This window comes from Mustela erminea, chromosome 14 (assembly GCF_009829155.1).
Source record: "Mustela erminea isolate mMusErm1 chromosome 14, mMusErm1.Pri, whole genome shotgun sequence".
NCBI lineage: Eukaryota > Metazoa > Chordata > Mammalia > Carnivora > Mustelidae > Mustela > Mustela erminea.
The window spans coordinates 37,412,325-37,552,827 of record NC_045627.1 but is presented as its reverse complement, the minus strand read 5'-3'; the positions used below and the strand labels follow the sequence as shown (position 1 = coordinate 37,552,827).

The following is a 140,503-nucleotide window of genomic DNA, read 5'->3' as shown; positions in this document are numbered from 1 at the left end:
AGAGCCCGGCTACAACTATAAAATCTGCATCGCATCCCAGCGTGGAAGCAGAGCCACGCCTTGTCCATGACGGCTCTTCCAAGGTTAAAGTCGCCAAAGCCTTCCCTGGGTATAACAAGGCAGAAGCGTCACGCTATGGGTAGGAAACACCTTTCCAGCTGCCTCCACAAAGGTGTGCGAGGTGGGGAGGAAAGGAAAGCAGCTGTGACTTCAAGACAGAGCCAGTGGCCATGCCTGGAGCCTTTACAGCATACCTCTCACTCCTGTTCACCCAACCGGCCGCTCTCCCAGAGCTGGCAGGGGACCCGACTCCCAGCCCACCCTCATCTCCTCTCTTTTTGCTTCCTTCTTTCCTCCTTCCTCCCCTCCATCCTTCCCCTCCTGTCTTTTCTCTTCTCCCCACTTGTAAAATAATCAGTAAGTGAGCACCATCGAGCCACATTCTTGGAGAAGCTCATCCAAGCAGACTCTGTTGGCCCCAACGGTGGGCCGCACAGGGAGATGTGGCTTTGAGAGGTGGGCAGGGGAGGGGCAGGACAGCCTGGCACAGGGGACACATCCAGAATCTAGTGAGCGAAAGAGACAACGTCAACGAGTTAGTTGGAAGAGGCAAATATACAGCCTTCTGGAAGCTGGCAAGGAGCACCAGTTATACCGGCCTCAGTCCTGAAGGTTTTCTGTGAGTTACCACCATGCCACTTATCACACGCAACAGCCAGATGCGTGGCTGGAACAACCATGGCCAGTCAGGCTGAACTTGCCCCTGGTGCAAGGACAAGGAAGTGGTGAGACCCAGACCTGGGCTGGCCGGCTCCAGAGCCCAGAACCACTTTCAAACACGACTAGTGTCTACAGAGCATAACTGTGTAGCTAGCCACCTGTGGATGAGGGAGGCAGGGCGGGTGGTGACCACTTTTCTAGATGAGGCTTAGCAACAGATTGACGGGGCTAGCCCAGAGGTCAAAGTGAGGGGCAGAGTGTGGTCTAGGTCTTGGAGCCCCAGCTTTCTGCCTCAGCCATCCAGCCCCCAGGTCGGGTGTGTCTAGGCCGGAGCCAGGCAGGGCGGTAAAGAGCAGGCATCAGGACCAGAGGTGCTGGGCCCTGGGACCAGGTAAGGGATGGGTTCTGAAGCGCAGGGTGCCGCACTGTCCCGGCAGCAGCGGAAAGTCTGTTAAGGATCTCCTATTTGCTGGGTACTTCTACCTACAACCCAGGGGCTTTGTTACCTCTTACGGCAGCCCTGAGAAGCTTCTCATTTCAGATGGGAGAGGGTAACAGCAAGACTGGGCCAAAGCACCCATCTGGGAGGCAGCAGAACCAGAACTCCCACGTGGGGCGGGTGCCCGAAGCCCTGGCTGTCCGGTCCTCCCACACACTGCAGGCCTGGACTTCCCTCCCACTGGCAGGCAAGGGCAGGAACAGGGTGCTGTTCTCAGGGGGGATGCACAGGGCCACTACATCAGCTGGCCGGAGTTTTGTGAGGACAGAGAGCATGACCGGCTCCATCACTCTCCCTTGGGTCAAGCCCACGGCAGCCTGAAGTTGAGGTCATCTGTCAGGCTGAGTGTGGGTCAGCCCGCCACGTGCACTGTGAGGCCTGGTGCAGCCCGGGTGATGTGGGCTGGGTGTCAGGAAAGAGTGGGTGTGCTGGGTTGGCTCACTGGCACCCTGGACAGTCACATTCCAGAACTTATCATTCCCTTTGCAGATGAGGAAGTGAGGCCCCAAAGACAACGTGACTCAGAGCCAGTGCCTGGTGGAGGTAGGGGAAACCATTTTCTGTGCCCTATAGTCCTGTGTCCAAAGGTGGGCCCAGCACCAGCAGCCACACTGTAGTGACCTCAGCGGTAGGGGCTGGTGAGGCAGAGAAGGGGCTGTGGGGGCCAGGAGGGCAGGGGCTGGGGACTGGACGGACAGGGCAAGGGCTGGAAGCAACCCAAGGTCCTGTGCCAGGGCCCATGAGGACCCAGTCCAGAGGGGGCTGATCAGCTGCACTCGTCTGATCAGTTAGGCCAGGGCCAGTGGGCAGTCCATCTACTTGGCACAACACTCCTACCAGGCCATGGGGTGGGGAGTCAGGGAGACAGGGGTCAAGAACCAAGGAGAAAGTCAAGGTTCAAGCAGGGGAGCAAGAGGACAGGGCCTGCGAGGACCTCTCAGTTTAGGGAGAGCTGGATTTGATTCTTGTCTAGGCCACCTGGTAGCTGAGGGACCTTGGGTACGTTACTTAGTCTTTCTGAGCCTCCTTGTTTTCAGCTACGGATGGGGAGGTAATCGAGGTGAAGCACCTGGCGGAGGACAGCACCGGGCGAAGGCTCTGGGGGGCTGATGGAAAGGTTGGATGCTGGTTCTGTGGCCTGCTGACTACTCCCACCTGCTGTGGGGTCGAAATCCCTTCTGGGATCCTGCCAGGGTCCCAGCTGAACTGGGAAGTGGGCCAACCTCAGCCAGTAGGTGGAGGGCAGTAATGACTCAGGCCCAGCTGGCGCCATCACTGAGGAAGTGAGGATGGCAAACAGATACTAGCGGCTTTGCTTAGAAAGCCCACAAAGGTGAGCGTGGGCTGTCAATGCAACCACCCATGCCCATGGAATGAAACCTCTCAGCTGACTTCTGGCCCTCTCTCTTCTACTTGGAGTTCTCTATAAAAGCATTACATGGTCTCAGAAGCCGGGGTCCTGCAGTGACCTCCTCCCACATCATGTCCAAGCTGCTGCGGTGGCCCCAAATCTTCTCGAGGCAGCCCTGGGTCAAAGATGGCAGAAGGAGGAGTCTTTTGCGAATGACATCCCCTCTTGTAGGAACAAGCATTTTCTTAGAAGCGCCTGTCACTCGCTAGTCGAAGAGTCCGCTCTGGTGGCTGCCTCTGGCTTTCTTGGTTGAATTAAAGGAGGAAAATGAAAATATGTATGGTCTGGAATATAGACAAGGGCACGTACTAAAAACTGGCCCTTGGGATCGAATCAGAGACTAGGAGGCAAAGCCAGCTTCTTGGGGACTCCCCCACCCTCACACTGAAAAATATCCTTCTCTTCAGCAAGTTTGGTTCACTCCCCAAAGCGCGTGAGCTAGTTCCACACTGTGGTCACGTGAGACTAACCCCACGAGCAAGTGCAGTGCCTGGGAACGACCGTGTCTGAACACCGCTGTCTGTCCTTCTGCTGGGAGACGTGTTTTTACTTTCCTCCCTCCCTCCCTGGGAAGGAATGATCCCTTGTGAAATGCTCATGAAGGTGAGCAACTAAGTCGGCAGCACTCCCACCAGCCCCCACGCAGCCGATGCCTCCTCCTCCAGGAAGCTGGCCCTCGCCCTCCCCTCCATCCCCGGCTGGCCACTCTCTTGCCCCTTCACTTCAGCCTGAGGTTGGGATGAGTCACCAGCCAGACCACTGCCACCAAATGATCACCAGCATTAGAGGTGGGGGAAAAAAAAAACCAAGGGCGAGATTTCAGGCTCCTGCAAGGGGAGGAGAGACAGGAGAATTTATTTTTAGCTAAAACATTTTTTTTTGGTGCTCGCTTCGGCAGCACATATACTAAAAAAATTTTTTTGTATTCTAGATATCAAGTTTCAGAAGATCCGTCCAGGGTGTCTTCTCTAATTCTCTGGCCGGAGAGAGGGAGTGTGTCCGAGCCTGAGAAGGAGGGAACATAAGCTGCTCCCACTGGGTGGATTACTGGCTGCTTCCAGGGCTAATCGGCTGTCTGCAGGACACCGGGGGGGCCCGAGCTCTTCCGGGAAGGAGTGGGTAGATTGACGGCTCTTGGGGTTGCTGCTTCTTGGGGGGCAAGCTCTGTTCTTTCTGCACAACTGTCAAGAAAGAACTCCTGGGTCTGATCTAGCTCCTTTCTCTCAGATTCGCAAGCCAGCCTGCTCCCCCAAGGAACAGCGATGCAGAAGCCTTCAAGGAACTGGAGAAATGTAAATTACTACTCACATCAGACCATCCTGGGGGCCACACAAATTGAGGGTCGCCTGCTGCAAAAACAGCTGCAAAATACACAGCTGATCCAGGACAAACCAGGACAGAGCACCACTCAGGACCTGGCCGAAACTTCAGAGCTATCCTGATGTGCATATGGGTCGGGGAGGGTGGTGCCCCCTTTCGGGACACCTGCTGCCTTTCCAAGTCTAGGCCCCACCACTCTGCCTGCTCCTTGGCTGTGGCTCAGTGCACAGGGGCTCCGAGGAGATGGGGTGGAGGGAAGGATGAAGGGAGTACACCTCCTGTGGTTCACAACAGGCTGGAGATGCCCCCTGCCCCCAGCCCTGGGTAAGGGTACCAGGGCCTTACTATTTCTGGGATATAAGGCACAACTCCATAGGATTCCTATACCCTGTCTTCAAATATCCTCACATCATCCAGTTGGAGGATGCCGTTTCTGGCCATGACCCTGACTAATCCAGACACCAGTCAGGCTCTCATTAAATATCCAGGTATTCATTATGCCTTTGAACCAAGGTGCTTGACATCTTGTAAACATGGACGTGAAAAGACCCCTACCCTAGAGCAAGCCACAGACCACGTGGAGGATCCCTGTCAGAACTCCCAGGCCTGACCCCCTCAGTCTCTAGGATGGGGGAGCCTTCTAGAGCACAAGTTTAGGGAATGGAGGATTCCTAGAAGGCCTGTCTTTCTGGGGTCCCCTGTCCAGTGGGCGAGTACTCTCTTGCCCACAGAAAGCAGGGGTCTGCACAGCCTTGGGTCTTGGGCCTGAGAATTGGCTATTCCAGTGGACTTTTTTTTTTTTTTAAGTAGGCTCCACGTGCCCAGTGTGGAGCCCAGCGTGGGGCCTGAACTCACTAGAGGACCCTGAGATCAAGACCTGAGCTGAAAATCAAGAGTCCGACACTTAACCCACTGAGCCGCTAGGTGTCCCTCCATGGGATTTCCATTCTAGGGGAACCCCCTGGAGAGGGAGGGCTGGGAATTGCTACGTCCAGCTGTCCCCAGGAGGGAGCAAGACTGGGAGAGGCAAAGGGCCTGTGGTCAGGTTTTGGTACTGGCCTTGTAATAGTTTGGAGTCAACACTGGCGACGGAGTTCACAAGAGGCTGTAAAACGAGGCGGAATGTAACCAGAAAGGCGATGGGCATGTCCACTGTCCTCTGAATAACTGTGGTCACGGGGCTCCACTCACATGTCTTTTGGTCTCCTTCAGAGGTCTCAGGTGAGCTCTTGAAAGTGTCTGGAATGTGTGCCTGGCACGGCTGCCAGCTCCCCGGGGAGACAGGAGGCCCAGGCATGCTCAGTTCTGCACCGGGCCCAGCTGCCGCTCTCTTCTGCACGCTGACCCAGCCCTCCCAACACTCGCTCCCCACCCACCGGGGCTCCTAAAGTGTCTGTCGCAGGGCTCCAAGGTTCCTGCCATCACGCCTCTTCTAGATGAGGTGCACAAGCAGGGCGGAGCAGGCCGAGCCCAGGACCAAGCCCAAGCACAAATAGAAGGACATCACCACCCCTGTGGCCTCGGCCAGCTCGCGGGGCACGATCTTTGGCCCGTACATGAGTGCCAGCGTGCTGAGGTAGCCGTTGCTGAGCCCGAGCAGGGAGGTGAAGAGCACCGGGTAGAGGTCGGACCGAAAGAGCACCGTGTGCAGGTGGTTGCGGGGCTGATAGTTGCAGAACATGAAGAGGGGGAGGAGGCAGGTCCGGAGGAGCACCAGCCCGGGGAGCACCTTGCTTCTGGGCCCCGGCACCTGAATCCAGGCTGTGACCTGCCGGCCACACAGGTCGGCGAAGTTATACAGGAGGAAGGTGGTGAGGGGGACGAAAAACCTGGTGGTCCACGGCGAGCCCGAGCCCTTGTCGAGGGACTCGATGTTGGTGGAGATGGCAGGGAAGACGAGGCTGGTGATGAAGAAGAGGTAGACGACGCAGAAGCCCAGGCCGGCGGTCTTCTTCAGGATGGGGCGAAGGGGTGGTATAGAGGAGTCACGGGATCTGAGGGCTGCCAAGGGGGTGCTGGGGGAGTCCTGGGGTGGCTGCTCTTCCCCAGAAAACACATGGGCTGGCCAAACAGGTCTCAGGTAGAACCTGCAGAGGGAGAGGGCTCATGGTCAGAGGGCCCCAGAAAGCAGGGTCACTTTGGAGTTCTGGGGACATGGGCAAGGGACCCATAGGCCTGGTGCATGAAGCCTCAGGAAGCCCTCAGACATACGTGTGCCCAGGCAGCCACAGGGAGACCCGCAAAAGTCCTTGGCCTGCCCATCCTGGTGCTGCCTGAAAGGCTGGCCATGAGCAGGGACAGAGGGAAGCAGCACTAATGGCCACGTAGTGAGCCATTGTTTTCATTTTGCTTTGGGGAAGACATGGAGATAAAATAGCACTTTAAATATAATTTTTAAAATTATAAAAATAGCACAAGCTTGATGCAATGAACTCAAAATACAGAAGGAAAATGGTTGACTAGAATGAGGACGGCCACCTCTGTCTGGTCTCACTCCTTGGAGGTCCGGATGGTTAAAAATCTGGTGTGCATGGCTCCGTGGATGGGCAAACGTCCCCTCTCCCCCCACCACGTGTCCTTCCTAGTTCTGTTTCTTAAGCAAAAGGGGTCAAACTATACACATTGCAAAACTTCCCGCAACAGGGCAATTCCTAAATCTATTATATAAATAATGTATACAAATGTGTTACATAACAGCCTAAATAACATGCATAACTATGATATACACATGCATGCCCATAATTGCATCTAGAACAGTATCTCGTGGCCAACTGTTAATATGGAGACACGTGATTCAATGCCTCTCTGCTGGGTGGCATACTTCATTGTATGCATATGCAATGTAACCGCTCCCCTGCTGACGGACATTAAGGTTAGCTCCAATCTCTCTCTACTATGAATAATGGTGCAATGATGAGTCCCACACAGCCTTGCGCCTGTATGCTAGGACTTCAGTAGAGCAGATTTCTAGAGAAGGAACTTCTGGATCAAAACGTTTGTATCTTTCAATGGAATATTATGCAGATCCAGAAGTCTTGCCATTTGCGATGATGTGGATGGAACTAGAGGGTATTATGCTGAGCGAAATAAGTCAATCAGAGAAAGATAATTATCATATCATCTCACTGATATGTGGAATTTGAGAAACAAGACAGAGGATCACAGGGAAAGAGAGCAAAAAAATGAAAACAAAATGAAACCAGAGAGGGAGACAAACCATAAGAGACTCTTAATCTCGGGAAACAAACTGAGGGCTGCTGGAGGGGAGGGGGTAGGAGGGATGGGGTGGCTGGGTGATGGACAATGGGGAGGGTATGTGCTATGGGGAGTGCCGTGAATTGTGTAAAACTGATGAATCACAGACCTGTACCCCTGAAACAAATAATACATTATATGTTATTTTTTTTTTTTTTAAAAAAGCTTTTCTTTAAAATTTTGGTAGCTGTCAGTAAATTACTCTCTAAATAGGTAAGACCGATCTGTCTCTGCTCTGTACCACTCCCCTGCCCCAACTCCAGTCACCAGCCCTGTTAATCTTTATGCGATCACTGGTTTCTTCAAAAACACTGACCACAAATTATAACCATTGGGTTAGTTTATGTTTTATCATTTGGCTCCTTTGTTAAAAGACAGCTCCCTGGGGCAAGTACCATGTTTGCCTGTTTCCAGCTAGATTACCACACACAGAGTAACTCTTTAAAATAGAATAATAACTAATAAGTCTATAAAGGTATCTTCCTTCCATATCCTCAACACTGATATAATCAATATTTTCAATTTCTGCTACTTTCACCAGAGTAGAAGACACTTAGGTGGCTTGGCCTTGCCATCTTGCTGTGTGACCTTGCCTGAGTCACTCAACCTCTCTGGGCCTCAGATGCTGAAAGCCAGGAGACATATGCTGACCACAGGACCACATCCCTAACAGAAAGCTTGGTGTGGGGTTGGGATAACAGTAGCTCAGTGATGGCTGGGTTCTGGTATCAGCCCCCCCCCCCCCCCGTTTCCCCATCTGACATTAGGCCAGGCATGCCCCTCTCTGAGCTCAGTTTCCTCCTCTGTAAGATAGAGGGGTCCTACAGCCGTGAGCTTCTGAGGCCCCCACCAGGCCGCCCATCCAAAGTCCTAACAGGTAATAATCGAGTCGGTAGGAGGGCTCCTCCTCCAAACCACTTTCCCGTGTGATGCTGAGCCGGGCACTGCAGACTTGAACTCTGTCTTGTTCCACAACCGCTATTTAGGGGAAGGAGTAGTCTTACTTCCCTTTCTACTCAGCGGCAGATCCCGGCCTGAAGTCAGCTCTCAGAGGGCTCCACGCCAAGTTCCCCTGGTCAAACCTCTTCCTCATTAAGCTCTTCCACCTCTGTCTCCCGTCACTCTCCCTGATCAGCAGCCCCTGGTACTGCCTGGGGGTCCGTTCCTCCTGGGGGAAGCACCCATGGGCTCCCTTTTAACTAGGATTTAGTCTGAGCAGCCCCAGGAGCATGGCTGCCTCCAAAGCTCCTTCCTCTGATGTGTTTCTGTAAACCAGGAGTCTTGACCAAAGTTTTAATCAGCAGAGAAGAAGCTTCCATGGGACAAGCATAGCCCATGGGTATTCTCTGTCTCACAGGCTCAGCTAGAAAGGGTTTTGTGAGGATTTCAGCTGGAAAGTGAGATTAGAAACTAAGGTGAGCAACTGTCCCATTTGCTGAGACTTTCCCGGGTTTAGCACTGAAAGCCCCTCATCCTCAGAATCCCTCAGTCCCAGGCGAATAGGGAAGGTTGGCCACCCCACTGGACACACACCCGTGTGAAGCACCATAAACAGGACACAGAGACACAGCAGGAGTGCTGGGACCCTCCTGCCTTCTGCCCATTCCGTGACTCAAAAATGGTACAAAGGGCACAGCTCTGGAAACAAATCCGGTTCAAACCCGGGTCTGCGACTTACTAGGTAAGCAGCCTGGGCATGTCTATTAGCTGACAAAGCCTCGGTTTCCTCATCTGTAAAATGGGGAAGGGCGGTAACAACTGCACACAGAAAAAGTGAAGAAAAGACACACAGGCGTAAATGGCTGAGCTCAGCACCACCAGACAACATGGGTCCCCAAGGGAAAGGGCAGAGCTAGGACCTGGGCCTCCCCAGCTCTGCCAGCTTGCCCACTGTGCGGTCACAGGCTGGCCCCCTGGCCTTCTCGGGCTTTGTTTCTTCACCTGCAGAACAGGGCACATGATTCCTGCCTCTCCTACGTCAAATACGATAATGGATCAGGAAATGCCTTGACAAGAATAAAATGTGAGAAAAAGTTGAGGGCTGTTGTTAAAAGAGCAGCAAGAAACACGAAAGACGTGCGAGAAGAGGTGGGGAGAGAGGCCTGGGAAGACAGCGGGTACAAAGAAGCCGATCGGGGGGAACATCCCCGACGGTGAGGGGGGCCTCACCTGGCGTACTCCAGCCTCGGCAGCAGCAGGTAGAGCCCGACGCAGAGCCCGAGGAAGACGTCTGCTGTCAGGAAGAAGGCCAGGGTGCTGTCCGTGACGTCGCTGGATGCCGCCAGGTCCACCAGCAGGGCCACGGCACTGATGGTGCCCCCCATGGCTCCTCCTGCAGGGAGCACAGAAGGCCATGGAGATGGGGGGGGGTGGCCCCACCTCCCTGAGACTTGGGCATGCCCCTGTCCGCTCAGCCTTCATGGAACAGGAGTAGAAACTCTCCCTGCTTGACAGAGATGCTGTAGTCCTTAGGGGGCCCTGACGCCCAGCAGACACAGGGAGCTGGGCAGCCGTGAGCTCTGAGTCTAAGAGGGTATCAGAGGTCATGTCCCCACCCCAGGTTCCCATTGATGGGCTTATGGGAGCTGCAGCCTGAGGGGGCAAACACCCTCCAGAGTTTCACCTTCACCTCCATCTCTCTTTACCACCCTTCTTCTAGGGTCAGAAGTTTTCCACTGAGGGGTGGGATTTCTCAGAGAGTTCCCCTCTAGTGCCCTCAGCCCAAGCCACCACCAAGCAAACTGGGTCAGAGGTTCAGGGAGTGTTCTGGCACAGGCCCACCTGTGGCTCTGAGCAACACCGCCCCATCCCGGGCGTCCTCATCGGTTACAGAAACCCTGTGTCACCCGCCTGAGAGCTCATGGAGCTGACCTTGTATCCCGTGGGAAGTGTGGCACACATGCATGTGAATGAGGTTGCACATACAGCACACACACATGCTCACACTTTCTCATACACACTCACACACACATACACACACTGCTGTGCTATAACACTCTTACACACAAACAAACTCAGTCACATGCATGCAACCACCCTCCCACATGGAATGTTCTCTCTGGCCAAGGGCTTTGCCATGTGACCCATGTGAAAACATGTCACCACCATTGACCACTACCAACAGAGGAGGTGACACAACTTAGTGGATCCACAGCTCCGGGAGCCAAACAGGTGTACCTCTGACCCTTGACCCTGCGGCTTGTTCACTGCGACTGGGGAGGCTAACATGACAGCCTGGAGCCCCAGTTTGCTGGTCTGTAAATTGGGACTAAGAAGCCCTGCCTTGAACAGCTGCTGTGAGGCCTGAGCTCATGTCTGGAAAGGGCCCATACACAGTCAGCTTTCGACAAGTGTTGGTCCCCTTCTTTGCTGCAATCACACTGTCACTTCTGGGAGGCGGGGTGGGGAGATGGGGGGATGGACCTTACTTCCCTGTTGAACCCTCACAACCGTGGGTAGTCAACCTGTGCTAGGCAAGACTCGGAGGTTAGACACGGCTGTGCGTGCCCCCAAGTCATTTACTCCTCTCTGCCTCTGTTTCATTGGCTGGAAAATGGAGCTAATACTCGTCCTCCATCCCCTGAGGTCTGGTGAGTACATCACACTGCCTGGCTGAATGAATGAGTCTGCCTGCATTCAACAGCCAGGAGGCCAGGATACCGATTCTCAGGGAGACAAGGAGGTGGGTGACTGCAGGCAGCAAACAGCAAAGTGTTCTGTGCGGGCAGGGACAGCCCTGTCATTGTCACGCAGATGTGACCAGGTGGGGCAGGGACAGCCCTGTCACTGTCACGCAGATGTGACCAGGTGCCACTCTCTGCTGGGTGCTGCACAGAGCAGGAGCCAAGAGAGAGCAACGGTTGAGGGCCTCACCCACACTCTGCCTGACCCCTCTGTGGCTCTGCTGGGAACAGCCCACTGCCTCCCACCACAGATCCTTCCTCCCTAACCTCCCTGTGAGCTTTATTCGCCCAGGCGGGATCTCAAAGGACAGCAAAGAGATCAAAGTTAGCACAAGGAAGACAAAGAGCAGACTCTGGAACCAGAACACCTGAGTCCCATCCTGATTCTACCTCTTCTGGCTGTGTGGCCTTCAGCAAGTCACTGAACCTCTCTGTGCTTCCGTGTCCTCAGCTGTACGATGGGGATGTTACTAATGCCCACATCAAAGGCCTCTTATGAAGATAAAAAGGATCCTGAGCCCGAAAGCCTTGAGAATGGTGCCCGGCACAGAGGAGTGCCTATGAACCTCTCAGATTCCCGATTAGGTGTTTGGCTATTTCTGTCCTTCCTACATCAAAGCAGCAACAACAGGGTAAACCCCTCGCCAAGAGGGTGCCAGCTTCAGAGAAGCTGTAATCCCCACCTGGATGTTTTGTAAGAACTGGAGCTCAATTTGAGTAAGACACTTGCCGGCTGCCTGAGGAAGAGATCCTAACATCACCGCCTATTGATTTCCCTCTCTCTCCCCAACTCGTAGGGAATTTACAATATTATCATCAACAACAAACCAGGCCTCCGGGAGCTCATCTTTCATGACTCCCTACTTTTATCTCATCAGTTATGGAAATACATGCAAATGAGGGGTTTAAAAAAACACCAGTACAAAACAAATGAATTGTTCCTCGGATGCCTACACACGCAGAATTCACAGATGGGTTCCTCTGGTCCAGAAATAACGAGGGCTGGGGAGATGGCGTTGGGGCCTCTGGGAGCTGGGGCCACCTTGGATTTTCCAGGGTGAGGGGCACCTGCCTGATGGCTCCTCCCAACCCCCTGCAGAGTGATGACACTGGTTTAGGGTCTGGGGTAATCAGTACCGAAGTGTGAGGGCCGGACTTCTCCACTTTTTCAAACATGGAATTTCTGAAAAATTCACAAGAGAGTCCCCTTTTCGAGAAGATTCCCCAGGTGGCCCGATGAACCTGAAGGACCCCCTGCCAGCATAAATGGTGGGTTTGGTCACTGGTAGACAGGTAGCCAGCAAGGTGGTTGTAAGGAAAAATACATCTGTCGGCAGGATGGAAGGAGATGAGACGTTTCTCTCTGAGACTCAGGTGACAGATGAGATCACATCCAGTGCTTGGAGGCCATTTCCCTCAAGCTAGGCATGTCCTTCTCAAAGCTCTGCTACAGGCATATTGACTGTACTCAAGAAACTTAGCCATGGGCCCACTTTCATTTTACTTTAGACCCAAGGATTTCCCCGGACAGAGCCAAAAGCCTAAACTTTTGTCCAAAATGGCAAACAGGCTTGAGCTCACATCTGAATTCTGATTTGCAGGTAGGAACACCTCCAGTGCTGAGCTGAGAAGGGATGGGAGGCTCGGGGGAGAGATGGATCTACTAGTGATGTTCATGGACACAGAAGAGATTCTTTGTGAAATTCTTTTCAAGTGGGCAAATGCTTATAACCCTCCTTCACACAACAGGGACAGGCTTGGACGCTGAACACAGACGCTGAGTTCCCAGTCTCGCGTTAAGGGACGGTGGTCTTCTGTGAAAGCACAGATTCTTACTGACCCTCCTCCTTTTTTTCTTGTTGGGACATCTGAGCGAGGGAACAGAGCTGCTAAAGGCCTGGACCACGGGCTTAGGATCAGCATCAAACTTCAGCCAAAGGAGTTGACCCAAGTGGTGCATCTGTGTTTCCAGAGACGGCCAAAGTTCAGGGTCATGCAGGTGCTTATTTGCTAGGCTATCCGGCTCCCAAGAGGCTGGGTCTGTTCATCTCTGAATCCCTGGCACATAGTAGGTCTTCTATAAAATGAGAAAGGAAGAAAAGGGGGAGGAGCTAAGAGGAAGGCAAAGGAAAGAGAAGGCAGGGGACAGGAGAAGGCGAGGGAACGAGGAGGAAGGGAAGAAAGGAATGCTGTTGCAGGAGATGCACTCGGTAGACGGATGTGTTTGCCCTAAGGGACTACAACTGGCTTCCCTCCCAGCTGCTCTTCTCACAGGATGATTTTCATGCTCTCCTGCTGATGCATGTGGGTCTGTGTTCCCTCCCCTCAAAGGCCCGTGGGCTTATGGCTATGGTGGGCGTTGGCCATAAATGGCTTCCACATCTAAGCTATGAAAGGAAATAATAATGTTTCTGCCTGGGTCTCCTGGGATGCTCACTCTGGTGACCCAGGCACCACGCCCTGGGGAAGCCCAACAGGCCTCGCCGAGACCCCGGTAGAGAGGAGCCCCCCAGGCCCCAGGCCCCAGTTTCTCAGAGTGGGCCCTCCAGCCGGGCTCTGCTCTATCGGCTAATGCCATACAGGGCAGAGGAGAGCTGAGCTGTCCCTGACTACTCCTGCCCAGGTTGCAGATCTGTGAGCCAGACATGACTCCTATCATTTGAAGCCACTAAGTTTTGGGGTGCTTTGTTACCCAATAATAGTGCAAATAGAGCTAACACTTGTTGCCTTTTCTGGAAGGGTCACTGCATGTCCCTCTGCATGACCCCCCAGGTAGACTAACCTAGTCGGCTGTCTGGAGGCCGGCTCTTACCTGATATCAGCGCCTGGGAATTCCTCATGGGGAAGGAACCTGTCATGCCGAAGACGCTGCTATTGAAGATGGTGGAGGTCCCGCTGAGGATCGCCATGCAGATGATGGTGACAGCAAAGAAGCCATAGGTCCAGGAGGAGGTGTCCACCTTCACTAGTGCAGTCATCACCAAGAAGATGGCCAGCATGATAGTCAGCGAGGCCAGCACACGGACTTGAATCGGAACCCTGGGCGGGGTGGAGGGATGCCAGAAGCTGTCACAGATCCCCTTGGGCTGGTGGGGAAGGTTCTTAAGGGACACTCTGCAGCTGGGAGGCCTGGGCCTGAATCCTGCCTTCCTGGCTCACTAGCTGTGTGGCCTTGGGTCAGTGACTCAGTCTCTCTGGTTTTAGTTCCTGTGTCTGTACAACAGAGAGAAGGATGGATCCACCTGTAGGGGTGGTGGTGAGGGTCTCTGGAAGGGAGTGTGTGGAGTGCAGGGGGCAGCATCAGCTCAGGGCAAATGCTCGGTGGATATTGCTTCTTTTCATCTTGCTGTGAGGTTCAAGGACAGGACAGGAGGTCTCAAGCCCGTGCTCTCAAGCTGAGTTCCCACTGGCTTTGGCTAGTGTTTCAACAAACTCACCACCCTCTGGGCTTCCTTCTCCCCAAACTTAACAGTGGCGGGAGGAGGGAGACGAGCAGTAAACCAACACCATCGTCATCACAGAGCAATCACCCAGATAGTACTAAATTCGTGCCAAGTACCCTTCGGAATGTTTCTACATGCTGACTTGTTGCCTTCTCATGCCAGCCCTGCAAGACAGGCCCTCTGACCATCCTGCAGGTAACAAGGAAGGAAACTGAGGTCAGAGATGCTAAAGAACTTGCTCAAGGTCACTCACTGTGACCCCAAGAGGACTGGCTCCAGGTCTGTACTCTCAGAAGGACACTCTACGGCCTTCCTGGAAGGAAGGGAATCTGGGTGGTCCAGAACAGGCCAGGGCAGAAGGATTCTCCTGCGATGGTTTCAGCTGTCACGGGCAGCTGCTGACGCCAAGCCAGAGCAGCCCTGGGCCAGCCCCACACCCACAACGCAAACCACACGCTCCTCTGGGCCCCCCACCGCCCAGATGCTTCCCTGAAGGGAGGAGCGGGGAAGGTTGGCTCTCCAGGAAACTGCACATTTTTATTCCAGGGAGAGAGAATATCATGGAAAGGGGCTGTTTAAATCATCAGATTAGACTAAGCTTTAAGCCGGATTGGATATTTGGTTAATTTTCCTGTGAGCCAGTGGGTGGGGGCTGGGAGAAAAGCCAGATTAGTTATACACACATAAAATTTTTTTTTTTTTTATAAAAAAGAAAGACCTGAAAGGTTTTTTAAAAAATGTATCTACATATATATGTACATAAATAGGTGTGAAATGATGAGCATGAGAAGCAAGGAGTTTTCAAAGTGTTTCTGCGGCTCCAGGCTAACTGGAGTTTTCTCTGATCTTAGTTCTGATCCTAGCTGGAGGGAGGACAGGTGCCACCTATGCTGCGTAAAGGGTAGAGGGAAGCCTGCGGGTGTAAAGGGGCAGTTCAAGGTCTCGGTGTGATTCCACGGGGAGCAGGGGAAGAGAACCCAGGTCTGCTGAGCCTCCGCCCAGGACTATCTGCCAACATGCATTCTCTCTGGTGTCTTTTATGCAAACATTTATCAGACAGTTCCAGTGTGTCAAGCCACCTGCTGTGTGACCCCGGCCCCGCACAGGCATTTTGCTTTAGTGTGCACAGTGCTCCATTGGGAGGGCCCCAGGGCATTCTGGGTGCATCCAAGGGGGTACAAAACCCAGCCTGAGGGTCGCACAGTCTTTCTGGAGGAGGTACCCAAACTGGAGTATAAGGAGTGTTGGGATGTGAGGGCATGTGTCTGGTGAGAGGGGACACGGCACGTGCAGGGACCTGGCCTTGGACTGCAGGCGAGATAGAGAGCAGAGGCTGGAGGGAAGCAGAGCCCTATCCTGGAGGGCCAGGTCCAGCTGCTAAGTGCCAAGGCTTGACCCTCAGGGCAGGGTGTAGGATGCATGTGCAGGTTTCGTCTGCCAGTATCCTTTCCCTGAGGCACACTCTTTCTTCCACGCCAAGTTCTGGAGAGGTGGCTGGCCACCTTGTCCACCCTGACCAAGCCACAGATGATGGACACACGATGACTTGGTCTGGGGTAACTGGAGTGTCTTATGCCACAGGGGCAGGTCACTGGTTTGGGTTTGGGATTAGCATGTGAGCCAGGCAGGGCCAGTGAGAGCCCTCCAGGACTGAAAGGTGGAGAGAAGTTCCTTCCCTGCCGTGACCATGCTGGGAGCTCCTGGTTGTCACCTGGCCAGCTGCATGGAGAGAGACCACATTTGGGATGAAGCCAGGCAGACACACACGGAGCCCAGGAACAGTGCAAGAGGACAGCCCTGGGCACATACACGATCTCCTAGATCCAGCAATGTGCGACTATGTGTGGCAGCAGCCCTGATTTTAATTTTCCAGGTCAAGAATGAGAAAACCCTTTTTGTGTCTCTGTTGTTTGTTATCAAGAATGCTAACTCACACAAAGAGGCACATGAAGGCTTCTAGCTGGTGGTTGACTTGCCCATGCACCATCCCTCTACCTCGCCTTCCACACTGGGTCCGAGAGTCCCCAGGCAGGTCAAGCTCGGTCTCTTTCTGTGGGAGCTGGTTTGGTAAGACATCCTTTATTGGCTGCCTTCCCCTCTCATCCCGCCCCTCCATTCTCCTACCTTCACCTCCCAAGTAAAGGGCTCACACTTCAAATCCCTGTTGCAGGGGCTGTTTCTGGGGAACCCCGCACCATGATGCATCTTCCCAGGGTCTGCAGAGGACTCATCCTGGGCAGGAGCTGGGAGGCAGACAGGTAGAGCACCTGGACCCCTGGGGGCCCAGAGTATCTAGTGTAAGTGCACACCAGCAGTCCTGGAGGCTGGTGGTTAGGCCTACCTCTGATGCTCGGGCTGGTTCTCCACACTCAGCCGGGTTGCACCGTGCCCTCCACCCTTTCCCAGCAGCTGAAGCTGCCCCATGCCCCAAACATAAGAGCCAGCAAGAGCTCAGAGCCTGGGTTAGCATAACGTTCCCATTTACAATTGTAAATATTAAGATAGTTACGGAGAGAGAGGGTGGTGACCGAGGCCGAAAAGCTTTACCAGATACCTGGGGCAGACTAGAGACAGGAGGAGTGCCACCAGGACAGTGCTCTGTCTTGTTTTCCCCTGCCCTTCCCAGGGTGGACAGAGGGCCTGGGAGGGACCTGGTGAGTCCCCGATAGACCACACAAACTGACAGGCAAGGCTTATTAACAGTGGAGGGAGACTTTCTGCTTCTTGACCTCCCAAGCATGGCAGGCAGACCACTGGAAATACTGAGTTTGCAGCCAGCATCAGGCATCGGCTCTGCCTCTAACCACTCCTCCCAGTCCCGGTGAAGATGAAGTCCATGCCAGGAATGCTGATGGTGTCCCAGGAGCTCTCTGGCACCTGTCCCAACAAGGTAATTAGTTGCCCCTACAGGAAGGTTGCTCTGGAGGAAGCTGGGGGACTGCTCGCCCAGCACCCCCAGGGTGGTGGGAGGTGAGGAGGTAAATGCCAAAGGCAGGCCAGGAGCAGCAGAGTCCCTGCAGGTCCCTCCCCTGCACGGGCCTCCTCCTTGCCAGCAAATCACCTGCCACGTGACCCATTCTGCCCCAGGTCCTCAGGGGTCCTCCATGGGGCTCTCTTCAATGCCCACGAAGCTTTATGAGATGTGCTACACCGAACCCACCCCACGTGCAATAACGGGGGCATGCTGGCCTCTCTCTGCTTCTTCCACCTGCGCCGAGAGAGTGGCGGGGGGGACAGGGACATCGTCACGATGGTAGAGACAGTCTAGACAAGGGCTGCCCTGGTGTCAGGGGTTTTGCTCTGGAACAGGGGATGGCCGAGACGACTGCTTCGGCCCCGGGACCCTGGGCAGGCCACAGGAATGTGAGATTCTGGGCAAGGGCTAGGGCTGCCAGCTCCCCTCCCCCTTGTTCAGGACCCCAGGGGACTGATTTCTTCATAAGTCTCTCAAATGTAAATTCTACTCATAAGTATTTATGATGCTACAGATTTAACATAATAAAACACTTGGAGATTATGGATGAGCCAGTCAGAGAAAGCCAGGGTTCTCCAGGAAGGGAGAAAAGGAGACGTTTCAATCTCGCACATTAAATAAAAAACAGCTTAGCCGCAAACCATCTTCCCACAGCCCAGAAACAGACGGAGGCCCGCAAGCGCTCCCCACATTGCCTTCATCCCTCTCTTACAGGGAGGAGGGCCAGGGCAGGCCCTGAGGTGGGCTGAAACTTCTGGAAGAAGCCCTATAGTGCTGAGCCTTCGCAGCCAGCTCCCTGCCTGACTTTGGGAGGGTGGCTACCTGGGCGGTCCCCTGTCCCCACTGCAGGCAGACCTAGACCTCCTTGACCACCTCCTTCCTTCCAGCTGCCTGAAGCCAGGGCAGAAGGCTCTGAGGTGTGGCTCTGGCCACAGGGAGGAGCTGGGGGACCCAGAGGTTCCAAGTAGAAGTGTGGGGCAAGGAGGGGCCCAGTTCCCACCTGGACTCACCCTGTGAATTTGACCTCCGTGTGCCTATCTTCCCATCTGTAAAGCAAGGTACTGAGTTTCCCGCTCTCCAGCTGTTGGGAGGATTAAAGGAGACAAAGCTCTAAGGGGTAGGAGTGCTCTGAAGTGCTACCAAGTGTCCTGAGGGCCAACCTTCCCTATTGCTGACCACTGTCCCAGGTCGGCTTCTGGCCTGCTGGATCTCATGACCACAGAAGACGCACAACGCCAGCCTGGGCCACCCCGCACTGGTCCTGTGGTCTTGGGTATAGCTCCTGACTTCTCCCTGGAAAGGCGCTCATGTTAGGGCCTCCCTCTAGGGTTATTGTGTTGTCACCAGGCATCACCCCTTGTTATAGTTCAGACACTGATGCCCGATCTAGAAGGGGGTGGGGGCTCTCACTTACATGAGCCCGGGCTGTCTCCGATGGACAAACCTGCGTCCCCAGGCTAGCCAGGCAAGTGGACAGAGAGGGTCATGAGAAAGTCCTAGAAAGGAGTGGGTGGTGAGAGACCAAGGGGCCCTCCACCACCTTGGCTGTCACTCCCTCTTCCTCATCCTTCTCCTTTCTGTTCCCTTCCCTTCTTCCTGCCTTCTCTCCTGCAGCTCTTCCCGCCAGGGACCAGGAGTGTGGAGGGAACACTGGGCCCTGCTCTGAGTTCCATTCTTCCACTCATTCCTCCCGGGGTGGGGTGTGCTCTGGAGACTGTGCCCCACCTTTGAGGACATGGAGGGTAGCCCCATGTGCCAGGGGAAGGCAGGAGGAGGCAAGGTGAGGGTCAGCAGGCTTACCTCAAGGCCATCTGAGCCCCACTGTGCTCTTTGCCCTTACGGCCTGTACTTTGGTTTTAAAATGGGTGCAAATTCTTTGCCTCTCCTTCCATCGACAGGTGGGTCTACATCCCCTCGAAACCAAGTGACCTTGGGGAGTGCTTGCCCAGCCAAGTCTGGCTTAAGTGACACCGTGCGGCCACGGAGACTAGCTTACAGAAACCATGTAGCTTCTGCCTTGCTCGTTTAAGCACCTACTCTTCAGCCACGAGACGGAAAGTCCTACTACCTGAGACCACCGTGCAAGAGACCATGGGGAGGGGAGGGGAGACGAGAGGAGAAGGAGATGGGGGCCAGAGAAGGGCCAGCCGCACTGTCTGCGACCACATGGGAGGCAGGAAGACAGAGCTGCCAACTAGCCCAATGACGCCCAGATCGTGAGACAGACTCATTACTGTTAGTGTTTAAACTGCGACCATGCTTGGGGATCACTTGAATGCCACGACAGATAATTGCAATAGCCCCATTGCATAATATATTTGGAAGGACCAGTCTATCCAGGCTTAGCCCACTTGCTGCTTCTCTCCTCCTGTGCTCAGAGCAGACCCCATCCATCAGTCCTAGCACACTGCCTGAGGCCAGACCTGCCTCGGAGACCTGTTCCACCAGACATCCAGGCCAGCACTGCAAAGTTAGCAGAGCTGGGTAAACCTGATTGGCCAGCAGGGATCTAAGGTTCCAGGCGGCTGGGCCCAGAGGAGCCCAGGTTCCTATTGGTAGCTTAGGGGAAATGTGGGCCAAGAAGCTAGGGCTAGTGCTCCTACAAACCTCAGTGGAGAAGAAGAGTCCCCCGGTGGAGTCTAAGGGCCATGCTAACTTGCCTGGCTGTCTCCTGCATCATTTCTTCCGCCACAGCGCAGCCATGGGGCTCTCTCCCAACCCCTACTCTAACACAGTGTCAGGAGGTCCCCACAGGGCCTCTATGAGTGGTCAGCACATGAGCTGGCAGCCCATTCCATGGAGCGAGTGCCAGAATCATGGGGAGCCAGGCTCTCTTGACACTCTCAGACTGCTTGCAGGTGGGTCCGTCAGTTAAGTGTCTGACTGTTGATTTCAGCTCAGGTCATGATCGCAGGGTTGTGGGATCGAGTTCTGCGTTGGGCTCTATACTCAGTAGAGTCTGCTTGTCCCTCCCGCTCTGCTCCTCCCTGCCGGCTCTCCCCACCTCTATCTCTAAAATAAATACATTTTAAAAATCTTAAAAAAGATCAGCTTCCACCGGTCTTGCCCACCCCTCCCCCTGGGCCCACCCCCACCATCCACATGGTGGCCTCCGGCCACACTGTCTGCAACTCAGGCAGCTGGTAACAGACAGGCTCCCCAGATGGAAAAGGAGGAAGAGGAGGGTCCCGACATGCCTCCTGCTGGCTGCTGACACAGGGTCCTAGCATGTGGCTGGGAAGTGAAAGCCCAGCTCCCGGTCCTGGCTTCCCTCGACGGGACCCTGGCTCGCCCATCTGACCTTTCGGTCTTTCCTGCCGGACTCCTGCTTGGGGGCCTGCCCCTGCAGCGGCTGAAAACCAGCAGCCCACACCAGCAACCATGAGCGAGAGGCACTGGGAGAGGGCTGGAGGCACAGGGCAGGGCTGGGAGAGGGAGGGACGTGGCCTACCTGTTGACGAGCAGGAAGTTCGCCATGAGGCACAGCACATTGGAGACGGTGGAGGCAACGGTCAGGTAGCTCTCAAAGTAGTTCTGCAAGCACAGAAGTAAGGGAGCTGCTGATGTCACCGTGGATGGACGGGAGGGCTCCCTGGAGAGCAGAGACCGCGCCCCTCCCCTCCCCACTGTCTTCAGAAACCAGCATGTGATGGACAGGTCTGCTCCAAGATGGTGTGGCCCCGCCCCATGGTGACCTATGACCACTTACTAGGTCCCTCAACAGACACCAATATAAGCCATGCGAAGTGCTGGGGACGTAAGTCAGGATACGACATTGTCCCTGCCCTCAGAGAGGCTCCTAACAGTCTGCAGCCCATGCTCTCCCCTCCTCTACCTGTCCTACCCACGGACAGCCAGTGTGGACAGGACCCAACTGTGAGCACGTGCACACCATCAGACTGCGTCCTGCCAGCCTGCTCTGCCTCCCGCCAGATTTCAGTGATCCAAATGCGCTTTGTTATGACCCAACCACATTCCAATGTTCTTGCCACCAAGTGAGGCCTCTTAGAACTACACCAACCCTGATGTCTGCGGGGACACTTTGTTCTGACTCTGGATTTGCCCCCTCAGGAGAGATGCTCCCCAGAGGTCAACTGGGAAATGGCTCCTAGACTGGCCGAGAGAAGAGAAAAGGGCATTTTTTTCTGGAAGTGGGTGCCGAGTACTCCAGACGAAGCGTGCAGGAGACCACACGATGAAGAGCTCTTGATCAGAACATGCGGGAATTTATGGCTAAAGAAACTGTACGGCAATTGTGCCCGGTTCTCCAAACTCAGAACTGATCACTCACTAGGACAGATGTTACTGCGTATCCATTATTCCTCAATATACCTGTCTTTAAAAAAAAAAAATCAGGAAGGGCTGACTTATCTTGGCTTGGGTCATTGTCAAGTCATGAACCCCAGGCTGGTACTGATTGCAGGTTCTAAGCCATGAGTACAGATGACGCGTATTAAGCATTTCCTGTGTGCCCAATACAAAGGCTTTTTATTAAATATGTTGTTCACTCTGAAAAAGAAAAAAGCTGTGAGCGTTCTCCTCTGGAAAGCTCACAAAATTGGACTTAACTGAGGCAGTGTTTTGAGTCACAAATGTGCCAAGCGCAAGAGACAGGCGTGCAAAAGCCTCACCAACGCACAGAGCACTGTGGCAGTTGTACGGATCACAACAAAGAACGAGACACACCTCCCGGTCACTAAGAAGGAAGCATCCCACTGGGAGTGTAAGATAGAGTGTGAAGGTATTTTCATCTCAAAACACCACGGGGAGAGATGTCAGAATTTTGTGGGTTTTTTCTTTTTTTTTTTTTTTGCCAAATCAGAGGTAGGAGTGGTGAGTTTGAGAAGGGGTTCCGGGTCAGGGAGTGGGACCAGGGTCACGTGAGAGAATGGGAAGGAGTACGGGTTTGGGGAAAAGTCCCAGAGGAGGTGGGATCTGAGTCAGACCTTGATACGGACGGTCAGATCTGTCCTTTCTGGGGGAGTCTGATTGCAACATGGAGCCCACAAGAGAAAGATATCATAATGAGCTCCTTCTGGTCAGAAACTGATTGTTCCAGGGTCCCTTTTTAAAGCCTGCAGAGTGCTTTGTGGTCTTTGAAATCTGCACCCTGAATATCAGGTAGTGGTGGCCGTGCAATTAAAATGGTAATCACAGCGACTGCGGGCCATCAACCATGAGCCTTAGAAATAGCCTCCCTCCTTTGAGGTGCCACCTCATTGTTCCTGCCCTGATGGGCTCAGTAGAGCCTGGACTGGCCCGAGGCACTCAGTCAATTACGTCTTGACACAGTGGCTGAGCCTACGTGAGGCCAGGCAGGCAGAAGCCACGGAGAAAGGCCCCCAGGAAGAGACAGCCGCAGGTGGGGGCCATCCAAGACAGCCCCGAATCTGAGCCCCCTCCCCACCCCGACGGGGGTCCCTTCAATTCAGTGGCTGCTCACTCGTTCCATGCAAGTCTACGAACAACCACTGCACGGGACGCAGAATCTCTGTCTTTGTTTTTTTTGAGCAGGCTCGGGTTCCCTGAACATTTTAGGAATGGGGATTTTCTAGGTAATTGAATGTTCTGGTTTGTTGATATTTAAGCAGAGAATTGTCCTTTTAATGGTGGAAAGCTTTTTAAATATTGACAACGGAGTAAGGCTGGAGGAAGGCTCTGCCTCCCTTTCTGTTGACGGAGCCCATTTTCTTGGCTTTTCAAAGAACATGCAGGAGGGGCGGAATGGACTGGACCGTGGCCTGTTTCTCTACTGGCACAGATGGGGGCTGTAGACGGTTGTGTAGGCTGACTCAGCACACCCCATGGAGTTTTGGTTTTTTTTTTTTTTAAACTTAATTCCTGATATAAACCTGTGGCGGGGGGGTGTAACTTATTTGATGCTTTTGCCTGTAAGTAGAGTTCTAACAAAATGTGGTGGACAGACTCTCTAAGGGGCCCCCACAGTCCCAGCCTCCTGTGCTCACGCCCTTGTATGGGATGCCCTCTGCTAAGTGTGGGTGGGAACTGCGACTTGCTTCTAGTCAAGAGAATACGGCAAAGGGGCAGCCATACACAACCATGCATATGGGACAACGTTACATGAGATGTAGCACCTGTCTTGTTGAACCCCCTTTTTTTCCTCCCTTGATGGCTCTGAGGATGCAAGCGGCCATCAGGGGAACCCCAAGTGGCAAGAACTACAGGTGACCCCTGGTTGCTCAGAGAGATTTCTGGCCAACATCCAGCAAGAAACCGAAGCTCTCAGTCCTACGACTGCAAGGAACTGGATTCTGCCGACAACTCAAGGAAGCCTGCATGCGGTCCTTCTCCAACTGAGCCTCCAGGGAGACCGCAGCCCCAGCTAAGCCCTTGATTGTGGCTGTGTACAACCCAGAGATGAGAACTCCATCCAGCCGTGCCCTGACTCCTGGCCCACAGACACTGTGAGATAGTAGTAACTGTGTGTCATGTTAACCCTCTGGAGTGTGTAGCATTTTGTTACACGGCAATACATCCTTAATGAATGAGGGTTGGGGGCAGCTGAGTTCCTATCTATCCTAAAAACTATCCAGAGTTTTTTTTTGCATGTTGCTGACTTCTTGTAGTTTACATTCAGTTTCTTGATGAAGACAGGGCTAGCTCACTGTGATCTGGCCAGATGCAAAGACCAATGTATCTGCCCATGAGGGAAACAAAGTTTATACTTGCGGACATCAGTCCCCTTAGCCTTTCCTCATCAAATCCTTTGCTGAAATCAGGCTCATTTTGTGCCGATTCCAAGAAACAGGACTTAGCTTCCGTGCCACCCCAGATCTGTTCACTGCCCGCCCCTCGGGCCATGTGCCTTGCCACTCAGTCCCACGGTCATAAAGCCACTGCTGCCCCTGCCCCCAGAAAAGGAGGTGACTCCTACAGAGAGACCGCTGTGCTGCACACTGCCTAGGGTCAGGTGATACTCTCTGAAGTGGGGACAGGAAAAGCCCCAGGACATATGCTTTGACCAAAGAGAGGCAGGAAATGGGAAGGCGACAAGAGGTAAACTTCTTGACTTTCTTCTCCCTCAGTCAACTGGTCTACGGATGCGGTGGCCCCATGTGGCTTCTCCAGATGCATGCGGGGCACCCGAGCAGCCAGCTGTGTTTGTTGCAAAGCTGTGGCCAGCCTGCATCTGCTCTCTCCCACCCCTGCCTCACTTCTCTTTTCCCTCACTCTTGCTTCCCTAGGACGGTGCACGTGAGATGGTATTCATACATAATGGGTGGCCTTGGGCTCCTTTCTAAGAAACATTCAGCAGTGAAGGCCCTAGTTTCCATCCTGGACTGTGCCCTTGGCAGACCAGTAGCTGGCCTTTCCTTCCTGGGTTTGTCTCATTTGCCTGCAAGGGATGTTGGGGCTCCCTTCTCCCATTTTATTCCAGGCGATGCAAAAACATTTGAATATTGGTTCAAACACATTGGTAACCATCCTGCCCCCTCCAAAGCAATCTGTCGTCACCATCCCATAGGGCGATCTCATGTCATGCAACGTGTGGGGAGGATTCATGCCACAATTTGCCTGCACTTGGGCCTGGTTCCTAGGAGCTCCCTTAAGAGGCTCTGTTGTTATTACCACACCACGTGCCCCACGTGATTGATGAACATGGCCTCTACCTCCAGAGGTGGACCCAAAGACCCCAAAGGCCAGTGCCGGCCATGCAGGAGTGGAGGGACAAGGAGAGCCCCGGGGCAGGGGCACTGGGCCACCTCGTGTGAAGGTGGAGGCTACGCCTTGCACACCCACAGGGAACGCCAATCCTGAAGCAATGAGATGAATGAAACCCCTCATGGCCGTGCCACAAGGCAGCCCTGTTTCTACAGTCCACGGAAAACCTACGTCCTGGGGGGTCCTTCCTACAGGTAGGAGACACTGTGATGCAGCAAGCAGGCAGGGCTGGAAGATGGGTGGGAGTTGCAGGGCAGGGCATGATGGGATGACTGGGCCTCTCGGAGTGGGGTTCTCTGCCTTGGCCGTCGGGAGCCCCAGAGGCTAGTCATCCTATAGCTGTCTGACTGGCCGGCAGCCGCTGCCCACCCAATCAGCAACCTGTCCCGTGGTTCCCTGAAGATGCGGCCACCCCCGTGTGCCCCGCACCATGCTGGTGGCTTGGTGTATGCCCTCTGGGAGCTCGTAGCCTGGCACCATCCTGCAGCTAGAGCACAGGGGACACAAGGTATGGAGGAAGGAAGGAGGAGTCTGGGGGTGCTTCCCACAAGAGACCCTCTTGGACCGCAGCCTGAACAGTTGGGGGAAGTTTGCCAGATGGATATGGGGAGGCGGGGAGAGAGCCTGCACTCCAAGTGGCAGGAGCAGCACATTCAAAGGCCCGGAGGGTTGCTTCCTTGCCAATTACGACTCAGACACAAGCACCTTTGTTAGAACAGACTTCCCGAGGCCTTCCTTGGCATCGACAGGAATCAAATGTACTGTGCAGTGCATTCAACCCAGACATCCCAGGACAGGTGGCCACGGAGCCACGGCACTCACCCCTCCCTTTCAGGGTGCTGATGGGGAACAACAGTCCCACCAGTCACTGTTCTGAATTCGCCAGCCTGATGGGAGGCAAGGCCCAGCTGAGGAAGAAAGAGGAAAACTTCTGCTCCTTGTGTGTCTCCTCCAAGCTCCCTGCTCTCCACCATCTCCCAGCAGGCTGCAATTCCCTGGGCCTTGGGCAGGGCTCAGCCCCCAGGTCACCAGCCACCTGGTCACGCTGGTCACACTAAAGTCATCCTTGGCACGGGGCAGGTAAGCCAAGTGGTGGCACAGAAGCCCCACATAGTGCCAGGGAACTGCCAGGGAACAAAATGGCCCCCAGAGACCCCAGTCCCTTTGTTCTTAACACAGCCTGTAAGGGAAGGCAGAGCTGGGTTTGCTCCCATTTTATAGATAAGAAGCCTGAGGCTAACAGATGGATGAACCACACAGAAGTGCCTACCTGGCATATGCTGGTGGCAGATCTTTTGATACAGGTTAGGGCTGGGGGTACATTTAGCCACTCTAGCTGAGGGAGCCCGCCCCACAGACGCACAGGCTCAAACACTGTCCCTGGGATTGTGCCATGACACTGAGGACCTAGTGGCCAGCACTGGCAGCCTACGGGCCTTCCCAGCTGTGAGCAGCTGTCAGCTGCAGACTCCAGGGTCCCATCAGGGCGGTGTCTTCCCTCTGCCCCAACCCTCATACATGGGTGACCTGCCCAAGCCAGCGAATGACAGGGTTTGATTTCTCTTCCCTCTGCAGTTCACTCTCTGCTCCTTAAACTCCACGGTCCATTCCCCAGGCCATTTCTACAGGGCGATGGTTCTGAGTAGAGTTAAAAGGAAAAAGATTCGGAGGAGAAGAGCCCTTGCTTCTGTCAGCCACCCGAAATGGACAGACACGGTCCACTGCGGAGCACAGAGCATGGTCCAGAGGACATGAGCATCGGGAAGAGCCAGGCAGGCTTGCAGCTTACCCCTCACCCCTACCTGGGCTGACTCCCCACAGAGCCCTGCCCCACCCCCAGGCCCAGCGGAGGTGGGACTCAAAACCCAGACCCCCGGTAGGGCGGGGTGCCTGGCAGGTGTAGGGGAGCCCCACTCTGGCCTCGGTGCGGGACACCTGATCCCCTGGTGATGGAGATGGGAAAGTCATGTTCATCTGTTCCACTCTGGCCTGGCTTAAGAACACAGCAAAGGGGAGAGCTGCTCTTCAAACACAATTTAAAAACCCACCAGAGCCAGCTGGCCAGATGTGAGGCCCATTTTACGAGAGGGGGAACATTTCCCCTCCTCCGCCACGCTGAGCGGCTTCGTGCTAAGCATCTCTTCTGGAAGAATTTAATTCCGGGCTCAGCGTCCAGGTAAAGAGGTTTCTTCGGGCAGGGAGGCCCCGAAATGAGCCCGTTTATCTCTGGCAGGCCCCGGTTTAAGCTGCTTCTCCCCTGAATGCTATTTGGGCACTTTGAAATAAGTGCAGCAAATTAGTCACGAGCTGCGGCAGGCTAACCCGCAGCCCAGCGGCTCGGAGGCTGCCTCGTACAGCCCCCACCTCGAGAGCTCGGGCGGCAGAGGCAGCTGGCTCCTGCGGGGCGAGAAAAAGCGATTCAGGCCCGGGGGTGGCAGCTCGAGGCAGCAAAGCGTTACCTGGATCACAGGGGCATGAAATTAGCAGCCGCGAGCAGGCTGGAGCCAAGAATAGTTTGCTGCTGCAAACTTGCTGCCTTCCGATCGCCGAGCTCTCTGGCCTGGGCTGCGGCAGGGAGGCGCCCTTGCCCGGGCATTAGCCAGGAAGGGAGCAGAAGGCAGGTGTTCCCCAGGGGTGCAGCTGGAGTCCTGTCGTTAGGTTCCGAGGCCCTGTGTTCGGGGACAGTGGCCCAGGAAAGCTAATTGGGTTGTTGATGAGCTGGAAGGGCCAGCTGGAAGATGCCTGTTCCAGAGCCTGGACAGGTGAGGGACACGGGAGCCCCCATCTACCCAGGTGTGATAGGTGGTGAGGAGCCCAAGGGCAGAGCAAAGCTGGGTCAGAATCAGACAGGTAAGGCCCCGAAAGATGCTAGCCAGACAGACCCAGCCATCAGACCTGTGCACACGGCTCCAGGCTCTAATAGCAGCCCACTAACTCTTGGCCTCGTGGACCATCTTCGGCCCCGGCTCCCTGGGGCCTCTATAAATCTTGGTCTTTAGTTGCCCGGAGGCCCTCATTAGCCTGCAATCCTTTTTTACACCTTCCTGGAATCCCTGCCAGAAGATACGCAGAGTTGCGAGATTGACTGGAATGAGCCTCGCTTCGGGCCCTGCCTCTGCGTAGAGCCCTGTGGAGCACACCTTTTCTCCCCCAGCCTTTGCTGACTTCCACGAGCACCATGAATGCTCACCCTCCATGCTTGCATTTTCTCTCTCTCCTTCACTGCTGGGCCTTTCTTCTCGTCTAAGGAAAGAAAAACCTTTGACTTCATGGTTTCCAGCCGCAAGGCCCCTCCTTCCCTTTGCCCTAAACTCCCTGGACAGGCAGCCAATGCCCTCAGTGCTAACACCTTACCCTCTCCTGGGCTGCTCTTGGAAAGACTCCTTCAAAGGGGCCTCTCTGCAGCGCCCCGGTTACTAAGACCTGGTCATGCTCCTGACACCACGTGCCCCACCCCCCGTGGCTGTAGTGGGCTGAACAGTATTCCCCCCAGTTCATGTCTCCCCAGAACCTCCGGATGTGACCTGATTTGGAACAAGTCCTGGCAGACATCACCAGTTAAGATGAGGTCATCCTGGATCTGGGTGAGCCCCAAACCAAGGATGGGTGTCCTCAGAAGCAGGAGAGGGTGCACAGACGGAGGCCAGGAGACAGCCATGTGAAGAGAGGCAGAGATTGGAATTACACTGTCACCAGCCATGGAATGCCAAGGACTGCTGGGAGCCCCTGGACCTGGAAGACGCAAGCAAGAGTCTTCCCAGAGCCTCTGGGGCAGGCATGGTCCTGCTAGCCTCTCTGGGGCTTCTGGCCCTCAGAATCCTGTGACTATAACACTGCTCTTCTGAGCCACCCAGCTCTGGTGTCTCAGCCACTAGAGCTGGCCCCAGGAGCCCGCCATAAGAGTCGGCCACACCTGCCCTTCTGTGGCTCCGCGCCTAAACTCCCAGGTCACCTTTCCTCCTCCTTTCCCTCCTTCCCCTTCTTCCCCTCCCCCTCATCCTCGGCAGCTTGGCCCACCAGAGGCACCTCCTGAGCCCCACCCTGACTCTCCGTCCCTGTGCAACACTCCTGCCTTGGGAAGCTCATCACCCCTGGCTTCCATGAGCCCCGTACCTGCATGCGTCCCTGCCTCCAGAACATTTTCACCACCTGCCACCCATCCTGCCTGCCGAGCCCCAGCTCCAAGCTCCCCAACAAAGGCCTTCGAGAGCACCCCCAGCCACCTGCCCCCAGGCTCCATGGTCTGCCCCCGCTTTTCTCAATGCTCCTGCTCCAAGTTTCTCTGCTTTCCTTCACCCACACCCCAGGTCGCTCACCTGCCAGTTCCCAGATCCCTAGCAAAGACATTGGCTCAGGCTCTCACCCTCACCCCCGGGACTCCCCTCTGCCCACCCCAGGTTCCCACGGCTCAAGCTCCTCCTCGGGCCTGGCCCTCTGCCTCCCTGACTCCAAGCCACCCTCATGTGTCTGGTCCTTGCCTGCCTCGCAGGGGCCCCGCTGCCTCCCCTGCTTCTCTCTGTAGCCTCGCCCCTTGGTCCTCTTTGGGCTCCTCAGTGCACTGTCCCCCTTCCTTCTTTGGCTCCCTTTCAGGACAACCCAGGGGCTCCATTTTGGTTAAATGAGGGGGCCTGGGAGGTGAGGGAGTCCCAGAGGGGAGGCTATGGATGATGTCCAGTACCAGGCTCGTCTCAGAAGGAACTGGGGAGCCATGGAAGAAGGCTTCTGAGCAGCACACAGAAGCTCAGTGCTGGGCACAGAGGGGCCACCTGCCCAGAGAGGGTGGAAGGAATCGAGGGGGAGCAGCAGGTGGCAGTGGCTACTCATGGATCCCTTCATTTCTTCACTCAAGACACAGTAAAGAGAGCTGAATCTGCGAGAGGCCACTCACTTATTCGACAGACCCAGCTCAGCACCTTGTAAGTGCCACCATGTGCTGGGGGCTGGGAGGCTATTTGGCTCGAGGGAGGGAGGCAGGAAAAGGAGTAAACAGCAAGTTCAGAAAAGAAAAGATGCATGTTACATTAAATGCGATGAACAGAAAAACCAAGTAAGGAGCTATAATAGAGCCTGGTTGGGCAGGGGCGGGGGGGTGCTGATGTTGGTGATGGTGAAGGAGCTGGTGTTTGGACCTGAGGATAGGCCAGGCGAGGGGCGAGGGGGAAAAGCATTCTGGACAGAGGGAACAGCATGTGGTTGGCCCCAAGGCAGGAGTGAGTTTGGTGTGTTGAAGCACGGGGCAAACCAGGCTGATCCTGGAGTAAGGGGGAGAGTGGGGGGACTGGGCTGGAGGCAGGGGCAGGCTGGGGCGAACAGGCTGGGGTCGGAATTCAGATCTTATTCTAAGTGCGACAGGAAGCTACTGCTGGACTCTAAGCGGCTGGGAAACTTGGTACTGGTGCACAGTCACCGAGCCCTCCCCACGCTCTGCTGTTCTGAGGGCTGGTCATGTATTCACTCCCCTGATCCTTACAGCACCCTCCCAGGGACCAGTCCTGTTACAGATGAGGAAACTGAGGCTCAGAGAGGTCAGACACTTGCCCGAAGTTACACAGCTTAAACCCAGCCCTCTGTCCGCAGAGCTCTGCCCCCTTACCTGGCACAGTAGACAGCCTTTCCATTTTACATCTTAGAGAGACCACCTCTGCAGCCTCCGCGGACCCTGGTTTGCAGGGGTGCCCTGGGAGCCAGTGGCCAGGAAGGCTAGGGCTGGGGAGCTGGCCATGGAGAAGGCAACCAGAGGTATCTGAGATGTTTGGGAAGGTGGAATCAACAAAACTTGCTGACAGACCGAGTGTGGGGGTGGAGGACTGAGGAACACAAAGAGGACCCCTGAAGTTTCGAGCACGGCCAACCTGTTATCAGCAGCATGCACAACTAACTAGGCAGCAGAGGGCGTCTGCTCCAGTGTCACCTAGGTCTGCCCTAAAATAGTTCCATCGCAATCCCGAACCCCTGAGCGTGATGCCCCGATGCCCAATCCCGGGAGCAGGGTCCTGCTCCCGTTCCCCTCTCCTCACCAGTCCAGTGCCAGACAGGCCCTCCACAAACACAGATTAACTCACCAGTCTGCATGTATTTGCTGAACTCAATAGATATTCTAGGCACATGGGATCCAGCCCAAGCTCCTGCTTTCAAGGAACGGATGGTCTGGTCAAGAGACGGTCGGTGAATGCATACACAAACACACTATGTCAGGCAGTGATCCATGTTCCAAATAGAAATTCAGCACAGTAAGTCCCTCTCTAACAGATCTTGGAACACTAGTTGGGGAAGACCTGCAAGGGAGCGTCTGGTCCAGGGGTGAGCGGTCAACTGCCCCCAGGGCCAAATCAGCCCCCTCCATTTTTATAAATACTAGAAACTGGTCAGGTCCATTTGCTTATGGATTATCCATGGTGCAGAGCAGAGTAGCTGCAACAGAGATCACATGCCATCTGGCCGTTTGCAGAGAAAGTTTGCCAACCTCCACCAAGTTTCTTAGTTAAGGAAACAGAGTCCTAAGTCACCCAGCAAATTTGAAACACGGTAAGAAACAGAACCAGCTCTCCCGAATCTCAGGTCTTTCCACTACTGGAGATGAGCGTGGAAAATGGAAACAGGACTTCTCCCGACCCTCTGCCCCACCCCTCCACCAAACAAGGCAAGCTGGCCTTTGATTTTCATCCTTTCTATTCCCCTACCCAAACTTCAGACTGAAACCTCAGCAGGCAGAGAAATGGCTCAGAACCAGTTCAAGGGAGGGGTCAGAGTCACAGAGAGCCTTGTCAGTCCACACGCAAGGGACACCAACCCCTGGGGGGTGGCCGCTGATGCGGGACTCGGTCACTGCTGATGCTCGGGCCGGCTGTCCTTCCTCTTCTGCAGCCTGACCACATGGCCAGGGCAAGGAGGAAGAGGAGGCCTTCCAAGAAGACTCCCCACTTACTCACACAGCCCTTGCCAGAAGGGGTGGCTTTTGCACCCCCCAGAGGGCCGACATGCTTTGGTGTCCCAGGGTGGAGAGCGGGGGACAGGGCCCAGGCAAACGGCATGTGGGTAGAGAGGAGGTGGTCTGGGGGTGCTCCAGCTGTTCTCTATAGGAGGAAACCCAGGAAAACCACCAGGAAGAGGGAGAAGAAGGAGTCCTGAGAAGACGCAGCCAGCACTTGCTTACCCAACATACTTGCAGAGAGAGGCTGAAGCCCCAGGCTCCCAGGCTGCCACAGGCCTCAGGTGAGTGCGGGTGTGCACACACAGAGGACCCCCGAGAGGCCAGCTCGGACCCCTCCCCAGCCCTTGCCACCACCACATGATGACACCTGCAATGAAGGCACCTGGCGAAGACTGATCTGGCTCTGTTCTCCGGATACACTTGATGATCAATCACGTTAAGGAGACACTCGAGCACTTAAGGCCCAGACCATGTTCTAATTTGTCGAGGAAATCGCCTCTGGATTCCAAGGACGAGTGTGGAAGGAAGCAAAATCGAAGAGAGAGTGGGGAGGGGTGGGAGCGATCGATAGTCCAGGGCGCCAGCGAGCAAGGCATGGAGGGGCAGCGGAAGCCGTGAGCACACACAGAGAAAATAAAAAGAGAATTTGAGAAGTTGAGGCCACTGAAGGCATGACTGCAGCATTTCTAGTCGGGCTTTTTCTCTCCCTTTGCAAGACACAACAAGAGCTAAACACAGAAGAAAAAGCCATCACAGGTATATTTATTGGGAATGGCATGCTGGCTGGGTCTGCAGTTAGAATCAGAGGGTGGACAAGGGAATAAAACAATGACTCACTTTTGGTTTTAATTTTTTAAAATGGTTTGAGAGCAGCCATCCCGCTAGCCCAAACCACTGGGCAGCTGCAGGGTGGGACCCACCCTCTCTGCCCCTCGGCCACTCACCCATGCCCTGGGCAGGAAACCTGGAGACCCCTGGACTGCCTCTGCCATCTCCCCTTCCAGGAGGACAGGGCTCAGATCAAATCCTGCCTTGATTTGGGGTTAGCCCCAGGCTTTGGAATTCTGCTCTTAAAAAGTGGATTGCCAGATGGAGTGCACCGTGCATGTTTTCCATTTGGAGGGATCGGAGTGGCTCAAGGATTGGCCTGCAGGAGCACCATGATCCAGCCACAGCCAGAATGGTGCAAGCTTTTCAAGGAACAGCAGGTGGCACGGGGGAGCGGTTCCCCGATTTATCAGGAGCACCTGGCAACAGTAGCAGAGGCCCATGGTGGAGAGATGGAGCCAGCGAGGCTGGATCTGGGAATCTGGGCATTTGCCAAGTGTGCCCAGAAACATGATGCAGACTCAGATACCCCTGGGTCAGAGGCCCCCCTCTTGTCTTCACAGCCCTGTGCTTTCAGCAAGTTCCTTATTTTTTCCACTTTCCTCCGCTGTCAAATGAGGGCAGAAACATGTCCTTATGGCCAGCTGCCGGCAAACAGAGCGGGGGTTTTCAAATTACAGGTTGCAGCCTACTAAAGGATGTGAAATCTCCTGATGGGTCATGGCTACAATTTGTTTCCTTTCATCTCTGGCTGCCTTCTCTCCTGTTCCTAAGGATGAATCACCTGCATTCTTTTTTTCTTTAAAGATTCTATTTATTTATTTGAAACAGAGAGACAGAGAGAGAGGGAGAGAGTGCACACAAGCAGGGGGAAGGGGCAGCAGGTTTCCTGCTGAGCAAGGAGCCGATCGGGGCTGGATCCCAAGGACCTGAGATTGCGACCTGAGCCGAAGCAGACGCCTAACCAACTGAGCCACCCACGCGCCTCTCACCCGCATTCTTTTCTGGGCCCCCTCCACTGTGCCCCAGAGCCCATGCCCTGTGCTCATGGACCCCAGCACCAGCCTTCCCCTCTCTACTGGGCCACTCGCAGGAGCACACAAGCTGCCTCCTATTTCTCCTGAAGAACAAAGAAAATCCATCCCCTTCTCAATTCCACTTCCCGGAACTCCTGCCTCACTCCTCTAGAATGAGTCTGAAAGCTGCCTCCAGTGCCCCTCCCCCGCACCCCCATCCTCCAGCTGGGCTAGTAGCCTGTAGTCCAGCGTCTGTCCCTCCCCTTTGGCAGTGCTCCCCAGGGCCACCAAGGACCTACAGGAGGTGAAATCCAAAGGTAGCTCTCCATCCTCAGCCTCCCTAGCTTTTGCCACTTAAAAGGTCATCACGCATGATCACTGGTTCCTCCTTGAAAACTCTAACCAGAGACTGTTCCAGAGTGTGGACGCTGCTGTTTCTGTTACAGACATGGAAATCTTGCCAGGGAGACAGGCATGGGTCAGAAACAGTCTGGAAACACTCGGAAGCGCCGGCATGGGGGCACAGGGTCTTGAGCACAGATGGCCTGGGTTCAGACACCCCGGTTTGTGTCCCAGCTGTCACTGCCCTTCTGCTTGGGAACAAACTACATTTTTTGAGCCTTGGTTTCCTTCTCTGTAAAATGGGTCTAATACCTATCCCTTGAGACTCTAGTAAGGAAATGGATAATGAAAAGAAAGCCTCTGGCACACAGCGGCTTGTGAATAAATCCTGCCAGATTAAGGAATGAACCAGCACCCTTGGCACATGGTGAGAGAGCTGCCCTCTCAGTGATACCTGGGTCTGGAGTGGAGCTTTGACAACCTGTCTGGGGGAAGTTCTTCCAGAGAACTCTCATAATGTAGCCCAAGTCCATAGCGTGGATGCTCTGGTGGGGGGCAGAAAACAACTCTGCATTACCCCCATGTGGTAACGTTTCACTTGGATCACGGGCTGCATGTTGACTTCTCCTAGAGAACTTAACAATGCTTGTGCCCAGGCCCCTCCTTCCACTGCGCCAGAACCAGCCAGGTGGTTGGGGGTGGGGGAGTGCACTTTAAAATCTCCCCAGAGGATTCTAGTCTATTCTACAGGGTATCTGGAGAAGCCAGAGTGCATGCTGGCTGGCAGCACAGGCTCTGCTCACCTCCAGACTGCTCCCAGGCCTAGCTCTATCGCCTGCTAGCAAATGGCCATGGGTCAGTGAGCCTCAGTTTTTACATCAGGAAACTGAGGAGGACAATCCCTAATTCACCAGGCTATCCTGCTGATAAAGACGGTAGGTCTGAAGGTGTGTAGGCCTAGGCTTCATGGCAGGGGCTTTGTAAAGTCAGCAAGTCATTGCCAAGGCTTCTGAGAATCTGTCTTCCGGTTTTTTCTTCTCCAAAATAGTTCATCCTGGTTCCTTTTAACCCTACCTCTCTGAACTGGGATGTCTGCCCTTGTTCATAAGGATAGCTTCCAAGCCATGCTCTCCTGCTTTTTTGGGGGGTGCTGAGGAGTTGGGCCAGGACTAAGGTGCTATAATGAGGGGATGTCCTAGGACCCCCCCTCCCTCATTCCACTGAACCAGGCCAGTCTGGGTCTGCTTCCTAGAGAAGAAATATTACTTCGGGTGTGTGTGTGTGTGTGTGTGTGTGTGTGTGTGTGTAGGAATGGGGCAACTGGGCGATGGACATTAAGGAGGGCATGTGATATAATGAGCACTGGGTGTTATATAAGACTGATGAATCACAGACCTGTACCTCTGAAACCAGTAATACTTTATATGTTAATTAACTGAATTAAAATTTTAAAAGATTTTTAAAAAGAAATATCACTTCATGTCTGTGCCAATCCAAATGAAAGAAATGCTTTGGTGGTGGCCACTATGACCCCAAGATCTTCTTCTGCTTCTTTGCAGACCCATGCCATCCCTATCTTGGAGTGGGGTGATGGGGCTTTCCTCGCCAGCCATTCAGTAACTAATGAGACAGATTTCTCTTATTACTTTTATGTGCTGGGCACTGTGCAGGTTGTGCTAAGGGCACCGGGACATATAGTAGGAGAGCTCACAGTTTAGTGGGGGAAGCAGGCCCATCTGTGGACTGGGTCCTCTCATCACAGATAATAACACTCCTGCCTCACAGAGGTTCTGTGCAGTGAAACAAGCTAGTGTCGGCAGAGTGTGGCTCAGCAGCCCGCCCTCTCCCCCCAATAGACACCCAATACCATGAATTGTGTGGCAAGCACCAGAGGAGGAAGTGGGTTCTGGGGACCCAGGATCCCCTACCCCAGATTGGTGGCAGCAGGAGAGGTTCCACTTCCTCAGACAGGCCAGTGGGGCTCCCTCTGGTTGGGGGGATGGACAGGGCAGCAGTGGACTGCCAGGCCTGGGTCCAGGTTTTGCTGACACCAAGTCAGACTGTAGGTCCCACCCATGACCTGGTCATGTCCTGCAGTCCCCTCAGAGACAAGCCCTGGACAGGACAAGGCACATCAGAAGAATGTGTGAGGAGGAGGCCGTGGGGGGCTCATTGGCAGGGAATGACTAGGAGAAGGAGTGGTCCCCCTCCTCTCAGGGGGTAGAAAGAGGAGCAGGTCTGGCTTATACTCCCTGGCCCAGGGGGAGCCCAGACAGGTTTGCAGGAGAGGCCAAGTGGAGGGTGAGGAGAGCCCCACAGGTTCAGGGACAGCATAGAGACCCCAGAGCCAAGGGGGCACCTGGGGGCAGGGGTAGGAAAGGGATCAGGGACGATGACAGTTGGAAGCTGGGTCCAGATCCAGGGGTAGAGCTGAGGCACCTTTTCTCCCAGGGTGGAAAAGGAAGCCAGACCAAGGGCAGGCTCTGCATTTGGCAGAGTCAGGGGGCTAGGGTGGGGTGGGGGCCCTCCCGTCTCCAGAACGGTCCCCTCTACACCACTCTCTGAGCTTGACCAATGTTGCAATCAGCTGTCCATCTGAATTCTCTGTGATATTCTCTACCACCCTTGCCCACTATGTGACTTGAGGCAGATTACTGAACATTTCTGAGCGTTTTTTTTTCTGAACAGTTGATAAGCGGCGAGTTTAACACCCCTGCCGGCACTGCGGGCCCAGCGCCGGGCTCAGAAGATGGCGGCCACCGTGGCACCCCGTGGCACCACCTCTTCAGAGAAATTCTTCCTTTTTTATGCTCTAATTTTCTGGGCTCTGGGCCTGAAGGCCTGTGGTGGGCTTATTCAAAGTTCTTATTCCTGGGACTATAGTCGAGGGGGCAGGTGAGCAGGACACTTTCTAAACCATCCCCCAAACTGTCCACGGCAGAAGGAAATGGGCCTGGGATGGGAGGTGACCTTGAAAGTCACCTAAACTGGAGGGGTCTGTACCAACACACTCACTCAGCCAACTCCCTAGCCCATGGTATCTGTCCCTAGGAAATATTAAAAGGAAAGTACAGAAAAAAACCAACACCCGGAGCTAACTGAGTTGCAGGTGGCCGGCTGGAGACAGACCCATCTGACTCCTCCCCTCCTTTCCCCAAAGTGGCCCTCAGGTGACAGGGCAGGCCCACCACCTCTTTCAGGGGAATCAGGAAGAGAGTGGGCACGAACTGGGGAGGTGGGTGGCAGGAATGAGGAATTAGGCAAAGAAAAATGGCCTGCAAAATGCAGAAACGCCCCAGCATGCTTGCTTCCCAGACCCGGCCCATGAATCGAGGGGTGACAGGTCTCTCATCTCTGATGCCAAGAGCCAGGAGCTCCGCACAGCCCCAGGTACTACATCTGCACCTGCCAGCACTTGGAAAGAGGCAATAAAGCATCCTAGCAGGGCCTGGAATGCTAAGTGCCTGCAGCTGGGAAGGGACCGCCTTGCAGCTCGAGCAGCTCGAGGCAGACGTCCACTGCGCACGGCCGCGCTCCCAGGCACCGGCCTCGGCTTCCTCTCCTGCCCCGGGGGGCCGAGGAGATGGACGGAGAGGACAGGACAGGTGCATACTCAGTCCAGCCCCGAGGGCTGCCACGGCCGGGTGCTGGCCCAGACAGACAGGGATCTTCTGGAAGAAGCCCAAGTGGGCTGGGTAATTTACTGAGGCTGGCAGGAACTGGGATGCTTGAGTCACTGGTATAGAAAAGTGGATCATAAAGCACCTCGGTGAAGCCAGACGTCTGGAAATACACAGGGCCACATGCTGCTCGGCAGTGCCCCATCCCCCAAGTGGTCATAATGATAATAATGTTTGTACAGCATTTAGAGCTCAGTGCTGGTGCGCAGAATTCTTTACCGAATCCTCGAAACAGACCTAAGAAGCTGGTGGTAGTAGCAGCCTCCTGTTCCATGCCAGGAAGACGAGACTGCCTGGAGGCCAGAGAGCGAGGCGCTGGTAAAGGCAGGTTGGAGCCCAAGCCGTAGGCTGGAAGCCACGCCCTGGCGAGTGTTTCTCAAACTCTAAAGGGCCTGGCAATCACCCGGGGGGCTTGGTATCAGGCAGCTGCTGACTCAGCTGGTCTGCGGTGGGGCCCGTGTCATTAACAAGCTCCCAGGTGACGCTGGTCCAGGGAGCACACCTTGGGTAGGAGGCTCTGAAGTCCTGACCCCCTTCCCAGGACCCTTCTTTGGCCATGCACTGCTCTGGCCCTGGGAGGCGTCTGCGAATCCCTGAGTTGGCGGAAACAGGTCTTGGCAGGGTGTCAGAACCAAGGGCCTGAGGCCAAAGGAGGGAGTGCGAAGTCTTGGAATATCTCTGTCCCTCCCATACCTCAGCCTAGTTCAATCACAAGCCCTGTGGTGGGGCTAAGACGGGGATTTTTTAAAACTCCCTGTGTGAGTGCGATGTGTGGCCATGTATGGTCCCTGAGACAGAAAGTAGGGCCGCTCCAGTCAGTGTGTTGGATTTATCCCTACAGGACTGGGAAGAGTTCTTCGTGGTTAGGACAGGGATTTCAAAGGTGCTTTCAGAAAAGGGGTGGTGGGCCACTGCCTGGGCCAGTCGAGGGGTATGGCTACGGTTGCTAGGGTTCCCTCTTCTTGTCCGGAGGAGAGGGCAGTTGGCAACACTCTAGCCTGGAGTGCTTTCAGAGATGCCCACGCTCTTCCCATCCATGAGCTTCCAAGAGAAAGGAGACACAGCCTGGATCAGCTGTGGACACTGAAGCTCTGGATAGAGATTACCCGAACCTCTGAGCCCTCTCCTGCACTAGGCCTTGACCGTGGCCTCCATCCTGTCTTCTACCTGCCCAGCCCAGGCCTAGCAAGAATCCTGCTGAGTCCATTTATGGAGAAGCCCCCCGACCCTAGATATCCGACCACCCTCGGAATCGGGGCAAGCTCCTCATCCCCTGCTCCTGGTGTGCATGCCCTTGACCTGCCTTTAGCAAGAAGCCCCCTGCTCTTGATGGCTCCTCTTTTTTCCATCCACTAATTCCTCTAATTTTCCATCCATGGAGCTCTCACTCTGCTCCACGGCTATAAACCCCCCATGTCCTTGTGGTATCTGGAGTTGAGCCGATCTCTCTTCCTTATTGCAACAGCCTCGAGTACAGCCTTCCTTATGTTTTAGCGAGCAGTAGAGTAATTTCTGTCTTTAACACTGCCCCCTCCCAAGGGAAAAGTCATGCCACAGAGGGAGCAGCTCTGGCGGCGGGAGCGGGGAGTGGTGCCACTGCCCACTAAACACAGTTTCCATGCCTCACCTTGGCATTCAAGGCCCAAGCAATGACTTCAGCATCCAGGCAATGATCTCAAGCCTTATTTACATGCACCCCTCATATAGGAAACCCAGTGCCTTACTGCCCCTCACACACCTGAGCGTCCCCCCATCCTGCCTCTGCTCAGGCTTTCCCTCCCACCTGGAAGATCCCCTCCCTTGTAGGCCACCTGCTCTGAGTCACAGTAATCTCTCCCCTGGTGACAAGACTACTTCTTGTTCCCCCAGTCTCCCACAGCTTGTACAACCTCCCATTTTAGCTGGGCACACAGTTCTCTGGGATAATGACTACATCTAAAGGCTACATTCTGCCCCCTCTGCAGATCATGTGGTCACATGACCGAGTTCCGCCCAATGCCACGGAAGCAGAAGCAATCTGTGTTACTTCTCGGAATGTTCTCATGCCTCTCCTTCTCTTGCTGTGATGACTGGAGCGCCAACAGCCATCTTGGACTGTGAAGTAACCTTGACCATGGAAGCCCTACATGGTGGAGCAATGAGGTTCCTGACCACATGGAACATTATACCAGAGTTGGGCTGGCCCCTCCAGACTTGAACAGGAGAGAAAAATTAGCTTCCATCTTGTTTTACCACTGCTTTTGGGGGAGTTTTCCGGAAGAGCTGAACTTACTGCTATCAGAGCCACCTTTTCAAATCCCTGGAGTCATGAACTCTGGGTTCTTAGGTTCCCCACTTGCATCTGCTGCCCAAGTTAAACAGTAAGCAGGCCGCAGGCTGCACCACATAAAACATGTGTCAGGACTGAGGTCTGTCTACTGCGCTCCACACAACGCACTGGTTTGCATCCACGTTCGCAGCAGGCTGCAAACCATCCCGGAACGGTACACCGAAGTACAGTCGCCCCATCCAGCTGTTCCCCACTCTCAGGACACACGCGCCCTTACCAGGATGTCCGAACCCGCAGGTTCCTCCCCCGAGGCTGGGCTGGAGCAGTTGCGGAGCTTGAATACCCAGTACTCCTTGGCAGTGATGAAGAAGTTCCACGGCAAGAGGCCGCCGATGCCCAAGCTGAAGAAGATGATGTAGGCCCCATGGAAGCGGTCCTTGGGCCTCTGCAGGCCGGGCGGGGGGCGGTCGAGCAGTTTCTCAAGCAGTGCTTCCTGGTCCGTGCGGAGGGAGCTGCTTGCCGTTCTGTAGGTGGAGTTCGAACTGTGATGGAAGTCATCCTCGGAGGCCATGGCCACGACTGGAGCAGAGAGACACAGAGACAGGGCAGGTGATCAGAAGCTTAGGCTGGGCCTAGCTAGGGACTCAGTTGGCCCCACAGAGCTGACTCTGCCCCCACCATGGGTCACCAAAGCAAGGTTAGAGGGCTTCAAGTTTAAGGATCGAGAACTAGGACAGGATACCAGAACTGTAAGTGGCCAGAGCAGCCCCCCCGTCCCCAGGCAGGGTGCCATAGGTAGCAAACATGCTGTGGGGTGGCCGGCAGTTAGGCCACATGGCACAGTGGGACCTCTAGCTATCGATCCAGAGGGGTCAACCCGAGCTCAAGGCCTTCAAATGTCTATGGAGCCATAAAAAAAGGAATTAGGACCCTTGACAGGCAAAGCATGTTCTCCAAACTTTTCAAATTTATGTGAAAAAATTAAGAAGCAGGAAGGTGCGCAGAATATGTAATTATTTGTGCAAAAAGTCAGGCAGGGTTGGGGTGGGTGGGGAGAAGAATATCCTCTGGAAGGACACACGGGGAAATTTCAGAGTTGTCGCCCCAGGGAGGGAGGCTGGGGACAAGGAGGAAGGAGGCTGGGGATAACGGGGAGGCAGGAGTCTTCGCTGCCTCCTCTTCTGTGCCTTTTGAATTCTGAACTATATGAAGGTATTACGTGTTGAGAAATAAAATTATAAATAAAAATAAAGGCATTCAAATGAAATAACATTTTAAAAAAAACACTAAACCCATGGTGTCTAGAGCTGCCTTCAGAAGCTGGTTTGAGAGATCCAAGAGTCCACTCCCCCATTTAATTTGTGGGAAGCAGAGGTCTGAAGAGCAGAAGGTCACAGACCAGGTCCATGGCCAAGCCTGGGTGTGTAGTTCCTGCCCGGGTCCCCACCTCTGTCCCTCACATCCCACCAGGAGACAGCCACTCCCAATCTGTGACAGCACCTAAAACTAACTGAAATTTTAGGTTGCCAGGAACTATTGCCTACCTGACCTTGGGCAAGTCACCATGCTTCTGAGCCTCAATTTCCCCATCTGTAAACCTAGGGAGGCCTTTTTACGATGATTATGTAACTGAAACTGGCTGGCAGTGCTTGGCCCATGGTAGCACCTGCTGCATGAACGTCAGCATCTTCCCTGCCATCCTGGGCTTGTCACCTGGCTGGCTGGCTGGCTGCTGAATCTGATTGCAAGTAGCATGCCTGTTGCCATGCTCTCTATGGCACCTAGGACATGGCGGCAGTGTGATAAATGGGCAGTACTTCCATAGAGCTGAGGAGGGGACATTGTAGTCTTTCCTGCAATAGATTTTCCCCAGTTCATCCAGAAACCAACATGGCTCCCATCGGAGGCTGACCCTTAACTCACAGTATCCAGCCAGGCAGAGCCGGGCCCTCCTTCCCTGCCTGGGGAGACGGGAACACCCCGTCACACAGGCACAGAGCCTTCTCTGTTACCTCGGGAGAGCCTCGCAACATTCCCTGGAATTAAGCAGGACAGGAATTAGTGCCTCCTTTTTCAGAGGCAAAGAATGAAGCTTTGAAGGCAGTTGATTCACCCACATTCAAACAGTTAATAATTCCCAATAGCTAAAATGAAATCCGGTGTTCATGCAATGCCAAGGTCCGTGCCTCGCACTTGAGCCTGACAATAGCACAACATGATAGGTACTACTCTAAGACTCATTTCCTAGATGAAGAGTGGGGCTCAGAAAGGTTCAGTCATTGGGTCAAGCTCACACAGCAGCCAAATGGCAAGGACGAGGTTATACAGCCAAGCAGTCCAGGCCCACCCAGCAGAGGAGGCTGGCTGGCAACGGGAACCCATGTCTGCTGGCTCCAAATATAGACCTCCTTCTAGAAGACCTCATGGACAGTGAGCTGTGAGCAGAGGCGAAGAGGATGCAGGGCACCCTCACCAGTATTTGCTGAATGAATGGACTCTGTCTGGGCAGTCAGCATATTCTCTCCCTCGGAGCATGTACCCCCGAGGGGGCAGGGAAGAGGCTGCTGGACGCCCAAACATCCTGCCAGCAAGTCTATCTTCCAACTCCCCTGGCTGAGCAGCAGGCGGTCTTTCCTAGCCCTGCTGCACAGGAAGTCCAGCTCTAACAAACTAACCAGTGTGGGCACACACACAGTGTGCCTGCCCAGGTGCAAACACACACACATTTCTCAATTAGTGTTTAGAAATGTAAAAACTACGACCCAGGTAAGACAACAGACAGAGAACAAGTGGTTCTTTCCAGATGCTCCAGCCACAGGGGTGGGGGCAGGGGCCCGCAGCGGGGTCACTCCAGTCCACTCTCATCTCCAGGCATCTATTTGTCCAGGACCATTCAGCCTTGACTGAGCTTCTGAAGAAGGAGCAAGAAATTTTCTCTAACGTGGGTCACAGGCCAGGGCATTGAAGTGAGCAAAGTCTTATTACTCTTTATAAAAGCTAGCTGCTGGCTTTTGGATTAAAAAGAAAGAAAGGAAAAAGAAAGCTAAGGAAGAGCCCTGGTGTCGCCAGCGTGGGCTGGCCACTGCCTGCTGTGTACCCCTCAGTCATCTGCAGGAGTTGGCCAGGCTTGGCGGAGCTCCCTTCCTGGGTGACTTGTGGGAAGGGGCAGCACCCCCACAAAGAAGCAGAAGTGTGTGGGGTCTCTGCTTCAAACCACCATCTGGAACTGGGGGCTGGTTCCCCAGAGGCTTCTGACTCTGGCTAAGTCGATCTCCCCCACTGTGCCTCGATTTCCTCATCTGTGAAATGGGGACAGGGGAGCTGGTGATGCTAACCCACGGGAAAGCACTGCTGGGGAACACAGGGTGCCATCCAGACAGCATGGCAGTATGGCCTTTGGGGTTGGAGGTATACCCAGCCTCACACTCCCCCAATCTGAACTAGAAGTCAGCCACCTTCTGGACACTTTGGGCTAACTGGTCCATATCCAGGCCCCCCACAACCAGGCAGTGAGGTCCCGTGTCAGGAAATCCATAAGGAGGAAGAGGATGGGAGAGAATCTGGAGGAGAAAGAGCATAGCGACCCAGAAAGGGAAAAATTAGCCGGGGGTGGTGGGGGGAGCCAGGAGTTAGAGGGGCGGCGATGAGAGGGGCCGCAGTGGAGGGGCTGAACTGCCCCCCCCCCCCACGCCCGGTTCCCGTGGAGCAGCCCCCAGAAGGGCTCTTAGGGGGAAGCCGCCAAAGTGTGAGACTAGGAGGCGGCCGGAAGCCTGAAGAGCCGGCCAGGGGTCGGGTCCGCGCCCGACCTCCGGCCCGCACTTACTGTCGCCGCCGCGCCGCCGCCGCCGCTGACTCCCTGGCTGCCGCGGCCACTGCGAGTCCGGGCTCGGAGGGGCCGCAGGCCGAGCTCCGCCTCCCGGCCCGGCCCCTCCCTGGCCCCGCCCCGCCCCGCAGACGCTTCCGGGTTTACAAACCCATCCAGGCCGGCGTGCCCTCACTTACGCGGAGCACCTGCGGGCCCGCGTCCATTGCACAGGTAGATCGGGCGAGGCGTCCGCTGCCTCGTGCAACGTCCGCGATGGCCTCCCGGCTGCTGCGCGCGCTCCTTCTTCCCCGGGGGGCCGGCCCCTGTGGTCTCCAGTGCCTGCGCCCCGGGACCCAGAAGAGCTCCCCTCGCCCCCAGACCCCTGCAGAGAGTCCCCGCTAACTGCAGCCCACCACTCCTCCCCATCCTCCGGCCCAGCCACCAAGCTTTGGCGCTTGACCATGTGCCAGGCCAGCGCCATGACGCTTTTCCTTGCCAGTGCCTTCTGGAGGCACGTTGTCTGGCTGAGGCAGAGGGCAAGCCTGGCGGGCGGTGGTCTGGAGGGGAACAGGTCCTCAGGACCGTCCTGCCAGGTCCTCCCCCAGCCCCCAGACCTTCATGTCCCAGTGGTAGGCCAAGGCGGCCGCCTTTACCCGACCCTCTTCCTTTCTCTGCCATGCCCTTTACCTCCCTCTGCCATGCTCTTTACCCTTCGCATGCCTGAGGCTCAGGGGTGCAAGTACGCCCCTTTCACAGAAGGGGGAAGACTGGGCTTACCCGAAACGACGATGGAGCTGGGGGTCTAAAACCCCTGCTCACGTGCGATGCCCACCTCCAAAGGGTGCTTCAGTGCTAGGTGCCCTTGGGACAAGGTGAGGCAGGCTCAGAACACTGTGCTTTCTTCATTAAACAGACTTACTGCAATGAGGACCCGTGATATCGTGATATAAATATATATTTGGGGGGGTGCCTGGGTGGCTCAGTTGGTTAACCTGGGACTCTTGGTTTCACCTCAGGTGTGATCTCAAGGTCCTGGGTTCCAGCCAGGCATCCACCTCTGCACTCAGTGGGAAGTCTGCTTGAGAGTCTTAACCCCTTCCTTCCCTCTGCTTCTCCCCCCTTCCCACATGCTCTCTCTTTAAAATAAATAAAAATCTTGAATACACACACACACACACACACACACATACACGCATGCATATATATACATTTGGTGTTAAAGAAAACTGCAGGCCCCAAATGAGTGAGTTCCCAAACGGGATTAATTCCCAAACTAAATGCAGTTTCAACCTCCCCCAGAAATGTGGCTTTAACTGATCAGTCAGGAAATATTTCTTTCCAGCAGCACCAATAAATCTGTCACCCGGGGTCCTCTCCCTCCCACCCTATGCCCAACGAAAAATAAGGCACTCCACATGATAAGATACCTTGTTTTTCCCCTAGCAAACAACCTCCATGGGAGAGATCCCTTTTTTTCCCTAAAAATTTTCTTGCCCCCACCCTCCATCTATAAAAATCTCCCATTCTGTACAGTGCCTCGGAGTGCCGCTCTGCTGCTGTCCAGTCCAAAAATCATTTAATAAAGCCAATTAGATCCTCAAATTCACTTGGTTGAATTTTGTTATTAACATCGACCTGTGGCCAGTTCTGGACATGAGAGCTTCTGAAACTCTTGGAATTTTCTGGGTAATAGGGGTGATAGTGATGTGGTTTTGGAATATAGATAAGGTTGGGTGGGGTGAAGTTCAGAGCCGATGACCAAGAAAGAATTCTTGAGACATCTTTGGTGCAAAATGGTTTATTAAAGCACCAGGACAGGACCCGTGGGCAGAAAGAGCTGCAGTGGGGTCATGAGGAGTGGCTGATTATAGACTCTGGGGTTGGGGGAAGTAAAGAAAATGTTTCAAAAGAACTTTCACATGCTAAAGAGGACCGACTTACAGGACACCAGACACCAGAAGTCATGCCTTTGTCAAGTTAATGTTGCCCCCCCAACCCCAGCAAGGTATTAACATTAAGATAGTTGGGAAATCCCTGTACAAATGTCACACATGTCCCACCCAGGAGTGGAGGAAGGGGGGAGGTTAACAGAGTGTTGGTGTACACTTTGTCTTCAACTAGCCTTCTGCTCCCTCATCACTAGGACCAGTTTGTTTGTTTGTTTGTTTGTTCATAACAAGCCCCTTTGGACCATGCCAGGGTTTATGCTAATCAGGTGACTCTTGCCGGGCCCCAAGATAGCTTCTGGGTTGGGTCAGATTGTTCCAGAGGAAGCAACCACGGATCTAGAGGTTGGGATTTTCAGCACCATGCCCCCCTCTAGGGAGAAGAGGACCTGAAGATTAATTTAATCACAATGACTACTGAGTTCATGAATCATGCCTCTGTGCCTCCATAGAAACCCCTAAATGATGGGGTTCGGAGAGCTTCTGAGTTGGGGAACACGTCCACTTGTTTAGGGGATGGTGCACCCCAACTCCATGGGGACAGAAGCTCCTTTGCTGGGGACCTTGGACCCTGTTCATCTGTATCCTTTATAATAAACCAACTGTAGTACATTAGGTGTTTTTCTGAATTCTGTATGCGCTTCTAGAAAATTATTGAAACTGAAGGTGGGGTGTCATAGTAGGAACCCTTGACTTTGTAGCCAAGTTGGACAGCAGTTTGGATACCCTGGGCAGCCCATGTGTGCGACTGGCGTCTGAAGTGGGGACAGTGTTATAGGACTAATGTCAGCTCCCTGTAGTTGTGTCAGAATTGAACTGAACTGCAGGACACCAGAGAGAGGGAGGATTGGTTGTTGGTGGGGAAAGACCCCACACGTTTGGTGTCAGAAGTGTTGAGAGTGAAGATTGTGCAGAGGTGCAAAGGTATGGAGGGCTGGGGTCTTGTTTTGGAGGAGTTTGGACCCTTCCTTGGGGAGGCAGGCCAGCGTGAGAACCCCTGCAGGGGTGTGCACGGTGCTGGGGCATCGGCGGGCAGGTGCTGGGAGTCAGCAGTGACTGGCCACCTGGCCACCCTCCCTGGGGCCTCACATCCTGGTTAGCCCTATTCCACAGGGTAGAAGTCCCAGGCTCATAAAGTGAAGTAGCTGGCCCAAGGTCATAGGATGGTGGGGACTGTATTTGCCACCCCTCAAACCCAGTCTGTCTGACTCTGAAGGTAGTACCTGTTTCTTCCTCCTCCTCCTCCTCCCCCCACTCCTCCTTCTTCTTTTTTTTAAAGATTTTATTCATTTATCTGACAGACAGAGATCACAAGTAGGCAGAGAGAAAGGCAGAGAGAGAGGTGGAGGCAGGCTCCCCGCTGAGCAGAGAGCCCGATGGATGTGGGGCTTGATCCCAGGACCCCGAGACCATGACTTGAGCTGAAGGCAGAAGCTTTAACCCATTGAGCCACCCAGGGGCTCAGGCCCATTGAGCCACCCAGGCGCCCCGGCGCCTATTTTCTGCTCCACCATCTGTGCCTCCTAAGGGTCTAGGACAGGGTAAGAAGTGGGACGAAGGGAAAAAATTCTGATCTGGTGGGGGCCGGTGGCATGGGTATTAAAGAACTCACCAAGGCAGAATGAAGGAGATAGAAGGTGACTGACTACCCTGCAAGGAAGCAGCAGGCAGGGCAATAGAGGAGAGACTGTCTGCTAGGGGGCAGTGGCGGTGGGAAGTGAGGAGGTGTGGGAACAATAGACTTTCCCCCTTTATGGTACCTGTGCCCAGTTGTAAGTAGCCCGTCAGTCAGCTAGGGCCTCTGGCTTTTTCTAGGTGGGTCACGTTTGCAGTCAGCTGGGAGGTCACTGTAGGCCCTTCTACCCTATTCAGGTTTCCATTGCTCAAGTCTGTGGCCTAGGAGTGGCCTCTATAAAGGGTTTCTTGGGAGGGGTGACCTTGGACCTGAATCTTCAGTATGCTTGTGGCCCCTGGAGGACAGCAGGGAGGACCTTCCAGAAGGAGCAGAAGGCTAAAGCGAAGGCAGAGGGGGAGAGCTGGTGCCGTGTTGGTGGAGGGAGGGATGCGAGGCTGTGAGAAAGGGCCGGGACTGGGATGGCCCTGAGAGCCCGGCTGGGGGCGTGGTCTTACTACCCTGCAGGCCAGGGCATTGCGTTCCATGGAACAGCATTCCACAAGGGTTTGCAGGAGAGGAGAACAGGCCCCACCGGGGGTAGAGAGGTGACTGCGGTGATCTCTGATCACAGGCAGGGCAATGGACTAGAGGCGGGGCCACCTGGCTTCAGTATCTGACTGGTTTGTCCAGCCTAAGAAAGCAAACAGATCCACATTTGCAAGGTTTGCATTTAGCCTCTTAACCTTATAGGTTTTGAACCATCCTGGCTCCCAGCCCTGCCTCCCTAACCCAGGTTCAGGCAGTTTGAAACACCCAGCCCAGGACACCTGGACTGTACCTGAAAGGTGGGGAAGGGGTGGGTGGAAGGAGGGAGTTGTTGGGGGACGGTGGCTCGAACACTATTTTGGAGGATTTGGAGCCCCTGTGTGGTTGCTGCGGGAAAGGCAGAAGACTTGTCTTGAATCTCCCTTTGCTGAGCAAGCTGGTGTGTGCGATGAGCAGATCGGGACGGGCAGCCGGATTTCCCTAGGACACTCCGATCCTGTAGACTTTAAGTACAGCTGACAAAATAGGCACTGTCCATGGTGAAATGACAAAAAACAATGACAAAAAAGGCTGAAGACCTTCCCAGATGCTGTCCCTGATGGGGAGGGGAGTGGTTCAGTGTCCCTCTTGCTGCATTTGGCCTCCCAGGGCAGGGCGAATGTTTTTGAGGGACCCAGACATGGAGTAATTCCAGCAGAAAGTGGGGGGTCCAATAAGCAGGACTGATGCCTGGCAAGAAAGGAGGGGCTCTTCACAGAGCTCTGCGCTGGCTGCCCCACCCCCGCCTCTCTCCTGCAGGGACCACTTACTCTTACTCAAGTGTAATGTACAACTCCGGGGGTAGGTACGCTAGTTAGCTTCATTTCGCCTAGGGGCTCAGAGAGGTTAGTATCTTGCTCAGAGTCACACAGCTACTAAGTGGCCAAGACTCAAATCGACACCTTATGGCCTCCAGAGCCCTGTCAGGGGACATCATCCAAGGAGGTGGTCACAGAAGCTGGTCGGCTTACCCAATGCCTGCTGACCTGTAGGCGGTCCAGCAGCAGAAAAACCTACGCATTCACATAGCTAGCTAGCTGCCAAGGACATCAGCCAGGCGGCTGCCAAGGCCTCCAGGCACAGGGTTGGCAGGCCACCTTGCGACCACACTCTGTCACTGCAGTGCACACGGGCTGGCTGGCTCCGTGAGGCTGCGCTTCCTGCCATCTGGGGCTTCCTGCGCCCCCAGCGCCCTCCATCCAGCAGGGCACGTGGGTAGGGGAGGCAAGGACTCATCCGTAACAGCTGAGCTGAACCGTCTGCTCTCACCTCATCAGTTCAAATCCACCCTCCGACTCTAACCACCTCTCCTTCTGTGTCCCACAGCTGCCTTTGGGAAAGTTCCACACCTCCTGGAGATTCCTGCCCTTGACCCCTCCGTTTCCCCTCCATGCCTCGGGCATCTTGTCCTCCACCCTGACTCCGCTTAGCTCTCATGGCCCATTACTGCAGTAATGGGGTCTTAGCAATGCCCCAAACTCCCATGTCCCCCTCTCCTAGGGGCCCTGCTGGCTGACCCTGGAAGCACCCACCTACATCTGAGCAGATGAGCCTCACCCGAGAAAGTCCCCAACTGGCAAGCGAATTCATGGTTACCAGCCTGAGCTGGGCCTCCAGACTCCAGCAGGCCCACAGCACATCTTAGCTCTGCTCTCCCTAAGAACTACAGCTGACAAAATAGGCCAGCTTCCTCCTCCGATTGCTTCAAACCCCTGGGCACACCCCAACCCTAGACGGTCTTGCCTCCTGCCTCCTGGGAGGGACATCCTCATTTCTCAACACCAAATCTGCCCCCATGATTTTTTGGGGTTTACAGCAGAGCAGGAGAGCAGTGTGACCCCCTCCATCCTAGGGAGAGGATGGGATCTGGAGCCAGAAGGATATCAGGTCTCCCAATTATTCGCAGCTCTCTGCCTCCCCCAACCTGTGGGGTCAGCCCCCCATAATTCCCCCTTGGGAGTCAAAGGGACAGAGGCAGGCCACCAGGACCTGGAAGGAGCACACAAGGGCTTGTGGGGGAAGCATGAGATCGGTTTCCCCAGTGATTGTGAGGGTAAAAATAGCCCCTACTGTAAAATAAGTAAGCAGTTAATAAATTCCATTTATTATTATTCTCTTAGTAAGTAGTGTGTTCACCATCTATGGAGGTAGTCAAGGGCACCCAGAGGAGCCCGAGTCTGGGCTATTGTGGAGGGAATTCTGGCATCAGGTGAAACACAGGAGATGGTGGCCGAGGACCCCCACCCTCTGATCCTAAGAGTCAGTGAAATGGATCCCAGTGAAGCCCTGCAGTTCTTGGGGACAGCCTCTGCCCACTGCAACCTCCTTGGTAATCCTGATATTTACTGGTCTGAACCCTGGGCATCTGTCCCCGGTGACCTGGGGGTAGGGGAATCGGGGGGGGGGGAACCCCAGGGGCTCAGCTAAGCCCTGCCCTGGGATTCATCGGGCAGAGGGGAAGCTCCTGGGAAGAGGAGGGGCTGAGGCCACCACCCCGCGGAGGGACGCAGGAGGGGTGCTGAGGCAGGCACCAGTGTCCTTCAGATGCTACCTGGCAAAGGGGCATACAGGCAGGGGTTTCTTGGTGGTTTTAGAGAGGGCCACAGACTCAGGACAATCCCACTGAGCAAACCCTGCACTGCCTGTGCTGTGCCCATCTGTGCATAGATCAATAAATACTGATCGAACGTCCAGGTATCCCAGACCCTGTCCCTGGGGAAGCTTTCTAGACTGAGGAGCTGGGGTGGGCAAGTTCAAGCCACTTCAAGGAGGCCTGGGCGTGGTCAGGCCCTGACGGCTGCTGGAATAGGACAGACGCACCGGTGCCCCCTCCCCAGGATTACCCCCATCTCCTGGGTCAGGGTTGCTGGGACGTCACGAGCTCCCACTCCCACACGCACACACACACCCAGAGAGGGCCCAGAGACCATTTAGGCACCTGCAGCAGACAGCGGCCTTGACATGTGGCCCATTTCCTGCTAGCGGGACATCCCGTAAAAGAAAGTTGCTGCAAACTTTGGCCCAAAGCATCTCTCCCCCAAAATGCACAGCTGAGAAACTATGGCTCAGGGAAACCGACCCCCGTGTCTTAAAGTATCACTGTTCCAGGGGCGCTACTGTGAAGCCTCTGCCTTGGCTCGGGTCATGATCCCGGTGTCCTGGGATCTAGTCCTGCATTGGGCTCCTTGCTCAGTGGGGAGTCTGCTTCTCCCTCTTCCTCTGCCCTCCACCCTGCTTGTGTTCTCTCTCTCTCTAATAAATAAAATCTTTAAAATACCATTGTTCCAGAAAGTGTTTCTCAATGTCCAGTTCAGTCAGTGGCCTCTGTGAGCATCCACTGGTGGGCCAAGCCCCCTTGTCTACTGGTGTCTCTGTCTCCCAGTTAGGCCCCCGGCTCTGAGGGTAGTATGTGCTACGTCATCCCTGTGCCCAGGCAGTACTGACTGACAGACACAGCGTTTTGGATGAGCCGTGGAACACCACCCCCTGCCCTGCCAGCTTGTGTCTAGAAAGATCAAGACTGGGGAACTCATCTCGAGCTCCTCCTGTCCCTGGAACCCTGAATCCAGGGCAGGGATTGGGGTAGAAATGGCTTCCTGTTGAGGACAGTCACCCCGATTCTCCAGGACTCAGGGCTAGGAAGGCAGGGCTCTTGGTGTGGGATGCCTGTGCCCAGTGCTGAGTGACAGGTTGGATGGCAGCTTTTCCCATGTAGGGCTGAGGCAGGGGGCAGGGAGGGAAGAAGGTGCCTGGCTGCTGGCAGCAGAGAGAGGCTGGTGGAGGCTGTGAAGGGAAGGGGCAGGGAGAGCAGACAGCCGCAGCCCCCAGTGGCCTATACCAGTCACACCAAAGGCTTTAGTTAAATGGAACGCTGGCATTCCAAGAAGAATGGGTTGAGCCTTAGCAACCTTAGAGAGAGACCATCTTAATGACAGCCAGGGAGGGAAAAGTTAGGGACCTCCACAGGGACATCATTAAGGGAGCCTGTTATCCTGTGGGAAACACAGTGTTGGCAAAATGAATTTCCAAACAGTTATTGGAAAAATAAAACTATTTCATGTTTATACCTTGAGGGGTTGAGACTCTTGGATCAGATCCATTATATTTAAATATTTACATGTACAAATATATGTTTGTATTTGCATAGATCTATCCTGAGAGGATATATGAAAAAAAATGAACTAATTGCGTCTGGGTTGGGGGGGACTGGGGATAGGGAGGGAGCAGGGGAAGGGCGTGAGACAGGAGAAGGAGGAGCTTTGACTTCTCAAGCTATTCCATTGTTCCTTAAACGTTTTTATTTTTTTTATTTTTTTATTTTTTTAGCCATGGGCATGTATCCTATTTTGAATTAACAGGGGCAAGAGTTTTGACAAATTTGCTAAGTGGAACTGAATGAAGTCTTCCTGCATGTGATCTCCAGCTGAGGCTGGGGTTGGAAAGGGCATTTTTATGGGCCCCCCAGTGGCGGAGGGGGGCAGTTGGTGGCCTGAAGCCCGTGGGCTGTGCCAGCTTTGTCACATCACTGCCCTGCTCTAGGGCACCTCCTTGGGCCACCGCTTGGTTATAGGATGGGAACGAGCCCATCTTCAGCCAGCTTCTGGTTTTTCCTCAACCACCCCAGGGACTGTGACAGAGGAGGGCGTACCAGGTAGAGCTCTCAGGCCCCTGCCTAGAAACAGGACCCCAAATTACAGAACTACAGCAGCCAGAGGGAACTCATAGACCAGCGGGTCTAAGGCCCATATTTCATGGGTAGGGAAACTAAGGCCCAGAGAGGGACAGTGACCCGCATAGCTTCAGAACTAGAACCCAGGTCCCAGCTCCTTGGACCAGAACCCTTTACACCCAGCAAGGGGCAGGTGGCAAGAAGAGGCTCTTCTGCTCAGGCAGAGGGTGAGGGATTTAAATAGGTACCCTTGTTTCCTGGGGGGGGGGGAACCTAGAAGATCTGCCTGCTTGTGGGGGCTCCTTGTAGAAAATAACCATCCCCCACCTGACTCTGTCCACCCCTTCCCTGCACGGCTGCACCACCACAGGCTATACCTCCCTTCCCTTTCTACCCACATGCACCCCTGCAGACGTATGCAAATGCTCCAGGTATACGGGGTTTCCGGGGAATGACAACGGTCTGAGCAGTAGGTCTGTGCGCATGCGTGTGCGAGTGCACGCCAACGATCCTGCCTGACCCGCTGGGCGGTATCTCCCAGAGGACCTAGCCTACATGAGCTCCCTACCCTTTGTGGGACAGCCAGACGACACCTGGCATACACCCCAGAGCCTCAGCTTCCCTGAAAGAGCTTGCCGGCAAGCTCTGATTTTCAGGGCAAGGGAAGGTTAAAAAGGGGGCCCATGGCCAAATACACTGGGGGCACACTGTATTCATATGAAGAGACCCGCTTCTTCTTGTGGGACTTCTCAGGGCCTTTCGTTTGCTGACCGACACTGTGAGCCTCCACTCATGAGACCAGAGGGTACTTCCATCCCAAACTTCAGAGATCACCACGAAGCAAGCTTCTGCAAAGCTGGAAAATATTGGGACTAGACTCAGCTCATAGGGAGGCCTGAAAACCAGTCATATGGTCCCTTTGTGCAAAGCAGAAAAAAAAAACCAAACCCTTCAAGATGCTTCCATCTGTGGGAAAATTAACAATATGTTGATTTTATTAGAACAGGACCTTTACTGCCATCTGCTGGAAACATAGTAAATACACAGATCTACAGTCTGGGGATGGCATCATTCTCCCCTTTAGATATTTAGAAACTTATATTCTTGTCCAGTGTGTCCCCTGCCCAACCATGCATAGCGGCCCTGGGTCCAAAGTCATGCGATCCCAGCAGACCTGTCAATCCCTTTCTGCATGCCCCCTCATGTTCCAGGTGAATGTTCTAAACTGACTCTCAGCCTCCGCCCTTCTGCATTTCTTGTAGACAAAAAGAGATGCTGGGGGCTTCATGGCCGTCTATCACCACCTATCACCTAGCCCACAGCAGGCTCAAATGACTGACCCCTGAACATATTCTGTAAGTGCTTATGCACTGAGGGTGCCAACCGGGGAGCAGGGATTGGGATCCAGATCCGGCACAGGCTCTACCTTGCTATGTGACCACAGAGAAGTCCTCATCTCTCTCTAGGCCTGTGTTACCTTCTGTAAAATGAAGTCATTGAGCTTGATTGCTTCTAGGAGCTCAGAGAGCTCTGCAGTGATTCCCTGATCACAAATCCACGGAAATTTGAGAAAAGCAGGAAGGTCATCCCAACTGCTAATAGAAAGACAGTCAAGAAGACAATAGAATACAACCGGATTTTTTTTTTTTATTAGACTAGGAAATATAATTTATTTTGTAAAAATTAATTTTGTTACAATAGGAATGCTAAACGTTATGTACAGGTTGAAGTTTACAGAATAAACAGTGGTGGGATCGGGCCATCCCCTCGGCCCTACCTCCCCGGGACACAGAAACATGGCCGTGGCCCAGGCAGGGGGTCCAGCCCTTTTGCTCCCCCACAGGGCTGCTCCCTACACCCAAACCCTTGATCACCCTCCCTCAGAGGGCATACTAAGGGACCCGGCTCAGCTGCCTGGTTGCTGGGGAAAGGGGCCCAGAGGGTCCTGGGTTGTCCAGGAGACAGAGAGGTCCCCACACCCTCAGGAGGATCCCGGTCTCTGCGAGAGAAGGCAGAGGAGAGGCACGTAGAAGATACACCAACTGACCCTGTGGACTCAGAGAGGTCACACACGCGCACCCAGGCGGGGACACGTTCCGGGGGGGGGGCACACACACACACACACACACACGCATGCATGTGCAAGCACACCCCAGCAATGAGAGAGACACAAACACCCACTCGAGGCCCCTGCGAGCCCCTCGGGGGCTCCTGATCGGACACCTGTGATGCATCGGGGTCATGTGGGGCAACCGCTTAGGCCTGAATAAGAGGAGAAAGCCTGATCCTTCCCTAAGGCTGGTCGTGTGGGGATGTGGCCACAGCAGCCTCAGCAGAGGACTGATGGATAGAACCCGCAAACCCTTTCCAGGCGTTTCTTATAAAGCTGGACAGTTTGAGCCCTCCCAGGAGGCTCCAGCTGATTGGTTCTGCGCTCCAGGCCCTGTTACACAGTTTCTGGAAATCAGTGGAGAAATGGCATGTGGGGGGCTGGCCTTGGCCTCCTCCACCGAGAGCTCCCACCCTGGGTGCTGAGCAGGCAGGGCGGGAAGGAGGGGCATTGCAGACCTCGGCCAACCTCCACCCACTAGGGTTCCCACTAGAACCCTAGAGCGACCATGTGTCAGAATCCAAAGGGAGTCAGACGGCAGCTGCAGGTATGAAAAGAGATGAGGCCCAGAGAGGGCAGTCCTATACTGAGGTCACACAGCAGTTTAATGGCACAGCTGGAGCTTCAGTGCTGGTCTTTGGACTCCAGTCTGCCCAGGGGGGCATTTTAGAGCCGGACAGGGCACTGCGAAATCTCCTTGTGGCACTGGTCAGCCTGCTGTCAAGACCTCATGTCACACAGGCCTGAACAGCTAAGGCTAGGAGGCATCGGGGACACGGAGCCCACAAGGGATGGTCACCCTTGGCAGGGGAGGCTCGCTGCCTTCAGGGCAACACCACACAGACACTGGGGTCACGAGCTGTCGATGTCCCACCCCGAATGCAGGCCTGGCCCCTTCAGCATCCCTGACAGATGAAATTCTCTCTCAAACCAAGCAGGCCTCTGTCTGCCCGTGGCTCAGCTACCTTCCAAGGCGGTCCGTAGGTGCTGAAAGCCCCCATAAAGCCCAGAGCCCACGGCAGGGAAGAGTAGACTGGGGACACCCACTGGGGCTGGAACTCTCAAACCTGCTTTCCTCCCGGGAGACCAGGACTTCAAAGGCAGGGATATGCCCGGGCTGGTCCCAGCAGCTGCTCATGGACCTGCTCGGGCAAGCCCTGGGGTCGGCGCCCGCCCAGAGCGGTCGGGGCGGGGAGCTGGCAATGGCTTTGCCCTGGGGGCCGAGGAGGAGAGAGGGGCCCCTGATGAGGCCTCTGTGCCAGTTGTAAGAACCTGGTCCTAGCCCTTGTCAGCCAGTCACAAAGGGACCTAGATTGGATGGCCCCTTGGAGCACCCCGGGGCAGGCTGGCGAGGGACTGACAGCCTCCCCCCCCAATCTGGCAACTCTGCCCGTTCAAAGCTCGTTTCAAGACGCCCCAGACTGCAGAGGGAGGCTGAGAATCGGGCTGAGTGAAGCGCCAGCAGAGGTCAGAGCTGGGAAAACAGCCCTCCCCAGGGCCTCCTCCACTGGGGTGGGGGTGGTGCGTACAGCACCGCTGGGCGCCCACCTCTCTGCCTCCCGGCCTACAGGGCTGACAGCTGACAGGTTCTTCAAAGCCCCACTGTGGCCCAGAAGCTTAGGCTTCTGTGGCTACAAGCCCTCTGACCCATCCCTTCTGTTTTATAGATGAACTTCCTCAGCCAGCTGAGGCTGGGGAAGGACAATTTTTGGATTCCTGGGCATCAGAGGCATGCCAGTGTGCTCCCGCCCCCCCGAGTCTAAAGCCTGTTGGGTGGAGGGGTGACCTGGCTGGTCCCACCCCAGGGTGAAGGACAGAAGTGTCCCTAGGAGACTCTACCTTCCGCTGCCCCATTTCTGGGCCCCACCCCTTCTCCACGAGCCAAGAGACGGGGACACTGGAAACACTGTTCCTGGCTCACAGCTGGCCCGGCCTGCCCACACTTTCCACCCCAGACCCTCTTAATCCAGACTCCCCCAGAGCCCAGGGAGCCTGTGGGGCATCTCCCTGGGGAGGTGGGTGGGCAGGAGGACCCCCCCCCCCAGCATCTAAATGCTATAGATTTAGCATCTGCTTAAGATTTTAGAGGGAAATACGGTACCATGGCTAAAACCCCATTTGACCCTGTACAACTGGGGGAAACGGAGGCCTTGTAGGAGTTAGTCTAAGACGGAATCTTTAGCAGCAAGTTGTGCCCTGTTCTGTCTCTCCCTGAAAATCTCTCTCACACACGCACACACACGCACACACGCTCACTCCTGGGCAGAACCACGAGCAAGCCCACACGCATCCACACTCAAGAAAAGAATTTTCTATTTTTTTGTGTGTGTTGTTTTTCATTTTCTTTTCTTTTTTTTTTTTTTTCTTAAAAAGGACTTATCCAAATATCTGGATAATAAATCATATGCGTTTCCTAAGAAACTGGGTTTTTCTTTTCCCTTGTGGTTTTGGTGTTGCTCTTTTCTTCTTGGAGCCTGACTAGCGGTCTGAAGTTTCTTTCTTCCTTTCCTTTTCCTTTTTTCTTTGGACAGGAGAAAGCAGTTCGTGTGAATTGTACTTGACTCTTCAAAGAGGAAAATGGTGTGAGAGGAGAAGAGGGCTCAGGGGGGAGGGAGAAACCAGGAACCGAGGGAGAAACTGAAGGACGAAACGAAGACAAACGCGACCCAGAGCTCCCGGGGCGGCGGTGGCAGGTGGGGTGGGAGGAGTGGGGAAGGCCACCTCCTGGCCACCCCCCAGCTGCCTCCAGAGGCCTCACGGTGGTTCCTGCACAGAGGGTAGGAGGGACAGCAGAGGGTGGAGAAGGAGCACTGGGGTCCTCAGGACAACGGAATACATGGATTTGCTAAGGCTGGTCGTGGTCTGGAGTCGGGCGAGGGGAGGAGGAGGGGACGACTCCGGCTGTGAGCCAGGGGGCAGCAGAGGCCTCACGGCCTCTCGAGGCTGCCCCAGGTCTCCCTGTGCCGGCCTCCTGCCTGCCCTCCCAGCCCACAGTTCCGGAGCCGCTCAGCAGTCCCCATCGGTGGCCATGGCCACCAGCATCTCACTCTTGCCCATCTCCTCCAAGGCACTCGCCAGGCTGTTGAGGTCCCCGTCGTCCTGCTGCAGAGCTTCCCAGAGGTCCAGGATCACACCCGTGGGGCTCGCTTTGGTGGCAAAGTAGTTCAGGTACCTGGCGGAGGGAAGCAGAAGGCCATTGTAAGCAGTATGTCTCTGCTTACACTATACTAAGATCAGTACATAATTTTTGAGCTTGTTATGATAATTTTGCATCTTCAAAATACCCCTGTGTTGGGGCGCCTGGGTGGCTCAGTGGGTTAGGCCGCTGCCTTCGGCTCGGGTCATGATCTCGGGGTCCTGGGATCGAGTCCCGCATCAGGCTCTCTGCTCAGCGGGGAGCCTGCTTCCTCCTCTCTCTCTCTCTCTGCCTGCCTCTCTGCCTACTTGTGATCTCTCTCTGTCAAATAAATAAATAAGTAAATCTAAAAAAAAAAAAAATCCCTGTGAGGAAAAAAGCTATCCTTACATTTGTATTCTTTTTTTTTTTTTTTGGTCATGAATTTTTATTTATTGAAGTCAAATATGGGTACATGGCACATGGTTACATTTCTCTCTCTCTTTGTATGTGTATATAAAATTATATGTATGTACATATATGTATATTCATATATATAGTATGCTTTCCATGGATATTCTTTTTATATATATATATATTTTTTTTTTTTAAATTAAAAAAAAAAAAAAGCCCGAAGGCCATTGGGCTCCCCGGCACCTCCCCAAAGCTTGGAAATGGAGAGAGCACTGGGAGGTGGGAAGACTCTGCCGTCCCACAGTCCTGGGTCTGACCCCTAACCCCTCTGCTGGGGGTCTGTGTGGCCCTGGGCAAGCCACTGTTCCTCTCTGAGCCTCAGTATCCTCCTCTCTAAAATGGAAACTGTCCTGCTCATCATGTCTCACATCTGTGAGTACTACCACTGAAAGACACTGGCCCCAGGAGAGTCTGTCCAGACCTAGCCTTCCATTCTTTGCTCGTCCCACACCTGTTCCTTGCTTGTCTTGTCCCCCACACTCTCCCGAGAACAGGAACAAAGCCTGAGATGCTCTGCAAAGCCCGTTTCCTGTAAGGTGTCTCGTATGCGGCATCTGCTCAGTGCAGGTGTATTAAAGGGTCTCTCAGTAAGTGTAATGCAATAATTAGGAGGATTGTTGCCATTGTATTTATCCAGAAGAGCTCTTTAAGTTCTCCAGAAGGGCTTTGACACTAAAATATACCCAGAGCAGGCGCTCTTCAAGGCTTTAGCACACCCGAGCTGAGCTCCTGATCTACCATGGATGCAAGGCTCTGGAGTCTGGCCCACCTACGCCTTGGGGACAAAGGGAGGCTGCGCTGGGGAGACCTGGCCCAACACCCACCGGTCCATGGAGAGCTTCTGCGCCAAGAGACGCCAGTCATTGCCCCGTGAGTTGGGGGCATCCAGGCTGTTGCAGATCTTTTGGCGGATGGACAGTGGAATCTTGAAGGCGTATGGCCCCAGCTGGGTGGTGACAGTGCTGCCAGGGGCAGAGCAGAAGGTGTCCAGGGAGCCGGCAGGTGTCTGGAAGGGTGAGGGGGGCAAGGTGAAAAGGGCAGAGTCCCCCCACCCCCATGCACACCACTGTCATCTGTCCCTCCAACCTTCCCTGCCTGGAGACTGGGAGCTCACAGAGCTTCCGGTCACTCCCAACGCTCTGGGCAGGCTCCAGCTGCTCGGTCGAAGTACCCCTCCCCTGGGAGTTTCCAAGGGACACAGCTGCATGGCCAGCACCCAGCCCTCGGGGCACACCATGCTCATGCACTGGGCCCCAGCTAATGCAGTGCATCATGATTACAAAGCCACAAGGAGCCTCAGCCACGGTCTAATCCATCCAGAGCCACTTTTATACGTGTGGAAATGAAGTCTAGAAAGGGGAAGGGACTTGCCCAGGGTCAAATACCAAGTCAGGGGCAGAGCGGGGTCTCAGCCCGTAGCCAGTCTTGACAGTGAGCTGCAAGGAGGTTCTAGCACTATTGTCCCGGGTGGCCTGGGTTTTGTTAACCCCAGTCTGGATTCACAGTGGGGGAGGACCACAGGCCGGGGCCAAGTGGTGACTGGCTCCGAGGTGGATGGTCTCTGTCCTCCCTGAGACCCCCTTTCTAATTTAGTGAGGTGTTTAGTGATTACCTCTAGTGAGGTAATCTGTGTTGCCAAGCATAGCACTGGCCGCTCAGTAAGTGGCAACTCTGAGCAAAAGACTCCCAGGTCCCCGCTCAGTTTTGGGAGGTGAAAGGGACCCGTCTTTACAGGAGACAGCACTCCTGCCCCAGCTGAGTGGGGGGAGCACGGGGATCTGAACGCTGCACCCCCGGCCCCACAGGGTGTCTGGCCTCTGGCCTCACCTCGGCCAGCGTGGTGTGCAGCTGGAAGATCTGGCCTTCCCCTTCCACCTGCCGCACACAGATCTTGCAGCTGAGCTCGGTGGAGGCCAGGCTGTGCCTCTCCAGGGTGAAGGTGCAGTGCAGGGCCTTCTGGCTGCCGCTCCAGATGTGATAGAAGGGGATCTCCTGAGGAAGGGGCGGCGGGGTCAAGGATGGGAGACTAGCCTGCCCTGCCTGCAGGGAACGGGAGGCAGAGGCCGGTAACGAGGCCGGGGTCGGGGAGCACGGGGACTTTTCAGGGGCCGTGCAGGGCTCTCCCTCCAGATGGGCAGAGGAAGAAGAGCTGGCCAAGGGTCCCTCAGCTGAGAAAGGGAGCATATGGGGGAGAAGGCCCTGGTGTGGATGCGTGAGTGTGTGTGTGGGTACGTGTGAACCTGCGCACGTATGTCTGGGCTGGAAGCCTTGCCCACTCGATGGTGTTGCACAGATGGGTACAGGCATGGGGAGGGGACTATTTGAGATCCCTCTGCACGGTCTGCCAGACAGGAGCACTCTTAGAGATGGTAGTGCGCGATGGGATGGGCACCGAGCATGGGGCTGTGCCTCAGGATGACCGGGAGCGTGGAGTGGGGTGGGCGGGAGACAGAGATGGGGTGGGGAGAGGCATGGGGGGCACTGGTCTTCCCTGGGCAGCCCCTCACATGCCCCCCCTCCCCAGCTTCATCCCCCGCAGCCCTCTGGCCCAGCCCTCACCTGGTACTTGGCCAGCAGCTTGCTTCTCCAGTGGGCGTGGGGGATGTCATGCAGAGACAGGCGCAGGTTGTGGTAACTGTCTTTAAACAGCAGGGGTTTGGGCTCCTCCACCAGATAGCCACCCAGCGTCCGCTCCAGCTCCAGCACCTCCTGTGGGCCGGCAGGCAAGGGGAAGGGGGAGCCCATCACCCTTGGCCGATGGGTTCTTCCTGCTGCAAGCTGGAAGGCGGGCTGTGGGAGCTAGGCTATAGGGCCAAGGGTAGGGACCCATCGGAGCACGGGCCTGGGCATTTGGTAAGCGCTCAGAGAAGACACACTGTGTGAACAGATGGATAAGTGACTGGACTTAGAGATGACTGGACAGATATATGGATGAATAGATAAATAAATGGACGCATAAGTACAGACAGACACACGGACGTGCAGACGGATATACAAACGGATGGGTATACAAACAGAAGGACAAATGGAAGGAAAGATGAATAGATGCTTGGTGATGGCTGGACAGACACACGGACTGCTGAGTGAATGAGTATACAGATAGACGGGAAGCAAGCAGGATGGATGATGGACGGATGGACGAATGGATGGACGGACAGATAGGGACCGAAGAGATAAGGAATGCCATCAAACAAAAATGTGGCAGCTTCCCTCCTGACCTTCCCTCCATTCTCCAACCAAAGCTGGACCCTGGCCAGTGCCCCCGTGCTGAGGGATGCAGGCCACAAGAGCATCTGCCAGAGCCTCCAACCCATTCTGGGCCTTCTGGGATTTCAGACCCGCCTGTTGTGGCAGAAGACACTCACTCTCCCATGAGGCCTTTCCACCTATGCTGCCTTAGTCCCTGACTGGAGTTTGGGACAAGTCGCAAGCGACTGGGAGACAGGAGCTGGAGGAGACCACACACCATGGGTAGGGGGAGGCCTGGAGCTATAGGAAAGGGACTAGAGGCTTTGCAGAGGGATGGAAGGAAGGCAGAGGTTTACATGGGGCCCAGGGGCTGTATTCTTAGAGTGTTAGGATGAGCCTGAGGTCCTAGGAACTCGGGGGAGGACTGGGGAGGCAATGGGCAGGGACTTGGAGGCTGGGATGGGGGAAGGGTGCTCAAACACACCTGCCACCATCAGGCTCTATGTGCCCAAATCTGACCCTTTCACCTTTCTGCTCTCTCCCCCCAAACCACTCGCACCTGCCACAACCCCTTCCTCATTCAGGGGCACTGTCTGTCCTTTTGCATATACTTAGAACCTGGCTGTCAGCACTGACCCCTCCCCTCTGCCCCTCATCCATCAATCACTGGGTTCTATATATTCTACTAACACAGTAGCCAAACCTCTGTCCTGGCTACTGTCCTTGCCTGGTGTCCAGGGCCCAGGTGAAGCTTTCAACTGGCCTCCCTGCCTCTTGGCCACCCATTCCTGCAGCATAGCTCAGGGGCTTTCAAAGGAGTGCCTGCGCACAGGTGTCCACGGCCTCTATGCCTCTGCCCACTGGATAGATCCCAAATTCCTGAACATAGATCCCAAGGCTTTTGGGGAGCTGAGCCCCGCCCTCCTCTCCAGCCCCATCTCTCTCCCTCCGTCACATACGCACAGCCCCTGCAGGCTTCGGTCACACGGAACGGCACACTTGCCTTTGTGTTTGCGACTTTGCCTACTGGAAGGCACTTCAGCCTTCTCTGCCTGGCACCCCTACTTGGCTTTCAGAGCATAGGTCTAAGGCTAACTGTGCCGGGAAGCCCTCTCGGACGCTCCCCCTCCCAGGCAGATGCTCTCTTCGCCCTCCTTCAGGGAGCCTCGTCTCCCCCTCCTCTAGCCTGGAGCCTGGTGAGGGCAGAACTGTGCCTGACTCCTCTCTGTATCTCGGGGTGTGATGCCATTTCAATGTCTGAGTAATGAATGATGGGTTTATCAGGTTGATGGTGGAAGAGGGGTACCGCGATTCTGGGGCAGGGGATACAGGAAGGCACGAGGCAGCTGGCCCGACAGGGCTGATGCATGCCCAGTGTGCCAGTGCTGGGCCTTACCTTCAGGGCTACGGGTGTGTCCTCCAGGCAGTAGACCCTGAGGCTGTACTCCAGTGAGGTGCAGAGGGCAGGGGCAAAGATGGCCAGCTGGAGCCGCTTGACTGCCGAGCGGGAGTACGACTCGCCCGTGAAGACGTAGGTGCCCAGCTGGTCCAGCAGGATGTGGCAGGACCTGGCCTCCAGCTGGCAGTAGCACGGGGTGTTCAGTGTCTCCTCGTCCAGAGTCACCACCTCCTGCAGGTTGAGGCACACAGGTCACAGTCAAGGCCATAGAGAGGTCCACCAAGGCGGGGCCGGCAGCAAAGGGTCCTTCTTTCAGCTTTGGAGGCCTCCCACAGCAGGTTCAGAAGGCGGACCCGGCCTCCTAGCCTCGGCTCCTCACCTCCCAGTGGCCTTGGTGGGCCTGGGTCTTGAGCTGGAAGATCCAGTCACCGGCGCTGACTTCTGCACAGTGGGGTACGGTGAGGATGACAGGGCGGCACAGCAGGAGGCCCGTGGGCCCACAGGTCACCGAGGGGCTCAGTACTGTCTGGGTCCCTTCTGAAAGCGGGCTGGGGAGATGGCAGAGGGCAGGGCGGAGGCAGTGAGGGGAGGCCAGAAGGTCAGCAAGGGCTGGGACTGGTGTGGGGCTCCTGCCTCTGCCCTGGCTCCTGGGAAGCTGAAGGCACATCTCCACCCATCGGAGCTCCCGGAGGTCATGGGTCAAGGAGAGACAAAAGGATGGCATATGCCTTAAGATTGTTCTCAGATTTCTGTTGTTCAGGCAAAATTCTCACACTCATATCTCTGTTCTCGTTTTCAAAGGCTCTGCACTCTTAGGATGTTTTGAACAAGTGTTGCTCAACTGCCCTCTGGAAAGGGGCTAGCAGTCTAGGCTGCCGCCAGCATGTCACGGGGTTGGGGGGAGTCCCCACACTTTTGTCAATATGAAGCTTTTATTGTATGAAAAAAAATCTGTAAATTCAAAAAGCAAAAATCTCCTAATATCTCATGGCTGAATCACAATTTCTCGGACTACAAATTATGCTGAATGTTTTTTCATAATCTACTGGACTGTGTCTGTCTGTCTGTGTGTGTGTGTATGTGAGGGTGTGTGCATCAAAGAGACTATCTGTCAATCACTTTATATCCTCTGGCCCTTCTTGCAGTGAATTGTTCAAAGCCTCTTTACATAGTAAGGATATTAACCTTTTGTCACAATGTAGCTACTCTGTCAATTGCCTTTCAGTTTCGTGATTTGTGGTGCTGATTTTTATGATATAAATGTAGAGATAATAAGGTCTGTCAATGTCTTCCTTGGAGGACTACCTCTGGCTTTAGGATCAGGTGCAGAGTGGGGGGTGGTGGTATCTGAACCCAGGGTGGACAGGTGGGAGGGAGAGGAAGAGGAAGAGGAGGAGGGCAGCCCGGGCCAGAACTGAGGTCTCTCTACTCACAGGGTGTTCTCTGCCTTGTTGATAAGGAGGTACATCTCATAGAACTTGCCCTGGGGGATGGCTCCATTGGGCACCAGCAGGCTGACTCCTAGGGGGAGAGGGGGGTCAGCAGGGAGGAGCTAGATGGAGTCTAAGAGCTTAGAACAGGGGTGGGAGAACAGGGGGAGTAGCTCCTTGCTGAGGTCAGGGGGGAAAAGCCATCTCCTGAAATCCAAGTGGTCAACAAGGAGGTGGAGAGAACAGCTCTGGGGATTAGGTACAAGGACAGCCCAGGCCACTGACAGCAGCGGGTTTGTCTGATAACGCGGGGGCCCCTGGCATAATGACAGGGTACAAAGATGGCAAAGACTCAAAGTCAGAAGGCCCCAGTGACAGCTCCAGCCCCAGACCCAAGTGACACTGGGAAACTATCAGCTGATGGCTTTGTAGCCTGAGATGGGCAGCCCTGCCCTCCCAGTATTGCTCTGTAGGTCTGGGGAACTACGAAGAGCTATTCTCTCCCACTTAAAAGATGAGGTTTACAGAGTGGCTACTCCAAGGTTCCCTTGCGTTAGTGGGTCAGAGAAAGGTCTGGATCCCACGTCTTTTCTTTCATAGTCCCTTCTTCCCCCTGGGCCTCATGTTTCCAATCTGAGAAATGGGATCAGGGAAGTCCTATTTTCTATCGGTGGAAGGGGCTGCTGGAGGGATGCCTAGAGGGGGCATGCTGAGCCTGGGCTGAAAGGCAAGCAGAGCAGGAGCCCACCTGTGCCGGGGATGCTGAGCCTCCCACCCAGGCAGCCAAAAGTGCCACTGACGCTGCTCCCTGGGTCACGGGGCAGGCCCAGGAGCTGCTGGGAGCCGAGGCTGGCAGTGCGCAGGTGCAGCAAGTGAGCATCCCGGGTGAAATCGCCAGGGTATGTGCCGGGCGGCAGGACACCCAGCAAGTCGGCCCCATCCGGCAGGCCTGGCCCAGAGCTGGTGGTGCCAGAGTTGTAGACCTTGATCTTGAGATTGGGCAGGGGGTCCAGCAGGGGTGAGTTGGTCATGGGGATCTTGTCGGCTGAGTCCTGCAGCGCATACATGGGCCCGCGGTAGATGCCGGCACTAGCAGTGAGGTCCGGAGGTGCCGACGGGTGCAGGAGCTGTGGATTGTCTGCAAGGGTTGGGGCTATGATCAGACCCAGCTGTGCCTTATTGGCTTGCCCCCATCCTCTACCGCTGCTGGGGACCCTCCTGTTGCCAAATCCCACCCAAATGTCCAGCTGCCAAAGGCTCAATTGCCATCCGCTGCAGGAAGCTTTGGGGACCCACCACCCAGGCTACTCCCTCCCTTCTCTGGGTCACTCTGATCTACGCACATCCAGTTATCTGTAGAGCAAAGTCTGTAAAAACTCCGGGAGGGAGAAGGAGCCCCTACTGCGGTCTGGCTAGTCTGGCCGGTCTGGCTGGCTGTCATGCCTCTCTGGGTGTCCCGGCAGGCATCTGCCACCACCCCCCACCCCCGATCCCAGATATCCCCAGGTGCTCACTGGGCCTCGCGGTCTTGAAGTTGACGGGATGGAAGCCGCCAGTGAGGGCGGCGGACGAGTCAGTGATGTCAGTGTCGAAGTCCCGGCGGTTTCGGCGGTATACCACCCCCCCCACCACGATGAGGACACCCACAACAACGAAGGCGGACACCACAAGGCCCGCGTACAGCGCTACATCCCCCGAGGCTTCCAGCACTGTGGGCACAGGAGGATGGTGTGAGACCCAGGTCCCGGGGCAGAGACCAAGGTCCCAGGACAGATCTCTGCTGTATATGCTAGCTCCTACTCTCAGCCCTGCCACAACTGGCCGGGACCTCAGGCAAGCCTGAACTGCTCTGTGCATCGGTGTCTGCAAGTAAAATGGTCTCAAGGCCCCTACCCTGCTTCCCTCCCCATGCAGAAACAGGCAAAATGACCCGTGGTCCGTCCCAACAGTGAACTTGTGGCTCATTGCTGAGAAGAGAATAGGGTTGTGGCTCAGTTTGTCCTGTCCCAGCCAGGAGGTTAACTGAGAGCCCTGCTGCAGCCTGCAGCCCACCCTCGGGCGGGAGGTCCCAGCGCCCAGAACTCTCTGCAAGCAGCCCTCCCTGAGCTCAACTTGCATCCTAAGCCGGGTGGGGCCTGGAGGCCGAGGGGAAGCAGGAGGAAGGAATGAGATGCAAGGCGATGGGGTGGAGAGGAGGTGAGCAGGTGGAGGGGAAGGAATGGGCTCAGGGAGGCCACCCACAGCCACACTTCCCTCCCCCAGGCAGGCTGCTACACAGCTGCAAATAATTCTCTGTAGGCCAAGCAGGAAGGTGTCAGGGTCAAGAGGTAGGGTCTGCACAGCAGTGCCATCCGACCACGCTTTCCACAACCGTGCGCGTTCTCTGTGTTGTCCCAGACGACAGCCACTCGCCACATGTGGCTAATGAATGACTAAAATGTGGCCGGTGTCTCTGAGGAACAAAATCTTAAGCAATGTATTTAATTTTAACTAAGTTCACAGGAAGTTGAAAGAGCCACATGTGGCCAGTGGCTACCATGCAGGACAGCACACAGGCAGAGCCAAAATGCTTGCTCTTCCCTTCCAAGAAGTACACGTCCCATCTCCCCTCCTGTGGGCGGGGGGGGCTCAGAAAAGTAGGCCCGCTTTCCCTGCCAGCTTTCCCTTCCAAGCCCCACTTCCCCAGTGCAGACAGAGCTTTCTGGGGGTAGGGGTGGTTCAGTCCCAGTGTCCTCCCACTTCTGCCACCTTCTGGCCCCACCTCTCCTCAGTGGCCCTCATTCTTGGGCTCCCCAGAGGATCCTGGCCCCCTGGGAGAGCAGCTGGACGAGGCCCTCAGAGCTTGTTTCTTTCTCCTGATGTTCTCCCTGACCACTGTGAGCCGGGCCCAGGGCCTCACTGTTGATTTTACGATTCTGGAATTATTTGGGAATGATGGTTTAATTGTCACAGGCCAATCCACCTGAGCTGCTTTACTGCTCTGGGGCTGCCACAGCACAGCCTGGGGAAGAAGCCGACGAGCCCCTCGGTGTTGACGGCAGGCAGCAGGTTTCCCGGAGAATCTAGTCCTGCTGCTGGGGGTACAGTATGGGGATCCGGGTGGACAGTGTGGGCCTGGGTGCTGGCTCTGTCACAGAGAGGAAGCTGAGGGCACAAAGCTAAAAGCACCAGCACTGGCCACATAACTAGTTAGGTTCAAATCCCACCTGGATCCCCAGGTAAGCCCCTTCCTCACTGAGACCCAACTCCCATCACAGGAGGGTTGGGGCAGTGTCCTTTCTGTCAGCTGGAGGTCTCCCTGTGTCTGCATGTGACAGAGGCCGTGACATGCGCAGAACCAGGGGTGGGGGACCCCATGGAGGGTGGCTGAGGGGGCACCTTCCAGTCTCCCTGTCTCCCACACTGCCCTGCACCCCACACCCTGGAAAAGCCAGCTGAGGAGAGCCAGGGATCCCCCAGAGCAAAGAGGACAGCCATGAAATGGGACTTACGGTGGCTTTTGGGGTCACTTAGAGTTTTCTTATCTGTCGAGGGAAATAAAGGGAAAGACAATGACGTAGGTGGTGGAGAAAGGATGGCAGAGGTGACAGAAAACGCGCAGATGAGATGATGCACGTGGGCGGGTGGGCAGAGGCCCCACGGGCTGCTCCACTGCAGCGGCACCTGAGACCTGGGGCGGCCTGGGGGGACCCCCTCCCATCCGGCTCAAGCCCACACCCCGGGGCCCTGGCGTCCTGAGGACTCACTCTGCACGCAGAGCCCATCTGTGCAGTTCTTGGAGTCGAGCAGGGTCCCGCTGCAGTCTCGGCCTCCATTCTGGGGCGGGGGTGCCATGCACTCGCGACTGCGCCAGTGGGCACACTCGGTGCTGCAGGCTGACCACTTGCTCCATTCCGTCCATGCTCCATCCACTGTGGGAGCGTGGGGCACGGCATGCGCTGTTACACACGCAGAAGGCAGCAACGCACCCACACCCACGCATGCGCACTACGGCAAGACAAGGTCCCCGGACATGCAAGCCATACGGCAACACCCACCCCCCAGACACCGGGCTGGAGCACTGATGGGGGGGGCGTGGCAGACAGAACGAACACAAACACACACACGAACACACACACTCTCTCTCTCCTCTGTCTCTCTCAGACACAGCCCAGGGCCCTCACGGGGACTCAAGCCCAAGGCAAACACAGAAACCCAAGAGCCCAGACAAAACCAGGCATGCAGGGGACCCACAGACGGGACGCACAGGGTGACATGAAGAGCAGAGGAGAAGAGAGGGCCTTTGCAGGATTAGGGGTGGCGGTCAAGATATGTCTAGGTCAAGGGCAGGGGCACAGGCTCCTCCCACCCCAGGCAGCCTGGGATCCCAGCCCTGGGGCTGACACCGGAGAACCGTCAGCCTGGAGGGCAGGAGAGCCCACCCCTCAGATGGCCACTCAGAGCCTCTGTGTCTGTCTCTTTAGCAGCCTGCACAGAATGAGAGGGCAGACGCCCTAGGACAAGCATCTTCAACTCCCCACAATGAAAGAGAGTGGCCAGCCCCAGTGCGGCAGCCCCGTGGGCACAGAAAGGAGGGCTGGGAACTAGGGTGGGGCCGTGGAAGGGAAGGTGGGATGCCGGCCAGCCCCTGGCCTTACCTGGGCACACGGTGGTGCAGGCGGTCTTTTGGAAGGCCTGACCCTCACAGAAGGCACCTCCATTGAGTGGTGCCGGGTTGGTGCAGGTCCGAGTGCGCTTCTGCCAGCCACGGCCACAGCGGTTGGAGCAGGGTGACCACTCTGCCCAGCTGGACCAGCCGCCGTTTACTGCAAGGGCAGCGGTGTCACCTGCTTGGTCCTGCTCTGCCACCTGTGGGCCCCCTAACCCCATCTCCAGCCCCGATGAGGCCCTTCTGCTGAGGCCTGGCCTTTCCTAAGTGGACCCCTCCTGCTATAGCACTGGGGACAGATCTGGGCTGCAGCCGTCAACCCCAGAGGGGACCAGGGAGGTCAAGCTCTATCCCCAACCTCATTGTACAATGGCAAATGAAGGTCCAGAGAGGGCTGATGCTTACTCAAGGTCACCTGGTAATAAAACCAGATGTAGGGTTCTTTCTAACACACTCAAAGCATCTCAGCTATGGCTCTGCCCCGCTATGTCCAAGGGAACAGCAAGGAATAGCCTATAGGCCAAGGTGGTGGTTTCTCACTCTGCTGGGACACCAGGCTCGGGAATGAGGATACTGACTGGGCCCTGTTCCAAGCCCAAGCCCAGAGTGCCTGACCTGACTGCTAGCTTTGCTGTGTGATCCTGGTAAAGGCACCTCCCCTTGCTGGGCCTCAGCCTCCCAGCTGTCCATTGGCACCCTGCTGGCCTCTTTGATAGGACTCGGTGAGACGGGCAGATGGCCCAGGCTCTCCTGAGCCCCTGGCTAGGCTGCCCCAGCGTGGGCCCATACCATAGACAGTGATGGCGGCGGTGGTGCTTCGGCGTTTGGCTACGATGTTCTTGGCCACACAGGTGTAGTTGGCTGTGTCTGACAGGCGGGCCTGGCGGATGATGAGGTTGTGGTCGATGGTGAGCAGGAAGTTGGTGTCCTGGGTGGGGTCAATGATGTCCTCATTCTTCAGCCACTCCACCTGGAGGAGGGTAGTTGGAGGGGGGGCGTGAGGGCCAGTGCCTACTCACCTGCATCCCGGGGAGTGGGCCCTCTGTGAAGGGGATAGGACACCCGGCCATAATCAGGACAGAAGTTCTATCCATGTTCCGCCCATGGCGGTGACGTGGTGAGGCAGGCCTTCCATAGGACAGGCACTGTGCTGATAGTACAGAACCCAGGGATTGTGACAACCACCCACTAGCTGGACAGCCTCAATTTCATCAGTCAGAGGGCAGCATTTATTAGCATCTACCCGACAGAGCTGTCACAAGGATTAAATACATTAGTGTGGAGAGCAGGAGAACTTAGCTCACCGTAGGTACAAAATAAGCATTAGCTAGCAGCGCGTACCTTCTGCCATTAAGGCAAAAGCCGCATGGAGTGTATCCATGCTCAGACCCAGGCATTATGAGACCCTTTGGTGTCCATAAAGCGGGGCTTTGGCTTTTGGGTGGGGAAGGAGGATTCAGCCACAGGCACTTCCCTTGCAAGAGAGTGAGCCTGGGATCAACACAAGTAGCCCTTGGGGATCTGGCCCCAGCTCTGCCCCAGCTTCGAGGTTATGCCTATCCAGAATCTAGTGCATGCTGAATTGTTCAGAGGTGGTAGTTCCCTTCTGTCTCAAGCCTTGACATTCCCATCTATGAAATGGGGAGAGCTCTGGGAACCTGAGGCACCATGGCTGGTAGTGAATACCACGTCTGGCTGGACCCTGCCATGCCTGGTATTCCTCTTGTCCCCACTCACCTCAGCCACAGGCACCCCCTCTGGTGGGCGGCACTGCAGGAGAACCTCCTGGTCCAGGGGCACTTCCTTGCCCAGAGGCTCCTGATCGAAATTCTTGCGCAGATCTGGGAGAAGCAAGAGGAGTAGGTCACCAGGCACAGTGAGGGGGAACTGAAGCCTGAGGTGCCCAACTCTAGCCACTAGGTGGCAGTGCACACCAAGGGAAGGGGCTTGACCTGGGGCACATCCTCTCCTCCAAATTGGGGGCCCTCCCAGGTGGAGTTGGTAGAATAGGTTTCCCTCCCTGACTCTGGGATCATAAGCACGGAACAACGTGGAGGTAGGTCCTTTATAGAAAAGTAGGCGATAGGGGCCATTAGAAATTCCAAGGCCAGAGGTGGCCCCGTTTCTGGGTCTAAGAGGCTTCTGCTTAGCGGGCACCCACGGGCCCTGAGGTCTCTGCAGTGGGCATCTTCAGCCAGAGATGCCCCCACAGAGGAGGAACTTCCTCTCCAGGAGGCACAGGGGAGGGGCCCCGGAGGAGTGGGGTGGGGGTGTCAGACGGCGTACATGCGATGCGGACATAGGCCCGGCGACTCTTGGTGGTGCCGGCGGAGCTCCAGGCCACACACTGGCACCAGTAATCTTCCAACCCGAACAGCTCCTCCACCTGCTGCCGTGACACCTCGATCTGGACCTCCCGCACCCGCAGGCCTGAGAGGGGGAGACAGATGTCAGCAGGGGGCGGGTCTAAGCATGGGAAGCAGGGACATGGCAGTGGGACATCTGTTTCTCTTCTGCCAAGTGCCTCCCGTTTCCATCTATTTCCCTGGCCAGAGCCACCAATGCCACTCCCCTGGAGACTGCCCCGGATAATGCAAACCCTCGGCCCGTGCCAGCCATGTCCTGCCCTAAAGCCAGGGTGTGCTCTGCAAAATGGACAAAGCCAGGTCATTCCCCTGGTTGTGCCTCCACTCCTCACAACACAAAGACCTTGATCCCCCACATGGCTGTGAGGCCCTACACTGTCTGTCTGCCCACAGCCTCACTGAGCATCTTCCCTCCACCAGCCACAGGGCCTTTGCACACCCATCCCTGGCTGGAACTCTCTTCTGGCCCCCATGTGCCTACTGGACCCCCAATCACTATCACCTGGGCCTCACTTCTGGAGGGAAAGCCCCTCTGAACCTGGCCTACCTCCCACCCACTGTCAAAGTGCCACACGGAGCATGACTGGGCTGTGCAGGTCTCTTTCCCTTCCCAGCCTGGTTTTCCAACAGCACTGACCACTCTCTGGAACTGTATCATCTACTGATGTGGGCTGTGTTAATTATTATTTCCTGCAGGGGAATAAAGCAGGGCTTTGCTCTGTTTACTGCTGGGGCCCACGACCTGGCACAGAAAAGGTTTTCCACAAATATGTGAAGACAACATGTGGCCTCTCTCTGCTTAGGAGCTGGAGATGGTGGGAGGCCCCTCTTCCTGGGAGCTCTCCGATCTCTCAACAGCTCCTTACTAGGGCCTGGAGGCCTCTCTGGATACTGGATCCAGCAGCCTACCCAGAGAGGATCCATCACTCTCCTACAAACCATTGACAAAGCTTCTTATGCTCAGAAAAGGAGTGAACCCTTCTGGATTCGGATGCCCATCCAAAGCTCTTCCCCCAAAGCCTGTGGGAGGACTGCAAGGCCTCCTCCTCCAGGAAGCCCTTCCTGACTACCCCTGTTTCAGAATTCCCTGCTCTTCCCTGCCACATGTCCCAGTTCTTCCTCTCATGCTTACACATGGGCTCTGATGAGCCCCTCGAGGGTAGGACTGTCTACTGTACTCTCCGTGGTACTGTGGCATGGTGGTCAAGTGTGGGTTTGGGTGGCTGGGCAGGTCTGAATCCTGGCCCCAACCTCAATCTTCTGTCTCCCCCTGTACATAATGCACCCCCAGTCACCATTAGCTTTGGGCCAGGCCTCACTTCTGGAGGGAAGGCCCCTCTGACCCTGGCCCACCCACCACCTGCTGTGAAAGTACCCTACGGAGCATGACTGGGCTGTTCAATTCTCTTTCCCTGCCCAGCCTGGTTTTCCCACAGCACTGGAAGGGGGCGTTCATGGGCCTGGTAGCAGGGGGAGTAGGGGCTGTGCTGTTACAATCACTCCCAATTGCAAGGTTGGTGAGAGGTACACCACCCTTCTGCTCGGTTTGGACCCACTCCGCTGACCTCTGATCTGGGCCAGAGGGCCTCAGGGGGACACAGAAATAAGGGCAAGTTTCAAGAAGAAAGAGCCCAAGAAAAAGCCAGAAAGAAGATGGAAGAAATGGGGTCTACTGAGTGCCTGCTGGGTCCTGGCACTACGCTCAACACTGAGCAGGCCCCACCGTGTTCCACCGCCATGGGGACCTTCATTAATGTCCAGTTTACAAGGATAGGAAGTGGGGTTCATAGAGTGTGAGGAACTTCCCAGAGTCACGCAGCCACGGGGGTGGCTGGGGTACATTTCTTTTTTCTCTCTTTTAAAAATTCCTTTTTTGGGAATCCTGGGTGGCTCAGTCAGTTAAGCCGCTGCCTTCAGCTCAGGTCATGATCCCAGGGTCCTGGGATCGAGTCCCACACCAGGCTCTCCGCTTAGCAGGAAGCCTGCTTCCCTCTCCACCTCTGCCTGCCACTCTGCCTGCTTGTGCTCTCTTTCTCTGACAAATAAATAAATAAAATCTTTAAAAAAAAATTCTTTATTTTATTTTTTAGATTTGGGAGGAGCATGGGACTCCAGATCTGTTTTCTAAAATTCTCTCAAAATGTTGCTAAAATATAGATCACCTAAAACTTACCATTTTAATGTACACAGTTGAGTGGCATTAAAGTACATTCTGGGGTGTATTTTTAAGCCTGGATGGTTCTGAAATCGGTGAGATTTTCCCAGAAAAATAGAAGTTGGAAGGAGGGAGAAAGGAGAGAGAGTGAGAGAGAGCATGTTGTGTGGGGAGACAGACCGAGAAACATGGGGAAGAAACCAAAGCAGAGGCAGGCTGTGGGGCGAGAGGCCCCCCAGAACCTGCGCCTGGCTGGGGCTGTCTGGCACTGGCCACCTGTAGGTCACCAGCAGCAGCGGTCCCCTGGAGCCCTGGAAAGGACCCCCTCTGAAGGGCCTGGGGACACGGAAGCCCCCATCTGGCTTCGGGGACACCTCTGGGGGTGCCCGGGACCCCACGTACATCTTCCTGTTGGGATCTGGGCTCTGTCCCAGCACCACCTCCATGGTGTTCTACTTAGTAAAACCAACCTCGTCTTCAAAGCGAACACAGCTGGAGGAGGAGACACAGCATCTTATGAACGGGAACAGAATCACTTCCCACAAACCCAGAGGCCCTCTGACAATAAGGACGGTCCCAGAATCTGGGTACATGCTGGGGGGCCGGGGCTGCGGACGGGGCAGCTCCTCCTCGTTATGCAGGGTGCACAGCAGGTGCTGGAGTGTACAAGCGTGAGAGTGTATGCATGAAGAACGTTCACCCCGTTGCTCCCAACTGCTCCCTGATGTAAGATGGAGACAGAGAGAAAAGGACTCCGTGCTCTTTCATTTGGTAGTGCAAAGTCAGACAGGGACATGTGGCCAACGCTTGGGGAGATACAGATCCAGGATAAATCCCAGAGGGGAAACTGAGGCCCCGGGGGGGCGCCATGGCCATGTGAAGTCTCACAGAGAGCCCAGGGTAGAGCCAGGCCCAGGACCCAGTGTCCTGGCACCCCTGGGCCCTGGTGGTGACCGGACAAGTGGAGCAGACTCACCCGTGGCCTCATCCAGGCCCTCCTGTGTGACGTGGTCATTCTGGCTGACCCACTCGCCATTGCACTTGAAGTAGATCTGCGTGGCGGGGAAGGCGCGGCAGCGCAGCTCCACAGGCTTATTCTTCACGATGTAGGCATCCTGGGGTTCCTGGAGGAAGTGGGGCAGGGGCTCAGCCGGCGCTGACGGGAAGGAGTCGGGGAGCACCTCGCTGCCGGAATCCGTGCCTGTGGAGGGAGGGCGGGCTTCATGAGGCTGAGGCTGGTAGGGGGGGTGCAGTGAGTAGCTGGAGACCAGCCGAGATGCCCTCTGTGACCCAGGCAAGGTCTGGCCCTCCTGGAGCCTCAGTTTCCCCATCCCCCAGCTCTTACCAGGTTGTGCTTTGGAGCCAGTCCTAGCTCTCTGACCCTGGGTGATTCTCCTTCTTTCCAGACAGAGATGTCAGGGTGGCCCGGAGAGCTGAATGGATGGTCCGGGCCAGGACACCCCATGAGCCCTCCCCAGTATCCCCTGAACTGGACCTACTAAGCCTCCCTCCGGTTTCCCATAATGATGCCACAGGACATGAAGGGCTGGCATGGATCACAAGCAGCCAGTTTTGCCCTAAAGCCACAGCTGCCCTTGGCAGCCCCAGCCTGCCAGGCTGGTGGAGGTGGGGAGAAAACCCAGGACCCTCAGAGGCATGAGGTGGGGTCAGGTGGGGGGGCTGCACCAGGTCTGGTTCCTTGGTGCTTGGCCCCCCCATGGGGCCTCCTCCTCTGAATGCCTAAGGCAGGCAGCAGCATGGAGTGGGAGACCACCTCCCCAGCAGCGTTTACACAGAGCCTCCCCTCCTCGGGGTGGTCTCTGCCCCACTCCTCAGCCCTTCCCACCTCAGCCAAATGCACACACTCCACCCTAAGAGCCGACAAGAAAACTGCGCAGCCTGGGAACACAGATGGGCTGTGTCCACTACAACTCCTCCCCAACAAGGGGCCAAATGCGAACCCTGGCCCGCCGGCCTCTGTGGAAAGAACAGTGCCTCACGAGGTGAGACAAACAGGAAGGGAGAGGGTCCCACCACGACCAGCTCTGGGAGGGAGGGAAACCAGGCCAGGCCAGGCCATTGGTTCACTATCCACTTTAGGAAAACTGACTTTACGACACCAAGCGCCAAACAATCAGATGGCTGGGGCGAGCGATGGGGGGGCTAAGCTCCAGAGGGAACAATGAATTAAACTGCAGGGGTGTGCATCCGCCCAGCCCCTCACTACCAGCCACGGCCTGTCACTGTCCCAGCACCCCAGTCCCTCCAGTGGGGTGGGGTCTCAGGAAGCACTTGCCCCCAGCCCAGGAGGTCACGATGGGACATGCATGGCCCTAGGGAGCCCCCTATGTCCAAAGGGGCCAAGGGGACACTCTATTCTCCAGAATGAACAAAACAAGCCATCTCTTTGTGGCCCAGGAGCTCCTGTTAAGACTTGGGGTGAGGGTGGGGGGTTCAGGCGCTCTGAGAACATGCACAGGTTGTCACTGGCTCCAGACAGTCAGTCACAGGGGGGAGTGAGTGTGTGCGGCCCGCGGGAGCAAAGGGGAAGTCAGCAGGAAAGTGTGAAACCTGCTCCATCTAGCATGTTCCGTGGGACCCCAGGACAGCCCTTTAACTCCCAGCACGGTATTTCGTCTCTGAAGATGGCAGGGAGATCAACACCCTTTCCTGGGCTGTTCTGAGGACCAGAGGAGCGAGACAAGCGTGAGCACCCAGGAGGGGGCAAGCGCATAGTAGGTGCACATCGTCACATGAAAATGGCGACTAGGGCTCGCCTGGCATTAAGTAGGGGCTATGTTTTTAGTACTTTACACAGTCAGCTTACCTCACTCTTGCAACAACTCTGTAAGGTATTTATGGGAGTCTTTGGTTTCTATGTGGGGAAACTGAGGCTGGGAGAGGTGAAGCAGCTTGCTCTAGGGCACAGAGCTAGCAAGAGGCAGAGCCAGAACCCAATAAACAGACCCCCGGCATCTGGGATACTGCTCAGGACTCCACACGGCCTGCTGCTGGAGTAGCTCGGGGACAGGGTGAGCATCCCCGCATCTGAGAATCCGAATGGATCCTGTCCTGACACCAGCCAGGACCCCACAACTCTAAGAGCTCTCTCATTAAAGGCTCATCGAGGCCACAACCGTCCTTGTTTCGGAACTGAAGACCGTCCGCGTGGGGGAACGACGGACCGAAGCTCCCTGGCTGGTGCGCAGCTAAACTGGGAAGGGCACGGAGGATCCCAGGGCTTGTCCATGCCCACCTCCCTCTGCTGGGCAGATAGACCCCTTCCGTGTAGGTAGAAGACTGGCAGCCCCTGGGGTCTGGGAGCTGGGGCAGTTGACAGCAAGGTGAAACCCCGCCCAGGGAGCGGGACGGCGTCTCCCAGGAGCCGGGAGAGCAAGTAGAGCCAGAAGGGCGTGCAGGCAGCAGAGCACCGGCAAGGCTCCATGACCCGCTCCCCCACCCCTGCCACAAGCGCCTTGCTTCAGTCTCAGACCTGAGGGGGGTGAGGCAGGGCACAGACTTCAGATGGAGCCACCTCTGGGTCTGAAGTCACCCTTCCTGACCTCGGGCACTGCCATCTGTGAAATGGGGGGGACCAGGCCTCCCTCTGGGGGGGTGGAGGTCACCAGAGAAGGTACAGGGGAGCCCATGGGTCCAGTCACTTGCTAGCTCCCTCTTCTAAACATACGGCCCCCAGTCCCCCAGCCCCCCAGGTGATGGCTGCTCTGACTCTCTGCGGCACTACAGCCGGTATTTACGACTTGGTTTTATAACCCTAATGCGGCTCATTTATAAAGCAGGCGCAAACACCGCGGAGGAAACTGAACAGGAGACACGTCCATTAGTACAGCAGGGCCCTAGTCTGGCAGCCTCCGCCCCCCACCCCCATCCCCACCCCAGCCCTCATCTCTACCCTGGCACAAAGCTTCCTCTCTGGCCTTGGTGGGATGCAGCCAGGGATCCTCACTGATGCCTCCCCAAGCCCGGCAGGGCAGCGGGGGGGACCTTGATGTAGCTGGTGCCCCCTTACAACGTCTCCATCCCCCTGGGGTCCTGAATTCAGATGCAGCCAGGAGACAAGAAGGGCCAGTTCTGACCAGAGAAATCCTCCCCAGACAGACCACCGGCAGACTCTGTTTACCTGGCATGTAGTAGGTGGTCAGAGAATCCAAGTTCAATAAAAGTGGGGCTGGGGGATGGGGAGTGCTGCCAGGGTCTGGGGAACAGCTAAGCTAGGTCCCCAGCCACATCAGTGGGCATTCCCCTCCTTGGCTTGTCCCCTGGCTTGGGCCGTCACAGTTGAGGGAGGCTCCACAGGCATCCCAGCTGAGGGCCATCCCAGAGGGAGAAGACTGATGGAGTTTCAGGGTCCCCAGGGGACGACTATGCCCGCAGCTTTCCTCTGAACTCACAGTCCCGCAACAACCCCCACAGAGCCTCCTACACTTCCTTGGTCTTTAGTATCTTGGTAACTTTTACCCCAAGGCCAAAAGAAATTCCTAGAGGTTAAATAGTTAGATCTAAACAGCTTGTGTGTGTGTGTGTGTGTGTGTGTGTGTGTGTGTGTGTGTCCCAACAACTTGGCAGCCTTTTGAAAAAACAAGACCCGTAAATTGAAAGAAAAAGTAAGATCTGTAGTCCATTCTTAAAGAGCCACAGTGACGAGGCGTGTGGGGTGTGCACGCCGTTTGGGTACTACTGCTTCTCAGTCTTGGAATCAGACTGGCCCCACCACCCTCACTGTCTGTCTCAGAGTACTTCCGAATGCCCAAACCCCACCTCTGCAAAGACAGGATGCTGAGAAAAGGACAGAAGTAGGATACGCGATGTTGACATCGACAGCTGTCTTGAGCCAACAGTTGTGGCAATGTCTGGCAGCTGTTCAGCACGGCTGTCTTTCCTTCAAGATGAACAGTTTCCCACAGCACCCTTGGGAATGCGTGCAGCACCCTGGGGTGCTTTGGCATAGCTTTTGGGAACCACAGCCCTATGCATTAGGTACTATTATTATGCCTTTACTACAGACAAGGAAACAGGGGCCGAGGGAGATGAAGTCACTGGCACAGGGCTATGCAGTCAGTGGGCCGTAGACCAAGGGAGATAACCCGGGCATTCAGGTACCTGAATCTGGCTTCTGGATTAGAACTGGGATTTGCTTCTACTACGTGGCAGGAACTTTAAATATTTTGCCCAATTTACTTCCCACAGCCCCCAAGCAGAGGCTTATCTTCCCATTTTCCAGATGAAGACACAGGGCACCCAGGGACTTGCCTCATGGCAAGGTCACCTGGTCAGTGGGAGAAAGGGCCATCTCTTCCCATCACCTTTGCCCTGGCTTTGCTACGGCTCTTTCCAGAGGAGACTCAGACCTGAGAAGAGCCCCCAGCGGAGGGCAGCCTGCTTGTGCCAGGCCAGATCCAGATCTGGAGTTCCTGCTGGCAGAAAGATGTCCCACCAAGTGTGTCTGTCTTTCTGTCTTTCTCTCTGAGAGAGAGAGACAGTGAGAGAGGGAACACAAGCAGGGGAGTGGGAGAGGGAAAAGCAGGCTTCCCACTGACCAGGAAGCCCGATTCGGGGCTTGATCCCAGGACTCTGGGATCCTGACCTGAGCCAAAGGCAGACACTTAATGATAGAGCCACCCAGGCGCCCCCTACTGGGTCCATTTTTAATTGCTGAAGAGAATTTCCTGTGGGAGTGGTCACCTTTTTTGCCACTGTTACTGCTCGCTTAAAGGCCCCCTGCACAGACTGTGGTCCTATGGCACAGTGTGGGGGAGCCCAGGGAGGAAGGGGGAGGCACTATTTGCTGCTGGGCTCTCCCAGTTAGGCCCAGGCCCTCCCACCCCAGGCCTCAGCTCACGAGGACCACCCGCGCCTCCAGGTGGGGCCACTTGTGGGGGCCATTCAAACCCCCACTTCCAATTTACCTACAGCTGCCTGAGGGTTCTTGTCATGTGTGTCATGTGTGTCACATAGATGTAGAGTCACAGGGAGAGAGGTTACTGTGAGGGCCGTCTTGTACAACATCCCTCATCCATTCCATCCAACCTTGACTCGCATCCCTCCAGGGACAGGGAACTCACTACCGCTGTTCGTCTCAGCCAGGTTCTCCTTTGAACCGACCTAACGGAAAAGTCCTTCTTACTTTCAACTGGAATTTTCAACTGAAATTTGCTGTCTGAGGTTCCAGCCATTGCTACAATTTTAACCTCTGAGTTTCCAGAGAAGAGTATTTCCTCCGAAGTGTGGGGCTGCCTACCCTGGCCTTCTCGCCTTGCTTTCACATAGTCATGAGACACAGTTTTGCACACCCTCACCAACAACCTGGCTTCCTTGTGGTTCCATTTTGCTCCCAACGCACTTAAAGCATGGAGGGCAGGGGGTGGTCATGTTGGGGGTCCGGCAGGCACGTCCTGCTTCTGGCAGCTCCAAGTTTCCTTTAATAGCTTTGGTGGCCACTCTGGAGAGCAGGGAGCCCTCCACACCTTCCTTGGTGTCCTCCCACGGTGTTAGGACCGAGTAACCGGCCTCTAGGGCCTCTACTAGGTGAGTGGAGCCTGTGGGACGGAGAAACAGAGCCAGGAGCCCGAGCCCCAGCCCCACCTGCCAGGAGTTGCTGTGCTAGGTTCAACACTCCCTCCCAGGGGCTAGGCCTGGGCAGGGCCCAGTGTGGGGACACAGGGTCCCACTTGGCAGGGAGGAAGCCAAGGCCCTGGGCTTGCTTAAGAGGTGTCAGAATCTGAGCCACTAGAATAAGCAGGAACCAGGCCTTGGAGGTGAAGGAAGTGGCTTCAGGACCAAAGGGAAGAAGCTGCATTTTCTAGAGCTACCCCTGAGGAGAGGGAGAAGCTAAAACTACAGTGTTCAGACATTCCTACAAGGGAGACTATCACCAGACACTCCTGCTTCCCTGACGGTGACCCTGCGAGGAACGGGTTCGAATCCCCACTCTGCTACCAAAACCTTGGGGAGGTTGTTTTACCTCTTGGGGCCATCTATAAGAAAGGGGAGAAAAGGCAAAAGCATAGAAAGTTATAGTCAGAGGGGCCTGGAGCCCTACGTTCCACCAGCTCAGAGACGGAATGTAACTATTTCAACATCACACAGCAAATCAATAGCCAAGCTGGACCAGAGTGCAGTTTCTGCTTCGGGGCTGAGAAGGGTAGACCGCACGGGCAGAGCAAGGCTGGAGGCAAACGTTTGGTCTCTGGATTCCCCCTGCCTGGGATGGAAAGTCATCACTACCCACATCAGCCAGGGCCGCCTCTGGTCTTGCCCAGGGCAGAGACCTGAGCATGAGGCCGCCGTGGTGGGTACGGAGGGCCTTGCCGTCCCCACCCACCGGTCTGGGGTCCCCAGGTGGGGGACAGGGCCAGTCCCGAGACCCTAGGCTCAGCAGCAGGAGGTGGGCATCTGTAGCTGAGCTGGGCCGTGGGTCTCCAGGGCTGGCTGGCGTTGAGGCGGCGCCCACGCCGACGGGGCAGGGCTGGAAGGGGAAAGGGGAGCAGGCGGGAGGTGAGGGACAGAGAGACACCCCACGCTGGGCACATTCATCATCAGCAATCACAGTCTCTCTAGCCCCTGGACGCGGGCTGATTCTCGCCAGACTTGACCTCCCACTGCATGGAAAATCTCTTCCATTCACTGCGAGGCTGATGTGCTCAGTGGGGAATGCAGAGAGTGGGGGGGAAGGAGCCCACTTATTATTATATTTTAAAAACACATAAGCCCCCCATGGAAGGACCCCTCCCTGGACACAAAGCCCTTCTTCCATCTGGCCCTGGCTTCTGGCTGCTGTGGGGTTCAGGCTGGGGCCCCCCTCAGAGGCAGTTACAATGGCCGTTACTGATGACAAATGGGGGCTGGCGGGCTTGGGGGACGCTGAGTTACTCCTAACAAAAGAGGCCCCTTGCACAGCCCTTTTCCCACACCCTCTGTAGACACGCCTGGGCCCATGACATCACTTCCTGTGCTGGCCACAGGAAGCGGCCTCACCGTGATGGCCAGCTAGGGCAGTGGCTTACATCCCGAAGGGGGGTATCTGGCTGACCCTGAGAAATGGAAGGGCTCAAGGACAAGTGAGGGCAAGTGAAGAGCTGATGGGAGGCACTGAGTCCCAGAATGGAGCCCAGGCCCCACGTTACTGGGGGCTACACGACTTACAAAGTCAGGAGGGACACTATGGTTATGGGTCTACCCTCAGACTCTCAGTAGGGGCTGGGGAGGCTGCATTCCACACCGGAGTCCCTCCTCCCACACCTTTCCTTCAGCCATTGGACTCCCTCAGCCTGAGCCTTTCTAGGGCTAATTTCTGGCTCCCCTTCCAAGCCCTAGGTCCCAGGGTGTTACTATGCCTGGAGGCTTGGGCCCTAAGGAGGCTTGGGGTGCATTCTGCTTCCACCTCTTCTCCCAGACAAGGGGCTCGGAGCCCTCTTATGCATCACGTTCCAGAAAATAACCTTTTACCAACAGCAGTGTGAAAACAAACACCACCAGTACAGTAATCCTGTGAGCTAGGTGTTCCATTTCACAGAGGAAGAGACTGAGGCTCAAGGAAATTAAAGAACATGCTCAGGCTCCCAGCTAATGAGAAACCCAAAGCTCTTCTTGTTAAACCACAGGCCTCCTTTGGTTCACAAGGCCCTAAGGGATGAGCAGGGGGCAGCTAGTTTCCTGCCCATTTTGCAGATGAGCAAATAGAGTCTCTCCAGAGTTCACTAGCCTGCCGGAAGGGAAGAGGGTCTTGGCGTCCTCACCCTAGCACCTGGCCTCCCTACCTCTGGGGCCTGACAAGTCCCAGACTTGTTCTGGATAGCCCAGCCAAACAGAGATCCATCCTAGCCTGGAGGGACCTGTTGCGAGCCTGGTGTCACACGGAGACACACACACACTCCCAGAGCAGACACCCGCAGACCACACCATGGTCACAGGCCACCCTCTCCCTGGGATCCCCACCACTGGGCTGGGACAGTGACTTCGTTCTTAGGGCTGTTTATGTCAGTGCTCTACGGCAATGGCCATGGCTCAGGCCTCCTGGGGGACCCTCTATTTTATTTGGTCATCTCTCCTCCATTCAGAGTTGGGATGTGGTACACCTGAGTGGCTCCAGTCCTGGCTAGGGAGGGCTCCCTTTCCCTCCCTAAGCCCAGGTCCTCCTGCTGGGACCTCCTCACTGTGCTCCCTACCTTCCCCCTTCCCCTCCAATCCAAGATGCTCACAGCAGCCGAGCCATCTCATGAAACAGAGGTCAATCCCCCTCTCCTGCTTGCAGCCTCTGACGGCTGCCATTTGCACCCGGAATGAAGTCCCACCCGGCACCGAACCCTCTGACTTCAGAGGCTCACTCATCATCACGGTGCCCCAAGCCATTCGCCCCCGCCCGCAGGCCTGTTTCCTGCCCCTTGAATGTGCCTCCTTTATTGCCACCACAGGGCCTTTGCTCTTCTCTCCTGGAGTGCACGCGCACCACGGGCCAATCTCTCTGTACTCTTGCAGCAACTCTCTGTCCCCGAGATCTCAGTGCCACCTGCCGCTCCCATGTGAGGCCCTCCCTGACTGGGCTGTGTACACCGATCCTCCTCTGCTCTCCCCTGTGCCATCCCCAGATTGTCCTGGGTTTTGTTGTTGTTGTTGATTTGCTTGTTTGTCTGTTTTTCTTGACAGTGTTCACCTCTGGAATCCCTTCTTCCTGTATTTGATTGTTCCCTGTCTGTGTCTGAACAAGTCTGCTCTCTGGAAGGCAAGCTCCTGGAGAACCTGGAAATCCTGTTTGCTTGTTTAGCTGGACCTACTAGAGTTGCAGGACTTCTCCCAACACCTGGGGTGGCAGGTGGAGGCGGGAGGAAGCAGCCAGAGAGGACGCACACACCTTGGGCTCACCTGAGCCCTGGGACACTCTCAGTCCCTTTAGAAACCCGATCCTATAGGACACCACTAACCCAGGGAACCTCAGAGACCATCTAATCCTTGTCTTTCAAGACGGAGCTAAGAGAGGATGTGGCATGATCTAAAAATCACACAGCACCTGGGCCGCAAAGTCAGTAGAGAAACTGAGTTCTAGAAACTCCCAGGGCAGGAGGAGGGACTTTATTTTAAAAATCCTCCTTGTCTTTCTAATGAAAACACTTTCTTTTCCCCTCTTGGCCTTTTCTGATGACAACTGAGGAAGAAATAAGAATGAAAATAAAAACCACCCATTCCCACCTCCTGTTTACCAGAATTAACACAGGACATCGGTCCTCTCAGACTACAGACAGGACGCTTATTTGTTACCGAGGTCCCACGATATACAGTTCCATATTCTGTCTCCCTTGCAAGACCCTTAACTGAAGACTTTGAACCCACAGGCCAAATGCACAAAGCATCTTTGGTGCTCAGCATGGTCCCACATGGCACAGGCGCGGGCCAGTGTGGCTGACTGCCCCCCGCACCGCATCCCGGGTCGCTGGAGAAGCAGCAGGATACAGAGCTGGTGCGGGAGGCCACAGGGCAATGACATCAGTGGCTTGGCACATTTGGGTGCTGAGCAGAAAGATGCCCAGGGTCCCATCCCTGTCCTGCGGAAGAGTGAAAAAGCCCATAGATACAGCCTTTGGCTCAGGGACTGCCTGGTGGGGCAGCGATGAGGTCCCTGTTGCCCTTTGTTCCAGGTGAGCTGTCTGCATGCCCTCCTGGGAAGTCCAGGGTCAGGCCTGTTCTTGGAGAGCCCCAGGGCACAAATTTCCTCTCCTTCTCTGCCTCACACTCCCAGGCTGAACAACCCCTCCTCGCAAAGGGGAGACAACCGCCCACACACTGCAAAGCAGAAACTGGCTATGATCCTTGCCGGCCGCCCTCAGCACCATCACCACGCCTGGCCAGACCCTGCACCAGTGCGGGTTGTGGGCCACCCGGCAGGCACCCAGAGGCAGCTCAGACTCTGCGCTATGGGGCCCTCAGGCCTGAGTCCAAACTCTTCCTTCCGGAGAGGAGCAATGACTTGTCCAAGGGCAAACCGCCAGTGGGTGGCTACAGCAAGCCTAGTATCTGGGCATCACATTTGCACAAAGAGAACCACAGCAGGGCCAGAGAAAACGGGTAGCAGGCTCTGGCCTTTGCCAATCTCTGAAACGGGCCCTGCGACAAAGGAGGAGAGATGATGAGAGGTGGAGGTGGAGTCACCGGGAGAGGGACAGAGAAAAAGCTGAGAGGGCCAGCAGGGGAGGGCGAGGTGAGCAGCATGGGGCTCCTCCTTGTCCTTTTTCTGAGCCTGGAATCCACCTGAGTTTGCGCTCAGGCCAGGAAAGCGAGGGAAGGTGGCTTCCAGCCCTGGTCTGGATCCACACCGCTGCTCTGCTTCTTCCACAAGGCCAAGACTGGGCTAGGGTTCCATGGGTCCCGAGGGAGGCAGACCTTGGAGACTCGAGCTCCAAGGGGTTGGATTAACTGGTCTCAGGTCACAGAGCAAGTGGGAAGCAAAGGGGCTGGAACGTGGGCATCCTGGCACTCAGCCCAGTGCTCTTGCCCTTGCCTCTCTGGACCTGGTCTTGGGTGAACAGCTGAGTTCTCAGCGGTGGAGACGTGGGGAGACAGGTGCCCCAGGCCAAGGGGGAAGACCCACATGGCCACTCAGGCACATCTCAAGGGAGATAGGGTGGTGGGCAGGGACTCACCCCCACTCTTCCATTCATTCATCAGATGTCCTCATCTCCCCTTGATCACACCTGTGGTAGGGCCTTGGAGAGCTCTGGTCAAGCTTCAGTCACACTCATGGGAAGCTCCCAGCAAAAGTTCAAGGTTAGGGATCCCACATCTTGACTCTCAGATTCCTGCTCCGTCCGCTTCCAGCCTAGCCCCACAGTGATGTCTCTCTGCCTGCAGACCCACAATCCATGCAGAAATAAATCAATAGCTATGTCTGTAGCTCCTTCCTTCTCCGTTGGGGAGCCAGCCAGTCCGCCTCCTCCCGGAAGCATGCTTTGACTACTTCCACCTGGGCGACCCCAGGGAGTGCTCATTCTCCAGGCCCCTCTAATCCCTTATATTTTTCTTGGGCTGAAATCCATGGTGCTGTCCTTGGCTCATGAAGCAACCTTGGGTAAGCCACTTCCCTCTGAGCCTCAATCTTGCCTTCTGGAAAATGGGGCCACTTTTACTTGCTTCAACCCCCTGGGGTTGTCAGGAACACCAAGCCAGAAGTGTGAAAGTGTTTTGCCAGGTGGGCAGCCCGGTGCTCTAAGTTTTATAATTGTTTGTTTGTTTGTTTATTCATTTTGCAGTAAGAAATGGTGGCTATGCCTTCCTGGGGCTGCCAGAGTCCTGGCTGACTTCTTGATCAATAGCCCTAAGGCTTTCCTCTGGGTTCCAGGTGCGGGCCAGGTGCCCCGCTCCCCACCCTGCCCCACATCCCTGCCCCGGCCCACTCGGTGATGACCCACTCAGTGATGACATGGAGCTTCAAAAGGCTGATGCAAGCTGGAAGGAGGGAAGGAAACAGACTCGCGTGGGGCAGGGGGAGCTCCACCTCCAGCCCCGTGGGACTCCCAGCCCGGCTGCTGCCACCTTGTTTGTACCTGCTGATGTAATCACTAGGTCTCCTTGGCTCAGGGATCGGCCTGCTCACCTTGACCTCTGAGCTGGAGCCAGAGGAAGTATGAGAGGGCAGGTGCCCAGCCCCTGTGCACCATGACAAGGCCTTTCTCCAGGGAGGGGTGTGGGGCGCCACTGGGCTCCAGGGAGAGCAGAGGGGAGGAAAGAGCCTGAAACATGGCATGGAGAAGGGCACGGGCCCTGGAGGAAGTGGGAGCGGGGTCAACCCCACTCTGCTAGGGGGATAAAGAAGTCAGGAGGAAAAGACGTGGCGGGGGGAGTGTGGCTCTGTGGAAGGAAAACATGGAAAAGGTTCGTGTGTCAGGAGGCCAGCTGCCTCATGTCTTGGGCCCTGGGCTTATCTGTAAAATGGACGCGATATCATTAGCCCAACTGTGCTCATTTCTCAGTGACGGCTGGGGCCAGAGGTGTGAAAGTGCGATGTGACACTAAGGCATGTGGGTGGCTCAGAGGACCTGGGGACAGCGGTGGGAGAGTTCTCTCCAGGAGCCTGGGAGTGTGGCTGTGTTCTCTGCCTGGCCTGGTCCCAGGAGCCTCCTCTTGGGGAGGAGGGCACGGATGAGGAGCACAGGGTTCCCTGGAGGCCTCTAAGGAGCCTTCAAAAACATGCAGGTAGTGAGGGCAAGAGCCAAGACACACTCCTGGAAACTGCGTACAGCAGAGGGCCCCGAGCCCAAGAGCTCAGGGTCTGGAGATAGCCCTGTCTCCAGACTCATTCTCAAACCTGGTTTCCCTGGAGATGCCTTTGCTCTTTCCCTGAGAAAGGGGTGGAGCAAAGAGCCTCATGTGGTTCATGAGTCTCTTTGGTTAACACTGAAGGCTCCTGAAAGATGGGGAGCCAGCCCGGTAGCGGGGAGATCTTCATCTCAGCTGCCCTCGACCCTGCAGCCCCAGGAGTGGGGTCACCTTCGGTTCTGCTACGTTGCTCTGGAGGGAGGGCTGGGTGCGATTCATGGGCTTCCCTGGCCACACAGACCCACGTTCCCTTTCCCATGGCCTTGAGTCACAGCGGGTCACATGGGGAACCAGAAACAAGGACAGTTACAGGCCAGCCAGCTCTCAGACACTGCACAGAGCACTTGGCGTCCAACTGAATATTCCCAACAACCTTTGAGCCCGGTACTCTTAGGAGGACCCCCAGCTTGTGGGCAAGGAGACTAAGAGGTACAGAGAGCCTAGGTAACTTGCTCAAAGTCAGAAGGCAGGGCCGTTGGCCCTTACATCTGGATCTCCCTGTCTCTAAGCCCCTACCTGTCAACCTCCACCATGGTAGTTTTCAAACAGCAGCATGAGCCAGGACCCCCGGAAGGCGTGGAGAAACCCGGGGCGCCATGGCCTTCCTCCTCCATCCCTGGACCCCCACTCAGCAGGTCCGCGGTGGGGCTTGAGAGCCTGCATTTCTAGCACGTTCCCAGGTGCTGCCGCTGGCCCACAGCTCTACGCTCTCTTGTCTAACAGAAATGTAAACCACCTAGCCCACAGGCGGTGCTTGAGTGGTCAGCAACCCTTCTCTGAGCTTCTGTGATTCAGCCGCAGACCTTTCAAAAAGAACAAAAGGAATCACATAGGAGCATGGGGCTGGCCACCTTAGTTTAAATTGGCTCTGGTGTGGGGCGCTAAGGATAATGACAGTTTCCCCTGCACCTGCGTTCTGGCACATTCCTTAGCTTCTCGGGGCCTCAGTTTCCTTATCTGCAAAATGGGAGGGTTGAACACATTACACGCCCAAATCGCTCAGAGCAGTATGTGCCACATCAAAAGGGCTTACTGGGCATAAGCTGTGCTATTGTTTTTATTATCCTTGTCACTATCTACATCATCTCTATTGTCTTCCCAACAACCCCATGAGGTTGCGGTGATAGTTACCTCCATTGTTTGAAGTTGCTCAGCGGGGTAAGTAACTTGCCCAAGTCACCAAGTGGTGGCGGAGGAAAGATCTGAAGCCAGGCTTGGCAGTCCAGTGGCAGGACCTGTCCCCCATGAGCCAAGAGAGATGCCTACTTCCTCCAGGAAAGATGAGAGTTATTTTCCAATTTATTTTTATTTCTTGTTTATCTTCTTGTTTATGTTTCCTGCACTTCCTTCTAGACGCCCTCACTCCGCCCGGGGAATAACAGTGTCACTGTTGAAGGGAGAATGTCTCCAGTAGGAAACCAGAGCTGTGTCAACCTCCGGTGCTTGGTGACCCTGGCCACTCAGACCCTTGCGCCCCCTCCTCCCCTCCATCTGTCCATCTGTCCCCTGGTCTGCTCCACCTTACTGGGCACCCTCAAGGAGCAGGGGATGGCTCAGCACCGGCCACTGGTCCAGCCCCTGAGAGGGGGACGGTCACACGCTTCTCCTGAGACCCTCCTGCCCCCATGTCCTCTGGGATGGCAAGTTCAAAACAATAGACACTTCAGGTTGCCTTGATGTAAAGGTTTAGTAGGTGTCTAATTTTAGCTAGGGAATACTCGACATTTTCCCAGCCGCCGCCGCCGCTGCACTCTGTGCTGGACAAATGGCCTTGGTTTTCCTCCCCAATTGTTCTCAGCTGGGGGGCTAGGGGCTGACTCCAGCTCAGGACAATTGCCTTTGTGTCTACTTCCGGGTAGCTCTTAATAACTCAGCAGAGAGAATAGGACAGCCCGGAGTTCTCAGCCCCCAGCTCTCGGTCCGAGCTCTCTGGCCCCTACCCCCATCCTGTCAGTGGGGTCCTTGCTTTACAGTTCAGGACACCTCCAAAATGTAGTGTTTAAACAGGACTTGCTGGTCACAGGCTCCTCAAATACCCAGGGGTGGTGGCAGGGAAGGAGGGCTGTGGCCCATGGGGCCTCCCAGTGGACAGATGTGGATGCCAAGGCCCAGAGAGGGTGTGACTGGCCTAAGGTCACACAGCACTCTGGCAGAGCTAGGTCTGGACTGGAGGTCCACAGTCAAGGGTCCTGCACTCTTTGCACCATGTGCAGGAGAAATCCCACTGCTGTCCATGCTTCCGGCCAGCATGGGGACACCTCAGAGCATCAGACCCCAAGCTGCAAGCCCCCAGTGGAGACACCTGGAATGCTTAGTCATTGCCCCAATTCCCCTCACCTGGTTGAACCCTTCTGCCTCCAATTTCCCCTTGAAAGGTCATCTCCTCAGAGATCTCCTGCCTGCTCCTCCCAATGACCCTGGGGCCCTGGCTCTTCCTCGGGTATTTCTTTTTCCTTATTGCCCTTGCCACCATTTTTAGTTACGTACTCTGTGTATTACCTTGTTGAATGCCTGGGTGTCCACCAGATCTTTGTCTCACCCCAGGAGGCAGGTGGATGGTCGCAGTCACAACACTGAACCCCCTCTGTGGGCCCTAGGCCAGGGTCCCAGAGCCCCTGCCGTGCCAAGCGAGGCTGGGGAGGGGTCCCAGGGGAATGAATGGGGCCCCTGGGGCCACTCAAGCCTTGGGATGGTGGCTCTTTGCCACCCAGCGTGGACATACTCAGATGTTCTCAGCATTTGCTGCCTGAACACTGTCCCTGGCAGGATGGCACGTGTGTGCCCACTGCCGACCCCCAGTGCCAGCACGGCACACAGTAGGTGCTTCATAAGTGCTCTTCACGTGAATGGATGGACTACCTGGGCCCCTGTGGATCCTCTTCTCCCTGAGGACAGGCCTCGATTCGACCTATGTCCCACCCTTTCCGTGAACAGCTCTGGAAGCAAGAGAAATGAGGAGCCTTGGGGAAGGCACCCAGGACCCCAACCTGGAGGGCTGTCTGCTGGCCTTGCAGCCCCCCACTCTGCCTGGCCCCCCACCACTCCAGCCGGGACCCAGCATGCTATAATTACAGTCCTCCTTCTAGGCTCCGGTAATGAGGGGTGTCGGGTGCCAGCTGTAATTACAGCCTGGTTAAAACGAACAGGAGCTGCCTCCAAGCCAAATTACAAAGTCTGCAGCCGGACTCCCTCCTGCCCTGCTCCCTTTTTATGGGGCTGGTTAGAGGGAGGGACGGAGAGTTTAGGGAGAAGCCAGCCTGGGCTGGGGCTGCGGTTTCAGCACAGCAGAGAGCGGCGGAGAGCAGAAAGTCTGGGCCTGTGATGCTTTGAAAGTCTCCTTGAGTTCCCCCAACTCACCCCCCCATCAAAATTTCCAGGCAAAGCTGAGGTCAGGGGCAGACAAAGAAACCAGCTCTTCTGACACTTTGATCAGCATGGCACCTTGGGGCTGAGCACTCAGAGCACACAGGTGGCTTCCAAGGGCCCAAGCACTGTCGCCCCAACTTTGCAAACCACGGTTCAGGGCTTAACACACTTGCCCTAAATCACACAGCCAGTGAAAGGGAAAATCCAGGGCTCAGGTCCACACTGGGAGAAGGTTCTGGAGCACGGGCACAGTCCACCTTGCACAGGGTAGCATAGGAAAGGGCTCGGGAACCCTGAGAATGATGAGTTTTGGGAGTCAAGGCCTGGGAGGTTCAACGAAGTCCTTCTCCCCCTTTTGAAGATGGAGAAATTGAGACTAATTTCCAGTGGCATCTCAGGACCCACAAGCAGAGCTAGGATGAGGGAGTCCTTGTCTGCCTCAGAGTCTTGGGATGGTAGAGAGTATCAAGGCTATAGAGAAAATCCAGTTCAGGTTCAAACACACAGCGGCAGGGCCCCTCCAGAGGCTGTGGCAGACATCACTAATCAATGCCTGAACAGGGCCTTAGACTCCTCAACACAGGGCACACCCAGACACACCAATCAAGTGATGAAAAAAAAGATTCCATCATTCCTGACTTGAACTGTCTCCACTCACCCCCAACCTAACCCCAGGGGAAAACGGAGACCAGAGAGCTGGGGTGACTTAGCCCAGTAACGGAGTGGCTCCTTCCTGACCAGCCTCCATGGGTGTGGATCGGCCACTTCCCCTGCACCCTCAGCACAGCCCCACGGACTCTGGGCCTCCAGTGTGGGAAAGACTCCGGGAGACGCAAGAGCCCTCCCCAGCCCTGCCCCCACAGCACCGACCAGGCTGGAAGGCCACCTTCGTAAGGGACTGCGGAGGAACAGGATTGCTCACCGGCGGAGGGGACCCCAGGCAGGAGTGACAACCTCTGCACAGAGCCCTGAGCTGCCAGCACAACCCTTTCGTGGGCCTCTTGGATGGGCTCTCCTCCCAGCCCGAAAAGCTGGCTCCAGCCACCCACTGCCCACTCACCACAGTTGGCCCGCGGTGACTCAGTCTTCTGGGTTACCTCCCCCCCAGCCGTTCCTCTGCCCCTGGCATCCCCCGCTCTAACAAGCCTCTTCAATAGAGCCTTTGATCCACGCTCTCCAGGCTCCTGGACCAGGACAGCCGGCTGCCTTCAGCGAGGGGGTGTTGGACAGAGGTGGCTTGGGGAGGACAAGGACCAAGATGGGACAGGCACAGCCGCCTGGGGTCCTCGCTTTAGTGTGTGTGTGACTCCCCCAGCCTCACCAGGATGACCAAAGGCCCTGAGCCTCAAGGCCCTCCAGGGGAGGTGAGAAAGCTGCCGAGATTTCTGGGAGGTGCCTGCCTCTTCCAACACTGCCGGGCCTGAACCGGAGGGCATTTTCAAAAGGACACTTTAATTAGGGAACAGGGCGGCCAGCCAGCGGGATTATAGGGCCACACCCGGTACCATCAGAGGCCTCTCGATGCCCGGGCCCAGCCTGCCTGTCTTGCCTCCACCTCCTCCCTGGAGTTGTGAGGAAAGTGAGGTGGGGTGGAGGGGTGGGGGTCGTCCCTGAGCACCTCTGCCTGTCATCCCTGCAGCGGGGCCCCTGGAAAGAAACACTGGAAATCTCAGGTATGCTTTCTCGAGCTGAGTTTGGATCTCAGGCACAGAAACACAAGTGCTGGAGACAGCTGACCAAAGCAGAGAAGCCATCCTCTGAGCAGGAGGCAGGAGGAGTTCTGAGCCACTTCCCCTGGGCCACCGAAGGAAGTGGGCCCTAGAGCCTCCACCCCGACCCTGGGTACCCCTCACCTCTCTCCACTGAAAGGGATGATGACAAAGGTTGGTTTGTCCCCTGGAGGCTCTGGCTCAAGCCCAAACCGTGCTGTTGCCGGCGTCTTTCCCGGCACTGCGTTCCCACGTCCAAGATGGGCAGATGTGCGGCTGCCTGGGGCTGTCCACCCCTGAGCATCAGGAGTGGGGACACAGGGTCCAGGCCCACTGACCTGGCTGGACTGGGGCCAGGGCACCCCACTGCAGGTCATCTCCATGCTCCAAGTTCTTCCCTTATAAAATGGGGAGATCTGCAGGAATCTCCCAGGCCTGCTGTTCAGGTAAACTATCACCTACATGAAAGTAACCAGCACAGGGTCTGGCCGGTGTGCCCAGAAAACCTCGTTTAGGTTCAAGTCCTGCTCATACGTTAATGGGCTATGTGACCCTGGGCCAACCACTTCCCCTCTTGGAGCCTCAGTTTCTTAATCTCCGGACGGGGTGAACAGTAGGTTCTGCTTATAGAAGGGAAAGTGCTTTATAACCTGTAAAGGGCTGTCCAAGGCTAAGATCACACACAACTCTTTTCCTTATGAATAGCTACATGGACCCTCCCTCTACCCTGCCCAAGAGGTAAGGCTGGGACATTTCTATCCCAGCTTCCCACCCCGAGGCTCAGCCTATCCCTTGTCATCTGCCAGCTGGCTCTTGGACAGGTTGGTGACTGGCGGGTTCTTGGACAGGCAGGGGGAAGAGAGGCTTTGGATGTTTAGGTTTCTGGGGAAGAAGTCTTCACCCACTGGTGAATCCTCTCCTCGACTGGCCACCAACCTCAAGAGAAAAGACAATGCTGGGGTGGGTAGAGTAGGACAAGGGTGGGGACCTGGGCCCTGGGCGACCCTGGGAGCAGACGGCATGAGCCAGGTGGGCAAAACCCACCTTTAGCTCTTCCTCCTGCTTCTCTTGAGGGAACTCCAAAGGTTCCTTGGGATGCCCCAAGTTGTGTGATCTTGGTTAAGTTCCTTTCTCTCTCTGGGGACATTTCTTCTTCCTCTAAAAGGACACCTTTTTCCTCTAAAAGGACACTCTCCAAGAACATGGCTTGTCCTGTTGCTCTCTGATGCTTGGAGTAGAGGGCTCTGGGAAAGGCACAAGCGAAGCCAGCCCCTCCACACTTCACTCACTGGCTTCAGTGGGAAACCAGGTGTCCTCGGGGCCACAGGGCTGGGTTTGGAGGAACACGGGTTGGCTTTTGGACACTCACGAAGCAAGAGGATTTGAAAGCACCAGGGCTTCTCTCCAGGCTCTCCTGATCTGCAAACCCTCCTCTCCCATCCTGTGCTTGGCCAGCAGGCGTCAAGGACAAGCATGAGGGAATGCATGGAGCAGCCTAGACCTAGACATGGGAACCCCACCTGGAGCTGAGGTCACCCACATCTCACCAGGGGGGTGAGGGCCTTTGCTTTCAGTGGAAAGAGCTCCTGCACGCACCCGGGGGAGAATAGTGGCGTTGATAGCTATGGGATCTTAGGCTTTTCCTTCTTTTCTATACCTGGAAAATGGAGCTGTGAGGAGTCCCTCACCTAGCGGATAACCAGGAGGAACGAGCGTGACTGTGTGCGGAGCACTTAGGCCAGCACCTGGCTCAGGTGAGTGCTCACCAACAGCGCCCAGTTATGCAGCGCCAACCTTGGAAACATCGCTTCGGGTCCCCAGGCCTTTGTGCTGCATCTGGAAAGTGGATATCAGGACGTGCCTGGTGCGGATCACACATACTATGGGGTTCAGCACAGGCCCGAAGCACAGCAGGCACACGGGCTGTCTGCGGGAGCCGCTGAGGCCGGGCGAGCTGGCAGAGCTCCCCACACACCTGGCCACAGCCTGCCCCGGTTCCAGGGAGGGAACAGAGCCTCATCTCTGCCCTACAACAGACACAGGTTTCCTCACTCCTTCTGGCTGTCAAGCCCCAGATTGCTGCTGGATCCCCAGCCAGGGCCAACACCTTCCACACCCATGTGGCCCCTCTGCACAGCACCTGGTGTGCGGAGGCGGGAGCTCACCACCCAGTCCGGGATGCCTTCCAGCCTGGGGCTGGAGGGGAGCCGGGAGCCCGGGGTGGCGGCCTTGATTCTGCCCATTTCACAGACTGAACACGTTACCGAGGCACTAGCCACCTCATGTGAATGGTCTGGGTGGCCTGACGGGGAAGGGAGTCCCAGAGAGAAACAGGGGTCCTTAGACACCTGACTGGAGGCCAGCGGCAACTCTCAGCCCAAACTTCCCAGTTCACCATCTGTCTGGTAGTGAAAAGAATGGTCCCACTTAACAGGTAAGGAAATAGGCTCAGAGGTGAATGGCATGCCTGGCTCAGAAGCAGGGTTGGCGGTGAAGCTGGGGTTTGAGCCCAGGGCCCTTCTCTTCCTACTATAAGGCCAGACATGCTGGTTGGGAGATGCAGGTGGAGAGGAGCAAGGCAAGATCTAGGGGTACAGCTGACTCTCCTCCTGCTCGTCCCTTGTGCCTAGCAAAGAACCTCAGGGAGCACTTGCTAATTGACAGAGGAGATCCAATGAGACATAGCTTTCCAGGGTTCCCCCTTAACCTGCCCCTGCCAGGATGGTCTATGTTGGCCGCTGGACCCCTTCCCCTCTTGCTACTGGGGCTGTCCCAATTCTCCTTAATGTACTTCCTTAATCCTGTGCCCTACCCTCTCCCTGGACCGGACTGGCCCCCCAGCTCCACACTCTCTGCTTTGCCTCACAATCTATGCCTTTTTTATGGCCTTCCTTTCCATTCCCCTGGGCTCAACTCTGGCTGGAATGTTCCTTTGACATCCCAGGGAGGCAGGGAACCTGGGCTCTTGTCTCAGCTCAGTAATCAACTGCTGTGTGACCTTGAACAAGTCCCTGACCCCCTCTGGGCCCCTGCTTGCTCATCTGTCATTGAGGAGTTAGGTGAGAAGTTCTGATGTTCTATGAATACCAAAACCCACACCAAATGTTCAGGCTGGTATACTGGTGGACATCTGGGACCTTGGACTCCTGGCTCACCTCTTGGCTCCCCACTGCGGCCCTGGAGAAGCTGGTCCAGGGACTGGGCTGCCAGACGGGGCCATCCTCTGCACCTCTGAGTCCCTGTCTGGGCTCCATCTGCTTTCTCAGAGCTTCCTGTATGCCACTGTCTCGGGCTTCTGCTCGACTTCCCTCTGTTCCCCATCCTGTGCTCACCCCCAGGCAATGGAGGTTGCCCCTGTCACTGAAGCCAACTCCTGGCAGAATTATTTCCCTCTGTGCTGGGCTTCCATTAGTCAGTAAGTACAGCAGACCCAGGCAGGGCGCTAGGGAACGAGGCAGCCATAAATCACCGTGGTGCTCTCTCCGAGCCTGGCTGCTGACAGCCTAGGAGCTCTGCTGGCTCAGCGGAGTCTCCGTTCCTGGAGACGCCGGGCCAGGGCTGAAGAGGCTATGTGAGTGGCAGTAGTACAGGGTACGGTAGGCACAAGACCACTTACCTAATCACCTTGACATTGTCACCGTAGCACCCCGCCCCAGGACATGGTAGGGAACTTGACAAGTCATTGAGACTCAAAGCCTCAGTTTCCTAGTCTGTAAAATGGGTTGATCATACACCATCCCCACAGAGTTCATGGGAGGACTACCTGAGGACCCTGCCCTGCCACGCCAGTCCAAACACACACACACACACACACACACACACAATGCCAAGGAGCAGTAACTGTAAACTATCCCATCTTCCCCTGTGGTAGGGGAAGATGCCCTGCTTGCCTCTGTCTTTTACACGATCCACTTTTGCTTGGTCTGAGGCAGGCCTTTTGCTTGGGATCCAGACTGCCACAGGTGAAATCAACCGATGCCAGCAGAGCTCACCATCGACCCCGTCTGGGGAGGGTGAGAACTCAGCCCGGCCGGGAGCCTCTGGCACCCTCAGTGAACAAAGTTTGGCTGAGAAAATTAAATGAGATCACAGGGGTGAGATTAAAAGAGCAAATTGCTTGAAAGGGCTTCCACTCATTCCAGATCTCACTGCAGATGGATGGCGCTAATTACCGCTTAGTAAAGCAGGTCCCTAAGGGCCCCTGGTGTTTCTAAGTTAGGGACTCTGGAAGCCAAAGCCAGAGCTCCTTTTGTCTCCAATTCACATTCCCTTCCCCCACAGCGAGGGGGAGCTGGTGAAATGTGTGATATCTGGAAAACACCTTTTGCCATCTTCGGAGAATGATGACTTGGGGATAACTCTTGCTCCCAATCCACAAAGCTTTGTGGCCACAAGGGTCAAGGACGGCATGTCTTCTCCTGAATTCCATTCTGGGAAGCTCTCCTGAAGTGCTCAGCCAAGCTGGGTTCATGGAGATGTTCACAGCAGTGCTATTTACGAGGGAGAAATACCCCCACAGCGGGAACTGGTGGAGTAAATTTAAGTATATCCATTGCCCATATGTGGGTGATTCTGAGGTGGGAAGAGGGCTACGATGACATCTATGTAACCGCATGGGAAAGGCTTGCACAATCAGGTTAAGCGGGGAGACCTGAGTGTGACATGAAGCACTGACTTTGATTAGGCCATAAAACAAACCCAAGCCTGAGCCTGGAAGGAAATACAGAGAGAAAGACACTGATATAATAGGAAAGCAGTGGCTGGGTCTGGGCAGGGGGAGATTATGGGGAGATTATGGGGGGCAATATGGCAACATTATCTGGATGATATGAGCAAGCAAGCAAACAAATGCATCTTGGATTCAGATGTACTGGGTCCAGATTGGGGAGAGGACCGGAGCCTGATCTCTCAAAGAGCCTCAGGGATTCTAACAAGTGTCCCTCAGGCTGCTGTTCTGCAAGCCTGGCCAACATTCTAGGCTCCTGTAGTGTGTGACAGCCTGGGGGCGGGGAGCCTGTGGTGGCCAGAGGCCATCCACCCTGCTCTGTGCACCTGTTGCTCCAGGAAGGCCTCTCTGGGGATGTCCCATTGTTCTCTGGCCAGGAGGAAGGTGGGGGCAGGGAGAATGGCTGGTTCCAAAGCCAGGAAATAAATCTCCCCAACCCAGCCTCTCCATTCAGGCCCGCCTATTGATGGGGACCCAGGGGGCCTGGGGAGAGCTAGTCACCTTCCCAGGATGCGTGAGAAAACTTCTCTGTGCTGGGCCCATGGCGTCTTATAGACTCTGGGGGCCCATCCTGGAGGCTTCCTCTGGCTATTTCCTGGCGTTGTCGGCCCCACGCCGCCACCGCAGCAGGACGCCAGGCGCCCCCAGTCCCAGAGCCAACTTGCACCCCTCCCCTTTAGCCACAACCTACTGGGACCCAAGCCTTCAGGCGGGCAGGATGATCTCCATGGGCCTTATCGGATCTGATAGTCTGTGAAGGGAAGAGATCCCCACCAGCTCCCCTAGGACACACCCTGCCATGCTAGGTGCAGAGAACCATGGACATTTGCATGTAATTTACATCAATTTGATAACCACCTGCTATCACAGAAAGAGCATTGAACCAAGAGTCAGAAACCCTGGAGTTCAGTCCTAACAATATCACTAACTGGATGTGACCTTGAGCAGATTTCTGTCCTCTCTAGACATCAGTCTCCCACCTGCTGAATGGGGGTCGTGCTGCTGGTCTGTAAGCTGACATGATATGGTAAATAGGGACACACATGGAGCAAGGAGGGGGGTCCTTGAGATGCCCCTCTCAAGCTGTGACCCTCCCCCACCACCAGCCACAGGACCTGCCTGGATCTCTCCTGGCAGACATTCCTGAGGCAGCTGCTCTAGCCTCTGGGCGCCCCCCACGCCACTGGTGCTCACCTCTCACCCCCAGGCTATCGGGGTCCCTGGGGAGGTAGAGTGCTCACTGCCTCACCCAGCATTCCTGCCCCTCCTCCCCTTGGCTGCCCTTGGGGAAGCCCCGTTTCTGACAGCCTGAAAATGCTGTGAACTGGGTGCTAGGGAGCTTGGCAGGGCCCCAGGGAAAGGGAGGCAAAGCCCAAGCTGTCCAGGGACTGAGTAAACTCAGCATACGTGCGCCCATGAGCGGGCGGGCGTGCACACACACACACCACTCCATCCTGTAGCCTGAACCAAAACAGCAAAACAGTGCCATTCCTGGCATGTGCCACTCGGGCTGGGCCGGCAAGCCTGCCTACCTGCTGCGGGCAAGGGCCTGGGTGACGGATAAGGGGCTGGTGGAGAGCAAGCCTCGTCTCTGGGAAGTGCCGTTGCAGCTCCTTGCATCAGGATCTCTGGGGCACGGTGCCAGGGGAAGGGCCGAAGCTCAGGCAACTGTCTACTTCGGCTTCCGGCCTTGGCCCCACAGAGCGGGGTGGCTAAGATGGCCTCACTATGGGGTGTGGCATGTCTGATAGTGCTTTGTGGATCCCCCAAGCCCACAGCTGATGAGAGATAGGGTATGGGCAGAGGAGTCAGGGTGTGAGCTGCAGAGGCAAAGAGCTAAGAGGGACAGGGTGGAAAAGCCCTTAGACCCTGGGACCCCACAGCCTGGGCTCTGCCCTAGCTCATCCCAGCCTGGAGCTCTCTAGGAAAAACCCACTCTGTCCCCCAACCTCCGTCCCTCTTCCCTGCCTGCCCTCTGCTCCTGTGGGAAGAACAGACTGCCAGGGTCTGACTGGTTGTCTCTGGAATGTACTATCATGCTTTCAATGCCTTCACTCTCCCCAGAGTTCACAGGTGCTGCCGTCTAGTGACACCAGTCCCCAGGAAGGGCTCTGGCCTGGGGCTAGACACTCCGTCTCTCGGAACCTGCTTCCTCCACTCGGAATGGGAGAGAGGATGCCTATCTCTTGTGTTGCTCTGAGCGCTAAAGGGGGAGATTTAATACAAGTTCTGCACAGTGCCTGGCACACAACAAAAATCTTAATATCTGCCAGCAGCTGTTATCATCAGCAACCTCTTGGAGCCTTGATTTCCTCTTTTGTACAATGCAATGCAAGTCCTGCCTTCATGGGGTGAGTGAGATTAGAAGGAGGTGAGACATACAGATGCACACTGCCAATAGGAGTGGGCAGGGCGGAGGGCCAGAGGCTGTGGGCTCAGGACTGAAGCCAGGCCCCCGTGAGGTACAGATCAGAGGTGTCTACACTAGAACGGAGCCACAGACAGGAGCCACGTACTGTGGCCAGGGGCTCTGTGACAGTTTCTGCTGTCCCAGGCCCAACATCGTCCCATTTGACGGATGGAAACACAGAGGCCCAGAGAGCCTCTGGCAACAGACCAGCTCACTACGCAGCGAGGGAACAACTGAAGGAACTAGAGCCAGAAAGCTCAAACTCAAGATTCAGGGGGGCCTCTGAGAGAGCAGAAACTGCTTCCCCTTTCCTTTTTTTTTTTTTTTAAAGTACGGACATTTAGAAACACATTGTAATCTACAGGATACTTATTTTAAGCCAGATCACAGCTCACTCTTCTGAGGAGGGGGAGAAAAGCACTCACTTCTTGTTGTTCTAAACTCACTACATGTCACTTTCCATACTTACAAACCCCGCATACCTAGTATACCTCAAGCAGCAGCCTTCTAGAAAAGTCTAGTCAATCTGACAACGAATGAAATGACAGATTGGAAATATACACCCCCAGCCTGTGGACTTTTTTTTCCCCCAGAGGAAAAAAAAGGCTTACAGAAAAATAAATAGCATCCTCACTTCTTCCCCACCTGAGCTCCCGTATAAGACTCGCATATGAGACTCCAACAGGATAGGAGTTCTCTCTTGGTTCATTCATCCCTTTGTCTGCCCAGGACCGCGTGGTGGGAGGCCGGAGGGAGACAGAGCTCAGGGTCTTCGCAGGGACCCTCTGCAACTTACATCACCTTGTCTGTAGGTGCGTGCAACACAAGTGAGAGACAGCATTTAAAAGCAAACTTATTATGGTACAGGCTACCTTTGTGACACACCGGCCCACAATGGCTTCCATCGCCCATCATGGGGCAAATGGAAAATTGCTCTCACAGATGGAGAGGTGGGTCCTGTGGCCTGTGAGTCTCAAGGCCAGGGCAGCTGCCAGAAGAAAATCCGATTTGCCTTTAAATACCATCTATAGAGTGTTTCTATCACACCAACTGCCTATGACATTAAAGGGTAAGAGGTAAGAGTTTAAAAGTTTAAAAACTGCATGAAAACGTATGAAGACTGTGGCTACAGGGAGCAGACAGACAGACACATGGTCAGTGTGTCTGCCAAGGCTCCCTTCAGCTGCCCCTAGGTCCCACTGATCGGTCAAGCAAGGATGAGGCTTGCCTGGGGAGAAAGCAAAGGAGTATATGTGTGTGTGTGTGTGTGTGTGTGTGTGCGCGTGTGTGTTTGTATATATTTGGGAACATGTGCATATGTGGTATATGTGTTTCAGTGTGTTTGTATCATAAACACAAGTGAAAACTCATGAGAATGTGCTGGAAAAACTCCTGCCGTTTTACTTTGAATCTCTTAGCAGGAGCTAGCATTCTCTAATCATTCAACCAAGCAATGGGATGACATCTGGTTCCCTGACTCCATATCAGTCTGCTCAGAAGACTGACTAAAACCCAGACAGCCATACCTGGTAGGACGGCTGCCATGGCTGAGCCTGTGACAGACATCACTAGCTGCTCCCAGCACCCTCTCCAGCTGAGCCTGATCTCCACCTCGGGATCGGCACAGCTCCTGTAAGTCATTGCTGTCTGTTCAGGGTTGGCAGGCAAGAGGACCTCTATCTGCCATCCCTGAAATGGATGGTCTCTGGAGTTCCTTCCACCTTGAGCATATGCTAAGCATCCCCCTCCTCAGGTCTACTAGATCCAGACCTATGTTAAAATCCAGGGACGGGCGAGGGGGGCGGTGCAGAGAAGTAGGCTCTGCTCAAGGGAGAAGTACAGCTTTTGCTGTTGTGCTGGGAGTCAGGAGGGGGAGAAGCCTTTGTGCAGCCATGAGAGCGTGGTAACGAGGCTGCGACCAAAGCCCTGGAGCCAGGATGGCAAATACGGGTCTCAGTACCACTAGCTCCAATCCCGTGCCCAGAGTAGACATTCCTAACTGACACCAGGTGTCAGTTTACAAAGTAGGCCAGCTGTGGTCCTACAATTCTTCTAAATGTAACCCATCAGGTAGTCATCCTCCGCTTGCAAACAGCCACCAGAGATGAACTGTCTTTGCCAATGCTGCCCTAGACTTAAGGTACGGGCCATAGGACTAGGGAGGTTGGGGTTATAAGGACAGGCTTCCTGGGAAAGGCAGGAATTAGGCTGGGACTTGGGAAGCACCAAGACCCCCAAGCCAGACCAGACAGATGAGGAAGAGAAAGAGGCCAAGCCCGGGAGAAAGGCGATGGTGGGCGTTCCTAGGAGAGCCTGGGGGGAGCATGCCGGCCAAGGCAGGGAGCATTGTGTTTGGATAGAGCAGAATGGCTAGAAGGTCAGGAGCATCCTGGGAGCCAGGTCAAAGGGAGTCTGGTGTCTGAGCCACTGGCATTAAAGGTCCTCTCATTAAAGGCATCCTGGGAGCGGGGCCTGGGCCCGCACAGGGTCCTTTGGCAACTGGGAGGTCCAGGCCCAATGTACCACGGGCTCCCAGTGCCCCCGCCCGCTCAGGAATGGGAGGTGCTTGTGCCATGGTAGTCTCTGAGGGGAGCAGGAGACGGGCACCCGTGGCCCATACATTTTCCACCTGGTTCCTTTGGACTGTTCTCCTGAGCCCAGATCTGTGCTCAGGCAAGAAAACCACATCTCCAAGACCCCGTCCCAGGCCTCAGGGGAACAGTCTGAGTTCCAGAGTGGAAAGAGAGAAATCTGTGCCCTAAAAGGCCCCATGAGCACTGGGACATGTGGCCAGTACCCTATGAGGGACTTTAGTAGGGGACTCTCTAAGTATTCGCCCCTGACCCAAGATGTAGTCTTGGTTTTCCGTCTGTATAATGGGTTGTTCCCACCAACTGGAAGTCTGCACTGCTCACTGGGCCACTGCCTCCTGGCCACCTTGGGCTTTAGGGGTTATGGAGGACAAATGGGGAGTGATGGGAGGGAGGAACCATGCTGGGGGCTCCCCTAGAGTTAGGGATGACAGCTGGGAAGCCACATCCTCCTGAACAGCTCTGGCTTCAAAGAGCCTTGCCTGGAAAGCATGGTCTCAGCACAGAACTACAAGCTACATTCCTGCAGGGCTAGGGGCCTATCTCAGTGGACAAGCTCAGAAACCACACATAAGAACACTGTTCTCTCAGCCCTCAGCCCTTGACTAGAAGGGCAGCGGGAGCTGGCAATCCTGAATGGGCTCCCCTTGGCAGCCCGTGTCGGGCCAAGGGCTCAGGCTGCTTGCTATGCCCAGACTGGAAGGTTCTGGCGCCAAGACTGGGTGGACGGCCCATCAGGGACGCCTAAAAGGTGTCTGGAACTTGTGGCAACCCACGGTCTGTGAGCTGGGTGAAGAGGAGGCCACGATCTTGCTCTGATGTGTGTGTTCAACCCTGGGCTCAGTCAGGCGCCTATGTGGGGCTGCACAGGAGGGATGGAAAACTAGGGCACAGAAGGGTCCCCCGGAATGCCATCTGGATCCCTTCCACCTCTTTACTAGAAGGAGCTATGGTTTTTGTTTGTTTTTTAAAGATTTTATTTATTTATTTGACAGAGAGAGATAGTGACATGGGGAACGCAAGCAGGGAGACTGGGAGAGGGAGAAGCAGGCTTCTCACGGAGCAGGGAGTGGGACTCAATCCCAGGCCCTGGAATCATGACCTCAGCTGAAGGCAGATGCTTAACAACTGAGCCAGCCAGGCGCCCCTGGATGGAGCTGTTTGGGACCACCTGACCAACTGAGCAAATATTAGTGTATATATAGAAATAAGGAAGGATGGACGGGGGGAGTGGTGACTACAGGCCAGTGGCGTGTGTGCTTTACGCCCTGCTCTGTGTGTGTGTGTGTATGTGTCCATGCCTTCTGCCTTGGTGTACACACCTGTAAGCGGACGCCTGTCAGCAATCCCTTGAGTTCAGGGAGCCTCCCATTGCCCACAGGAACGTGGACACGGGGCTGTGTAAATGCGCATTAGAGCAGCTGCTTTTAAAACAAAGAGCTTGGGCTGCAAAGGAAAATGATGAGATTCTTGAGAACGTCAAGAGCAGCAGATACTCGCCGGTCTACTGGGGGTTGTTACACTAACCGCGTGTCCATTCTGCCTAATACATAAATTACTAATGTAAATTAAAGGATAATTGAAGCCCTTTAGGCCCAAATATTTAAATTATTTAACAGGCAGTAGGGAATGGGAGAAAAAAGGAAGAGCTGAGTTTAACACCCGGAGAAAAAAAGTGCCAACTCAGGGGAAGAAGGGGAGGGTGGGCCCTCCCACTGGTTCAGCCCTTCTGGGTGGGGGGTGAGGATGTGCAGGTCCCAAGAGGAACCCGGACAGGGGGAGGGCCTCTTCCCGCTCCAGGATGGCTCTCTGCACTGTCTGTATGGCCGCCCTCCTTCCCTTCCTTGCTCATCTCCAGCGGCAGCCTCCCTGGGCATTCCTGCTTGGGTAAGCACTGCCGAGACCAGAGGCAAGGCTGGGTGCCCAGCAGGGTGGGGAAGCCTGACTGCCTCCTGCTCAGAGGCTCTGCCACTAGGAGAGGAGAGCAGGTCCAGGGGCTCGGGGCCCTCAGACGGGTCCCCAGGGTGAACCTGGCATCTCCTCCCCTAAGATCTCACCCACCTGACAGGGCCACACTCACGGAGGGCCCGCAGGGGGTCACTGAGTCTACCCCTTGTTAGAGAACCAGGAGGACAGACACACAGGAGGGAATCAGCAGCTAGCTAAAGGCAGAGGGGGTGGTCCCCATCTTCTCTCTTATTCCCTGAGGCCTTGAAAGGATCTCCCAGACACAAGACCCCAAATCACTAGGGAGCCTTACTACCCTGGCACCAGACCCCAGGGCAAACCAAAGGAAGCATGTCTTTCCTAAGGTCCTCTGTCTGATGTCTAGAACTTGCTGCCTTGTTTCTCACCGACCTGAATGGCAAGAACTCCCAACCACGTGCAGGTTCTAATTTGGGGGGTATGGTCATGGTTCACAGCCTTGCCAGGACCTGGGGGGCTGGGGAGCAGAGATGGGGAAGACCCAGTCTTCTCAGGTCCCTGAAACATCTCAGCTGGGCTGGGGATGGGTATCAGATTAGAAGTACAGAGGGTCAGGTCTGGGGAGCTCAGAGGGAGAGGGCCTCGGCAGACAGTGCCCTGAGTGGGAGCTCATCCAAGAGCAGAGCCCTCCGTGGGCGGGACAGAAACAAGGCAGACCTGTTCATTCATCTCTCTTCTCCAGCATGTTCCTGGGGCAGGGTGGTGGGGACCTGCTAAGTGGCTGGCCAGAAGGAACAGTGCCTTCTCCACAGGCCCCAGCCCTCCCTTCAGGCTTAGCTCCAACAGCACTTCCTCCAGGAAGCCTGCCTGGTGTGCTGTGGATATCTGTGCAACCATTTTTGTTCTCAGACACTACGAGCACCTTTGCAGCAAAAATGGACTTTTACCATCCTTTTTTGTCCTGAAGAACTGTGGCCAAACAATTGGGGGCTCAGTAAATATTCAGAGACGAGCTTCCTGGACAACCCTGCTGGGGCCTGGACTGCCTCTGGTGGACAATCAGGGCCATGGACTGTCTTATTTGGCTTGAGCTAGAATCTGGGGAAGGCTGGAGCTGGGCCGCCCCTGGCACGGGGATCCTCCGAGCAGTGGAGGCATGAGCAGATGGGTGTGGAGGGCCTTAGGCCGGGTGTCCGGTCATGGAGAGAATGGGCCAGGGACGATGGATGACACAGGGTTCAGCCCTGCCGCTGCGGAGCACCAGGAAGCTGTGGTGCTCAAGAAACACTCCTCATGGGAGACTGCTGGCCCGCAGGCTGTACCTCTCTGGGTCTAGGTCTTAGTCTCACTGATCCAACAGAGAAATAGCCACAGCTTTTCTCCCTCTGAGGGCAAGCATGGGAGTGGAAGCATGATGGATGGGAAAGGGCTTTGACAAGTACAGAATTTGGGACAATCCCTCCCTTCTTCCTTCCCTTTCCTCTCCAGTCACTCAGTCACCCGGCCACTCACCCACTGATTACGATTACTAAGACCTAAAGGGCACATACTGTGACACACGATGGGGTCACCTTCTGTGGAAGGAGCCCAAGGTGCCCACAACGTGGTCCTTGTCTGGGCCCCAACTCCTCAGGGAGGTCTCCCCTACTGTCCTGAGGACCATCCCACTAGGGACTCAACGAGGCCTGGGAGCCATCCCTCTACAAGGAACCTGCACGGGACTCTTACCCTGGAGTCCTTGCTAGAACCTCCCCATGTCCCCTCAACCCCCTCAGAATCTCACACCTCCCAGCCTGCCTGCAACCCCTTCCCTGTAACCCCCTCTTGGCCAGGAAGGGACTCCTGTCAGCTCTATTCTTGCCTGAGGAGCAGCCTTTGCCAGCTGCTGGTCTCCTGCCCTGGGGTCAGATTTTTTTTTAACCTTCCAAAGGCGGAAGTCTCATCTCTCCAGTTAAGCCGCAGGCTGCCTGAAGTTAGCCCAAGCCTGGGTCTCAGGCCTCTCAGGGCACCCACTGCCCCTGCCCCAAGCCAGGCATGCCATGCCTTCCGTAAGCCCTCGCTGAGAGGTGTTAACACTGGACCCAGGTAGGGCTGGAGAGTTTATGGAGCGATCACATGTCCCCTGTGAGACAAGCAGGGCTGACATTATTTGCTCTATTTTCATAGGAGGCAGGACCACAAGCTGGGCCACGTAGACACAGGAGAACACAAACTCTGGCCACCACCACACCCACCCCCCCAAGGGCCCTGATCACCTAGGAATGCAGACGCCCATGCCCGTCTCTAGAGGGCACAGGGTAGGAACTAACAGGAGCCAAGAAGCAGATGGCAGGGCTGGCCCAAGATCTCTCTACCATGCTGTGTGGCCAGGCTGGGAAGTCTGGCCCTACTGGCTGCCAGGGATGGGATGACATTCTCAAGACCCATTTGCCTCCTCTGTTCCCCCACCAGGGGCTAGCTGGGCTGTCTCTTCCCCAAGCCCATGAAGACGAGCAATTCAGGCTCCAGCACTGGGGGCTCTGGGTCTGTACCACTAGACCCTACCTGGGTTCTCCTGATGGCAGGATCTCCAACCCCCTCCTACTCAGTTCCTATACCCTCCCAATAAGAAGCCCAGCCTAGTGCTTCTCAGACTTGAAGCAGGTATGAATCACCTGGGATCTTGCTGGAAGGCAGACTCGGATTCAGGAGGTCTGGGGCAGGCCGGGGACTTTACATCCTTAACAAGCCCTCAGGTGAGGCTGGTCTGGGGACCACACTAGGAGTGGTGAAGCTCTATGGGGCTCCCTGTGCTGAGCTCCCAGCTTCACGACACTCAACAGAAATACCCAGCCTCAGCTTCCTGGAGGGCCAGCGTCACGGAGAGAGGACACGTCATGTAGAATAAAAAGAAATCTTTTCAAAAGTGGTCCCCGAGGGTGGGGAGAGCAGAGGTCAGAGAGAAGAGCGCCTGGGGACAATAGTGAATAGAGTTGGGATTATTTCCTGAACTCTGACTCCTCGTGGGAACAGGGTTATGAAAAGCTTTTCTTAAAATGGTTATTATTTAGTGGGCTGTCCAAAATAAACACACACACGCACTGCACGGAGCCAGGCAGGAAGTGAGAAACATCTGGGAGACATCTGGCTGCCGGAGAACTGGGAAGCGGGTTGGCGGGGGGCGGCGGGGCAGAGAGGACTGGAGACGATCTTGTGTGCCACGACTGCCCACAGATGAACACGGCCATGCCGGCGGGACTTGGGGCACGCGTGCGCGCACACGCATACTCTCTGTCTCTTACTCTCTCTCTCTCTCTCTCTCTCTCTCTCAGCTGTCCCAGTGACCCGCAGGATCCTTGCTCACAGCGGGGCCGAGAACATAGTTTCTCGGAAGCGGACATCCTTGCTCTCAGCATCCGCCCTCCCTCCTCCTTCTCCTCCTCCTCTTGGATGTTATTATATTTATGACTACCTCTGTACGCAAGCTGAGTGTTTTCCTTCCACCTGCTCCCTGGTTCTCCTAGAAAGGCAGCCGCAGGAGGTAGACAGAGCCCTGGAGGAGACATGAGGATTGCTGGGCGCCCTCCTGCCTTGCCCTGAGCAAGGGCATGACCTAGGGCGAGCCTGGAGGCTCCTCTGAGTCTCACTTTCCTCCCCTGAAAAATGAGATGTGCTTCTCCTGCCTGGAGAATATTGCTGCAAGCCTTCTGTAGTGCCAGGAAACTGCTGGGTGCTGGGTGTCCTTTTCAGAGATGAGGATTCAAACCTCAGCATCCAGGTTTCGGGCGCAGCCATAATGCCTGAGCAGTCCCAGTATAGGGAGCCACCGGCTCCCTGCAAGCTTTGGGCCAGGTGACAAGAAGACTTGCTGCAGCCCGTGAGGGTTGGGCTCAGAGACTCCTGACTAGGCACCGGGGCACCCCTACCCTTTTTGTACCGTGAGTGATGTGCGGAGGAAACCTGAAGGGCAGGCACCCTGCATTGTTCAATTCTACGTCCCCAAAGCTGCCTGGCCCAGGACTGGCCATTTACCATAGATAGATGGTAAATAGAGCAACGGGAGGGCTGGGAGAAGGGCACGGCCTCTGGAGACAGACAAAATCCTGGGCACAGATCCTGGTGCTGGTGTGAACCATGGCCACTGACTTCACCTCTCTGGGCCGCGCTGTCCTCAACTACACAATGGGGAGAACAATGCTCAGCTGACACAGCTGACAGGTCGGGCCCTTCACATGGTGCCTGCTGCTCAGTTAGCCCTCAGCCAGTGTCACAGCTACCAGGTGCCGATGAGATCTGGAAGATCTGAAGAGCAGTGGCCACCGTATGCCGTCCCCAGTGCCCCAGCGGGGACTCCTCTCTCTGCTGCAGAGGGCCTTCCTGAGACAAGCCAACAGACTTCCAGCTCGTCCTTGCCTCTCTGGTCCTCCTGCCCTGGCCATTTAGGCCCCCGGGGTGGGGAGGGGACCCCTCTGGTTAGCAGAGAGAGGACGGACTCCCCTGGAGGAACACTCATGACTCATGCTTTAATAAACACACGATGGATAGCGTCTTCCCAGAACTTCCAGAGCTGGGCCATCCAAAACGGCTACCGCCAGCTATTTAATCTTTAATTAATTAAAATGAAAAATTCAGTTCCTTAGTTGCGCAGCCATATTTCCAGAGCTCAACAGCCTCGTGTGGCTAAGGCTACCATGCAGGACAGTGCAGGTGGAGGACACGCCCGTCACTGCGGGCAGTTGCTGCAGCGCCAGACCGCGTGTGAGTGCCTGCGGAGTAGCCAGAGACTCCGGGGAAAGTCTCGTCTCCCAATCCCGAGACTCCGGGCCAGCCCCACATCCGATCTCCTTTATAATCTCATCAGAGGTGATGTGTGAGATAACAGCTGAGGCCAGGGCTGTTATTATCCCCATTGTTAGAGGTTTGTTATTAAGATTAACCTGGCCTTAACCCCCTCCAATGGCCCAGGAGCACCGTTAAGATCCCGTGTCTTTGGGCGGCACTTAGAGGCTCAGGGCCTCAACTCGGGCCATGGCAATGGGTGGCTCCTTCCAGTTCTGACAGCCTGTGATTTAAAGATAGAGATCTCCTGGGGGCAGTGCCAGGTGCAGAAGAAGGCGAGCCTCGAATCTGGGTGCCTGTTACTACGCGGCTGTTGGAGTCCAGCCCCTGCTCCCAGGGACGGAGTGAGGTAGGCCTGCTACTGCGTTTCCCCAGCCTGCCTTCCCCCAACTCAGATAATATAGGGCTACCTGGGAAGCACTCAATAGGGGGTGTGGGGGGAGGACAGCAAGGCCATTCCCAAGGGCAATTCTCGCCCCTAGGGCCTCTGGCCCATTCCCTGAGCAGACCAGGGCCACCAGAGCCAGCACTAACCTTGAACGTGGTCAGCCATGGTCATGGAATGTGGTCAGATTCCATGACGCAAGGCTCTGACTCCAGAGGGCTGAGCTCTGGTACAAATGCAGTGTGTTTGAGGAGGCCTTGGCAATAAGCCGAGGCAATGTCTAAGACATTTGTGGGGGACTCCTGCTGCAGTGATGGTCTCTCTAGGCGGCCCTTGGGCACTTGTGGCCCATCAGGCTTCTCAAGGAGGCTTGGGCAACCTCTCCTCTAGTCAAAGCCGACCACAGCTAATTGAATCTCAAGAAAGAAGCTCAGAGGGCAGTAGAAGGCAGCCAGGCATCACAGAAGACCCAGCAGCAGAGCGATAATTATGGGGTAGGGTCCAGAGGCACAATGCCAGAGTGGGACACGGTGGCTGGTCACTCAGCTTCTCTGGAAGATGGGGCCAGAATTCCTGCCTGAAGAGGCTTCCAGGATGAATGGGAATCGATGCACGTAGAGTGCGCGGAACAGTCCCTTGCCTACATGGGGGCCCCGGTGGATGGTGGACTCAGAAATGTCCAGTCCCAAAGCCAGAAAATCAGAGACTTGTGGACTCCAGGCTGCAAAAGAGAAAGCAGTCTAGCCGGTCATCCGGAATCCCCCTCTCCAGGCAGGAATCCTCACCAAAGTTGTCTCTGGCTCTTGGGAACTGGTGCTCAGGAGCCTGCCTCCTCTTACTTCTAAGAGCCATCAAAGGAACTTCCTTCTGATTTCTCAGGCACAGGCATTCTCAGGCTAGACAGGCTGGCCAGAAATATCAAATATGCCTTCAGCTTGCCCCAGCTCCCAGATTCCCCCTGGTCTCTTAAGAAAGGAGACCATGTAGTGGGAGGGGAGTGGGGGGAATACGGGAGGCAGGAGGAGGGTGGGTATCTGCTTGGCTCGGAGAGAAGGCAGGCCTCTGCTGCGCAGGGAGGAAGTCGTTATTGCTGTCCTCTGCTTGCCGTGACCCTCACCAGGGAGCAATGCATGGGCCCTGTGGGAGGCTGGAGTCAGAGGGAGAAGGGAGGACGAGGGGTAAAGCTGGCCCTTCCAGGCCTCACCACCCACACCCACCCTGCTGGCCCTGTGCCCATGCTGGAGCCTTCCAGAGGCAGGCCGCACACAGCACCTCTGTGGCCGGGACCCCTGGTTTCTGGGGGCACTGGCCATGCTCCAAGGGCCTTCCTTTCTTACTGGGGATATTCGGGTCCTGGGCAAAGGAAAATTTAAAGCTCAGCAGGTTATGTCAGCAGAGGAACTGTAGTGGCAAGTGGCTGGCCCAGGGCCAGGGGCTGGAAGCCAGAGGAGGCAGATTTAGGCCTGACCGAGAGCTGTCCAAGTTGTCCCCAAAAGGAGCAAGCCCCATGGCAGGAGAGTGACAGTGCCACTCAGGGGTGTGGAGCAGAGGCTGGTACATGAGAAGTATGGCTCACAGTCTCTGGCACCCTACTGGAAGCAGAGCTTCTTGGCAGGGACTGAGAGAGCACAGTGCAGGAGTGGGGAGCGGAGGGGAGGCTGGCCTGGCTCGGCATCCAACGCGCCCCACTTGGGCCCCTGTCTGAAAGCTCCCAGAGACCAGCTGGCCCCTCTTCTAAGGATCCACATAGGACATCTGCTTCTTTTTCCTCAAGCCCACGGCCCGTCTAGCCTGCGGAGCAGGTGGCTCCCTGCGGGCAGGCCTGGAGGTTTACATGCACAAGGCACACACAGAGAAGCAGGATAGGAGCCTAGAACGTGGAACTGCTAAATCTAGCCTTCGGCCTCACCCGGGAACCCTCTGGTACTGGTGATCAGTCACGACCTAGGAGCCTGCTGCCCACTGCCCACCTGGGGAACCCTCTGCTGAACAGAGAATGGGGCGGGGGAGCGGGGGGTAGGGTGGGTAAGGGGGGCAGAGTTGGCGATCTTGGCTGGGCCCTGTCTAGCTTAGCACCAAATACTATTAGCATCGGAAGGGGCATGGCGTGTACTTCCGAGCACTTCTGATGTAATAGCCCTGGGCTGAAATTTTCAGGGATCCTCCAGCTCACCCCTCAGAGTCTCCCATCAGGTAGGTGCTGCTGATAAGAGGGAAACAAGGCACAAGACGATGTGATCTACCCAGGGACACCTGTGGGGGGCTCCCAACTGCTTAGCACTATGGGGAACCATAGCCTGCCACCCAGCTGATCCTTCTTCTGCCCACCCTGCATAGGAGATGGCTACTGCTGCTCAGGTCCCCCTTCCCCATTAGCAGGTTCTCCTGGGGGGGGGTCTCTGTTCATCTCACACTCATGGAAGGTGTTGCCCAGGGCTGCTAAAACCCACCCCACGAACTATCAAGTTACCTGCTTCCTTACTGAGAAGTGATAAGCCAGCCTCTCCTGGGTCAGAGGCCCCGTGGGGACATGGCGTAGGTTGACAGTGGCCTGTGGACAGGCCACTCAAACCTGAACCTGCCCTCTCCGCTACCAGCCAGCATCTGCCACCATCCCCCAGCCACCAGCCTCCGGCCAGGACAGCTCAGCAGCAGGGAAGTTAGCAAGGCCTCGGTTTCTAAGTCTGAGCCCCACAGAGACTGGAGATGCTATGGATGGGGAAGAAGCACAGGGAGCAAGGAAGTGGGGAGGATGGAGGGCCAGAGTGAGCGTGAGCAGCACAGCCTGCAGTCGGGCGGAAGCTTCTGGAAGACGAGAGCATTTGGGGCGGGGGTGGGGGCGGAGTGGTCCAGGAACAGGGTCTCCCTGGCCATAACCAAGAGTACAGGGCCACTGTCCTGGCTTTTGTGTCCCCTTTGGGAGCAGCAGGCGATCTGCAGAATAGCTGATCCCTGAGAGCTGTGTGAACAAGCCCTTCCTGGGGCTCCATTGCTGGGAGACTGGCCTTTCCACCCGGGGCAAGGCTTATTTTTAATGATTACACTCCTATTTATTTATTTTGTGTTGAATCTCCCCCTCCCCGTCGCCAATTTCTGCCTCGGGGCGTTACAGGCAGCTGGGCTATTTGTGGTGGAGTTTAATGAGGTGACACAGAAGCCGCCTTCTCTCCCACCAGAAGACAGAATCCCCTCCAGCCCCAATTACCTGCCTGGTGGGGCCCTTCCCACCTTACTCACCCTCCCCAGCTCAGGTTACTAACCCCCCTCCCCCGACCCACCCAGCTCACCACAAATGAGGAAAACGCCCCACATTTATTGTTTTTACGTGCCTTAAGGTAAGCATTAAACGTTTCTCAAGACTGAAAAAAAGAACTTAAGGAGCCCTAATAAAGACCATTCCTGTTCCCAATAAAGCCTCCCTTCCCGACCCCGGAGAGGCCACAGACTGAGGATGGAGGGCCCTACCCTGTGACAGACACCACACAGGCACACAGCTGGTGTGGAATCCCCATTTTACAGATGGGAGAACTGGGGCCACCAGAAGTCAAGTCACCCCCCAAGGCCATATGGTCTGCAAGAGGTATAACTGAGTTTTGAAGGCAGGCTACCAGACTCCAGAGACCCCCTAACCACTGAGTGATATACCCTCACACAAAGTGTCATTTAAACTTTATGACAATGGACATCATGGGGGGTAGACTGCTATTAATTGCCTGTTGAGGTTGACGTGGAGACGCAGCTTAGGTTAACTTGTCCAAGGACACAGGGCTAAGCAGTGGGAAAGGTGGCAACTGACCCCTTCTGTTGCCAGAGCTTGTCCCCATAAGCACGTGTCTTGGTGACCAAGAGAGAGGGGTCCTTGGGCAATGTGTTCACAAAGCCTTATGGCTCTTACAGACTGCTCCTTCCCCCGCCAACCCCAAGTTCGGGTCCTGGCTCTTTGCTCTCCACCACTGCACTGCACACCCACCCCAGGCTCCTAGGTGCCCACCCATCTCCATTTCCCACTCCTGCAGCCCCAGCATTCCATGCCTACTTCCTCCAGGAAGCCTTCCCCCATCCCAGCCATGGAGACCCTCCACCTCTGAGCTAGAGAAAATGTGAGCTCTTTCTCCGTAAGTATCCATCTTCTCTCCCTAACTGCAATTTTATGCACTCCTTGGAGCAGGTTCTAGGTCTCCTTAGGCTAGGCACAGAGAAGGGAATTAGAAATAACGGGGGCTTCCCTGTTCTCAGGACACATCCAGGAACAGAGTCCCTCTGTGCCTTCTGAGGCCTCCACTGGCCTGCCAAGAGCTCCAGGGAGCCCCGAGCCTGGACTCCCTATCCATCCCCCTGAGAGGAGAAGCACAGCAGGCTTCCCTTGCACAGAGGAGAAACTGAGGCATGGCTAATGGTAGCACCAGGGAAGAAGTACAGGAGACTAGTGACTCAGATAGTGGCTCAGGCAGAGGGAGCCCCACACCCACAAGTGAGGAGCCCACTGCCCATCAGGGTGGGGTGGGAGAGCCCTGGGCCCAGCTCCGAGGAGCTCTGAGAACCACTTTACGACTTTCTAAGTGGGCGCTCTGCTGACAGCTTAACGGCCAGATCCTCCCAGCCCCGGGCTTCATATTTACGAGCTGGAGGCTCCGGACGGGGAGGCTCAGGAATTCAGCCCACACCACTCAGTCCCCAGCCCTCTGGCTCTGGGGCCAGGAAGCCATAAAAAATGATCTTGCCCTGCTTCCCTTCCCCCAAATGGTTTTAGGGGCTGGGGGAAGGGACCTTGAGTGGAGGTTGGGAGCAGGGAAGATGCAGGGCCTTTTCCAGAGTCTGCCCAAGTTAATACTCATAAAGAGAGATGGTTGACCCCTCAGCCTCCTGACACCCCCCAGCCCAGGCTCCTGAGGCAGGCCTTCACTGGTCCTGAGGTCCCTAGCCAGAGCTGCCGATAACTGGACATGATCGAATTTATGGGGCACCCACTCCAAGCCAGAGTATTACCTCCAACCTGAGGCTGTATGTCCTCATCCCACCCAGGCTTCCCAGTTTACAGCTGAAGAACGTGAGGCCCAGAAAGGTAAAGGAGCTTACCCAAGGTCATGCAGCGTGTTAGCAATAACATACTGACCTGACACTAGGGCTCCCGACTCCCAGGGCCCATGATGCAGACTCATGACCCCTGGGAGGCATCCGACCTGCCAGTGGGTAAGAGGAGCGTGATCCCTTCTTGTTCTGAACAGGTCTCTCTATCTGGACATTGCCTGAACATGACCAGATGCTCTCTAGGGGTGGGCCTGGCTCTCTAAGGCGGGGGTACCCCTGGAGCTAGGTCCTGGGCCCTGGTGATGGGGAGTCCCTCGTTTCCAGGCTGAGGCCAGAAGGCCATGCTAGCTCTGGCCATCTGAGTCCTGTCCCCAGAGCTGGGGGAGAAGCTCTAGGAACCCTCAAGCATTCTCCCTCCTCTGTCCCTAAGTGTCCTCAGCCCCTGTCTGGCCTGGGAAGGGCCAGCGTCTCCCACAGGATGTGGCCGTCTGGCTGGCTGTAGCCGCTACCACATCCCCTCTGGGCACCGTCCAGGCCCAGTGCTGAGGAACGCTGACCACGGAAGCGACCCCACCCTCTGGCCTGCTCTGGCCCGGCCCCCCCGGACACATACCCTTTCTTCCTACTAAAGTGGGTCAGTCTACTCGGGGAAGACAGGCCTCAGCTCTCTGCTAAGCTGGGGGGCTCAGTCAATGGCTGCCAAGCCCCCAGCTGGGTGCAGGAGGGGCGGTGAGCAGAGGCTGGCCGGTGGGGCCTGTTGGTGGCCACCCGCCTCCTGGTCGCCACCCCCTCCTGTCTTTCTCTGTGGGCTGGGCCCTCTCCCTGGTGGCCCCCCAGTGAGGGCTGTCTGCAGATAATCAGCGAACAGATTCGGAAAGAAGGAGGAAAAAAGCACTCAGGCGCCAGACAGGATCCTTATCTTCTGGGGCGGAATGTCAGAGGCAGCAGCAGCAGCAGCAGGCCGGGAGGAGCCCTGTGATGGAGCCCTGCATTCACAGCCACAGGAGAGGAGGGAACCTGCCCTGGGCACCAGGAGGAAGGAGGACAGGACAGTCTGTTCTGGGCCTGCAGAACTTTAGGACCAATGGGAATCTGGCCCTGCCCAGGAGGGGCTTTAGATACCAAGTCTCCAGGCCAGCTCTCAGGCCCTGCAAGCTTCGACTCGCCCTGGGACCTCCATAGAAGGATAGGGGAGGAGGGGCTAAGTGAGTCCACCAAATTCCCAGCCAGGCAGCACAGGATCCAGACCCAGACCTGCACTGGCTGGGCCATGGCCTTAGCCACCAGACTCTTGGCTATATTCCCTGATGAGCTGTGCCTTGGTGCTCTCACCTAGAATGGGGATTAAAATCCCCATTGCCTCTTGCATGGAACTACTGGAACCCTCCATGGAGACACTGTCTGTGAAGACTAAGAAGGGCCAGGAAAGGGGTGTGTGTGTTCTGCCTGATGCTTAGAGCCTTCCACTCAAGAGGCTGCTGGTTGCTTCTCACACAGCTTGGGGGCCCACAGAAAAGCTCTACGTCTTGGGACTGACTGGCCCCCACACTTTCAGTAAAACCCTGTGGCATGACAGTGGTTCCTTTCACAAAGCAGAAAGCAGGCTTTCTGATGGGGCACTGTCTTCCCGGGGTGGTCCATAAACCTAGAACAGGACTGAGGAGCCTGGATCCCCCTGGCTTGGACTTCTCCTCTGGGGCTAGACTGGACTCCAAGCATGAGGAGTCATCTGTGGGGCTCCAACAAAGGCCTTGAGGGGAGGGCACCATCAGTGGGGTTTAAGGGCACAGGCCCTAGATTTTTGTTCAAATCCAGGCTCTGCCACTTCCTAGCTGTGTGTCCCTGGCAAGTATCCTCACCGCCCCCCCTCACATGACCACCTGGGGCCTCAGTTTCCTTGTCTGTGAAGAGAGAGATGCTTTTCAGCTCTAACATTCTGTGACTTTATGCTTGATCTGACACTTGGATGTCTGCACTATAAACCTTGAACTGGAACACCAAGGAAACACACACTCCTATCAAAACAGTATCAGACTAAGAGTGACCGGGTATCCTAGAGCATCCAGAGGCCACCTATGCATCCCCTAGTCCTAATTTCCTGCTGGCCTCAGCCAGGGGCAGTTAGAGTAGAAGCCCTCTGCTGGAGTTGGCGAGCTGACCTCTCAGGGAGGGGGCCGGAAATGCTAGTGGGGGTCCCACAAAGAAGGAAAGACTTCTGGTTGGCGGTGGGGATGAAAAGTACAGCCCCCTCTCCAGCCCCATGAGCGTCTGGCTGGCCTGTCCTCCAGCTGTCATCTGCAGAGCCCTGAACTAAGGCCAGTCTGGGACAGCGCCTGCCTTTGGGGCCTTCGTGAGTGAGGAGTGACAGACAGGAGGGGGATGGGACGCAGTGGGAGGAGGCGGCACGAAGGCCTGGCCAGCAGGAGGGGTGAAGGTGAGTGCTGGCTGGAGCCCGAGCATTTTCCGGGCTGTTATTCTGGGCAACTTTTTATTTATTCAAAGGCTGGGGATGCGGCTTAGCATTTGTCGGCTCAATATTTATTACATGCACATTGGCCTTGTACCACAGATCCCGGGACAGGGCCACCGCAAGAGCCTCTTCCCCCATGTCCTCAGCGAGAGAGCACACCTGATGACCTGCAAGGAGGAGCTGAAGGGTAGTACCTTCCCCAAAACCACCTAATCCAACCCTTTTGATTTACCTTCGGGGAAACTGAGGCCCAGAGAAAGAAGCAGCCTGACTCAAGGTCACAGGCACTCTGATACCTGAGCCTTGATCTCTTAGCTTTCAGGCCAGCGGAAGAGACAAACAGCACTGGAGTAATAACACTGCAGACCACACTGCGATGTGACGGCAACCTGCCCTCCCATCCCCTACTGGACCCAGGCAGCACCCACAGAGATCTTGGTACGAGCCCGTAGCTCTGCCACTAGAGTCTTTACCCCTCAAGCCTCAGTTCCTCCCTCTGCTCAAACACGGTAATCATACCCACGTCAGGAGCGGTTGGGAGGGGCGCGTGATGACACCGTGGAAATTGTCAAGTCCTGTACAACTGGAATTTATTTATTGATCTTGATGCTGCATAGGCTGGGGCGAGGGTGGGGGAAGAAGTGAGGCAGGACACTGTGGGTGGGGGGAGGGGCATCTGTCCACGGCCACAGAATCCCTTCCCTATCCCAGCCTCCAAGGCAAGGCCGGAAGCACCTAGCAGGTCAATAGCAAGAGCCTGGGCTCCAGCCACTGAGGACAGGTAAATGATGGAAGAGCAGCACAGTGGGAATGGGGGCAGGGGAGGGCAGTTGGCAGAGCAGGTAGTGACATCACACTGGCTCCCAGCTCCAAGCCTTCCAGCAGCCGTGAGGTCAGCTGGCAGAGCGGGACACCTCCCCCACCCGCCACATGCTGAGCCAAGAGGAGCATGGCACTGCCAGGGCCAGGGCCGGGTGCCAGCTCGGATTCCCCGGGTTCCTTCTTCCTCCCACCCCCCTGCCCCCTGCGGCCGCTTCGCCTCCAGCCCCCCTGACTGCATCTCCATGCACTTTCTTTCCCGTGAGCACAAGATTGCCGCTTCTCATATAACACATAAGCTGTGGTGTGAACTTCTGGTAAATGAAGATCTTATTTAAAACTGTGTGCTATCAAGGGAGGGGAAGAGACAGGTTCCAACACAGCTCATCTCTCTTGCCAGGAAAGGGAGGCACTGGGCTGTGCACAGAGCCACCAGCAATCCTGAGAAGTCGCTTGGAGAAGGGCCACAGGATCCCAGGCACACCCCTGATGGATTGCCCACAAGGGTCAAACAGAATTACTCTTCCTTTATCTGCACAGGAAGGGAGGGCAAGGAGGTTCCCCCTGCTTGGGGTTGCCATGGGGGGGGCAATTGGAGCCTTGGGGTTGCCATGTGGAACATAGGGCTTTCCAAGAATCGCAGAACTTGGGACCAGAAAGGCCTTAGAGAGGGTTGAATCCTGGGGCCCTCTACCTTAGTGGCACAGCAGATGACCTGGTGTGCTTTCAAGGCTCCAAATGCCCAGGTCAGACCCCAAGACCAAGTAAGTCTGGGGGGGATCCCAGGCAGAGGTGATCCCATCATTCAGCCAAGGCTGACAACCACTGAGCTGATCTCTTTTTAACAAGCGCTGTGCATCTGAGAGGTCGAAATTCACAAGCACAGACTTCCTAAGCCGGAACTGCTAGGGATAAAGGCCAGGCATGTGAGTCTTGGAAAAACTCTAGGAGAGCCACATGTATAGCCCTGATTCTTTACTCGTTGAGCATCTGTTCATCAAGGGCCCACTCTGTGTCAGGCACTGTTCCACGCCTTGTGGGTTAGGGTTACTGGGTGAGTGAAATGGCCTGCCTGCATGGAGGTTATAGGCTAGAGTGTAACAGATGAGAAAACAGCCAGCAAGGAATTAATTGGTTGCACAAATAATCATCCCAGCTCATAGAAAGTGCTAGAAGAGAAATAAAAGGGGCAGAGGATCAGGGAAGGGCTCTCTGAGGAAGAGACATCTACGCCAAGACCTGGATGGCAGACAGGAGCATAGGGTGGGGTCTCGACATGGAGGCATTGTCTACCAACACAGGGATGGCGTGCTCCTGCTGCTGTAGGGCCCACTCTCATCAGCCCCTCTGTTGACAGGGTCCTGGCTAAACAGGAAGTGCTGGGAAAGAGTTAGTGTTGCAACGGCCCTTTTGGGACATCAGGAAATTCTACAGGCTGATGGGCTAAGGGGGATTTTGGAAAACGTGCAGCTGAAAGCTGTAAGGGGGCTCAGAGGTCACTGGTTCAACCCCCATCAGTTAACAGATGAGGCAACTAAGGCTTAGCATGAGGCTGTGATTTGCTTGGGGGTGGCATCTCCACTCTGAAAGGGTGACGTGAGACCCCACTATGGAGCTGGTGTGCTGCTGTCAAACCCACTGGCCGCCCCTCCCATCTTCCCTCCTCCCCAAATGCTATTCGTTGCTCCCCATATAAGCGATCTGTGTGTTCCAGCCACGTTCTAAACCTGTGACACACACAGGGAGCTTGGGTGGTGGGAAAGTGTGGGCACCCCCCAGTAATTGCTCTGAGGTTAGGGAGGTCCTTCCACCCACACCAGGAAGCCCATCGAAGGCCAGACAGAATGGTGCCAGATAAGGCTGTGGAATTTGGAATTTAGTGGGATCTGGAATTTCCCTTATAGGAAAGCTGGCCCCAGCTGTCCACCCGTGGTGAGCGTCTAAGGGAAGGGCATGACATATTCCAGGGAGGGGATGGGTGGCCCAGGTACCCAGAGTCAGAGGCCTGATGTGGAAGGGAGAGCAGAGGGAAGGCAGAGGGAAAGCAGCTGGTTCTCTCTGGAGCATTCCTGCCCAGAAGCAAGCTGGGTCCACCAGGTCACTCTATGTGTGAACAGATCACTGAAAGCGGCTGCTGGCCTTGCTCTTGCTCAAGACTGATTTCTGCCTTTGAATGTGGCATCACTAGGAGGGCTAGAGGCCAGGCTGTGGGGCCACCAGCATCCCCAGCCCCAGAACAGGCACACACCCCTACCATTGAGAGAACTCAGAGCTAAAGGCCTGATAGCTCCTCTCCATCTCCAGTGGAGTTTCCTAGAGGTAAATCCTGGAGGAAAGACTGGGTGCCCTGGAAAGACAATCTAGAACAGTCTAAAATGCTTTTCTTAATCTTTCTCAACCATGCCAGGATGGAGAGGGCCCGGCAACGGTGAAAACTCAGCTGGCCACAAGCAAATCCCGAGATAACTTGGATAAGTAAGTCATCCCTCTCTCTCCCTGGCTCAGTTCCCCCACTTGTAAGAGGGAAGTCCAGATACTTGCCCTGACGACCTCCAGGGCTGTTCCAAAGCTGAGATTCAGCTCTGCCAGGCCACAGTTTCTGTGAGGCTCTGAAGACCGACCGTCCCCCATAAGCACTGGGATTCCCTACCAGGAGCCTTGGAAAAGAACTCCAGGGCAGTGAGGTGGAGATGTTCAAGCACCTGGGAACTTGTTCAGCCGGCTCTTTACAGCGGTGGTCAGGCCCCACCGGGGGCTTCTGGGAGCACTTTGGTCCAGCGGCTGCGGTGGGAAGGTGGGGAAGATAGCTGACTTCAGGCTTCCAGCAGCCCCTCTCCCTGGAGAGGCCAGACCCTCAGCTGGCCCGGCCCTTCCCTCTGCAAACTGCACAAGACCCAGAGCGGAGGCAAAGAAGGATGCTGTCAAGGGTGTAATAAACGACTTATTGACTGGTAAGCAGAGTTCTCAGGGCTGGGAGACCGACCTTCCGGCAATTATGCCCTCCACCGCCTGCCCAAGGACCCCTCCCTCTCTGTGGAGGCTCAGGTCTGGTTGAGCCCCTTCCCCCCCAGGCCCCGTCCTGACCTATAGGGACCTGAGGCCTGCAGACAAGGTGTCCCCAGGGCTACCAATGATCCTCCCCATGCACCCATGTGAACGTGCACCCTCTCAGACCTACCCTTAAAATGGTACAGGCTGGTGAGAGAAGACTGACGAGCTGGCAGAAATTGGTCTATTGGGGGAAAGCCCAGTTCTACCCGTTGGCTCTTTACGGAGACCAGGCTGGGGTGGCTGCATTTGACAAGGGTGGTCCAGGGCTCACACATGCTCACATGCAATCATTCCACAAGTCACCGCGGCGTGGCCGGCTCTCATGGGGATGTCCGGGGGAGGTGTATTGGGGGTGGGGGAGGAGACCTGGTCCCAGCCTAGGGCGCAGATGCAGAATGGGTTTCTGGAAGGAGCACTGAATTTAGAGTCCAGAGACCAGGTAACACCCTGACCAGGCTCTGACCTGAAATTGAATTACTTCACTTACCTAAGCCCCATAAGACGTTCTTCCCAGAGTCATTACAAGGGCTCTGTGAGACTCAATGCGGGCAAGAGAAGAGGCCAGAGTAGAAGGGCGGCCGGGGCCTCAGAGGGCCTACAACACACCTGGCACACAGATGGAGTGCACACGGATGGGACCCTCGCTAATCAAGGAGAAAGCAAACAGAGCAGCCACCTCAGGGTGTTCGAAAGCTCTAGAAAGAATGGAGGGAGGTGTGTGTGTGTGTGTGTGTGTGTGTGTGTGTATGCGCGCCTGTGTGGCAAGGGACTGGAAAAGGAGAATCCAAGGCTTACTGAGGCCCAAAGAGCAACCAGCAGACCCTGCAGGTAAATAATAAACAAAGCCCTTTGCACACACATGAACTGTGACACTACCTCCTCTCTATGAGGCAAGGTGTATGGAATTCATTATTCCTCACCTTCCAGAAGAAATCAAGTCCCAGGGCGCTGAAGGCAGTGCTCAGGACCACAGAGAGCCAGGAGTCACAACTGAAGCCTGAGCAGGGCCAGCACTTGTGCATCCTGCCCTCTCCATCTTCCCTGGGGGCAGCATGGGGAACCCGTCGCCCTGTGAACAGCCCACTGCTTGGACCGGTGAGCAGAGCAGGAGGTGCACACATGAGGAAGCAGAGAGCATTCCAGCAGCCATGGAAACAGAAAGAGAGGTCTGGATCTAGCCTGGTCTCCCACCCACTCCTCTCTTACGTGAGAGGTAGTATCCTCTGGATACTATGTTTTGCTTCCTTCGTGTGCTGGAACATTCTGGGAGTCCCAGCCCTCGGGTCCCCAGCAATGCCATCATTTCTGATGTGTGCTTGTAGCTGATTAAACTCCTCCTGCAAGGCACAGGGGTGATTTCCAATATTTTGCAACTACAAACAACGTGCATATGTATTTTTGTATTGATAAAGCTGTACCTGAAGGGAAGGTCTCTAGAAGTACTGGTTTTGGACCAAAAAATAGAGTACATGACGCGCTGCTATGAAATACTGGCCAACCATCTAGCTGAAGGATTGCACCAAGGAGTGGATCCACTGGCGACATCTGCAAGTGTGCCTTGCAAGGCTTCCCAGCAGGTGTAGTCCTAACTTTTCATTTTGCCCAGTCTCCTAAATTGAAAAGTGGTATCTCAGGGTTTGTTTTCGTTTGCATTTTTCTAACTCTGAGTTGTAATATTTTTTTCATGTGTTTGAGGGTGACCTACATCTTGTTTTATGAATTGTCTGTCCATGTCTCCTTTCTTCCTTTTTCTTTTTACCAGGTTTTTGGTCCTTATTCCCCAATATTTTAGAGTGCTTTCTGTTTTGGGTTATTAGTTCTTTGTCTGGGGCATGTGTAACAAGTATCCCCTCCTGGCTTGTCAAATATTTTGTCTTTTGACTAGTCTGGGGTGCTTTATTGTCCAAAAATTTTTAATATTTATGTAATAAATATCAATTTTTTATATTTTATTGCCTTTGGATTCTGAATCTTGTTGGAAAGCCTTTCCCACCCCAACATTAAGGAGGAATTCACCCACAGTTTCATCTACTACCTATGTCTGGATCTCTAATCCATTTGGAGGTGTTTTCTTTTTTTTTTTTTTTTTCCTCTCTCTATGGTGTGAAACGTGAATCAAAGCTTACTTCTTTCCAAATGGCTACCCAGGTGTCCCAGCATTATTCACTTCAAAGTCTGTTTTTGTCCCTGTGGGCCAAGATAGCATCTTTGTCATATACTACATTTCTTTATGCACTTGGGTCTCGTTCTAGAATTTCTATTAGGTTTGACTGGTCTGTCTGACAATTCACGCACCCATGCTGCAGCCTTAATTATGGGAGTGCTACAGTATGTTTTAACATCTGGTAGGGATAGTTTTATCTCATCATTACCCATTTTTGTGCCTCTAAGTGATTTCTCATTTAATCACACTGGCGAATGGTTCTAGCACCATGTTGAAGAGAAGGGATGTTGGGTATCCATGCTTCATTAGTGATCTTAATGGAAAGGCCATTAGTGTTCGTTTCCCCATTAGACAAAATACTGGCTATAGGACTAGAGTATGTATGTATTTTATCAGGCTTAAAAAAAGAAAAAAAACCTTAATTGCTATTTTTTTTTTTTTGCACGTTGATACAACAAATGGGTGTTGAATTTTGACCAAGGCTTTTTCAGCATTTATAGAGATTATCACACGATTTTTTTTCCTTAGATTCATTAATCTGGTGCATGATATTATTTTGGCATGTTATTAATGTGAATGGATTTTGAGCCAACCTTGCATTCCTAGAATGACCCAGAGTTAGTCATTCTGTGTCATTTTCTTAGGGGAGAAAAAAGAAAGAGAATGGAACTGGGTACCAAGGATGACAGCCAGCATTTATGGAACCCTTTCTCTGTCCTCTACATGCATTATTAACTGATTCAATCCTCAGGATTGAAGCTATGGAAGTGGGCTTTATTATTCTAATTTTCCAGAGGAGGAAACGGAGAGCAACAATGCGGAAGTGGCCCCACCCACATCTCGCAGCTAGCAAAGAAAAAAGACAGGACTGGATCTCGGGTCTTGGCTGTAAGTGGGCAGTGTTATTTGGCTGTACTTAGATATACAAAAAATGCTCACAACCTGATAAAATGTGGGAAGGGGCACATCTCTGTAGGAAGTAGGGGGAGGTCTATCCTTACTTCCTGGAAGCTTGAGCTGCCCCCCCCGCTTGCTCCACTCCATTGGAGCCCCGCAGAGAAATGGTGTGAGGCGGGGCTGGCGATCTTGCCATGGGCCAGGTGCTGTCAGCAAGCGGCCTGCAGATGCCCCTGAAGTCTGCGAGGCCAGGCAGCAAGCAGCCCTGCAGGCCTGCCATGTCCCCATCCAACCTCAGCCTTGCTCTGACTTCGCGTTCGTGGCTCATGCTCTGGATGGTGTAGGAGCAGCTCAGAGAAGGAACACTAATCCGGGGAGGTGTGGGCTGCCAGAGAAGAAAGGGCAGAGAAGGAAACCCTACCCCTCCACTCCCTGCTGGTCCTGCCTGCCCCGTTTTCTAAGAACGGGCAGCCGGCCGAGGGATTATGTAAGTTCTGGTGGGCATGGCAGATGGTGTGCTAGCTGAGACACACCAAAGCCAGCACTGATACTAACCTTCCCTGACGTGGTACCCCGGCCTCCTCTGCTCTGGGGTGTGCAGCATGGAGAAGGGTGGGGAGAGACCCCAGACTCTGTCATCTAGCTCAACAGCCATGACCAGCCAGACTAGGGGAGAAGCCAGGGCCCACCACACAGCAGGAGGTTGCAGCCAGGGAAACAAATGGTGGGTCCTTCCTGGATCCTTCCCATGCACCCCCACTCCCCAAAACAGCTCTCAGATGAACCACATGGTCCACAGGACAAGAGTCCCTGCTCTGCCCGCCTCCTTCCACCTCAGATCAGCTTCTCAGATTTGACAACAGTTTCCAAAGCATCTCTATGGGTGTTCTCTGCTTTGACCCTACCTGCCATGCAGCTTCTTTTTTTCCTTTTACTGATGGGTAAACCAAGGCTCAAAGAGGGCGAGTGAGCTCTTGGTCATACAGAGTTGGCCTTGGAACTGAAGCTTCCAGATGTCTAGTCCAGTGCTCTTTCCAAATGCATAAGGCCATGCAGGCTCCTCCCCTTGCTGTAAGCCCAGGTGGGTCACTAAGTCCCCAGCGGGCCACCCTGAATCTTATGTCTGATATTCCCCACATCAAAAGGGGACTACTAGAAAGAAGCGACGACTTGCAGGCTAGAAAGAAGCGACTTTGCAGGTGGATTTCTTCCTGGGTAGAAAGAAAAGGAAACCAGCTTTTACTGACCATGCCCCATCTCGTTCAATCTCCCTGACAACCAATTGGGGCTCATTTTTTTTATAGTGAGGAGGTACAGTTACTGACCGAGACAGGACTTGAGCCCAGTTATTTCTAGGGCAGACCCTCTTCATTTGAACATACGAGGGTACCAAAGCCCAGAGAGGGAAAGGGAGTACCTTAAGGCCATACAGCAGATTAGCTGTGTAGACAGGATTAGAATCCAGGCTTCCCAATCCTTAGCTCAGGGTTCTTTCTGCTGTTGTCTCTTCTGAGTCCACCCGCGTGTGTACAGAAGTTGGGTGCGCCAGCACAAAAATATGGGGCCAGATCAGATTTGCAGCAGGGGTCACTGCGACCAGCGGCCCTGGCTGTCTGGCTGCCAGGCAGGAATTCCAGCTCAGCCTGTGACAGGGGCTCCTGGCAAGAACCAGTGGATGCCCAGCTGGGAGGGTGATACTGGCCAGGCCTACCGCTGCCTCTGCCAAGGGCCCGAGGGGGTTGAATCTCCCAGGGAGGCTCCCTGAATGTTAGCATCAAACACAGTGCCAAGGAGAACCTGGCTTGGTTAGACCCTGCAGCCAAAACTGCTCCCCTGCACCAAACCCGGCTCCTTCCAAGGAGCTGTTAGCATTTACTCTGGAGGGCTGAGGGCTGCAGTCAGACCCTGCCCGTGGGCCTTCGAGAAACACCCCCTCAGCCTACATGCAGTCCCAGAACCCAGAGCCCACGTGCATGCAATAGGCATTCTCTTGAATCACCACGAGAATCCAGGCTGGAACAGAATGATCAATGGGCTTGGGAAGGCAAGTAGAAAACAAACATTTTACAAGGGCCTGGGTAGACTTATGATACTTGGTTAATTCTTTGTGGCTCCCTTGGAGTTAGCAAATAAACTCTTTCACACCTAGGGGCTCTGACCACTGAAGACTGGGCTCTTTCACCACGTCTGGTACATAGGAAGTGCTCAAAGACATAAGCAGAAGAGAATGCAGAGAGATAGGCAAAGACAGGGAGGAGGCAAGCAAAGCGACCAGAATCTCCTAATTCTTCGGTTACATCCACAGCCACAAGCCCAAGGCACAGTAGGGGCTGAATCGCAGCGAAGAGTGGGGTGAATAAAGCCTGAATGTGAGTTCTCATTCATCCATTCTACAAGTGTTTATCAAGCACCTTCTATGCACCGGGGACTGTGCTGGGAGCCAGGGACATGGGAGGGAGCAAAATCAGACCCAGTCCCCTAGCCATCTGGTGTCATAGTTGCTCTTTCATGACCTACTTGTTCAAGCCCATCCTGCCTCCACCCAGGTCCCCAGGGCCCTGGCTCAGTGACAAGGAAAGGGAAGGGTGGGAGGCTACCCCATGCAGTATTTGTCACCTGGTCCTGGGCCACTGCTTACTCTGTGAGTCTCGCTCTGCCTTGCTGCGTCACAGAATGCCTGAAGGTGGGATGGGGGAAGGAGCTAGGAACAACTTTCCTGGAATTTCTGACTCAATTTCTTGTAAGCTCGGCATCCTCCTTGGGTGCTCAGGCCCCAGGCTGGGCAGGCGGGCGCCTCTGATCGCATTACAGAGCTGCTTGCCTTCAGCTCTGTCTCCTGACTCCGGTAATGCCTCTAGACGCCACTCGAAGCCTCTGGGGGTTGCAGGCTCCTGGGTGATCTCAGTAGCTGTTCTTCCCAGACCTTGGTGATGCCTCCTGGTACCCACTAGCCCTAGGTGAGCCCCAGGGACCAGAGCAGGCAGGCAGCCTCCCTCTTCCTGTCCATCTCCCTGGCTCTCCAGTCAACCCGGAACGGCCCCTCTCTGTCTCCTTGTTCTCCTGCCCAGAGATGGCCACAGAGAAAAAGCAAGGCACAGCCCCAGCCAGGGGTCAGCCAGATCAGGGTGGGGGAGGGGCAGGAAGGAGGGAAGGCAATAGAAGTCAAGAGAACCTTCTCTGTGCCAGGATCACATATGGCACCTCACGGCAAAGCACTGCCCAGTGAAGGGGGCAGGTCACCTCCCAGGTTGGGATGTGTGAGGCACTCAATGAGTGAGTGCTTTTAATCCCAAATGGCTCTTTCCAATGTACCAAGGGACCCCCGGCACCAGCATTCATCCTCTACCAGATGATCAGGTACAAGTCAGTGCTGAATTAGCAATTTGTCTCCTGGGTGGGTGAGCCAGATGCTCCCAGCCCCAGCCCCTCACAAACATAACCCCCATTAGGATGCCCTCTCTGCCTCCCCAAACTCTGCTCATCCTTTGAAGGCCAAGCAACATGCTGCCTTCTACAGGAAGCCCTCCCTGACCTGCCCCACAGGCCCACAGGAGGCTTCTCTCAACAGCCTCAGTGCTTCCTGCTATACCATGTAACACGTGGCATCAGTAGAAATGATGCTGAGGATGGTGAATGCTACGAGCACCTGAGGACGTGCCACACTCTTGTGTATATTACCTCATTCTTCCCTATAGCAATCGGATGCAAGCGGCATTATCAGCAGTCCCATGTTACAAATGAGAAAACAGAAGCTCAGAGAGGGTAGGCAACTAGGCCACGTAGCCAGATGGGGCCCCAGCCAGGATTTGGCCCACGTGGTCCGACAGCACTGCCTGCCCTCTGAGCACCGTACTGGATCCCTCCCGGGCCACCTGGAGAAAGCTCCTCCCCGCCACACAGTCTTCCTCACTCTCACATCCCAGCAGCATGCACCAGGCACAGGGCTTGCCTGGGCCCCAAGAAGCAACCCGAGTCAGTTCAAGGGTTAGGCCTCTGCACTGTCCCCCTTCGACTACAGAGACCAGGGCTAGCTCAGATTGAAAGAACATATGCACGTGCACTGAGTTCCAGGGCTTGGGCTGGTGTCCCACCAGGATGTGGGGACAGGATCCTTCCTTCCCCACCCATGAGATTAGCCACCCTCCACCCATACAAAATGAAATGGTGAAGGTCTTGCTAGCTCTGAAAGTGTATTTCCCCATCCCCTCCACAGCGCCCTCCCCCAGTCTTGGTGGGGGAGGGGAGTAAGTGCCTTGTCTCGAGAAGACCGGGCTGCCTATGCCAGTGGGGTCCTTCTCTGCCCCTGGGCCCTGCTTGGCATCTGGGGCTCTTGGCCTCTGAGGCAGAAGACGCTTATAGAGCAGGAAAATGGGACTGAAGTCCCAAGGGGTGATTTATGGCTTCAGAGAGAAAGACCCCGGGCCACATAATGTTCACAAGGGCATTCCAGTCGATATATTGACTTTCTAGAGGGGCCTCTGTAAACACAAGTGGTTCTGGGCCTCAGCTACTACCTTTCTCTCGCTGGCTGCGGGGGACTCTGGAGAGGGAACTAAACAAAAACAAACAAGCAAACAAAAAATAACCCAAAACACCCAGAAATAAACCCCAAGGCCCCCAAAGGTCATCCTTATACCTTTCCCCACCCCAAACTTCCAGAAGGGGAGACTAACCAGGACCCAGAGAGGAAAAGGCAGTTGTCAGCAAATACTAGAGTCTCCTAACTCCTGGGCCAGGAGCCGCTGGGCCTTCAGGCCTGGAGCCTCCCTCCTCTCTCCTCCCCTCCTGCCCCTCGAGGAAGCCAACTCTGGCATCACAGGGCCATCTCCGTGCCAGGGCTTTATCATAATCAGGTCATGTGCTCCTCAGAACAACCCCACGAGGATGGCGTTACTACGCCCACTTTACAGATGAGGCAAGTGAGGCATGGCACAGTTAGGTGAGCGGTCAAGGCCAGAGTTAGGAGGTGGTGATGCTGGAAGGCTATGTTAACCTGCTCGAAATCCCAGTCGGCCCTGCTGCACACCCTCCATGCCTGCAGCTGAGGCCTTGGAGAGGGGCCTCTGTGAGGAGGGGTGGTGGAGGAGGGCTGCGGGCTCCTATAGGGGGTAATGACAAACAAACTGTCCCCCTCGGATTGGCTCGCAGAAGCTGCTGGGCATTCTGTCCTTCCCTCTGTGTCCACTCTGGTGGAGGCATGGCAGAAGACACAACAGGACACCACTCCATGCTTCCGCCCACAGCGTAATGCCTACTAGTGTGTGAAAAGTATTTTCTGGGCTCACTCCATCTTCAAGAGCCACAAGGAAAGAATCAGAGAATAAGATAGCTTTGCCTCTCCAGCTTCCACCCAGGTCCCAGCCTGTAGTCAGAGGTAGTGGGGGGCCAGTTCCCCAAGATGCACCCCTTCAGATGAGTCTGAGAGCCCCAGGAGTGGAAACGTGACCAAGGGCTGCCTCACCAAGGACTGGGCTTGCCCAGGTTGGTGGCTGAGCAGAGGCCAACAGGGCCCATTTTCTGAGAGTGGAGGAGGCCTGGGGCCGGGCATCCCTGCCCAGATACCCTCAGCTAGCTAACCCAGCCCTGTCTTTTCAGGGCAGGCTCTTAGAAACACCTGAAAAAGAGAGAGTCAAAGTCTGGCTCCCATCACCCCTTCCAGGAAGCCCCAAGGCTAAGAAAGCTCACTCTTGGCTGTGTTCCCCCACACATACAGACACTTCCTTCACTTGGCATCTGAGACTCTCCAAAGGTCATCCCGGTTTTAGAGTGGATATCAGCATCCAGCCTAGTGACCACCTTGAGGGTTAGGGCCAAGTCTGCTCTGGCGCTGACTGGGTCCCAGGTCAGCTTCCTAAACCTCCTCTCTGGTGGGGTTCTTTTTTTTTTTTTTTAATTTTATTTATTTATTTGTCATAGAGAGAGAAGTGAGAGCAAGCACAGGCAGACAGAGTGGCAGGCAGAGTCAGAGGGAGAAGCAGGCTCCCCACCAAGCAAGGAGCCCGATGTGGGACTCGATTCCAGGACGCTGGGATCATGACCTGAGCCGAAGGCAGCCGCTTAACCAACTGAGCCACCCAGGCGTCCCTCTGGTGGGGTTCTTATAAGGACCAAGTGAGGTCCCATCTATCAGAGGGTTTTACAAACCAAGGCAGTATGCACCAGCAGTGGGGCTGGCACTTTCCTGTATCTCCCTGGTCCACACTGGTACATCTTTTATCCTAGTGCTAAGGATGGGAGACAGTGTAGGCAGAGGTGGGAAAGCAGAGGGATTCTTGGTGAGCAAGGAAGTGGTTATAAGCATAGTGGAGTAGGGCTCTTGTGTGTGTCCATGTGCACACGTGTCCACTTTCAATCGCTTCCACTGAGAGTCCCAGCCCCACCCATGCCTGCTTACTTTGCTTTCCATGAGAGATGCCACTTGCTCAAGCTCCACCTGCATCTTCTCTAGCAAATTCCAGAGGAGACCCCATTGCCTCTAGAGGGCTGCATCAAGAACCTGACCCAGGTCGGAGAGCTGATTTCCAAACCCTCAGTGCCGCTGCTGTTCTTGGTAAGCTGGAGGACAGCTGCAGGTGACCCAAGGACCCAGACCCTTGTCCTGGGGAGCCATCAGTCGAGCTCCTGGATTGGCTTTAGGACCTATCTCTGGCTGACCTTACTCCTTCTGGGGCAGCAGGACCTACCTGTCCTATCTGCCCTAGGGGGAGGTGGGGGCATGACCACAAGGACACCTGGCCTCTGCCCTCCCAACTCCAGAACACAGCACCTGGACCAAATCCTGCCCACAACTCCCAGTGCGGAGCAAAGTAAGGTCTCCTTAGTGCTGAGGGGCAGATGGCCTGGGTCCCATCCGGAAGAGACAGCCCCAACAGAATACAATGGATGAAGCGTCTCATGCCTGGTGGTGACTCACTGTCCCCATGCCACACATACCTATTTATACACAAACACACCACAGCTGTGCCCATATGCACATGCACACACCCCCGCACACCCAAACACACGTAGCCATCTACCTCACACATAGCCATTATACAAAAGGCACAACCCTTGCGACATACCTATTCACTGTCCTGCACCTTCACCCCGTAGCCTAACACGCCAGTGCAACACCACACCTACCATCACTGCCCACCCCCTTAATACACATTCTCACCACCCACCCCTCCTGCCCAGCAACAGGCAGACTCCTTAATACACACTTTCACACCCATAGCCTGCCTTCCCCAAGAACCCGGCCACGCGGCGCGGGGAAAGTTGTGAGGTGCGGGGGCGGGGGGGGGGCAGCCTGTTCTGGGAGGTGAGGACCGAGGTGAGGAGGCTGGGAGCCACGGGGTTGGTGCTCCCAGGGAACTCTGCAGAGGAGGGGAGGGGATGCAGGGAGAGAGGGAGGAGAAGAGCTGGGCGCCGAGCAGGGCAGTGGCGAGGAGAGAGGGGATGCTGGGGGACGTAGGGAGGAGAGAGGGGTGCAGGGGGCCGCAGGGAGGAGGAGCGGGGGCACGCACACAGCCGCCCCAGGTAAGCGCTCATCACTGTGGGGCCGTGAGGCTGGCGAGGGTCAGTTCGGGTGCTCCCCGAACCCGACAGCTTTCGGAGAGAAGGGACGGGGAACAAAAGGGGTGAGGGAGCGGGGACGCGGCCGATTTGTGCGCGCACTTCAGCCAGTGTTTTTGCGGCCATTAGCGAGGAAAAAAAGCCACCGCTGGGAGAGGAAGGGGCGCTGCGAGACCCGCCCGGTGGGGGCGCAGCGGCAGCGAAGGCGGGGGGGCCAAGTGCCAATGCCGCGCGCCTGCCCGCCCAGCCAACAGCCGGGACCCCAGGCCAGCTGCGGGACGCCCAGCTCCCCAAAGTGAATGTCTGGGTCCGGACACATCCCCCCCAGGTGGCCGGGCCCATGGTGGGGCGGGAGGGGCGCACCAGCCCCAACTCGGGAAGCAAATCAAAGGGGGCCTTGCACCGATTCCCTCCACCTTCTCCTCGTATTATTCTATTTACAGTATTTTAAATTTCCCTTTAAAAAGATAAAGACAAGAAACAGAAAAGCCCAGAAGGCACTTGTTTGGTTTCATTTTGCCTTCACAGCTTTAATGACTCCATTTGTGGAAGCTGTTGAGGAAACTGGTGAGGAGGAGAAGAAGAGGAGGCCAGGAGAGGCACAGGCTGTGGCCTAGGATGCCCTGCTCCCCTCCCTTCTCCCCAGGGGAGCCACCCAACCAAGGGGACAGGGTCTCTCTGCTCTGCAGTCCCAGTCCCAACTGGTGACCCCGTCTCTCTCCCTTCCCTGCAGGCATCAGGTGGGCTCCAAGGTGTCTCCTTGGCACTCTAACCCCAGGGTTCAGGATCAAAAGAACATGCTTTGGGGGGGGGGGGGTGCTCCAGGAATCACCAATCTTACTCTCTTGGAAGGAGGGGGTCCTTCTCTACCCTCATCCTCAAAATCCTAGGCAGTCCACACCCTCCTTAGAAGACAGTGGTGAGGAGGGGAAGGGGAGAGAGGAAGATCTCTTCTTAGGCCTGACAGCCAGAAACTCAACAACAACACGGGTGAGGAGATGGGCTACCCAAAGCTTCAAAATAAAAAGTAAAAATACATTCTGCTCCATCTACACATATGAAGGCAGACCTTTAAAGTGTAGAACCAGGTAGTTCTGCAGCCCAAGGGAGCTTGGCTTGTGGTTTATCTCACCTGGGGCAGATCAGGACCAGGTGTGGAGCCAACCTTTGGGCAGTTGGCCAGTCCCGGCCCTGACCTCTGACCTCTGTGGCTGGGCCCTGTTCCACCTGTCTGGGGTCCTGGTTCCTGACTCCACCTTTTCCCCCCATCCTGCTACAAGTCCCAGTCTGACCTAACTACCAAACAAACCTTATCTTTAGCTGCCTGCTTTCCCTCAGGGCCTCTGTTCGGCAGCTCAGTACCAGACCCCCGCTGGCCAGTCAGCAGCCCAGCAGTATTGAAAGGAGTCAGAAGCAGCCTGAGGTTTGCAAGGCCTGAGTTCAGATCCCAGATCTATCCCTGAGTACCCGTGTAACCCCCATGCATGTCAGGGCCTGTCCCAAAGCTTCAGCAGTTAAATAAAGGGGTTGGAAAAGGGGAATTGTTTTGTCCTCTGGAATTCCCAGTTGGGGGTGGGGTGGGAGTGGAGGAAGGAGAGAAATTACCTCTGAAATTTCTCCCCTGTAGTGATACTTTGACTTTAATGAGAAAGCACATTAAGACACTCTTGATTTTCCATTTGTTTGAGATGGGTGTTTGCTCTAGTCTCCCTCTGGAGACTCTGATGGGCCACCATCTGACACCTACACCCACACACATGCATACCCACACACCTGCACACACCTGCACACATAGCAGAGACACCGGGAAAACTCTGGTTTTAATTACATCTTAAAAAGAAGTGTTATCACAATACCGCGATCCCTTCTCAACCATCCCAGTCAGAGGCCAAGGCAAGACTCTTTAAAAACTCCAGGAAAGGCTAAGGGGTGGGGTGAGAGGAGATCCTCAGGGCTGACCCAGGCTGTTGAAGTGGCCTCTGATGGCCAGTCACTTGCTGACACCTCCTTCTAAGGGTCTGGGGTTTTATGGTTCTAGATTTGATTTTTCCACCATCAAACTTCAGGGGGCTTAAAAATCCTCAAGGCTGTAAAGGGGGCTCACCCCCATATCTACCAGGGAGGAGGCTGAGATAAAAGAGACAGAAGTGCCTGCCACCTGATCCGAGGAGAGCCTGCACACCCCCCAGAAGGGGTCCCCCTCTGTGGAGGAGATAGCCTTGTCTCCCTCAGCTTTACAGAAGCCTCAAGGCGGAGGTGGATGGGGTCACGGGCAGGAGTCCAGGGTGACCTGAACCAGCCTGGCTGTTAGAGAGGAGCAGCCCCGCGTGCAAGTCCGCATCTGTAGTCAAGTGAAGGTGAGATTTGAGGAAAGTCAACACCCTGGCCTTGGTTTTCCCCATCCGTGAAATGGGGAAAAGACCAAGAACCAAATTACCAGACCCAAAGAACGTTCTGAAAGATGTTCTGTGCCTGTGGCATTCGAGAGACAGGCTGCGTTGGAGGAAAGGGCATGCTCTCCCTCCTGAAGGCACATTTCTAAGGGCTTCACATTCTGGGCAGAGGGAAGACTGCACAGCGACCCCACCACTTGGTCCCTCTCTAGGCTGGTGGGCAGGCAGCCCCTGCCGTGCTAAGTAATGAGCACAGTTCCAACACTGGTTCTGCTCACTAGTGAGAAATCAAAGCCCGGTATTAGAGGCCATTTCTGGCTGGGCTCTGTTTGTGCCCAAATCCATCAAAGCCCTGGGCCTGGGGTTTCCTCTGGGGAAGGTGGGGGCTGGAAGCTTTGTTAAGCAGGAAAGGCAGGCCACTCCCCAGCTGAACCCGGCTCTGGGAGAACTCTAGGCCAACCAGTCTTGTCTTTTTCCTGCCCAGCAGAGGCCCACCCCCTACCCTCAGTAACCTCAGTATTTATTCCTGATCTCATTGCCAGGCTAGTTCTAAAACAGTTTCCCCAAGTTTCCCTTTACAGAGACTTCACCCTACCCTTCAATCACCACCCCCCCAACACCCTCAAACCAGAAACCAACACCCCAGCCCAGCAACTCCCACATTCAACTGCACTCTTTAAAACAGGTTGGTCATTCAGCAGCTTGCCCCCTCCCCCATCATTACCTTCCAACTTCAAAACGCTGCTTTAAATACCAGAGTCTGCCCAAATCGTAATTAACTTGGATCAAATGATTGTGTCGTAACTTTACAACAGAGGGTTGGGGGGGGGGGGGAGTGGAGGCTGTGCGAAAACCAAGCCCTCGCTCCTAGGCCGTGGGAATCATTAATTCCAGAATGAGGAATCTTGGGCTATTGGGGTGTACGTGGGGCGGGGGGGGGGGGGCAGGGGCTGATGCCAACATCCCCGCGGAAGGTGGCGGGGGAGGGCTGCGTCACCTCGTCTACTTTCTGCGCCAGCTTTCCTGCCCCATTCTCAGCCTCAACTCCGAGGACTCCGTGCAGGACGCCCCCCTCCGCACCCCACTTTGCCCCGTCCCGGGAGCCCAGGTGTCCAGCGGCCGCAGCCAGCCCGACTACTTGGGTTCCGGTACCAAAGAGATGCTGGCTCGCCTAGAAACGCAGTCCAGTCAGCGATGCGGGGCCCAGCAACAGACAAGAGAGAGGTGTACACAACCAGGGCGAGGGGGTGGTGGTGGTGGCGGTGATGGGGACTTTATTTTAGGAGCCCACCAATCCCCTTAAGGCATCTTGCAGGCCCACAGTAGGCAAGCGCATCTCGTCCGCTCCCCGGACGGGGGAGAATGTCAGTGACCCATTTAAAAGGAAACTTGGCAGGATCACTATGTACCCCCCCCCCACCCAACACACACACACACACACACACACACACACACACACACACACACCCCAAACCCCAGAAAAAATCCTTCTAGACCTGCGGATCCTGCGGTCGCGGGGAAAGCTGTATGAGCAGTATTCAGCCCTTCCCCCTTCTATAGCCAAATCCCTTCAAGCCGGCCTCCCCTGGCTAGCGGAGCGGACCCGCGCTTCCCCTGCTCCGCAGGTCTCTTGCTCCTTCCCGTCTGCGGATTCGGGGGGAGGGGGGTGTGTGCAGCGCGTAGGAGCTTGGAAGAGCCGGGAACCAGGACTAGGAAGTTGCCGGCGAAAGGCAAGCAAGCGCACACCTGGCCCGAGCAGCAATAGTCTTTTCCTTTTGTTTTTGGTTTTTTTTTTTGCTGCCACGGTGCGCCGGGAGCCCGGGGTCCCTGGAGCCAGTCCTCCGGAAGGAGCAGACCCAGACTCGGAAACCCATTCCAAGGAAAAGAAGCGATCCCTTCTAGGAGAGGGGCAGGGGCAGGGGCGGAGCAAGAAGCTTACTCTGAACCACCTGGACTGCGCCCCCCGGAGAGGAGGCTGCGCCTTCTCCCACTTTGGTGGGGCGGAGAAATCTACCTTTTAACTTGGGTGCCCTTGCGCTTTCCAAGTACACACCGACGCGGTGATGGACCACTTCAACTTCGGAAAGACTGGGGCGCAAAGGTCCCCTAAACACCCGCCCCCATGCCCGATCGTTCCCTACCTGCTTGGCTCAGCCTCGCGTCCCAGCAGAGCAGCAGCGCCAGCAGCAGCGCACCCCGCGCTCCGCTCCGGGCCCACATGCTCCCGCGGCCAGGCTCGGGCGCCTCTCCCCCGGGGCTCTCTCCCTGGCCCCAGCCTCGCCGCCGCCGTCTCCTCCGCCGCCGCCTCCTCCTCGCCGTCCTCCCCGGCGCCCGGCCGCGCCAGCCCGTGCCCTCCGTGGGGGCAGCGGCAGCCAACGCTGCGCAGAGGGCTGCCCGGCGCTAGGAGCGCAGTGGGTGCCCAGAGCCCGCTCTCCAGCCAGCTCCGGCGCGCCCCTCTCTGCGCTCCTCAGGTTCTGGGGCTCCGAGCGCTCCCCGGGTTCCCGCGCCCTGGCTTCGAACTTTCGCGACGGAGGGTTAGTGCACTCAGCGGCCCTCGCAGCTACCGGCACCGCCCCGTCACAACCCCGGCGCGTGCCTCTCTGCGCCCGGTCGCTGCCCGGGGCCCACGCGCCCTCTCCAGCCCCCGCCGCCTGCCACAATGCCGAGCGCTGTCGCTCGCTCGCCCTAGTCAGTCCGCGAACGGAGGGGGACGGCGCGCGGCCGGGGCGGGGCCTGGGCGGGCAAGGGCGGGGCCGGCAGGGGGCCCCCGGAGGGGGGAAACCGACGGCCACCTGGGCGCCGCCTCTGCTTGAGCGCGTTGAGGGGGGCCTTTCAGGGGGGGTCTTCGCCAGACGCTGGGCCTGGCGTCTTGGAAAACCCGGCCACTGGAGCAAAGCTGGAAGCGGAGTCTGCCCAGTTTTCTTTTCCAAAAATTAAGGAAATATATCTACGCTCTCCTTTGGCTTGGCGGTGTCAGCTTTCTCATCTGATTAAGTTGTGGACCCTCACTTTTGGCTCCCTTGGTCTGTACTGCGTCCTATGCCTTCAACCTGTGGAGGTGTTTCCAAAAAAGACTCCCTGAATGGGAAAAATCTCAAACACTCAATTCCTTTTAGGCTGGGGCTTACAGCTATGTGAAGGTGGGCACAGATTGGGATCGTCCTGGGTGGCTCTACTTGTCTGTATGACCTTAGGCAGAACTATTTTCCAGACCCCTCTAAACCTCCTATAACACTTTCAGTACTAGTGTTAAAAACGTGCCCTCCAAGGGACAGGAGGTCAGAGGGGAGAGGTACAGCCATTGGGCTCTGCTCCTCACCTTCTGTGTGACCTTGAGCAAGTTACTTAACCATTCTGACGCTCTCTTCATCATCGTCTAAAATAGAGAAAAATTATAATTATCTCATAAGGGGGTGTAGAGTTGAATGAAAAAAGTATGTATGGAAACTGCATAAACGTCAGTAATGTCTCTTTCCAAGATCTCGCCTCCCTGCCAGTCTGATTTGGGGGGTAAAGTCCCGGCCACCCAAGGGTGGGCCAAAAGACATCTGGAAAGTTTGAGGGACGGTAGTGTCTTGAGATTGAAACACAGAGGTGTCAGGAGGGGTCAGCCTGCTACACTGGCAAAGCCCTGTGCCCCAGGAAAGGGGTTAAGTACTTTGTAAGGATTATCTGAGTTAGTCCTCACAACAACTCTGAGTTACACCAATTGTATCCCCATTTTATAGATGATGGAATGGAAGCACAGAGATGTAAAGTCATTTGCTCAAGATAACCCAGCTTTGCAAGAATGAGTGATTGAAGGGGGAAGGGGAGATGGCACTGGAAAGAAAGTCTCTGAGCTGGGGCACATCCACCCCAGCCCTCCTCTGGGACTGGACTTGGCAGCTGGCAGTTACGCCTCTTCCCTATTGCTCTGATCTGTTCTCTACTTGGGATTTTTCTGGAGCTGAGATCTAGAATCGATCCTCAAATACAGGTGCAGATGGGCTGGAATAGGGCGGAGTGTCCCCAGGGATGCTTCCTAGATTGGAGGAGAAGGACTTGTGGACCAGACCCTGCAGGCTGGAAGGGGACATGTTGGGGACAGAGAAGCAGTAAGTACCGCCCAATATTCTCTGCCCCACACACTCCTGCACTGATTGGGGTCTGGAGCATCTGGGCCTGGGGTGCCTGTCCTCAGCCACCTGCCCACTCCCACCCCGGGTATTCCCAGATCAGGAGGCTGGATGTGGGTGGAGCAGGACTCCCTGCAAAGAACTTTGGCCAACTGAGAAAGGTCCCTATGGACAAAGGTAGTTGGGTTATTTTTAGCTTGGCCCAGGACAGCCCCAGCAAGGGCAGTGGATAAGAGTCAACAGCTCATCACACCAAGCCAACCCCACGCACCCACACAACTACAAGCATACATACATACACAAACCCCTAGACACAGTCACAAGCATGCCTTGCCGATAGACACCTACAAAAGCACGCACAAGTAAACAGGCAGCACAGACCCACTGGTGCAAAATGGCCCTCCTAGAAACCCTTACAAATAGGCCTCCAGCTGCAGAGAAAACCATATACCTAAGACAAGAGACCAAAAAAAAAAAAAAGCACACACATAACCTGTGTCACAGACACAAACACATACAATACCACACAACTGTGCAAATGCAAATACACTCTTAAGAAGGTGACAAATTGATACTTAGATACCTAACTTCCCCAAGGAAACACATACAGGGACACAGGTACCAAGACCCATAGCTGACTGCCAACCCCGGACGGATGCAGACTCATGGTCAAGGACACTAGCAGAAACATGGCATGCCTGTGGGGAACCTCAGGCCTGGGGCAGGTGCCCCCCTCCCCCCACCCCTACCTTCATCAGAGGCCAGTGGGAATTGGAGATTTTTCCAAAAACGACAATCCTCTGGGCTTGCTGTTCAGGCAGTCGTCGTACCAGGTAGGCTCTTCTAGTCCAATGTCAGGTTTCATGACTTTGTTTAATTCCTGGCAGCAGGGAAGGGGGGATGGGAGGACAAGCCATAGAAGAGTGGTTCTTTATTTCCCCCTCTCCTGCAGGTGTCTGTCCCACTTTCCTCCCAAGCCTACAAACTCTTTCAACTATTAAAATATGCCAATAGGGGTGTGGGGGGAGCATCCTGGGCTCTGTTTTCCCTCCAGGGCTCCAGCCTCAGGGTGAGGAACTTACCACATTGGGTTCCCTCTGTAATTCCACCCCCCGCCCCTCATCATGCTGTAACAATGTGAGTGCTGGTCCTCAGTCAGGGCCAGGGAAAGGACTCCGGGGGAAGTCATAATACCCTAAGCCTGCACCTCTTCCTGGAATGGGTGAAGAATGGGCAAGGCCTAGGCCCTGGGATGACTCATTGGAGTAACTGGATTAAGAATTATCAAGGTGTTCCCAAAACCAGTGCCACCAGACTCACAGCAAAGGTGTCCTGCTTTGAGTTACGAAGGAGGAGGAGGTAGTGAGCTGCTTGGAGGCAGGGTCCCTCCTTTCCCATTTACTATTATATATCCCGCTTGGAAGATAGCATCAGACACACAGGAGGCCTATGATCAGTACTGGTTGAGTGGAAAGATCAACGAGGCTGGAAAAAGAGGGGTTAATGAGCAGAGGGCCCATAACCTTGTCAAAGGGGCCCTAGAAGGAGCCTCCCGCCTCCCCCTCCGTTTCCTGGGGGCCTGGGGTCTGGGGCAAGGTGGTGGGGCTGCCTTCCTACAGCTTAGCTGCTTTGAAACAGTCCCAGAGCCAGTTCTGACCCTTAGTGGTGGCTGCAGATGCTTCCACGGGCTATCCTCGTTTCTCCCAAACTAGAAGCCACGTGAGGAAGACAAGAGTTCTGGAATCTGGAGTTGAGCTAATGTTCATTTGATGGGTCAGGGACAGCTCTTAGGAGCTGGGAGAAGGCCTGGCGGCTGAGCTCTTCCTAGCCTCGGTTTCCTCATTTGTGAACTGGAAACACTAACTACCTCCTCGAATTGAAAAGAATATACAGAAGGCCCCTTATCTGGTTTAATACAGGCTGCTTCTTTAATAACAATGTTGATGTAAAAGCAACTAGGAGGTTCCTGGCCGGCGGGGCGGGCCGCTCTGGGTTGGCACCTCCCTCGGCAGCCCGGACCCGTGTCTCACAAGTGCCACTAGGCGGCGCGCTGCAGCTCCACACCTCCCCGGCCGCCTCTGCGACCTCCATCCTAAGGCGGTGGGTCTGCAAGCGAGGAGTACCCTCCTCCCCACCGCGGGGGACCTCCAGGGGAGTGGACCCCTGGCTTGTTTGTGGAGGGGGTTTCTCAGATGACCCCGTTTGGAGGATCTTGGGAGGGAAGGTTTGAGAATAAACTCACACTCCCTCCCCTGACCATCCAGTCCATTGAGGACCCCAAACACCTGGATCCTGGGGAGGGAGACAAGTAGGGTTGAAGGCCCTTGAAGCTGCACGGCATTATTGTTACAGCCAATGTGGGGTGCTTTCTATGTGCCAGGTGCTGTCCCCAGTCCTTTATATGCTGACAAATGACCTTCTGATATAGGTACTGTTATTACAAGCCCTCTTTGCCAGACAGAGAAAATGAGGCACAGAGAGATGGCTTGGCCAGGGTCACATACAGCTAGTCAACGGTGCAAGGAGATGCAAATCCAGACAGACTGGATCTCAAATTTGTACTCTTCTTTTTCGATCGAGAGTCAATTCACCGAACATAAAACTTACCATCTCAGAGTGCACGATTCAGGGTGCCTGGCAGGCTCAGCCCAGCAGAGCGAGCAACTCTCGATCTTGGGGTTGTGAGTTCAAGCCCCACAATGGGCATCGAGATTGCTAAAAAATAGACAAATAAGTAAATAAAAGCATATGATTCGGTGTTTTCTAGTATATTTGTGATGTTATGCGGTCCTCATAGCTATCTAATTTAAGAGCAGTATCTCCATCGTCCCAGAAAGAAATCCCACACCATGAAACAGTCCCCCCCCCCCCCCCGCTTCCCCTGTACATTCTCTCTTTCCTCTGCCAGCCCCTGGCAACCATGAATCTACTTTCCTGTTTCTGTGCATTTGCCTATTCTGGGAATTTCATATAAATGGAATCATAACACTACGTGACCGTCAAGCTTGGGCTCTTAACCTCAGCGAAATACTGTGACAACCCTCCTCCTACTCCCCACCCCACCCACATCTTTTCTCCTGTCCCCAAGGGAGGGCCTTGGGGGTTCAGGTAAGAGAAGTAGTTAGTCACAAAAGCCTTGGGGTCAGGCAGATCCGGGTTTAAATCCTGGCTCTGACTGGGACAATTTACTCATTT

At 55.4% G+C, this 140,503-nt stretch overlaps 2 protein-coding genes across 3 annotated transcripts; both read right to left on the bottom strand.

Moving 5' to 3' along the window:
• Positions 1 to 3,447: 3,447 nt before the first annotated feature.
• On the bottom strand, positions 3,448 to 43,981 carry SLC29A3 (solute carrier family 29 member 3). Its single transcript, XM_032312697.1, has 6 exons — positions 43,878 to 43,981; positions 40,332 to 40,633; positions 20,757 to 20,839; positions 13,701 to 13,927; positions 9,375 to 9,537; positions 3,448 to 6,037 (listed from the first exon to the last, which is right to left on the bottom strand). Exons 2-6 carry the CDS (start codon positions 40,623 to 40,625, stop codon positions 5,383 to 5,385), a joined length of 1,422 nt encoding a protein of 473 aa, XP_032168588.1. The 5' UTR covers positions 40,626 to 40,633; positions 43,878 to 43,981; the 3' UTR covers positions 3,448 to 5,382.
• A 13,152-nt stretch (positions 43,982 to 57,133) lies between these two features.
• UNC5B (unc-5 netrin receptor B) lies at positions 57,134 to 135,894 on the bottom strand. 2 transcript variants are annotated; one of them, XM_032312544.1, is made up of 17 exons: positions 135,332 to 135,894; positions 74,537 to 74,761; positions 71,326 to 71,469; positions 70,777 to 70,880; positions 69,829 to 70,009; positions 69,029 to 69,196; positions 68,138 to 68,302; positions 67,883 to 67,915; positions 65,906 to 66,100; positions 65,140 to 65,529; positions 64,395 to 64,482; positions 63,341 to 63,509; positions 62,959 to 63,192; positions 60,933 to 61,082; positions 60,201 to 60,365; positions 59,198 to 59,379; positions 57,134 to 57,956 (listed from the first exon to the last, which is right to left on the bottom strand). In XM_032312544.1, exons 1-17 carry the CDS (start codon positions 135,408 to 135,410, stop codon positions 57,791 to 57,793), a joined length of 2,838 nt encoding a protein of 945 aa, XP_032168435.1. In that variant the 5' UTR covers positions 135,411 to 135,894; the 3' UTR covers positions 57,134 to 57,790. The 2 variants fall into 2 exon arrangements, with proteins under 2 accessions (XP_032168435.1, XP_032168436.1); XM_032312545.1 differs by lacking the exon at positions 67,883 to 67,915.
• Between the last annotated feature and the right edge of the window lie 4,609 nt (positions 135,895 to 140,503).

Excerpts from the sequence above, each read along its gene's own strand:
- SLC29A3 (XM_032312697.1), bottom strand. The coding sequence starts at position 40,625 with ATGGCCTCCGAGGATGACTTCCATCACAGTTCGAACTCCACCTACAGA. Across the intron at positions 20,840-40,331 it reads CTGCGGGTTCGGACATCCTG|AACTACTTTGAGAGCTACCT; the intron begins GTAAGGGCGCGT and ends CTGTGCTTGCAG. Across the intron at positions 6,038-9,374 it reads CCGAGGCTGGAGTACGCCAG|GTTCTACCTGAGACCTGTTT; the intron begins GTGAGGCCCCCC and ends CTCCCTCTGCAG.
- UNC5B (XM_032312544.1), bottom strand. The coding sequence starts at position 135,410 with ATGTGGGCCCGGAGCGGAGCGCGGGGTGCGCTGCTGCTGGCGCTGCTG. Across the intron at positions 67,916-68,137 it reads AGATGGGCTCTGCGTGCAGA|ATAAGAAAACTCTAAGTGAC; the intron begins GTGAGTCCTCAG and ends TTCCCTCGACAG. Across the intron at positions 66,101-67,882 it reads AAGTGACCCCAAAAGCCACC|TGCTGGAAGCCTCGGGGGAT; the intron begins GTAAGTCCCATT and ends CTGTGCCCACAG.